Source organism: Patella vulgata, chromosome 2 (assembly GCF_932274485.2).
Source record: "Patella vulgata chromosome 2, xgPatVulg1.2, whole genome shotgun sequence".
Lineage (NCBI taxonomy): Eukaryota > Metazoa > Mollusca > Gastropoda > Patellidae > Patella > Patella vulgata.
This window is the reverse complement of record NC_065880.2, coordinates 76,918,336-77,055,066: the sequence shown is the minus strand read 5'-3', so window position 1 is coordinate 77,055,066 and position 136,731 is coordinate 76,918,336. Positions and strand designations below refer to the sequence as shown.

General features: G+C 36.8%; 1 protein-coding gene across 1 annotated transcript; it reads left to right on the top strand.

Annotated features, from left to right (window-relative positions):
• Positions 1 to 75,371: 75,371 nt before the first annotated feature.
• LOC126811660 (RYamide receptor) lies at positions 75,372 to 136,494 on the top strand. Its single transcript, XM_050537472.1, has 3 exons — positions 75,372 to 75,479; positions 122,264 to 123,061; positions 134,355 to 136,494. Exons 2-3 carry the CDS (start codon positions 122,324 to 122,326, stop codon positions 134,778 to 134,780), a joined length of 1,164 nt encoding a protein of 387 aa, XP_050393429.1. The 5' UTR covers positions 75,372 to 75,479; positions 122,264 to 122,323; the 3' UTR covers positions 134,781 to 136,494.
• The last annotated feature ends 237 nt before the right edge of the window (positions 136,495 to 136,731 follow it).

Here is a 136,731-nt window from a genome sequence, read left to right as displayed (position 1 = left end):
GACGTTAAAACCCATCTCTTCCTCTCTCTCTCTCCTTTTTCCCTGACCTGTGTGTACTGTTACACAGTGTGAGACACCTTGATATGTAAAAGACCATAATCATCGCATGACAATATCTGTAATAAACCCTCCGCTGACCATATTATTGTTTCATTTAACAATAGTCCAGTTGCTGCCATATGTATAATGGTCAAGTTAGATAATCCGCGGATCGCTACTTACGTTTACTAAGGTTCGGTTGGCACACATCGACTGTTCTGTAGCCTATGATTATAGTGAAATAATCCATCAATGAAAGCTGATTTCATGATGTAGTATTTATACATTTTATACATAAGTTCTTTTATTAAATATCATTAACGTGTGTACAATTATACTTAATTACCTTTATATCATCAACTGAATTTACCATAAATTGGCTTAGGTTTTTGATACAAATCGAGGTGGAAGTGGACGTATAACTCTAGGAACGAACGAATGATAGAAATCAGACGGGCTTTGGTTGCTCACCAGAGAGGGATTTCTCATATGTTTAGTATTTTGATACTATTGTATATGTTATAATAAAATATTGAATCCAGACCATCTTTTATTTCTGTTAACCCAAACTATATTATAGTACTGTTTATGTGCAATATCGGGATTATCTATATACTGTTTATGTGATATACTCGGTTTGGTCTGAAAATTAAGGGACATTTGGTGAAAATTCACGGAATCTAAACAGGGCTAGCCCTAACTCTAGCCCTAACGCACAATGTCGTCGACAATCACGCGCCCTAGCCCTGTTTAGATCTCGCGACTTTGACGAATTCTGCAGTTGGCTCTAATTTTTTAGACTGTACCACACTATCAGGATTGTCCGGAATGATACGTGTAATGCAACTTTAAGATATAACCGGAAAATGAATTTTGAATTGTTTTCAAAGACAATTTGTTATTTGTACTAATGAGAATGTGTGTTATTCATATCGGATTATAAATCTATTTATACTAGACGAAGATTAATATTAACATATTTGGGAAACAGGACGATAATTGATTAAATTATTTAAAAATATATAAATATATATATATATATATAAATGTAAATTTTTATTTATTAAATGTATTGTTACATATTGTTATTTTGCGACAATGTCCATTTTTAAGCATTAGATAACGGTCGCACTGTTCTTTTCGTGTGAAGATTCATCATTTTTAAACATTATATAAAGATCGCGTTGTTCTATACATGCAAAAATTGAGTTATTGGTTTATCCAGTGTTATCGCCGGAACATTTACAAATTCTAGACCATGTAATATCAATCATAGTCACAAAAAGCCATTATCTTTAAAGCAATGTGACGAAAGAATGTGGGGAAAAAGATTTAAACAAGCTAAATGTTGCATGGGATAATTAGATTGATGGACTGTTAAAAAAAAGTTTAATTAGCTTTTAAAGAGAAAAGATGACATTTAAGGCGGCTACTCCATATAAAAAAATGTTTTGGATTAAAATAAATCACAGAACAGAAAAAAAATCTATTATCATGTCCCGCCGTTTTATGCCGGGAGTCAATGTGGCTAAGTGGGTAAGACGCTGGCTCGCTAGCCTGGAGGTTGGGTGTTCCATCCCTGCATTGGCCGAGAAAGTCCATCCAGATTTTCCGGCGTGGGACGAAAAACCGAGGTCCTGTGTACACATTGGCGTGCACGTAAAAGATCCCTTGACAGTTGGAATTCGATGTAAGAGTAGGCCATAGTGCCGCTGTTTGGGCAAAAATTCCCTCATATAACACTGCATGGCGTATACCCGTCTTCATTAGCCCAGTTCGGAGCAAAACAGTAGGACGTTAAACCCTATTTCATTTTCATTTCCAACAGAATTCAATGTAGCAGGGCATCTGTTAATCTATTTATGATCCGAACAACTGTAAATCTATATCTCCTACTCTTCTGTAACTTGCAGTACTCAGTGTTTAGCCAGGATTCAACTGGTTTATGATATTTTTTATGGATATTTATAGGGAAATTAAATGATGATTTCTCCAGACTGTATCATTTCGTTCTGTTTGTATTGATGTGCAATAAAAATAAATATTGTCGTTATTGTTATTGCTTGTACATATTTTGTTTTATTTTCAATACACTACTGGATTTAAAGGAGAAATGAAATGGGGGTTAACTTTTTACCTTTCCGTGCCGACTGGACCAATGAAGACCGCGGGCATACCCCCCCCCACCCGGAGGAAATTTTGCCCAGACAGCGGCACGTTCTACAGTTCTGTCAAGACTGGGCTAATGAAGACGGGCATACGCCATGAGGGAAATATTGCCCGGGCAGTGGTACAAAGGCCACCTGTCAAGGGTTCTTTTACGTGCACGACAATGTGTACACTGGACCTCTTATTTTCGTACCATCCGAACAACTATTAAAGGAGAAATTCTAGATATGTATCAATAAGTAAAACGGGTTAAGGCTGAACCAAAGCTAGAAAATTCTAAACAGTCGGTGTTTATCTCGTAATTGCATCCCCCCATAAGTGGTATCAGGAATCAGAATGAAAGTCATGTGTTAGATAAATATTGAGAACATTTAAGGCCCATTCTCACGGTGCGACTTGTAGTAACTACTTGTAGTATCGACCCGAGATGCAGCGTGAGAACACCCTAGTCGTACCAACTTTTACAAGCTCCCAACCAGTTGAAAGCAAGTTGAGCGAAATAGAAACTTCCCTATTTCAGTCAACAGATCGTATGAAATTGACCAATCAGAGACGTCGAGTATTAGTACAAACACGAGTTCTCTCCCTTTGTTGTTTGTAAACATGGACGCGAAACGCACCCATCAACAGCCGCTCAGCAAAGCTGAGACAGAGAATTTTGTCAATTATTACCTCTCACAACCTTGCTTATGGGATGTGAGTAATAAGACTTATTCCAAGAGAGACGTGCGGCAGGCTGCATTGGCCCAACAAAAAATGGAAATTTTCCGCATCCATTCCCAGAAAGTTTTTCAAACTGAGAGGGTCTTCTTCTTCAAGTTCACGTAATAGGGAACTGTACGCGCCGGCAGTGGGTCTACGCAGTATCCACTGTCTAAACAGGCGGATTTGGGTTTTCTCTTTTTCTTTTTGTTCTTATTTATCCAATGTAGGGCAATAATAGCCAGCGTCTCTTCGTCGCTTGATGACGCCATTATGCTAAGACAAGTCGTATCAACTCATTTATATACGATTTTGTAATCTACATGTATATACTACATGTAGATACTACAAGTAGTTACTACAAGTCGCATCGTGAGAACGGGCCTTTACATAGCCCCAGCAGTTATTGGGAAATTAACTACGATAGGCTAAATTAAGAAAAGAATAAATCGAAGTGTTTATTTAGCAGGGTTTCAATGCTTTCTGATATTGCAGCATATATATAATATCACTGATTTGATTAGCAATCTATTATTCTGGGTGACTCCTGAACCGATTAATCAGATTTGTGCGAATAAATAAAGAAATCGACACTATCATGTCGTTTAAGCATTAGGTTACCTCCCCTGAATTCTAAACCCATACCCGTCGTACTCCGATACAAAATAATGTTTAATATCAAGCATCCACACACATTACATTGATTCGAATGGTATGATTTAAATATGGGTAGTTAATCGACAATATATTAACATCAACAGTAGATTATCAGGCGAGGTGAGACTAAATACAGCAAGGGATAAACAATGGTACCTAGTGGAGCATAGGGCTCATAACATTTGCGTCCCGTACAACAAATGCAATGAATGTAGGCTTGATCTTAGGACTTTCAAACGAGTTCGAGTGGCCCGACGAGCCCATCTACCCCCCCCCCCCATTGTACCAAACTATGTGAGTATAAATCACAGTAAACCACCGATGAAAACATACCTTCCGACACCAGGGTAAGTCCTCAGAAACAAGTACGTGGAATGGCATTGACCAGGTACAACTAGCCTTGTAGAAATGTACAATCCATCATTCATCAGTAATGCCTATATATAGGTCCCACTGGGAAAATCATCTGCGATGTGGAAATAAACAAATTTTTATCTCGATGGTTCCTCATGGCTGGTTATGCTTCCCCGATACCTCCCAAGACTCATCAATTTCCAGTGGCGCCTAGGCATAAGGGAGCGGTAATTGCATCTGTAAAAGCGGAATGTGATGGGTAACTCACAGGTATGAAGTCACAGGGAACCCACCAGGTGTGAACATTACCTACAAAAAAAACAGCAACAAAGTCACAAGCCACAACTCATCTGAATTATTTAGAAAACATTTAAATCCTAAAGAAATGCCTGCAGTTGGTAGATTTACCTCTTGCATAATGTATGTTTAATAGGTATTATTAGTATTAGATACAACTAAGACTGGCTTAAAGTGACTACTGTGGCGATTATAGGGGAATTTGTTACCAATTACCAATGCATTATTTCAAAACCGCCCCTGCGTAATAATGCCGACACCTGACTTATAATATGAATGCCATATTGTTTCATAATGTAATATAATAAACCTACAAAAAAGTAAACAAGTCAAAATGCGGATAACCTCTGGCTTCAATTCTTAGCCACGTTCTAATCTCATGCACAAGAACATAACAAGACTCTAATTTATAGCAAATTGATAACGTACAATTTTCCATGGGATACAATCAAACAACCATCATAGTTGTTAAATTGTATAAACAAAATAAAATGAAATCAAATGTAAAAGTTCAACTATTTCCCTCATAACACATTGTATGCCGTATGCCCGTCTTCATTAGCCCAGTTGGGGATCACGTGGCTAAGTGGGTTAGACGCTGGCTCGCTAGCCTGGAGGTCGGGTGTTCGATCCCTGCATTGGCCGAGAAAGTTCATCCAGATTTTTCGGCGTGGTGCAGGACGGAGGGCTTGACAATGACAGCTGTCTAGTCGTTCGGATTGGACGAGAAACCAAGGTCCCGTGTACACATTGGCGTGCACGTAAAATATCCCTTGGCAGTTGGAATTCGATATAAGAGTAGACAGAAGCGCCGCTGCCCTGGCAAAATTTCCCTCATAGCACACTGTATGGCGTATGCCCGTCTTCATTAGCTCAGTTTAGGAGCAGAACAGTAGGACGTTAAAACCCATTTTATTTCATTTCTTTAGCCCAGTTGGTGCAGCAAAGCAGGACGTTAAACCCCATTTCATTTATACAAAACCCAATGCACGTGAGATAAATATACAACAATAACCCACCCTAAGACTATGCGTAAATTAGAAATATTTCATCGAACTGTTGAAAACAAGATTTCCAATAGACATATCTCTCTGGATACCTGATCTAATAAACCAATTGCAATCTTGGTTATAGCTGTATTACCAGACATAACAATATCGACAAAAATAAAATATGATAGCCGTCCTCAGTAATCAATCGACAACGTCTTAAGAATTATATATCATAGGTCATATACTCGTGTCAACAAATAAATGGAAATCTTGGAAGTCTATTTAATGCCAATCGTTACTTTTATCAGGATTTTCCATGAAAGGATAAACAATAGTGATTTTACTGTAAAGTAGATAGTAGTCAACATAGGGCGTCATGCAATATTTTAAAGCATACCAAACTTAGACTGCATGTCTACAGTTAGCTGCGCTTGAGAACAGGCACGAAGCTAGGACTAGATCTATTTCTTAAAGCTATCTCCAGATTTCGTCAAGGTCGCCGAGATGTAAATAATTAAACAGGTTTATTTGTTCTCTTTGTGTATGACAGAGTAGAGAGAGAGAGAGAGATGGGGTTTAACGTCCACTCGACACAAACTAGGTCATTTCGGGACTAACATATGGTTTAATTTTATTTCAATAATTCGCTTGCGCGTAGGGGTCTTTAGCAGTGGGAGGAAACCGGAGGACCCGGAGAAAACCCACGAGGTTGGACAGGCGACCCTACTCCTTGTCACGTACAACCGGGGATTCGAAACCACGCCAGTCGACTCAATGACAGACTTTACGATACAGCGCGCGCACGCTAACCATTCAGCCATCCAACCCCCCATGACAGAGTAGAAACGTGTTACAAAATAGTATACTAATATTTGGATATGGCGGCCATTCAAGGCAGAGATCTGAAATGAAATGAAATGAAATGGGGTTTAACGTCCTACTGTTATGCACCTAACCTGGGCTAATGGAAGACGGGCATACGCCATACAGTGTGCTATGAGGTAAATTTTGCCCGGGCAGCGGCGCTACGGCCTACTCTTATATCGAATTCCAACTGCCAAGGGATCTTTTACGTGCACGCCAGTGTGTACACGGGACAGGCAGAGATATATTCTCGAAGTATGAAGTAGATGGAAATATGTGTGTAGAATGTGCGTCATTTGCATTCTTCTTAAAATATATCATATTTTCCACGGCTTGATCCCCGCTAATATGCACTCAATTTGACTTTTTGACATTTAATTAATCAATCAAAACATCAATAGTAGATAATATTTCAACATGGATTATAAAAGGTCCATCAAAATAATTCAACAAAACTTGAAGATAATACCGGCTTTTAGACGAAACGAAATTTGTTCAAAATTAACATAACCTTACGTAAAAATGACCATATACATACCAAAACCATTGAATTAAAATTTTTGTTCAACAATCCAGTGATATATATTTAGTGAAATTTGGCCGTTTTTGTTGTCGTCTTTTCTGACTTTAGTGGTCATTGTTTGAAGTGGATGCTCAATGTTGCGAAAGTCAACAAAACTCTGTAACTATACTGAACGGAATTGAACTCATTACGGACTGACATTCATTTTAGAGATTAACAGTTTACAATGGTATAGTTTTCAAGGAATTGACGACCTCTGAGACATTTAAAGCACATTAACAAATCATCAAGAAAGATTAAAAGAAAACTCCAAGGAGCAAAGTTTCGCTTGTCTTGGATCAACGAATGAACTCTGAAAGAATAGTCTAAAGATAACGCCCTAAACAGTCGCCATACTTGTTTTCAATTTTAGAAAAACAGGGAGACTGATGACTGGTATACGAAGATAAGCAGGCCACGCAGGATGGCTGTAATGGCCTAGTGGTCTAGAGTGCCGCACTTCGACCTCTAGCTGGTCGTCACGTCTGGCTTGTGCTTGTGGTTTCGATCAATGGTGTGAGCGTATGTGGCTTGGAGATAGGGGCGCCATCCCAGCCTCGTGGGTTTACTCCGGGTACTCCGGTTTCCTCCCTCAGGAAAGACCTCTGCGCGTGCGCTAAGATAATAAAATTAAACACAATTATTCTCTGATTAGGTACATATTATTTTACTAATTATGCCAACCACGATGTTCTTTTGCACTAACAAACAATAACTATGCCAGCATTTTGAATACTTGAAACAAAAAAAAAATTAAGTGTATAAAATGCCAATTCTAAACTGCTTATACAGATGCAGTCGTTCGGATGGGACGAAAAACCGAGGTCACGTGTACATATTGGCGTGCACGTTAAAGATCCCTTGGCAGTTGGAATTCGATATAAGAGTTTGCCGTAGCGCCGCTGCCCGGGCAAAATTTCCCTCATAGCACACTGTATGGCGTATGCCCGTCTTCATTAGCCCAGTTTAGGAGCAGAACAGTAGGACGTTAAACCCCATTTCATTTCATTTCATTTCGATGAACATTCCCGGCCAACACCGGGATCTCCAGGTTAGCGAGCCAATGTCTTACCCCCGTCCTGCATCACTGACAAGGGGGAACCACGCCGGAAAATCTGGATGAACTTTCTCGGCCAATGCAGGGATCGAACACCCGACCTCCAGGCTAGCAAAAGTTCATCGAAATTTTACGGCGTGGTTCCCCATTGTCAGTGGAGCAGGGCGGAGAGCCTGGCAAGTAACAACGTTTATAGTTGTTTGAACGGGATTAAAAAACAGATCCCGTGTACACATTGGCGTGCGCTTAAACGATTCCTTGGTAATTCGATATAAGAGTAAGCCGTAGTGTCACTGTTCGGACAAAAATGCCCCCCGTGCATAGTACACTATATGGAGTCCTCATTAGCCCGTCGGATGAGAAAAGTAGGACAAAACAGAAGTACATTGTTTTTACACTATTTGACTAGTCGTGATTACGTTAACTGCTTTCCGGGATATTTTTTTTTTGGTAAACTACATAATCAATTTTCTGAAAGGCGTTAACGAAATGCTAAACACTCTCTCGCATCCATTTTGATTGATCACTCGGTGTCTAGAGGAACTTTTCGTCAAAACATCTGGTAGGCCTCATATAGATCAGTTGTTTCACTTCTTGCTAACGTTTAATACTTAAATCTCGGCCTTTTAACCGCAGTATGGTTTTCAAGATGTAATATACGGGATTCACCACTTTAGTTGTCATTGATGAATTATTTGTTAAGTAACCCAATCCTGTTTCCACGATTAAAGAAAACCGATTACTTCCTTCTCTTTTTTTTCTCTTGCCGAAAATTAATTCTTGGTGTCGAATGGGAGTTTGATTTATTAAAAACTTACCACGCAAGTACAATCCCGGAAATGAAATATTTAACGTAAATCCCGTCGGATTGTCTTCCATGCTGAATTTAGTTTCAAAGCAATTCTGTTTTTGTGGTTGTTGAGAAGACAGATGTATCTAGACATACTTTAAATATCCAATTTCGCTGTCACATTGTGGGTTGAAGACATAGTAGAAATAACGCCATTTTGTTTATATGGCAAAGGGGACATAATTTATATATTACTATATTCCGAACTCTTTTGGGTCAACTATCCTTTAAAACTAGCTTAACATTACACGTGGCCGTATTTTAGTACACACAGAGCATGCGAAGGGGGTTTTCCTGTGCGAGTACCCGTAGTAAACCCACGAGGTTGAGAAGGGACCCCCATCTCCAAGCCAAATATTATGCTTGCACTAGGGATCGAAACCATGACTGGCCAGCTAGAACTAGTTGGAGAGAGGAATGGGTTTTAACGTCCACTTGACATAAGCATAGGGTTCAATTTTTATTTTAATAATTAGCTTTCGGCTAGGGGTATTTAGGGGTGGGAGGAAACCGGAGGACCCGGAGAAACTCCTTGTCACGTACAAGCCGGAAACCGACCTTGCGATGTGATCTAACAGGCACGAATTAAAGCCACACCCTTCCCCCTCGGTAGTTGAAATCCGATGATTAGTTGCCCGGGTAGAATTGTACTCATAGGGCATGTCCGACTTTATTAGCTTGGTTGGGGCAAGAAGAAAGCAGGACGTTAAGCCAGTCAGGTGTAAATATTAAGTCCACTTGCAGATTTCGTCAAGGTCACGGGATGTAAACAGAGCTAACCCTAGCTCAAAATATCGTCAACAATCACGTGCAGTATCCCTATTTACATCTAGCGTACTTGACGAAACCTACAGGGGGCCTTAATATTTAGACCTGACCGACGTTACACCCCCCCCCCCCTGTTAATTACGTTTCTGATTAAAATACCTTAATATCTAGAACTGGCCGACGTTACCCCCACCCACCTCTTAATTACGTTTCTGTCTAAGATGCCTGCCATACTACAAACAAAGAGAGTTAATCTTCAACACCATGTGTCATTGTAGACGTTCGGAATCTTATTGAACTATTTTTCTTATTATTGGGTGTACTTTTTAAATGCGTTGCCAGACGAATTAGCCTGAATTTAAACCACAAAGATGGGGCCTGGATCGATTCATGCACTATGTGGTAATTGATGGCAAATTCCCCAACTCAGACAATACGGTTAAATCGACAAGTATCGGTTGTTCACATCGTTTTATAAATCGTATGGTAGATTGGACATTTTCTGATATATAACTTTAATGTCGTAAAGTGCATTTGTTTCGTCTTATTTCGAAATCGCTTAATTGACATTTGGGCAGGTTAAGGAGGGATCCGAGTTATGGAATACATGTATATTCAATAAATACAATTCTTATCGACTAACTTCCAAACTATCCTAAAAAGCAATTTGTAGCAATCTGTATTTACATGTATAAATGAGCTTATTTATTGAATTTCATCGACAGTTTGTATAATAACGTGGGCAAATATTGTAAACAAATTTCATATCAATGAGAATTATCATTGCAGTAATATTTATAAGAAAAATATTCATAACGTAATTTCGTTAGAGACGCCATTGATTGAGATATATATGAAATTGACGCGGCAATAGAAATCTACAGCAGACCAATTCTTATATATTTCTTATACATTATTTCATGATATTCCAGTTAAAGATGAAAACCCATATCTGTTAAACAGCACACAGTTGGCTGTGTAACGTCTAGACCCTGGGTTGGAGACTGTTTGAACAAAGAGATAAATATTTTAAAATAATACGCTGACAGTTCTCTACAGCAGACCAACTCTTATATATTTCTTTCAAACAGTTTTATGATATTCCAGTTAGAGATGGGAATCCATAGCTGTTAAACAGCACGGTTGTAAACCGTCTAGACTATTATTTTGACCACTTTTTCCAGATAATACGCTGAGTATTCTCTCTGTTGCTAACATCTTTCTTATTGCGTAAGATCATGATATATGGGAATTTCTCAGAGGTTAAGGGGGTTATTGAGAAATTGATGAGTTTACCCGACATCAAATTAATACGCCGTAACCCCGTCGTGATCAATAGCCGGAGTTCAATAAAAGCCTTAGTGAGGCCTTTAAAATCTCATTCAGGGATCACCATACGGATGATCGATCTGAGATTCTACAAAAATTGGACTTAAGGGAATCGTGCTTATAGCGCCTATAGCTTAACAGCTAATCCAAGTTCTTTTATCTTTGTTCACGGTCGTTGGAACGTGTAATAAAATACTTTCTGTGAAAATCAAAGCAACTGAAATTTCACATTAATCACATTAAATCGTTTTCTTCACAATGAAATGTACACATGTATATATATCCAATATACAGTGTAATATGTCTACGTTATAATATATGACTATAATCGGTAGCGTGACATTTTAGCAGCAGAGGGTCCAAGGTGGAGACTACGTCAGGTTTGGCATGAGGTCTGAGAGATTACCAGAGAATTTCATAACATTAGATAACATTTATGCTCATTTAGATGCATACATGTATAGGATTAGATTGGAGCTAGGTCAAAACGGCTGCAATGCTTCGCACGTTTGATTGTTCGACGTTATTTCTAGTGAGTCACTGTGGCTTAGTGAGTAAGACACTGGCTCGCCAGCCTGGAGGTCGCAGGTTAGCCACGGTGCTGGCTGAGAAAGTTCATCGAGGGTTTCCGGCGTGGTTTCCCCTTGACGGAGGGCCTGACAAAGACAGTTGTCTAGTCATTCGGATGGGATGGAAAACCGAAGTACACGTAAAATAACCCTTGGCAGTTGGAATTCGATACGAGAGTAGACCTTAGCACACAGTATGGCATATGCCCGTCTTCATTAGTTCAGTCGGAGCACATCATTTCATTTGATTTCGACGTTATTTCAATGAGCAGGAAGTGTCCACCTCAACCCCTTCTGAACACACGCCTGATAGTATATATTATGTCTAACCATATTGATAACCTGTCATGTGAAAACTGATAAAGCACACATGGGTTCGTTTGCTTCAATATCAAAATATGCAAAATATATCGACTTTTTATAACACGTTCAATAAGTTTTTTTTTCAATCATACACGTCCCTCAATCTATAACCTGTCGACAGTTTAAAGATGGCACTTCTGTTCTAATGAGAATTGTTCATATTCTATTTGAAACTGAAGAGCATGCGTACATTCTCAAAAAATGTAATTGCTGAAAAATAGTGTAGACTAATTGGCATTTTGATGACTTGGGTTAAAGAAACTTATTGTATTGACTTCTGAAGCAGGTTCGTGTAGGGATAGTCCGCCCACATATATTAAATAGGTGCTGACTAGTGCTAATATGATTATCTACAATATGACTTACCGAGGACGCTGACGTTAAACACGAACCAGCAAATAATAAGCTAATATGTGTTAACTTGTTAGGTCAACGCTGACGTTAAACACCAACCAGCAAATAATAAGCTAATATGTGTTAACTTGTTAGGTCAATAAAAAAAACCCAGCGGTAGCTGAAACGTCAGGCATCCACGATAAAGATGTAAGTTTAACGTTTCATTGTAAATACCCATTACTTCTAGCACCACTAATTATAATACCTCTAGCACCACTAATGCTAATACCCATCGCCTCTAGCACCACTAATGCTAATACCCGTTACTTCTAGCACCACCAATTCTAATAACAATCGCCTCTAGCACGACTATTTCTAATATCCATCACCTCTAGCACTGCTAATACTCATCATGTTTAGCACGACTAATTCTAATACCCACAACCTCTAGCAGGACTAAATCTAAATACACACCACTTCTAGCTGGACTAATTATAGCGCCACTAATTCTAACTTAGTCATTTACAGTTTACTGGCTTCGTGTAAGGAGTAAACATTTAGTAAAAAAAAATGCTTATTTAATTTCTTTCTCACTACAGCCTTTGATTAAATGCCAAACTAACAATTGACACCAATGAGATAGCAGCATATTTGTATTGTTATCGTTAATGTATGGGGCTAATGTAGAAACATATTTGACGTTGTGTTTAATGTATATGGATGGGATTTTAATGTTAAGAACAGCTACTTTGATCCCTTGATATTTTATATTAATGTAAAATTAAAAATATATCAATATGTCTGGCACTTCTGTCATGAATTACCAAAGACATTTTTGTTTCTTTATTTTGAGTTATCCTTGTATTATTATTATAGACCCGGGAGTGTAGACACTTACGGCTAATCCCCAGGTCCATTCACTTGATTGGATATATGTTGCTTGTGTCTGGTCCGCATGTTTGTTTTATCGCGTTTCCTTTGCGTGTAGTGCGATTGCTCTGTACGTACTATACGAGGTTTAGTTCCATGTTGTGGCTCAAATCTTCCAAATTAGCTTGGCCTACTAATCCCGACAAGAGCGTGCAACTGCAGATTTGGTCAAAATTCATGAGATATAAACGGGGCTAACTGTAGACCTAACCCTAGCTCGCAATCGCGTCAACAATCAGGTGCCCTAGCCCTTTTAACATCTCGCGACGTTAACGACGTCTGCAGTTCGCCTTAATATTTAGACTTGACCGGTCAGTAGCGCTCAAAGTATTTCAAAAAGTGATCGACAAGGAAATAATAGTATAGATATGCATAGTTTACACATCATTTCAAAAATTTAAATAATCACATAAAATTATCGATGCTTGAAATTTGGAGAAACCCGATCCTACTAAAAACAAAAAAAATAATATTGATTTTGTATATGATTTGTATAATATGGATATTCATATGCATTTCTATACTAATATTTGTGACTGTCGTTTGTGTCTGTCTGTTCAAGGTTAACTGTCCCGATGTTGAAATTTGGTAGATCAGACATAGTAACATAAGACTTGTGGCGAGGGACTAATACTTCCGGTCTAGGAGTTATTCTACTCCCTGTTCATGGCTGTACCCGTCAACCGCTAGTATATCATAACTTTCAATACTATTGACAAATAAATCCAACTCTAGTCGGTAATTAGTGGTACCTAATTAGGTAACATATGGAGTTAGTGGAGCACTTTATTAATTATTTGCATGCAATTTACGAGTACACGGATACAAAGGAAATCGGTTATTCTGACAATAGAGCAGCCGTTTGAAGTATTAAAGTAGATCGATTACATACATTTCACTCCTCAAGTCTTAAGGACACAGATAATGTCTTTGGAACATACATACAGTATTGGCGTGATACAATAAACGTGTGTTTTCGCGGAGATGGAATATTTAAGCGTCTGGTTTGGACCATGTAAACAATTAATATAAAGGTACTGGATGGGTTTAGCTCTTGTATTTGCACGCGTGGGGGTTCGTTCTTATCTATCTATACTTACATCCAATTTTGTTAGTGTCGCTTGGTTGTTTGTTTGTCCGGTTCAGAGTTGGCGGCGCAAACCTGGTGTATAGGGGTACCTTGGTCCGGGGAGTACCATCACTTCCGGTTTCGGAGTTATGTTACACGGGGTCAACTACTAGCATTATTATATCTACATTATGTTTTCTGTATGGATATATGTACTCATACTTAGATTTACAGTCCGTTTTGTTCAGATATTGTCTCACTGTCGGGGAGGGGTGGGGGATCCGGCTCCCAATTCGTTCCTGCTTGCAGAGCTTCGCAGTTGTCACAAATTAAACATATACAATTGTATTTAATATTATCGATATTGTCAAGGTTTCTGATGGGAAGATGATGAAGGACATTTAATACATCAATAGTATAAATTGGTCATTACATGGCGGGTGGTTACTTATGTTAGGGTGACCCATGTACTCACAGAAATACAGTCCACCGCTGATAGTTCGAGACTACCACTGAAGCGTGCACATTCGCCGTGCCGAGACCAACTTTCTGACAGTATGATACTATAAATAGCCATGGCACGTGCAATTCTCTACAAATCTATCAACTATTACAGCCGTAAAAAAATTATTGTTGACGATTTTGAATAGCAGTAAAATTAAGCTTCTTGGTTATTACAGCAGATTTAGAAATTACGTTCGTTTCATTTTTTAAATCGCTTTATCATTAACTGTACCGTTAAGAGCGGCATCTTTTGGTTTAGTACAAATAATATCTCTGAATCACTCGGGTTAGACAGGAACATGATACTAGCAGTAGTTTCATTTTACTTTTACAAGCTTCTTAAAACGATTGTTGAGCTACCTAACGTGCTTATTTCTAAATTCAATTTCTTGTTCTAGCTTTCTGTTATGTTTCGTAAAAAAGTAATCTTGATTATCCCGACCTGTCAATCAGACGTAGAATGGTCGATAGACTGGTTAAGCGAGACTAATTTCAAAACAAGGGCACGTAACCTATCTTTTACTCAAAAGTGTCTGGATGTTATGGACGACTCTTGGAACCAGTTTTCAGTCTATTATTTATACATGATTAATGGTCATAGCTTATTAAGTACAACATGATCGTTTATTTAGTGACCATAATTGTGTGAAACTGATTCGAGGCTTGGCATATATATAAATATTGTGGCGTAATTGTCGAGATATATGGAGATATTTATTTATGGTGGGTCACCCTACTTATGTTCCAATCACTCTCTTGCAATTGTGAAATCAAGTATCGGGACTAGTTATTATTTCCCTTTATTTCAAGGGAGTGCGAGTTATGAATAAGACACTTTCATGGCAGTTTTGGGTACAATACTATAAATATATCAAATACAACATAATAATATTTACATATTTTTACATTAGTAAATAATCAATGAAAAAGAGAGTTATTTCATCTCTTATTATAATATCTGGTTATTTAATGCTGGTTTCTACTTTCCGATCAAATAGGTTTTTTTACAACCATCATTGCTTAATGACGGGCAGCTCCCTCGTAGAATTGAATCGATGAAATACTTCTAGCAATCGAAAAGGAACAACTATATTATGTTCCAAAAGAGCGTTGGCTCAGTTGTGCAGGATGTTTGGCGTAGGTGTGTCTTATTTAGCTCCTATACTAAATGAAGTAGGCAATTACACCATATTTCATTTCCAAAATCCGCATAATGCATTATACCTTTTCATCTTGGGGGTCTAAATCCTTTAATATCGTTTTACAATATTTATCTTTCAGATATGGGTGGATAACGGCGAGGGGGCAAATTGAAAAGGTGTTGAACGGTGGCAAGAGATTAAAAATTAGCGTAATTGATTCACCCAACGTATATTTCAATTAGGAAAGATGTTTACGTATTAGGGGTAGCAAACGTTCGCACGTGGAAGGGGAGGACTTCAGAATTGAAAAGTGTGACATATTGCTGCAACAATACCAACTATATGATAAAGAATACTGCCATTAAAATAGTGTTGTAATATGTGCTGTACTATTATATGTATAAACCAGAGATTGTTTTTTTAATGTGCTATTAAATCTTTAAACGTGAATAAACCAGAGATTGTTTTCCAGTGTTGTGGGTTGTTTCTTTTGTGTGTATGCTTTTAATGTTAGTGTTGATTTCTTTTTAATGTGCATGCTATTATACCAGAGATTGTTGTGGGTTTTTAATATGCTCTTATTTATTTAAAACATGCTTTATATGTATAAACCAGTGTTGATTTCTTTTTAATGTGCACGCTATTATTTCTTTTTAATGTGCATGCTATTATTTCTTTAAAGCGTGCATTATATGTATAAACCAGTGGTTGTTTTTTAATGTGCTATTATTTCTTTAAAATGTGCGTTATATGTATAACCCATGTATTGGGTTTTTTTTCTTTTTAATGTGCTATTATTTCTTTAAAACGTTTTTTGTGCATGCTATTATTTCTTTAAAATGTGCTTTATATGTATAAGCAAGTGGTTGTTTTCCGGGGTTGTGGCTTTTTATTACTGTCCATGTTGTTATTTGCTTAAAACGTGGCTTATATATACTATTAAAAAAAGGTAGGGGATATTTGATTTTTAAGTGTTATTAAAGTCACCTAATGAAACTGACGAAGAAACAAATGACAAAATGAAATGAAGTTCACATTCATCGATTTATTCCAAATGATCGTTAGACTAAGTAAGGCACAGACTGACCATTATAAGGGTAAAATGATACCCGGGGTCAAAAAGCAAAGTTACCACAGCATCACAACCAAGTCAGAAACGGGTAAATCCTCCTCTGTTTGCCAAACAAGCATTGATCCGACGTGGCATACTCCTAATGAGACGTCTAAGGTCATTTTGGTCCAGAGTGTCCCATTCCTGTTGCAACGCAGCAGCAAGTTCTTGGACATTGGCAGGACGTTGTTGACGTTGACGTAACCTCTGTCCAAGCATGTCCCAGACATGCTCGATGGGGGAGAGGTCGGGACTCAGTGCTGGCCATGGTAATGTGGTGATGTTCTGTTGTTGGAGGTAACCTGTAACGATCCTGGCCCTGTGACATCTTGCGTTGTCATCCTGGAAGATGAAACGGCGGTCATGACGTCGTGCGAACGGCACAACATGGACTGCCAAGATGTTGTCCCGGTAGTACTGGCCTGTAACACGTCCTGCAACAACATGTAAAGCCGTTCTTCCAGCAACAGTGATGCCTCCCCACACCATAACAGAACCACCCCCAAATCGATCATGTCTGATGACGTTAACGTCTTGGAAGCGCTCGTTTCGACGACGCCACACCCTCCTACGTCTGTCCAAAAAATCAACAGTGAACCTTGACTCATCTGAAAACATCACATTGATCCAGCGTCGATTATCCCAGTGTTGACGATCCCTACACCAACGACGTCTTGCCTGAATGTGATGATCTCTCAAACAAGGGATCACGCAAGGACGTCGGGCGCGAAGGTGACCCCTATGCAGTCGATTCCGAATCGTCTGGCCACTCACTCTCACTCCAGTGTCTGTTTGAAGACGAGCGCTGATCTGATTTGCTGTGATGACACGATTTCTCAAGGCCAAGGTACGGATAAATCGATCCTGGGCTTGAGTTGTCGCCCTTGGTCGACCTGAGCGTGGTCTGTCCTGTACAGATTGTGTATCACGGTATCTGGACCATAGCCTGGTTATGACAGACTGAGAAACATTCATCGTCCGCGCCACAACCGCCTGTGTTGTGCCGATCTGTAGCATGCCAAGTGCACGTAACCTTTCATTTTGGGTAAGCCGACGCATATCAAAATTTGTTTTCTGGTCACTAAAACAATTAAACTGATGTTTCCACCCTGGAATTCAATGCCACAATGACTGTAACATTCAAAGTCAGAGTCGTGCAAATCTTGGGTTGGACCCCCATGATGATCCCAAGCATCACCTGCATTCCATGCGGTAGCTATTGGTGCGTTTGGGCGTCACATGTAACTGGAAATGTTTCTTCTGTTAGGTTCTATAGTGACTTTTTTCGTAGTCATTTGCATATTTTAGTATTATGCCCCCAAAATCAAATATCCCCTACTTTTTTTGAATAGTATATCAACCAGTGTCCGTGTTTTCATTTGTGTGCATGCTGTTATTTGTGATTGTTTAGTGTGCATACATATAAATACATACAATTTGGTATTTGTTATTAAATTATCATAGCTGAGAATATGATCTGTTTTATTTATAAATCCGTTCCGGTTTCGGTTTGTGGATTTTGGGTGAGTACCAAACTTGACTCAAACATAACACTGCTACATAATCCTTGTTATGATCTCCCCAACACACATTATTTTTATATCATCCGAGCACATATTAGGATAGTGGTAACTATTTAATGCAATACCATTTGATTCGGGTATGATAAAAATCGTTGTACTGCAGTCAACATTTTATTGACTCCAGTCAAGTGGTTACGTAACATCAATACCTTAGCTTCAATAAGGTACTGTTTAAAAAAAAGATGTTATAGCTCGCCATTTTCTCTGTTTGTTGTATTCCATATAAATACTGGATTTTAAAAATCAAGATCGGCTAATAGTTTATAACATTTACTGAATGGTCCCACCAAATCGACGCCGCTTCAAATTAGGGTAAAATTTGTAATAGAATATACCATTTGTGGTCTGTAGACCAGAACGTGGATCTAATAAGACCCTAATTCAAATTACTTATTCAAAATATTTTATTATGAATTTGGAGGAAAAGATTGAATTAACTGAAAAACGATTTCCAACAGACCGATACATCATTTGTTTTGTTGTTTTTTTCTGTAACTAAATACATTTATTGATAATTACATTGCAATTGGAAGACTTTATGAACCGCCGATGTTGTAACATTATATAATTGATGTATATATTTTTAAATACCATTCAGGCAATTAAAGGAACATATCAGAAGCGGCGTTTTTAAGCGCCGTAATTTTAATGTCGTATATTGCCCTTATCGTTGTTTCAACGACCGCTTTGCCCCTTTATTTCAGAATCCTGTTGTCACTTTAGAGGCTTCAATTACCAAAATAGGAGGAATCCTATTGATTTTCATCGACTTGTCTTTTCAACGAAACCTTGTTAGGACTTTTGAGGCGGCGATTATCAAAAGATATTTCAAGGGGGAATTTTATTGATTTTCATCGATTGTTCTTTTTAACGAGTGTGTGTGTGTGGGGGGGGGGGTGGCCGAATGGTTAGCACGTGCGCGCTGTAGCATAAGGCCTGTCATTGAGTCAACTGCCATGGTCTCGAATCCCCGGTTGTACGTGACAAGGTTTAGGGTCGCCTGTCCAACCTCGTGGGTTTTCTCCGGGTCCTCCAGTTTCCTCCCACTGCTAAAGAGCCCTACGCGCAAGCGAATTATTGAAATAAGATTAAACGATATGTTAGTCCCGAAATGACCTAGTTTGTGTCGAGTGGACGTTAAACCCCAATTCTCTCTGTCTCTCTCTCGCTCTCTCTTTTAACGAAACCTTGTTAGGTCTTTGGAGGCGGGGATTATAAACCAATCTTTCTGGAATTTACACTTGTTCTCTATCATATTGAATGACAGTTTGATTGTGAAGAATTTCGATGGCCATTTCGAAATTATGGCCCTGTTTAGTAAACTCTAACTTGCATATTAATATGGGGTGGGGAGATGGCAGTGCCTATCGCCAAGAGTTCGTCTACGTGCACGTTAATTATGTACTCGAGGCTTCGGTTTTTCGTTCCTGGTCAGGCAGTCCGTCCTGCAACACTGACATGGAGAAACCACACCGGGAAATCCCAAGGACATGTCCTTCCAACACTGGGGTCGAACCCAGGAACTCCAGGTCCATGAGCACTAGCGATGCAATTTGTAAAGGTTGTCTAACTTGCGAATTCTGATATCCCTTCTAAAGCTTACATCACTTCTTATATTATCTTTTTGAAAAGTATAAGGTATTTCCAGAAATAAATCATACTGATTACCAAGATCGCATGGCTTGTCTTTATTTTATTTTAATAATGTGTTCAACGATTTTCAAAAAACACCTCCACTTGTCGGCCCTTTTCTACGAAATGTTATTACAAATTAAGCATTCTTTCAATGATTACTTTTAAATACATGCGAGACTGTCTATGGAATTTAAAAAAAAAGACGCAAGATACTGTTCTACAATTTTGAACTATCTTTTCAGGCAATATTTACAGTGTTAGCAGTTAATCAGGGGACAGGAGTTATTAATCAATCTGTTAAAATTAATATGGAACGAGTAGATAATTGAAAAAGACAAATATTAAAGGAGCTAAACCTCTAACTAAATATTTTTCATAATATTCGTAGTTTAAAGGAGCTAAATCGCTAATAATTAGGACCTAGAAAATGACACAAATCGATCGCAACGCATATACTAATGTAGTATGAATGTATATAAACTGAGTTACATTTAATCATTACTTTTTTTGCTGCAATTTCTAATCATTTATGTTCGGCGAAATACGTCAGAAGGCTCAATCGAAAGGCAATCTCTAGCGTCAGGTTATTCCAGTCTACACAGATACTATTTATTGCGCATGCTCTCAAATAAGCGCATGGCGTCACCGTTTGACATGGCTGGTAGAATATGTCTAGCTTCGTTATTCGAGTCCATTGTTACAAATGATGCTGAAACGCATTATGATACACGATGGTAACATTTTATTTTGTCTTGAATATTGGATATCAGAATCCCCTCTTTTCCCGGTAAGATCACAACATTAATGTTAAAAAACACAACACAGTTTATATGGAATACAATCACTGGTTTATACACATATAGCACGACGTTTCGACAAGTTTTCTCTTATCGTTATCAAGTACAACATTAATGTTGATTTAAATTAACAAATAATTCGTGTATATAATGTCGAAGTACTTTGGCTGATACTGAGTTAGATACTTGGCTACTTTAAAACACGAATTAGAATTTAATATTGATCCATTTTAATCAATATTGATATTGTTATCTTGCCGTGAATATATTGAATCCTTATATTTTAAGAAACAATGAAAGTTTTAAATTAGTACTTAAGATTCGTGTATTCTATGGTTTCGGGCGTCTTTTTTAATGTACAAAAGAATAATATATTATACAAGACAATACCAAAGTAATTAATAATGACTGATTCACAAACAACAAAATAATAATTTATAACCACCTCCCCCCCCCCAAAAAAAAAAACCAAAAAAAAAAACGTGTAGAATGATTGATTAGAAATTACAATTATTAATGTTTTTAAAATTGATTAGAAATCACTTTATTTACATTCATTTTACATTAATATGTGCTTTTAGACCAATTGTCGTCAATTTTAATGTTCCAACGAATATAGTCACACGCTCTTTAATTGAATTTCAATAATTTCTGACACTTCCATGTTCTTTCCACTTTGAAAGATACATTCTTAATCTACGTTCTTACATATAAAGTCTTGTAAACTATGTGATTTATGTCACGACAAAATAGACTATTTGTGAATGACAATTTATAGGACTGAGATACCGTGATAGAAAATATGAGTAATGGGACACCACTCTAATAAAAGAATTGGAGGCTTTTGGAGTTGAACCACTAATTAACCGCTATAAGTTAATGCGAGATATTTCTGTGTAGTCAAATATTCTGTCCTCGCCCCTTTCTCCCTTCTGATTACCCTGTTTTTATACCTCCACCCCACCCCGCCCGCCTTCCAAAAAAAGAAAAAGACCCGAACTTACATATTATTATTTTTTAGGTTTTAGTGAATATGAATTATTTTGGGGAAGACGGGTCAAGCGTGAAACAATCGACCATTTATACACTACGAAACAAACATTCGTGTCTTCTTATTGCTGCTATTCCTGGACAGCGCATTAACATTTGACCACTGACACATATAGTGGGAGTTGATTAAAGGGTCAGCGACAGCCGATTTGTTGCTTACTGCTTTCGACTTGTTTTCACCTACCCATTTGATTAATCAGCGTTTGGTTTCTACAGTGAACATTCAACACACGAAAATTCTATTTTATAAACATATGCTGTTGGTTGTAGTGTAGTTGTACCTTATTGTTGGTGTGTTTGAAAAATTTCTCTGATTAACCCTTTAAGTTTCTTTCTACATGGCAAATCCTCTCTTATGCACAACTGGTAACCCCCACTGAAATCGAACCTTGGATCTGCTGGTTAGTGAACCAGCGCAATACTAACCGGGCCACGTCAGAAAAAAATGTTTATTTCAGACATATCTTGTTTTAAATTTCATTAATACACAATAATTCTGCCAGTGAATACTGAGAAACATTTGTGGGCTAATCTAATATTGCTATGAGTGCAAAATAATAAGAGTTGCTGCCCTTATCCAAAGGATAGTCCAACCACTGATTTTGAACTAGAAAATGAATTAAAAAGAAGTGGGTTTTAACGTCCTACAGTTTTACACCAACTGGGCTAATGAAGATAATAAGAGTTGCTGCCCCTTATCCAAAGGATAGTCCAGCCACTGATTTTGAACTAGAAAATAAATTGAAAAGAAGTGGGTTTTAACGTCCTACAGTTTTACACCAACTGGGCTAATGAAGATGGGCGTACACCATGCAGTGTAGCATTTGTTCGATAAAGACTAGAGTATCCTAGTCGAAACGTCGCTTAGTATCAAACTCAGTAATTGTGTATCCATAAAATTGTACCTTGTGTTACTATTTTGAAGTACAACTGGCAAGAGTTCTTTTATATGAACGCGGGGCGTTGGCTTTCCATACACACAATCGACTAAACGTTAGTCCAGCGCCACTGACAAGGGGAAACTACGCCGGAAAATCACGAAATTTCTCGGTCTGCACCTGGATCGAACCCTTAACCCCAAAATATAGCCAAACAGCGTGTTATTCTCAACAAACAAACACGAACTATAGCATCTTAATATTGAATCCGCAGCATCTTTATATTGATTTCTTTATGCAATAATACCTTTACTGTTATAATACATATTGGGCTTAAATTGTTTACTTTATGATAAGTAAGAGTTGATAAGGCCAGAGAATTTCAACAGAATTGACCAGAAAAAAAGTGAAATGGAATGACGTGTGGTTTTAACGTCCTACTGGGCTAATGAAGACGTACTTTGACAGCGGTGCTACGGCCTACTCTTATATTTAATTCCAACTACCAAGAAATAGTTTGCGTGCACGCCAATGTGTACACGGGATCTACACCACTGACAAGGTGACATCACGCCACAAAATCCCCATGAACTTTCTTGGCAAACACCAGGACCGAAACCGGGATCTTGAGGCTAGCGAGTCAACACCTTACTCATTAGCCACCGTGGCTCCATAAATAAATAAATAAAACGAATTCGTATCAAATAGATGTATTGTTGTATATCTAGAAATTTTTGATGGGCCCCTTTTAAATCTAATTGAACATTGTCAACCGTTTATATCTTAATTATTGTCCCTTTTTAAAGCGGCATTGTGTAAGATTTCAGTCAAATTACTTCCGTCTGAGCCAAGCTATCGGTGATAAATTTTTGTCACGCCTCTATTGACATTACCCCCATTGTTAAGATAATAAACAAAGTCTCGATTATTCATTTTTACGGTTATTTCATCAACCACAAAACTTGTTCAAATCTTCTAAATATCTGAGCCATTCAAACGCACCAAGAGTTGATTGTGGTCTTGGTAAGTTAATAAATGTCTAATTAATAATTTATAAAACATTTCAGGCCCAAAGAAAGACATGCAATAGACAGATTTAGCTCGTGCATAATGCATGTTTACTTGTTCAATAATCAATTTGATTTCATTTTAGCGTGGATCAGGCCATATAGACCTCGGCATTGTCCGAAAAAGACAAATTGCAATAAGCGGCTTTAATGGTCACAATCTTGCCTTTTTATTTTAATATTTCTTGGTATGAAACTACCTGTTGTAAAATTTTTATGGATAGCATAAATTGATTTTCTTGCCCTTCGCATAGTTGTATATAGCCATATAGCAAATTCATATACATTGCTTCAGAAAATAAATACGCCGAGATATAACATGATTCGTATAATTTCTAATCGGCTCGAATAGACGTTTTTGTTACCAGTGAACGAAATAATCATTTACCAGCAGCTTAATGATGTATTAGTAAGAGCCAAATCTTGCTATTGCACATAATCAGACATTTATGCACATCACAAGCCCATAATTAACTCTCTAGAAAATCGGATAGTAGTGAGTTTGACTGGATGGAATCATCATCGCCATTTAATAATTTAATTTAAAACTGGACCTTCGAGAATATGTTTATTATCCTAACAATGGTAGCAGTGAATATCAAGACCACGCGAATATCATAGTGCGAACTGCCAGCTCTTCATCGAAGTCTTTCAAAATGCATCTTTAAAGTGAAATTAGGTAAAATTGGGTAACAAACTGACAGTTCTCGATGTAATATGTCTACATAATTATATTAAAGGAGAATTGGGTAAGATTAGATAAAGAGTTGACAGTCCTCTATATTATATGTCTATATAATTATATCAAACCGACATCAGTTAAGATTAGATAAAGAGTAGACAGTTTAAAGAGGAATTTAGTAAAATTAGATAAAAGGCTGACAGTTCTCGGTGCAATATGTCTATGTAATACGACATATTGATGTTATTAACTCTACAGAACCACTAGGCGAAGAAGATCTGTTATGTACCATGGATGCTAAATCTCTTTATACAGATATACCTCATCAAGAAGGCACAGATAGCTGTAAATCATTCGTGGAGAGCAGACAGTAAGCCGTCGACCTCCTTTCTCTGCAAACTGATGCATCTAGTACTTTCTCTGAACAACTTTGTATTTAACGACAGCACGTGCAAAATCCCTTCACACAGGCATCTGAGGCAGCACGTCAGGCAGTGGGAACACACGGAATACCCATCAGTACCGATACAGTGCGCCGACGTCTTACCAGAGATAACATCCATTGCCGTAGACTTTCCCGTGGACAGATCCTCAACCCTCGCCATCGAGGTCTACAGTTTGCCCAACAACACCAATGCTGGCGACACAAGCAATGGAGAACTGTTCGGTTCACAGATGAGAGTCGGTATTGTAGATGGCAGGACCAGAATATGGCGTCGACGTGGCCAGCATTATTCTGACCAATGTGTCATGGAACGAGACTAATGGGGAGGTCCAAGCATAATCGTTTGGGGTGGAATCAGCCTGAACCAGAGAGTGCGTCCTGTGGTGTTCCACAACCTTGGTCCTGGGAGTTGAGGCGGCATCATAGCAGCGCGCTACATTGATCAAGCTCTCAGACCCCACGTCATACCACATTTCGCACGTCATTGAAACAACGTTTTCCAGCATGACAACGCCCGTGTCCCCACGGTCAGAGTTACTCAGGATTTTCTACAGCAGAACGGTGTCAACGTTATGCACTGGCCAGCCCTTAGTCTGGACGTTAACCCGATTGAACATCTTTGAGATAAAATTCAGAGGAGACTTAATAACGTCGTACCGAGACCAAACACAGCCGATGGATTGTGCCAGGCTTTTCTGAGAGCGTGGTTCCCGGTGCCAATGGCGTTCATTAATCGTCTGGTCCACTCCGTGTACAGAGGCTGCGCTGCTGTTATTGTCACTCGCGGTCGACATACCAGATACTGATGTATATAGACTGTGCACATACTCTAAACCTTCCCATAATGTGAATTGTGATGAATTATTCACTAATGTTTTAACATACTGTTCACAAAAAATTGCTTTGATCTATTTAGATAATTCGTTTTCTAGAATGATTTGATTAAAGTGCCTCTCTGATTTTGAAATCGTACTGACGTTTTTTTTTCTGTTTAGTAGTATAGACCATCTCCGAGTCACCGCCTTTGACCAGCTCCATAATGCCACCACTCATTCACTTCTTAATAAAGAATGATTTTGGATTAAAACTCTTGAACCTCTAGGTATTAACAATAATCCTCAAACCATCTTTCCCATCAATACTTTTTAGACATTCCTTCAACATTTTTCGGTACTTTCCCACACTCTTGGTTCTCTATGACATCATTTCTGTTTTCTTAAAGATTATTTGTAAATGTTTTATTTATTACCTTGAAGAAGAAGAGGGCATCTCTTGAAAACGTTGGTCTAACAATATCTGACGATGAAAAAAGTGTTAGTGTCTCTTTTGTTTATGAACTTTAAATATATTAAAGGAGAATTAGGTAAGATTAGATAAAGAGTTGACAGTTCTCGTTATAATAGATAAAAATAGATGAAGGAAAGAGAAAATGATGAAAATTTGTGTCTAATTACTTCACTCGGTGTCGATATAATAGCGATATAGCGTCATTAGGATAATAAAAGAAGTCTCAAAAATCCACCTTTAAGGTAACTGCATCAACCAAAAAATTGATTTGAATTCAATAAATCTCGCAGACATCCGATGGCACCGGGTTGATTATGGTCTTGGTAAATTAATTAAAGTCTAATTAGCAATTTAGATAATATTTAAGGCCTACAAAAAGTCTGCAATAGGAAGATTTAGCTCTTACATAATGCATGTTTCAGGGATGGGGTAGCACTAATCCATACTAAAAGACGACCACGCCCCGTGTTACCTATTAAATCGTTTAGTCTGATGGTGAATATATATAAAACATTATACTGTTTCGAGAAAAATACCTTTTCTTCGGGAAAATTCCACAGAATTATTTGAACTATATTTAATGAACTAGTCGAATGCCTATAATGATTTTTCGTTTGTTCCTTATTTGTTGAGACGAATTAGAAGAAAAGAACACAATATTCCTGTTTCTATGAATTTAAGGAAAGTCTTGTTTATTTGTAGAACATTAGCACAGTTAAATAGCAGAAATCGACAAACAAAACACCACAAGACCTATGCTTCTATCCTTTATGACCTATCTATCATTTATTTAACAAGATTTGTTAATCAATGAACATCAATCTCTTATTGTTTGAAGACTTCCGTGTACGATTCAGGAACAATGAAACGTTTTCCCTATAAATGATAACTAAAGCATTTATAGATCGAATAAGTATAACATCTTTGACAAAACTAAAGTACATGGTCTGATATCGCAGCGTGAAACAAGAACTAGAAACACAGTCAATCCAATTTTATAAAGGAAAAGCTATAGACCACTAGAAGTTATCTTGGCGTGTCACGGGTATAGCAATGAACCGGAAGTAGCGTAACCCCGAAACCGGAAGCCTATCTCCACAACCACCAGGCCTATACGCTAATCCCTGGTCCGAGCTCCCCCTATACCCCAAATTTCAGCCTCGAGAAGCCCTAGTGTATCCGCCAACCCTGAACAGACAGACCCGACAAACAATTATTAGCATAGCAAACTTCTCAACGAAATTGTTTGTATTTTAGCGAGAGTAGTCATTGTGAGCTCAAAAAAGAAACCTAGTGGATTTTGAAATTGTCAAATCTTAAACGTCGAACACGTTCTGCATAGTTATCTTTCTGCTGGGATATGGACTATTAAAGCTTAGATTTTTGAAAACTTGCTCTGTGGAATTTGTGGACGATGATTTTACATGTAGAGGGACGTGGACGTCTTTGCTGCTGGAGGCATAAGAGAGAGAGAGGGGGAGAGAGAGAGTTTAACGTCCACTCCACACAAACTAGGTCATTTTTGGACTAACATATGGTTATATGTTATTTCAATAATTCGCTTGCGCGTAGGGATCTTCAACAGTAGGAAGAAACCGGAGGACCCAGAGAAAACCCACGAGGTTGGACAGGCGACCCAACTCCTTGTCACGTACAACCGGGGAATCGAAACCACGCCAGTTGACTCAATGACAGACCTTATGATTCAGCGCGCACGTCCACATAACATTCGGTCATTCAACCCCGCCGGTAGGCATATAAGAGGCCCACCTATTTCTAGTTATCACTATACTATTCATCATAAGGAATTTTTAGATGAGAACAAAACATTCTACACGGCGTCTTTTACAATAGAATCCGACGATAGACACATTAACAGGCTTTATATTGATATGTGGGTGTGTAAATAGGCAACTTTATAAAGACGCCAACGAAACAGGCTTACATTGTTTTGAACTCTAAAGGCACCAACGACTATACCTATTTCTTAAGGCCACCTCCAGATTTATGTTTTACAACTTTGTATTTTCATAAATAAATTTGTATGAAATGTAAATATACCAAGAACGGAAAATTGACTTATATAATGGTTAACATTGTATTTTGGCATTTGTCTCGACTTGAGCATGCACGACATCCGACGTTTTGTTTTGATTTTGTTTTTGTTCTGCCACGCATTTAGTTGCACAATACAATTCGACTAACTTTGTTCAGCAAGTAACTGTTATTCCCAGGGGAACCAACCCTACCGCTTTACTTGCTAATCTAATTCTCTATTAGCACGGTGCAGTATTCATGCCTAAACAGAAGCTTGCAGTAAAAGATAATTCATGTAATACATGTATTATCACTAATTAATCCTAGATTCAGTGATCATACAGATTTTATACAAACCGATAAGTTTGATATACCATGTTTCTCAAAAACCTATTTATTTTTTGAGTTATTTCTATTCTAGACCATGTGCGTTAAATGGCGACTTTTTATCTAGCAGTTTGACCTCTATACTTATAGAAATAATAATGTGTGGTCATCTTTAAGTATAAAATGTATATGTCTAAACGGGGATCACGTGGCTAAGTGGGTAAGACGCTGGCTCGATAGCCTGGAGGTCGGGTGTTCGATCCCTGCATTTGCCGAGAAAGTTCATTCAGATTTTCCGGCGTGCTTTCCCCTTGTGCAGGATGGAGGGCCTGACAAGGACAGCTGTCTAGTCGTTCGGATGGGACGAAAAACCGAGGTCCCGTGTACACATTGGCGTGCACGTAAAAGATCCCTTGGCAGTTGGAATTCGATATAAGAGTAGGCCGTAGCGCCGCTGCTCTCATAGCACACTGTATGGCGTATGCCCGTCTTCATTGGCCCAGGTTAGGAGCAGAACAGTAGGACGTTAAATTTCATTTCATTTCATTTATATGTCTAAACTATCGATACATATCTTTATCTCATTTACAATGTATTAGCCAACTTACGTTATATTATTAGGGGCCGTGATGGTTCAGTGGGTAAGACGATGGCTCGGTAACCTGGAGGTCCCGTGTTCGATCCTGGTTAATCGGGATTTCCCGGCGTGGTTCCTCCTTGTAGTGGTTTAGGAATGAGGGTCTGGCAAGGGACAACGTATAGTCGTTCGGATGGGACGAAAAACCGCGGTTCCATGTATACATAATCGTGCACATAGAAGAAATAAGAGCAGGCCGTAAATTTCCTAAAGGCATATTGACTATTTTCATTAGCTCAATCGGAGCAGACAAATAGCATGTGAAATCCTAATTCATTTCGTTTCGTTTTATTATAGAAGTTGGACCACGTAAATTAAATCTAGTGCTTGCAATCTTAACAATTACAAATACCGAAAATGCATTTAATATTTAAGGATCCACCACTGGTATATAATTTACTTTAATTTCTCCATGGGGAATTCTTAGAAACTCTGGTTCTATACAATAGGCTAAGTGGGTAATTAAAATTACGCTGGCTCGCTAGCCTAAAGGTTGGGTGTTCGATCCCTGCAGTGGCCGAGAAAGTTCCGGGATTTTCCGACGTGATTTCTCCTTGTCAGTGGTGCAGGATGGCGGACCTGACAAGAACAGCTGTCTAGTCGTTCGCATAGGACGAAAACCCGAGGTCCTGTGTATACATAGGCGTGCACGTAAAGATCCCTTGGTAGTTGGAATTCAATATAGTGCTGCTCCCCGGGCAAATTGTCCCTCATAGCACACTGTAGGGCGCGTGCCCGTTGTCATTAGCTCAGTCGGAGCAGAACAGTAGAACGTTAAACCCCATTTCATTTCATTTCTTTTCTATACAGCAAGGACTGCCTGTCAATATTTTGATTTCGTATGACATTTTACCTTTCAGACACACATTGTTAAATGACAGGTGTCTAAGAGCGACAATCGCCAAGTACAATAATTAAAAATCTTGACTGGTCGATTCCAGTAATCCATTTCGACTGTTCATCATTTGCTTCCAACTCCCGACATTAATAATCTGAATCTTGATTTGGATAGCCGGAAATTTGTTAAGTGACAATCGCGATTCATTTTTTATTCAAATGTCAATAAATGAAAAGATTATTGTTCTCTCTTCCTCCTTCCATGTGGTGAACGCTATGCTCTTGCGCTTACAAACTCGAATTTACCATATTCCGGATATGTTTCTTTCGTGAAAGTCAAGTGAATTTCAATAAGTCTGTGCCGTATTCAGAGCATGTGTTTCCCATTGACGTCAGTTGCGGAAATTAAATATTATTGATATGACATGGAATCGTTCACAATGGCAAAACTCAATTAAGATGTGTTGGGTTTTGTAGATATGTCAAAATTGATACTACTACTAATCCGGAAAAATAGTCACGTGTCTGACATAATACGGAAAACTTAGCAATGACTTAGGGAAATCCAAACTACCTGCTCTGTGTGTATAAGCGGTGGTTTACTAGCTCCTAGGGATGTGCAGCCGAGCAGAATACAATAATATAGGATCAGGGTTTGAACCTTTTAAAGAAGCTGAATTCTTCTCGGAAGAGACTATTGAACCTATTCACGCCATTTAAAATTGTAACAGGGAGAGAGAGAGAGAGACATGGGGATGAACGTCCACTCGACACAAACTAGGCCATTTCGGGACGAACACATGGTTAAATTATATTTCAATAATTCGCTTGTGCGAAGGAAACCGGAGGACCCGGAGAAAACCCACGAGTTTGGATATGCGACCGTACTCCTTGTCACGTACAACCGGGGAATCGAAACCACGCCAGTTGACTCAATGACAAACCGTATGATACAGCGGGCACGTGCTAACCATTCGGCCATCCAACCCGCTATATTTTAACATCAGCGAAGTGTAATCTGACGTTTTCGGAGTCATGAAATGCAATGAGGGTTTCATATCCTACAGTTCTGTACTCAAACGAGATAAATACGACGGGGAATCAGTCATACAGTATGCCATGAGGGTAATTGCGCCTGTACAGCGGCCATTGGGCCCAATCGTCCCTGAATTCCAACTGTAAAGGTTCTTTTACGTTGACGGGGCCTCTTTTTCTTCGTTCCATCCGAACAATTAGAGAGAGAGAGAGAAATGGGGTTTAACGTCCACTCGACACAAACAGGTTAATTTCGGAACTAACATACGGTTTAATTTTATTTCAATAATTCGCTTGCGCGTAGGGGACTTTAGCAGTGGGAGGAAACCGGAGGACCCGGAGAAAACCCACGATGTTGGACAGGCGACCCTACTCCTTGCCACGCACAATCGGGGATTCGAAACCACACCAGTTAACTCAATGACAGGCTTTATGATACAGCGCGCGCACGCCAACCATTCAGCCCCCCCCCCAGGCACTCGACCCTGCACCGCGGGCAATGAAAAACCACGCAGCATAAAATCGTTGTATCCAGGGATCCTCAGCTGCACTTAATTAATCCTTAAACATTTATTCACACATTTGTATCAGTGATTATACCCGAAACAAGGTAATCATTCTTTCTGTAATTCCTTGCTTACATCCTGTTCAAACGAGTAGAACTCTTGGAGCAGCTCTATACCACACCAATAGAATGGTACGTTGGATTGCATTATGAATGATTCCTTTATCACCACATGCCGTGGCTTTACAGTGGAATTGACGCTTACTGATGGCCACCGGATCCATTAACTTGATGTGACATTTGAGGTTGCTGTTTATTTCTTGCAGTGACTGTGTGTTGTTTTGTCTATGGGTTGTTGTTTGTGTGTGATGAAATCCCCCTGAACGTAAAAGCAGAACAAAATGAATGAAGCCTTGCCACAACAGGCGGTGTTTTGTGCGTCTTGTCTATGGTTTTGTCTTCTGGTTATTTGTATGTGTATAATAATAGAACGAAAGAAACAACAGGTCACCAGCAGGCTGAAAAATCATTTATCTATTTATTTTCTGAAAAAAATATTGTTTATATCGTTGGGTGTGATTTCTCTGATTTTTCTTTTTTCTAAAAATAATGTTGTTTAGATACTGGTCGGTGTGATTTCTCTCTTTTTGTTTACTTTCTGCAAATAACGATGTTAAGATCTTATGAAATATAATTTTCTGGATATAATGATGTTTAGATACCGGTCGGTGTGATGTCTCCTTGTTTTACTTTCTGCAAATAACGATGTTTTAAGATCTTATGAAATATTATTTTCTGGAGATAATGATGTTTAGATACCGGTCGGTGTAATATCTCCCTTTTTTTTTACTTTCTGCACATAACGATGTTAAGATTTTATGAAATATTATTTTCTGGAAATAATGATGTTTAGATACCGGTCGGTGTGATGTCTCCCTTTTTTTTACTTTCTGAACAAAACGATGTTAAGATCTTATAATATATTATTTTCTGGAAATAATGATGTTTAGATACCGGTCGGTGTGGTGTCTCCTTTTTTTTTACTTTCTGAAAATAACGATGTTAAGATCTTATGAAATATTATTTTCTGGATATAATGATGTTTAGATACCGGTCGGTGTGATGTCTCCCTTTTTTTACTTTCTGAACATAATGATGTTTTAAGATCTTATGGAATATTATTTTCTGGAAATAATGATGTTTAGATACCGGTCGGTGTGATGTCTCCTTTTTTTTTTACTTTCTGAAAATAACGATGTTAAGATCTTATGAAATATTATTTTCTGGAAAAATAATGGTTCGATACGTGATCATTATCCAATTAAATACAGTGAACTAAAATATATGCTTGAAGTCGTAGATCGGGTATATTATTTATGATATTATCAATAAAGATCATAGGTATTTTAATGCATTGTTATTCCATTCATATCAAGGAACAGCTAAGGGCTTAGTATTCCTTAAAGACGCATCTTAGACGGATATTTAAAACGAGGTGCTTGTTACATAAAAGCACATGCAGGTAAAAGATCCCTTGACATTTGGAAATCGATATAAGAGTAGACCGTACCGCCGCTGTTCGAGCATAATTTCCCTCATAGCACAATGTATGGCGTATGCCCAATAATCTGCCCAAAATAGTATGTTTGCATATTTTTAGACCAGAACACTAAAATTGCGTATACTGTGATAAACATGAACAAGCTGTTAAGAAAATCTGTTAAAAATGGAATTATTTGAAAAATTCAAATGGTCTTATTTAGAAACACAGCTTTACTCACTGAACCACACTACCTATGAAATGGGGGTGTAACGTGGCTCCTCCCTAAGGAGCCACGGTGGCTATTTGGTTAAGACTCTGGCTCGCTAGCCTGATTGTCTGCGATATCACCTCGGTGGAAGCGGACGTAAAATACACCTAACTACTACTCGCTAGCCTGGAGGTCGGGTGTTCGATCCCTGCATTGGCCGAGAAAGTTCATTCAGTTTTCCCCTTGTGTGTTATGCAGAACGGAGGGCCTGACAGGGACAACTGTCTAGTCCTTCGGATGAGACGGAAAACCGAGATCCCGTGTATAGATTGGAATGCACGTAAAAGATCCCCTGGCAGTTGGAATTCGATATAAGAATAGGCGATAGTGCCGCTGCCCGGGCAAAATTTCCCTCATAGCACACTGTATGGCGTATGCCCGTCTTCATTAGCCCAGTATAGGAGCAAAACAGTAAGGACGTTAAACCCCATTTCATTTCATTTCCTACTTTTCTGCACCGACATGGCTAATAAAGACGAACATACGCCAGGAAGTGTTTAAGGGGAAGTATGCCCGTAGAGCCCCATTTCCGCCCACTCTTCGTCGAATTCTAACTGCCAAGGGATAGTTTAGGTGTACGCCAACGCACCGCGACCTGTTGGTTAGTGAGTCATCGCATTACTGACAGAACCATCGTGACTCCATATGGGAGTAGCGAATCTTATACGTGTGGGTGTTCAGAAGAAGAAATTATATAAATGACCTTTTACGAGAAAATAGACGAGCGGAAGAAAATAATAATTTTGGCATAGTTAGATGCAGACAGATAATTTATTTCGTAACAGCAGGCAATTAATACATTATGCCATAATAATAAGTGATGAAAAATACATAAAAAGTGACGAAATACATTAAGAAAGTATCTACAAAATATAAACCAAATCTATCAATACATAATAATAGATCTTTTTAAAATAAATATGTGGTTGTTATTTGGTCTAACATGTCTTGCACTGTCCCTCAAATATCTTTATCCCCAGCTAGCTTTCAGAAATGTATCAGATCCCAATTTCCAGAAAAGTACATACAATATGGCTATGAATTATTCGTTTTTGATTATCATGATATTCATAGGTGATTATGTTTTTATCTCAATATCATTATGGTTCCATCTATTCTTATTGTTATCGTATCATATTGCCATTGATCAGAAAAGGAAAAAAAGGAATATACATTACTACTAAAACAATGACCATGCTCGCCAAATCATAAAACGGCAGAAATCAATATACGACAAATATGGGGATTATCTACTGGGGGAATAAACTGTCACGACCTCTTTTATCAAAGTTAATGGGGGGCGATAAAAACATCTAGATAAGACATTATGTAGCATAGTTTTATTTTATAAACCTGTCTGAATTGACATATTCTTCGTGTGGCGTGACTAACTTCAAACAACATGTCGAGTTCGATTTTGAAAATTACCATGTAGAAACTGTTGGCGATAACCTTAATGCATAAGTTCACTTTATTCAAATTATATTTTAAGGCAAAAAACTGTGCTTCCTCGTCATCTCTCATCTTTTAAGAGTGAATTCTCAAAATGAGAAGGGATATCCATCTAATTAATTCATTCTTTCGGCTGTATTGTTATAATACTGAAATTCCTCATTATTATTCGGAAAATCATTTAAAGTGTGTGTGTTTGGCAGGGAAAATAACTTCGTGAATACTGTAAACCGAAGGCGTTTGATCTGGTTTAATTCTGTACATGTAGAGTACGTAATTACAACAATTTTGGATACATAGAATAAGTTATCGCAATAATTGTGGACACGTATAAAATGAGTAATTACAATAGTTATGGACATATAAATAATGAGTTCGAGGACACATATAATGAGTTTGAGGACACATATAATGAGTAATTTACCGATTATAATTATATTTTCACTTGTACATTGCTTACCTGAAACGGAATAAGTAATTACAATAATTGACAGACCTTGTGATCTACCACCCCCTCCCCCACCCCACGTTTGAAGGAAAGCATGTTTGATTTTCTAAAGACGGATGATAACCATTACATCATTATCTTACTATTATTGGCTATGTCCTCGTGAAATGTTATTTACATAATGTCTTTTTCCAACTCCACACCCATACTTGTATTCAGACTCCCTTCTTTCATACGATCTCAAGCGCAAGCAGGAAATATTGGGCTCACAAAACCCCAAACCCGAATAGCAAAGTATAAAACTATAAAAGGCAGTCCTTGATTTTGCTCTTGGGACATCAATTGTAATAACTAATAAAAATAAATTTTCCTTCGATAATATAGGTGCACTTTTCACCATGTCACTAGTATTTTCATTTTAGTTTCGACAGACTAGATGTCTTACTAATTGTGTTAAAAATATAATATTGGGGAAGCTGTTTGTACCTTAAACATACATTATGCAATAGATATGAAATGTTATATAAACTACTAATAAGACATTTATTAACATGACAAGACCATAATCAACTCTCGATGCCATCGGGTGCTTCCGATTTTCATTAGATTTGAATCCGATCTGCCGTTCAACGGCAATTGATGATTAACCGCAAGAATGGATAATCAATCGAGACTTTGTCTATTATCGTTGCAACGGTAACAAATACAACCGAGGCCACAATGTTATTAAAATAAATGAGTATTTCTCGGATTAGCGTGAAGTAATTTGACTGAAATGTTCAGCATATTCCCGTTACATTACAAATTATTTAACTGTTATGGCGAGAACTGACAGCTCTTTGTCAAGTCGTCATAATGTATCATTAATTTTGTCTTTAAAGCCATAATTTCATATTTTCTAAGAAAGTCAAAACATAATTATTCCTATGTCTTTTGCTTAATAGGTTGTCAACTCACTATTATACGACCATCGGTATTATTCTCCCTCTTAAAAATCCTTTGACCCCGGAAATAATAACACAATTACCTCCCTTGTTTTTCTATCCCCCCATGGAATAGCTATCTTCAAACGTTTGAATTTAAAGTTGAAAATGATATTTTTGCGAATTTCTCAACTGACAATAGTGAATTATTAGATTAATAGGATTATTCTTTAACAAGGTAGGACTGTTTATAGATACCATCTATTTTAAGGCTTTATTTTAATAAATTTTAAAAATATAACTTGCAGCTTTAAAGAACGCAAAGCTCTTACTGACTCTATTATCAACGAATTATTGGTTCATTCCGATCAATGGTCAGGTTTCTCTTTTATTATTCGCAAAAGATAATTAAGTCAAGAGAGGTCAAACTAACACAATGACTCTGACCCTAACCCTAGAACTGGTGAACTCGATAGCCTTCGAAAGTTGTTTTGTACTTAATTTTGTCTTTAATTATCCACAAAAGACAATTAATATCTATCAGTAATTTTAAACAGTTTTAAGGCTCCGGGGATAAATGACATATTATACTGATTCGTTGTTTGATCGTAAGGCTTCAATAATTACACGATACTGGTATCAACGACGGTCCTCACCTATATCCATGGAAGCTGTGTCTTGTCCGATCGATTCACCTATCTGAAATCTATGACCGTCAGCATTGTTATCGATGTTGGACGGCTGGTGTGTCATTACCTATATTCATGGAGAGAGCGAGGTATATAAATTAGTAGGGTGGGGTGGGGGTAACCTTCACTCGACGCAAAGTAACAAACGTATGGTTCAATGTTGTTTCCATCATTCGCCTGCGCGTAGGGGTCTCTACCAGTAGGGGAAAACTTGAATACATCCATAAAAGCTGTAGTCTGGCCTATGGTAGATCAATGTGTCATTCATGGATTTGAAATCAATGACACATGGTCTTCTGATAGATCTGGCGGTGAACAAATATTAAGCCATGCTGAAAACCTTTCAGGAACGCCCAGTAGAAACTAGAATACAATGTTATTTGACATATAACCCGAACACTCGCCGAATGGGGTTTAACGTCCTACTGTTCTGCTACGAACTGGGCTAATGAAGACGGACATACGCCATAATGTGTGCTGAGGGAAATTTTGCTCGGACAGCGGCACTACGGCCTACACTTATATCGTATTCCAACTGCCAAGGGATCTGTTACGTGCACGCCAATGTGTACACTGCACCTGGGTTTTGTTCCCCATCCGAACGACTAGATAGTTGTCCTTGTCAGGTCCCTCGCCCTGCATCAATGCCAAGGGGGGGGGGGGGGTCTCGGTCAATGCAGTGATCGAACACCCGACCTCCAGGCTAGCGAGCCAGCGTATTACCCACTTAGCCACCTTGCCCCCTGCCAAATATAACGTTAATGCTGAAAATTAATAAAGTTGACTTATCAACATATTCCTGAAGCAATGGTCCGAGAAATCCCTCTCTAGCCATTGCTGTATTGAGACTGAAAACTTGAGTTTATGACAGAGCGTGTCCATTCTTATCGACCAATCAAATCTCTCTTGAGTAAAATATATGTAATTTTCATGACTTAACCGGGTTGACCTCTTTAAAAACAATCCCAGTGTTTGTAAGTGTTGATTTCAAGAACAATGTACCCTTGGGTGCATAATCAACAAACATCGATACTCGCATAGGTAAATTTGACTGTCGCGGTGTCAAGTCAAAATGTCGTGGTGTCATGGTGTCGTGATGTCGGGTTATCGGCCATATACCTATTAATACTATGATTATGTACACTGATCCTAGTGTTCATAAAGAAAAGTCTCGGGGATTTTGCAGCGTGGTTTCTCCATGTCGGTAGCGCTGGCAAAAGGGACTGTCAAAGAACAGGGTCTGGTATTGTAGATGAGGCCGAAAAACAAGCTCCTGTGTACACATTGGCGTACACATAAAATAATTCTTCACAGTTGATATTCGATGAAGAAATGCCACGTTTCATTGAAAATTTCCGTCATATAGTCGGATTGGTGCAGAAAAATAGGAAAATAAAATGAAATAAAATGGAGTTTAACGTCCAACTCTCTTGCCGCGGGAGCCACACATAGTTTATCACACAAATAGTTTCACTGCAATATTATGTTATATTTTACTTGTTAATTGAGCGTAATACATTTCGCGCGTTCTGACGTAATGTAGTCGTGTATGTCAATACACTTTACGATAATATATTTAGAGAACCGGTTAATCCCGATTGATTTTTGTTACGTCGTTATGTACTGGTTGTTGAGCAAACTGTTAACCAGTCTAATTTGGGAAATAAATTTGCACTGAGTATTGGGTCTATCAAACGAAACACTGCGAGGAGTATGTCTTATCAGTTATGGTTCAAACATTGTTATTTTAAGTTTGTGGGGATTATGAGATTTGTAGAAACGATTAAAAATAGAACAGAATATCGATATAAATAATGAAAGAATCTGAATTAAACCAACTCGTCTGTCATGATTAAAATTCTTGTCAACTACAAAAACTAAGATTATATATTAGGCGACGCCAATTTGATTTCTATTATTGTGCAAAAACTGTATTTCTTTGGAAAACGACTTATTTAATAACCAATTATCAAACGTGCTTGGTTGTGCTTTTCAAAATGTCTAAGTTCCAAGTTTAAATATTTTTAACAGTATATCTTTCATGTGAACCGAAAAACAGAAAATCAGATCCGTGTGGCCTTCTGTGTTTCCGTAGATTTAAATAGTCAAATGTTGCTGCAATAATTTGTACAGTATCTGAACTTTCGTAGTGTGCTTGGGTTCATGACCATAGGACTGGAATAAAAAAATTTAGTACTGGGTGGAAGTTTTATAAATAGTATAAATATAGGTATCAAAAGAATCAGTGGATTTCCGATGTTCTTTTTAACAGAGAGCGAAAGAGAGAGAGAGAGAGAGAGAGAGAGAGAGGGGGTAGAGATGTATTTAGGCGTGGGAGGAATTAGGAGAACACATACAGTGTTAGACGAATTATGAATGAAGTCCAATAAGTCCCCAATTAATTATTTCTTGTCCTCAAGATGTCAACAGTACTGTAACAATTAATATGAAGAGACAGGGGTGATACTTGTCTAGACCAACCGGTCTAATGAAATCAGATAGGCAAATTTTCCCCGGATAACGGGGCTTCAGCCCACCTAAACATCGACCAATTCCAACTGTCGAATGTTCTTTTACGTACACACCAGCCATTGGAAACACACAGCGGAACTCTTTCGGCCAACCCCGAGGTCGAACTCGGGAATCCCTGGTTTGTGAGATAGTGCCTTTTATTCACTAAGCATTGGCTCCTGTAAGTAATACACACGTTGTAATGGAACATGTATGACACGCACAATTACTTAACAGGAGCATACAAACCATAAACAACGATGCGAATATAGAACATACACAACGACAGGAATATTATATTAAGAGATTGAGAGAGAGAGAGAGAGAAAGAGAGAGAGAGAGGGGGCGGAGGAGAGAAAGAGTTTAACGTCCACTCGACATAAACATGTTCAATTTTATTTCAATAATTTGCTTGTGCGTTGGGGTCTTTGGCAGTGGGAAAAACGGAGGACCCGGAGAAAACCCGCAAGGTTGGACAGTCGGTCCAACTCCTTGTCACGTATAACCGGGGAGCCGAAACCACGCTAGTTGACAAACCTCGTCAATCTGCTTGACAGAGGATTACGAAAGTCCTCTAATATCTCTGTAAAAGATAACTACTTCAACACGTGATGTCTCATCACGCGGCGTCAATCATTGGCTCAATATGGCGCGTGCATTGTTTACATAAGACGTTACTGGTTCGGGCGAAATGGAGTCTTTTACTCATTTTAATACCCATTTACACTAAATAGAAAATATTTTTTACCTACAAATACGTCAAACGTCTTCATTTATTTTTCTAATACATAAAAATAAATGTTTTAGAATTAAAATTTGTCGGAGGAAAAAAGTTAATATTTGTGGCTCATTAAGTCGCATCGATGTCATCCTTATCGGCAATATTCCTCTTAATACTATGTACACTCATCCTGGTGTTTGTCAAGAAAAGTCCCCGGGATTTTGCAGCGTGGTTTCTCCATGTCGGTAGCGCAGGTCAAAGGGGCTGTCAAAGAACAGAAATGAAATGAAAATGAAATGAAATGGGGTTTAACGTCCTACTGTTCTGCTCCTATGCATAGTCTCGGTCATCATTACTAAAATCATTAATATAAACAGCATAGTCTTGATTATCCACTATTTTGATTTAATTATCAATGGCCGTTAAGCGGCATATAGGAATCTAATCCCGCCAACATCGAAGGCTAGCCTTGACATCGAGTTAATTAATGTCTAATTGATAATTTAGATAACATTTCAGGCCTAAAGAAAGACTTGTAATACGCAGATTTTGCTCTTGCATCATGCATGTTTAATATTTGTGGCTCATTAAGTCGCATCGATGTCATCCTTATCAGTGATTATCGCGGCCTAGCGAATATTCACTGCTGATCAGCGTGAGACCTTGTGATACAGCGCGCACGCGCTAACCATTCGGTCATTCAACCGCCCGAACGATTAACATACATTACTATTTTATACTACAGTAACGCCACCTTGTTACCCTCTAGTCAGAACACCTGCAAACATCAACGTATCATTCTCCGACACACAATAATGGCCCTTGGATGCCAGAGTCCAAAATGGCCCTTGGATGCCAGAGTCCAACTTAAAGTACATTAATCGAGATAGAAATGGTTATCATGTAAACAAAAATATCAATTCTATTACTTTCTTGACTCATCCGGGTAAAAACTACAGATACAACGATACATGTTTCGAACAACATCTTTCAATTGATACTCGGATTTCTTCATACTTTCATCTTATGAGTAAGACGGTGACTCGAACGCCTGGGGCTCTCGTGTTGTTCCCTCTAGATTTTCCGGCGTGGTTTCCCCTTGTCAGTGGTGCAGGACCGAAGGCCTGACAATTGTAGCTATCAAGTCGTTCGAATGGGACGAACAACCGAAACCCCGGGCATATATATTTTTGCATAGCACCGTTGTCCTGGCATAATGTGCCCCATATCATACTGCACGGCGTATGTCCATCTTTGTTAGCCTATTCGGTGCTGAGAAGTAGTACGTTAAACCCTATTGCATGTAATGTTTGGAAATGTTATCCACTGACCATTCATATCGTCAGACTAATATTTTGCAGATAATCATAAACATTTTAATTGACAGCATGTACTAGAACATGCTAATAACATCTAAGGAGTTCATTCATATCACCATAGGCACTAATTCCAAATTCTGTGTTCAAGAAGCATTGTATGAAATGGGGTTTCAAGTATAGCAATATTGTTATTAATTTATAAAACCCGACAATTTCCTGTCTGCATGGTCATCTATCTATTTATTGAGTCTTACAAACCACATTTCTTAAATATATAAACTTTTGAAAATTATCATTCTTAAATCAGTTGGGAAGTGAAGTAACATGTTGTAAACATCAAATCCGTAATATAGAATTGAGAGATGGCCAAGGGATATTACTCGAGAACATTACAAATTCCGAAATGGTTAGAATTTGGATTTTTTATTGGGTATTCAACAATGAGTATGCGTAAACATATATTATGCAAGAGCTAAATCTGTCTATCGCCGCTCTTTCTTTAGGCCTGAAATGTTACATAAACTATTAATTAGACATTCATTAACATGACAAGATCATTATCAAGCCTCGATGTCATCGGATATGTCCGATATTGAGTAGATTAGAATGGTTTAGCCATATTTTGAATTAATTTAAAAATGGTGAAGCGAGGCTTGCCTTACCAGTACTGTGGTTACAATTAATGCACACATCTTGTAAAACCTATAAAGCCTGATACGATCTTCCCCAAATCAATAGTATCATACGAAAAATGCATCATCAAATGAGAGCTATTTCGAGAATACGCTCTAATCTTAATACTGATGCGTGCCAGAGTGTTGTTAGAGCATTAGTAACATCGCACATGGATTATGCAAATTCTCTTCTATTAGGAGCACCAGAAACAGCTTTAAACAGACTACAAATAGCGCAAAACAATGCTGCACGTCTTATAACTAAAACACGAAAATTTGATCATATATCAGCTAAGTTACAGAAACTCCATTGGCTTCCAGTTCGAGAGAGGGTTCAATTTAAAGCTCTTGTGAATGTGTTTAAATCAATTTATTCTGACACCGCACCCAGTTATTTAAAAGAACTCTTTGATTTCTATACTCCCCAGCGATCCAACCTTCGTTCTTCAAGTGATCGTAGCATATTGAGGATCCCCAAATATAATAAGCGTTCTGGTGAATATGCTTTCTCCGTCAAAGCAGCAAAAATGTGGAATGATCTTCCAAAAACTCTTAGAGAGTCCTCTTCCATCCAGAGCTTTAAGACTAACTTAAAAACCTACTTATTTCAAAAATGTTTTTGAACTGTTTTGTTGTGAATGCGCTTAGAAACACTCATGTGTAATGAAGCGCTATATAAATCGAACAATAATAATAATAATAATAATAATAATTAGAATTCAATTTTATTGTATTTATTTCGCATTATCTAATTTCGAAGTGATATACCAAGAATGACCGGATCTATTTATCTAAATCTAACACAATGTATCTTTAAATCACATAATATAATGAAGATAAATTAACCATTAGGAGTAAATAATGACTTGAGATAAGGTTCAATATATATTAGTGGCAATTATCAATCAACTAATCATTAATCCAAGACAATTGATTAGTATTACTCATTGGCGCGATCCGGATTATCAGCCAGTTGATTAATTGGGACATTTTTCTTTGACAGTATCATTCCATCTACATTGTCTGATGTTTTACATACTCGTCTGAAAGGTCCTCAAAACTGTCTTGTGTTCGCAGGATTGAACCAAGGGCAACTTAGCCTTGTGGCGACAGCCACATTCTCTTTATTTATTTCACCTTGACAAATTACATAATATGTAAATCTACACTAGAATGGTAAATTTACTAGTGGAAATATTGTCATTTCTAATTAGGTATAATTATATAAACTCTGTCAAATTACACAGCATGTGTTTTACAGTGTTATTTCACCAATTTATATAGATTAACTTCATGGTAATATCATATGATTTCCATTTACAGATATGTAAATTTACCCCGGATGTATGATAGCTAGAGGTAAAGTTACCTCACAGACTGTGCAGTAACATGCAGTGTTAAAGTAGCTGGGGGTTGGATTGTCAAATGGTTAGCACGTGCGCGCTGTATCATAAGGTCTGTAATTGAATCAACTGGGGTAGTTTCGATTTCCCGGTTGTACGTGACAAGGAGTAGGGTCGCCTGTCGAACCTCGTAGGTTTTCTCCGGTTGCCTCCCACTGCTAAAGACTCTTATGCGCAAGCGAATTATTGAAATAAAATTGAACCATGTGTTAGTCCAGAAATGACCTATCTTGTGTCGAGTGGTTAATATAGTAAAGGTAGTTTAGCTGTTCTATATTGTCTTGTAGGTTAAGTTGTAAATTGATATAATGTGACAGGGGCGATAAGTCACCTTAACTGGGTTGTATTAAAATGAGAAAACATGGTGCTGGCGATTCTCTCTGCCATGCGATTTGCACTCTTGATGTATTTCGCCTAACATAACGGATTTGAAATTACATATATAAAAACAGAAACAAATGAATGTAAATCTATTCATAATACATTATTTTATGCGGTGCGACCCATTTGTGTCCATTTATAGGTGCCGAAGAATAGTGATTTAGCTCCTTTAACATACAGTTATAATGATGGCAACATTTCTGCCGGCTTAAAAATACATAATAATTTTAACAGTGTATGTTCACTTTAAGCGAACGACATATTAAGAGTGCAATATACCCCAATGCATACTATTAAAGATGCATTACGTAAGTGCGAAATCTGCCTATTGAAAGTCTTGTTTCTGACATCAAATGTTATAAACATTAGTATTTAACCATATTTTAACACGACAAGCCAATAGTCAACGCTAAGGGCCATAGTGTGGCTCCAATTTTATACCGATTATAACTCCGCATACATTCTTAAAAGAGTTAAAAGATAAAATAGAAACAAACTGCGCCACATTTCGTCAAAAAGGCGTAATTTCTCACAGAATAATGTAATCTGATTAACAGTCTATTAACTTCATTTTTCATAACCTATTTCATGAACTATGATTGTCAGAATGGTTAGATCGTTATCTTAATCTTTCATATATAATAGATCTTTAACATGTTTAAAAATAAAAGTCGTAGCGTCAATAAATTTCGCCCACTTTTAAATCAAGCTAAAGTAATATTTAACTATTATTTTTAATATGATTTGTGTTATTTATCTGCTTGTCAATGATAATCTGGCAAGCAATCACCTTTCAAAAAATCAAGTAATAATCTCGCGCCCACAGAATCCATTTTCTCATAATTCAGGAAATCAGGATTCACAGCTATCAAATCTAAATCATTAAATGTCATGTTTAAACCAGTGATCATATATTTAGTTTTAACTTAATTCCCCCTTGAAAACATTGATAAAAGGTAAGTTTTGCCTAAATATAAATAACGTCTATATAATAGCGATAATAACGTATTTACATGTTGTTCTGATCTGAAGGATCCTGATGTTTTAGCACCCTCTCTATTCGTCTATCCTGACTAGTAATAAAACTATAATATCAGCGGAAATTGTTTGGATTCCGGTTAATTAGAAAAGCTCTTAGCATCTAGTCTCACCGCCCCTCATCCTTTTAATCATACTCGTGGTCATCTTGTAACGCGAACAAATTAATGAATGACTGGGCAATGGTATACATGGTCATTAAGTCGCCCTCTACTTCCTTAAATGATAATAACACGTCCTATTCAGTAGGATTTATTTTCTACAAATGGTAGAGCAATAACAGGAGTCCACCTAATGCATGTAAATGCAATCATGATAAAGGAGATTTTTCTTTACATGGATACAGAACAAGTGTATGTTTGCATGCAATGAAGTTTTCATCATGCCATGGAGAGGTGGGCAGAACAAAAAGTTGTTAGCAAAACATGTCATTAAATGGAAATTTCCAAATATTTATGCGAGTTGAAAATAAATGCTAATCGACACCCTCACATTGTAGCATATAATATTATTCCATACTAGCAGCAAACAAATAAAGTCACAACGAGGTCAGCCATTGCTGAAATAAGTAGATGAAACTATGTACATATAAGTAAATTAATCAAAACTAATCAGAGCGATTAAAGATGTGCGGAATCAATTATTCCTCGGACTCATGCAGTAGTATGGGTTATTTTAAATTGTGTCGACAGTTAAGTCTTAAAATGTCAAGAGGCAGCCAGCAACCACCTTAAAGCTACAATTTCATATTTTCTAAGAAAGTCAAAACAATTATTTCTATGTCTTTTGCTCAATAGGTTGTCAACTGACTATTATACGATCATACTTAAAACTCATTTACACCGGAAATAATAACACGATTACCTCCAAATTACCTCCCTTGTTTTCTATTCTCCACCATGGATTAGCTATCTTCAAACGTTTGAATTTGAAGATGAAACTGATATTTTTGCCAATTTCTCAACTGGCAATAGTGAATTATAGAATTAATAGGATTATTCTTTAACAAGGTAGGACTGTTTATAGATACCATCTATTTTAAGGCTTTATTTTAATAAATTATAAAAATATAACTTAAAAATATGAAATTGCAACTTTAAGGCTAGAACCGCTAATGTTTATTTAACTGGGGTGATTTTCTCTTAGAAGAAGAATTTTTGTTCTATTGTAACTGCTGTAGTAATATCTGAGACTTCCTTGGTGTGTTGCTTGTGATCGCAATAGACTTCCTTGGTGTGTTGCTTGTGATCATAATAAAACTACAGGTTAGATGGTTTCTACAACTTTATTGTTAAACTAGTTGGCTTCAAAGGTCCCTCATTCTCAATAAAGCATAGATGATGGCTGCTCGGAATATCTGACTGAGCTCTGATCAAATTCGCTCATTACCCTCTTTTATAACCTCCTAATTTCTGTACGTTCTAGACTGGCCTTGACGTTAATTTCCATCCCAAATATGGAATAAACATCCCCATTTCCCAAGACCAATTGGAGAACATTATCTTATTTGGTCTACCAACCCCATGTCATGAGTTAAAATTTGACAACGGTTTTGATTTTACCAAAATATCTCTGTTTTTTGTTATATAAACATGTCGTCCACTATATAAAGAGTGAACCAACAATTAGTCAAAGACACAAAATATGGTCTTAGGACCAAAGTACTACACTGCATGCATATATTTTTCATATAACCAAATATTTTAAAGGGTGGGTGGTCGAATGGTTTAAAGCGTGTGCTTAAGATCATAAGGTCGGCCGTTGAGTCAAGTGGTGCACTTTCGATTTCCTGCTTGCACGTGACAAGGAGTAGGGGCGCATGTCCAACATCGTGGATTTTCTATTGGTCCTCCACTTTCTCAACGCGGCTAAAAAACCCACGAGCAAGCGAATTGTTGAATGAAACTGAACCATATGTTAGTCCTGAAATTACCTAGTTTGTGTCGATGGAATGTTAAATTCTGTTTCGCCCCCTTCCTGTCGCTTGAAAATGAAATGTCAACATGACGATGCATTAAGTGAAGTCTTCAAACTCATTTCTAGCTAGCTCCCTCTCCCTCGCTTTGAAATGATATGTCACAATGACAATGAATGAAAGTTACATTCTCAAAAAAGTATTTATCGGGGGGTTATTTCCAATAAAAGTATGGCAATTTGGTATATATGGAAAGAATACACATAATCTTACTAGAAAAATGCCGGATTCCTTGAAAAAGGCACACATGACAGGGTGTCAGTAATTGACAGCCCGACTTAAGGGATGTTTGCTCGAGTGACATTGTCTGCGATATCACCTCGGTGGAAGCGGACGTAAAATACAACTAACTAACAACAACAGTGACATCAAAGGGAGCCCTTGATGTATTGTGTTTATACACTTGATGGTGAGCGGACTTAAAACGTACAACAGTTTCTGAGATAAAAAGGCGTGGACAGAGGATAAATTACTTAGGCTTCGATATTTATGGTGACTGGACAGCGTTTAAAGACATTTTATTTTTATGTGAAAATGATTCTCCTCTGGCTCTGTACTCATTGCCAGTTACCGCTATCGACAAGTCACGTGATACAAACATGTTTTCTTTTATAGGTTAGGGTATTTCCGCACGAATACAATGCTCTGAGAGCGAATTGAAGCAAATTTATTTTTGATAGATTAATCGAATATGTTTTTAGTCCAAATGTATCATCAAATCACCTGTTTGTTCATGGGAAGGTATCTTTAAGTTAAGTCTTAAACCGCATCTCTCCCTCTCTCTTGTAAATGAACTGCGAGCATGTCATGGCAACCAATGAATTCAGTGGAGTCTTAAACGAGTTTGAGCTGTCAAACGAGAAAGTGTCAGTTGAACCCAGTTATCAAAGTAATCAGCAGAACCCCAAAATATCATTCTTTATGTCGAAATATTCTTATCTATTGGACATCAAAGTTTCTTAAAGCATTTAGTGTTCACAAATCACGAAGATTACCGATAATTGCTTTGACATCCGTTCTTCTGTTGCATTGATAATATAATTATTGTGGATGGAATATTCCCTCAAGACATCACGACACCAATCAAAATAATTATTTAACAGTTATGTCAATGTGTATGCCTAAAACTGTTAAGCATCGCCGATTTTGAATTGTTGTCGTCTCATTTGCATTGTAGTATTAATTCATTCGGGAATCGACTTTCATGGTGTGCTACTTTGTTTGAAAGTAACACGCGTCATTTGCATTTTTCGCTGAAATAGAAAAACATTATCATGGCTTAATCCAAGTTAAAGGAGCTAAATCGCTAATATTTGGGACCTAGAAATTGATACAAATGGGTCGCAACGCATATAATAATGCAATATGAATGTATATAAACTGATTTACATGCAATCGCTTTCGTTTTTACGCTAATTTCAAATCAGTTGTGTTCAGCGACATACGTCAGAAATCTCAATCGAATGGCAATCTCTAGCGTCTGGTTATTCCAGTCGACACCGATAGTATTTATTGCGCATGCTCTCCAGATAAGCATATAGTGTCACCGTTTGACATGACTTGTGGAATATGTCTAGCATCGTTACAAATGGCACTGAAACGCATTATGGTACACGAGACGTGTACCAATAGTAAAATGTTTAATTTGTCTTAGATATTGGATATCAGAAGCCCATCTTTTCCCGGTAAGATCACAACATTAATGTTGATTTAAATTGACAAATAATGCATGTTTTCAATGTCGAAGACTTTGGATGATATTGAGTTAGAGACTTAGCTACTTTAATATGTACTCAGCTTGGTTATTTAACACCTCAAGCGGCATTATGGACGATTACATAAAGAGCTCACAGTTTTCGCTAGAATAGTTAAGAAATAAATAATGTAACAGGAATATGCTTAAAAAAAATTTCAGTCCAATCACTTCACCCTGAGCTGGGAAATACTCATTTTAATAATATTGTAGCCCCGATTTTATTTCACTTCGTATAGTACTCACACTGTGGCACAAACTGCTATGAGATTGGTTCCAAATGGATGAAAAAGGGGTCACGACCCTAGAAAGATTAAAGTAGAAAATATTAATTCGGCTTCTTGTTCCCATTTTTGAAGGTTAGAGCTTATTAATGATGTGCTCATCAATGCAGGGGCGTGGGCCCCCCAAAAAACAAAATTTATATGTGTGTGCGGGGAAGGGTTCCGGTCCCAATCACTTCACTCTGATCAGAGAAATACTCATTTTAATAATATTGTAGCCCCGAAATTAAATAATATAATTTTTTGAAAGCTATGCCAATGCAACATTTTTTAAAAATATGCATACGGAGAACGATGTCAAACACAAATTGCTAAACTGATCTTCTGTAAAATGTAATGCATCTCTAATAAGAAGGTTTGATTCAATTTGGTTAAAACTTTTAACAGAAATGGAAGAATTCATACTAACATTTGCCCCTTCAAGAAACCTCGTTTCTCGGTAAATATGCCGACGGGTCACTAATTCGAATGTGTTCGATTCCTGAAGATTTCCAACTAGGCACTGCCCTTGTCAGTGTTGCCGGTCTGGTTGTACAAACGTGTCTTGTATACCATTGTCAAGATCGAGAGGGTCGTAGGGCCAACGCCATATCACTGCGCATGGACAAAAACACTAGTACGCCATGGCTATATCTATTTCATAAGGCCAACTTCAGGTTTGGTCAAAGTTCACGAGATGTAAACAAGGCTAGCGCTAATTCCAACCCTAACCCCGAACCTAAACTACAATCTCGCCAACAATCACGTGCCCTAACCTTAATTACATCTCAGCGACCTTGACGAAATCTTGAGTTGGCCTTAATAAATAGATCTAGCCAGCACCATAAATCCGTAAACGAACTGTTATAGCTGGATTGCTGAACGGAAATTTATAAAAGCCAAAATAGCTCCCATACACTTTTATTTTTCTTGAAGTATTTAACCCAATTATCATCTTCTCTGACACAAGGGTGAAGTTTCATTACCTCCACCCAATGTGAAAATGTCAATCAAAATAAGTTAGTAATTAATACGGTCCGATAACACAAAACAGTTTGTAACTTTAAATGACATTTTGGTTATAATAGTGCAATGTTTTAATATTTTCTTATTTCATACTTGGGTTGTTTTCGTCAATAAAATTAATTCGATTTATTGATACATTTTAGCATTTCACTCATTGGGCTGTAGTTGTATAATTATTTAACAGTTAGGTGAGTTGGAATTCCCTTCATAGCGCACTACATAGCCTATGCACGTCTTCCTAAACTATGCCATAGTTTAAAGGAGCTAAATCTCTTACATTTGGGACCTAGAAATTGACAAAAGTGGGTCGCAACGCATTTAAAACTGTGATATGAATGTATATAAACTGATTTACATTCAAAGGTTTCCGTTTTACTCCAATTTCAAATCAGTTATTTTCGGCGAAATTAGCCAGCAGTCTCAAGCGAGTGCAAATTTCTAGCGTCTGGTTATTCCAGTCTACATGCGCCGTTTGATTTGGTGCAATGTGTCTAGCCTCGTCCCTCGAGTCTCTTGATACAACTGGGGCTGAAGCGCATTATGGTACACGAATAATAAAATGTTTATTTCGTCTTAAATATTGGATATCAAAAGCCCATCTTTTCCGGTACGATCACAACATGAATGTTGATTTAATTTGACAAATAAATCGTGTTTTCAATGTTGAAGATTTTGGATGATATTGAGTTAGAGACTTAGCTACTTTAAATAACTGTGATCCCCAACAAAATTGTTAAACTATAGTTTATATTAAAATAAAAACATTGTAACTAGGAACGTCCATATAGCGATATGTGATGGTAATTAATGTGACGAGTGGGAATATTAGTAGATTATTGTGAATTTGAGTAGATTTGTGTGGGTTTGGGTACATTGTAAACCTCCGTGCGAAGTAAAACAATCTCGAGATACTGACCCTGTTTCCTCGCACGCAACGTGAGGATAATTTATGTGACGGGTGGGAATATTAATAGATTATTGTGAATTTGAGTAGATTTGTGTGAGTTTGGGTACATTGTGAACTTCCGTGGCAAGAAGTTGAATACGACAGTGCGAAATAAAATAATCTCAAGACACTGACCCTGTTTCCTCGCACGCAACGTGTTGCAGAGACTATAACACACCGCAATAGGCTTCCCCATCAATCACACACTACATCAAAAGTTATTTAGCTATGTAGATGATTTATTTAGTTTGTATAAAGCAAATGGCCAGATTTGCACCGCATTCTTCTCTTGTCCATTTGACATGGATCCTATATATAATTGATGCTCTCAGTTCTCAGATCAAAACTCATATAATGAATGCCATAAATTATTATATAGTTTCTAAATAGAGCTTAGAAGTAGCCTATTGGTTACAAGAAGAAATCATTAAATACGCTGTATTAATTTGACGCTTATCAATCAAAGGTGTTGACAAGATTATCACTCTAATGAATTGGTTATTATTCCTTTAAACGACAACAAATTTTCAGTTTGAAGGGAAATATCATTTTGAAAATATTGAACACTATAATAATGTTCACCCAAGCAGGTGATTTTGCTTAATCATATATCAGGACGTGGTCCATTTCAAAATATCCAATCCGACCCAGAAGACCAGCGGAAAGGCAAAGAGAAATTCTCTGGTTGAGGAACATCGGTGCCAGTCATAAAATTCCGCGACAAGTCTGTTTTCCGACCATATCGAACGATAGTTGCGTGCGGGACTTGTGTGGTGAAATGTTGGGCTGCACTTTGTTTAAAAATATAAGGTTTTAAACCAGATGTCATTGTAACCACGATCTTCAGCTATAGTCACATAAAATAAATTGGCAGTCGAAAAGATCGTTCTGAGCAGCGCACTATTCTAAAGGTCAGTGAACTTTGTCTGGACTTAACTCGTCGTGCATTATATCGTCACACATGTGAATGCAATGTCGGCGCACACTACCAATTGTATTTTGCTAATTTATCTATATATCAAAATGGCGGGGACTTAACAGTGTTTGGTTATTACAAAAATGTACGTCAATGCGTAGGATGTATCGGTAATAAGTAAATCATCATTGCGAGCTTGTCTATTACAATGATATTAAACGCTAATTTGTCTCTTGTAGTCTAAAATGAGGTAAAGTGTGTGTCGTTTTTATGAGTAGACTGATTGAGTAAAATGGAAGTAGGATTAATTTTATTGATATAGGTATATTGATGAAGTGTTTCATATTATCGACTTGACAGCTTAGTTTATTTCACTAACCTTTTATTGATTGAGAAATCCTTCAATACACAATGTGACACAGCAAGCTTGCGTAGTCGACCTTGAAGGAACTCGCTCAGCAATATCCTTTACGTTAAGAGTGGGGTGTCCGAATTGTTTAATGTGTGCGCTTTAGATCACAAGGCCTGGCATTGAGTCAAGTGGGATGGTTTCCTGTCACTGTTAAAAAGCCCTGAACGCAAGATAATTATTGAAATAAAATTAAACCTGAAATAAAATTCAACCATGTTAAACACCGCCTCTCTCTCTACTTGAAATCACAGAAAATTGACTTTCGGGTGAAATCAGAATCAAATGGCTAGTTAGGTTTCTAAATGTCACGCTAGAGAAATATTTTCTAGATAAGACATAATAGTCCCTATGGTAATAGATCAGTCGGCGCTAAAAAATAGGAAGTGAACCCCCCCCCCCCCATTCATTTCATTTCATTTCTCTATGTTCGCCTGTAGTGTCGCTTAGTGCACAAGAAAAGAAATCTGGTTTAAAGGGACAATAACACTCTTGCTGGTTTGAAAGCTCCAGAAAATAAATAATATCTCTATCTAAGTACTAGATGTTTAAGTGTCCTACCTGTTGTGTAAATTATCCATTACATCCTATTTTACTTGTCCAGAGGGTTCGAAAATATTTTTAAATCGAAGTTTCATTTGAAAAGGTTTACGTTAGACGTTTCAAACCATTATGTTGAATTTTCAAAATTTTTAAATCAGGTGTGTTAAGATGAAATTTGTATCATCAATTAATTCAAATATTCTAAAATAGTACAATTTGTTGACCAGAATAAAGATTGGGACATATTATTCAGTTACAACAAGAGTGGTATTGAGCCTTTAACGATTTACTTTTCTGCATCATCCGGGTTAATGAGGACGGAAGTGCACAAAAAACAACTAAACCACGGAGCAGCTTTCCCTTTAATTTACACAACTGTCAAGCGCGTAAACTGATATTTATTTACTTCTCACAAGATATTATATTTTTTAAGACTTTCAAATTATATTTATTTACTTCTTACAAGATGTTATATTTATTTTATTTTAAATATTGTGTTTGTTAATTTTGTTTCAAATGGTTTGTTCATATTGACAATGCTAAGCTCATTGGTGAAGACAGCGCTATATGTAAATGTTTTATAGCGATAATATATAATAAACCTGACTTGTCCAAGTTTCAAATTTAATAGTCTTTATACCACATACATTTAATTACAAACTTCTACATAAATTACAATATTTAGTATTTTGAAGGGGTGAGGGCCCCATGGTGACCATACATGACATGAAATGGGCTTTAACGTACTATTGTTCTGCTCAAGCTTGCGAGGACAGCGGCGCTACGACCTGCTCTTTTATCGAATTCAAGGGATCTTTTAACCCTTGTGGGTTCACATTGTGAGAATCACATAGCAGGTATCATGGGGAGTCCATATGGACCCCAGTTATAATTCAAGTTTTTACGTACAAATATATTTGAATTAAAAGGCAGCGGTCTGGTTTTTATTTGCATTCATATTTGACATTTGAAAATCAACTAAATTATTATCAAAACAATTTTTAGTGGCATATGGAAAAGATTTAATAATTCTCACCAAATTGCTACTTTGTGTACTATGTAATAAAGAGGTTAAATGGCAATTCACGCTGGATACAAAATCATTCAATATCTGGAATTCATCATTTAATTTTTGGTATTTATAACATGCAGATGGTAAAAGAGGGAATACTCTGACATACGCAATATGGTATCAGGCAGCAAACAAATTGGCGAAATCACTACTGTGAATTATAAGTTAGGGGTCTAACCGGACCCCTTGTTCCCTTCAAGTGTTAGACCTGATTTGCATGTAATATAACTCTGCATGTGGGAAGCAGATGCATACCGATTTCTTTGCTATGTGTAAAAATGTATAGGAGACAAAGTCACTAAATTTCAGAAAGTTGTACCAAGTAGTTATTACAACACACTATAAAACATGTGCATGGGGTCCACCGAGACCCCACGTGAACCGACAAGGGTTAAGTGACGTCAATGTGTACACGTGACCTCGATTGTTCGTCCTATCCGAACGACCAGTCAGTTGTCCTTGTGAGATCCCCCACCGGAAAATCGCGATGAACTTTCGTGACCAACTCCGCGACCTCCACACTAGCGAGTCAACGTCTTACGGCGACCATAAAGATGAAGGCATAAAATCAATAAGAAGCAATCAATTGCATGGCATACGATAACAGATTGATCGACATATTATTATTTGAACCAGTATGCTATTTTACATTACAGCTTTTAATTGCGGACACCAAATTTTAGAATGGTCCAGACACATGTACCTCAGCATAAATAATGCATGTTATCAGCCAGGTCAATGATTCTAGGGGTAAATTTATTTTCCATGCTTTTTCCGAATTACAATCGTCATCCAACATCGTAATCATATGAATGGTCACTGTCGACATCCACTTCGCACAGGATAATCTAAAGAAGGGGGCGTTCCAAGGAAAGAGGAAATCCTGCTGAAGGAAGACTTTAAGGGATGCTTTAATTCGCAGCATTTCGAAAAGAATTAACTACCTTCGATCTAAGGCATGTCATGACTTTCCCGATAACTGAGTACCATCTTTCTATCCACTCAGGTGGATCATTTTTCATTTCATGTGGTACCTCCAATGTTTAATCTATCAACTCTTTGGGGCCTAATGCAGGGGACATTTTGTCGTGCTGGGCCGGATTTATATTCACTTTATTTCATTCTGTTTCCATGTAGAATCCCAATGGGTAATGTAGCCCATTTTTGTTCACTTCCGTTGGGGCTCTAAGGGACACGCAACAGACATTCCATATCTTAATAAGTCAGGTTACGCAATAACTGTAATTGTATTCGGATTGTTCTACGTTCTATGGGCTGTCGGTCTAGTACGCCTATTGCCTCTATGAAATGACTGTAAACTTGCCGGATTAATATCTAAGAATTCAATTAACACGAAACAATGGCATCAGCGGATACAACATCAACGTATAACAATGTGCTACCTGTAACAATATCCGTTATTAATAACAGAAATACACAATCCCTAATATAACCATATCAAGTTTAAAGGGCGAATAGCTCTATTGTTTGGAACCTTGCATTTGTCTGAAACCACATATCAATGCAATATGAATGTATAGAAAGTGATTTATATTCAATTCGTAAATCAATTATTGTAATGTCTGATCAATTCTTCGATGAAATACGTGAACATTTCCAAATTGAACGGTAGTCGTTTACGACTGTTTATTAGTTTTCTACACGTTTATTTAATTATTATTTTGTCATTTGTGAATCCGCAACTAACTTCTACATTGCATTGTAGGATAAGGTTTTCTTTGTTCATTACACATGGCGCCCAATACCATCGAATTCACGACTCGTGTACACATTTTAAATATTCACTTTGTTCTAATTATTGGTTATTAGGATCCCATATTGTCTCGACAACATAACAAGACCAATAGTGATTGATGTCACAGATTCTTTATTCTCGTCTCCCTATAGTTTTTTTCCGCGACATAACATTGGCCTTTGCTAATGAACATCCCAAGATACAGAGATTTTGTTTAGGAATGTATACTAGTAGTATTACAGCAATCAAGGGTCGTTACCAAACATCTGACACTAAACAGAATAATTGCCACGAGTTCTAACATCAAAGAACCAGTGAATGGAATATCAATGGGTTGCTATGTCATTTGTAGTCAACCACAAATAATCCGTATCATCCCTAGACAATGTCCCGCTAGACAATTGTTATCTTCGAATATCAGATGGTTCTGCGGTACCAATGTATCATATGATACAGATTCACTGACATACTTATTCGGTTCCAGGTTGTTTTTCCAAATGGAATATACTTTGTAATAGCGAGAGCTAAATGTGCCTAATGCTTATATTTCGTTTGGCTTCAAATGTTATATTAATCATTAATTAGATATGTATTTACATGCCTCGCCTATGTAATCCACGCGCTAGTACTTTTAATTGTTTTGATTTTCAACAGATTTAACTACGATTGGCAGTTAATTAACTATTTTAAAAATATATAATCGAGACTGTTTATTATCGTAACAGCGCTAGCATTGATAATTCCGCTCAGAATGATGCAATGTCTAACATATTCCATTTTCAATATCTATTTTTATACGCCCACATTTTCATGTGGACGTATTATGCCGTCGCCCAATTTTTATCGGATTTCAACAAAACTTGAAATATAGGTTTATCTCCCTAAAATCTCGATTCCTTTCAATATTGGCATGTATCGGACCGTAACTTCATGGATTATGGCCCCTGATTGTACGAAAAATCACGTTTTTAGCTTGTGGGCCCTATAGAAGTAACAATTTTTATCCGATTTTGTTGAAACTTAAAATGTAAGTTTATAACCCAAAGGTCTCGGTTCCTGTCGATATTCGCGCATATCGGACCTTAACTTCCTGAATTATGGCCCCTGATTGTTCGAAAAATAACGTTTTTAGCATGTGGACCCTATAGAGGTCATAATTTTTATCCGATTTAAAAAAAAACATTTTAGTATATCACACCACCGTTACACCCTAAGGATGATGGAGTTTGAATTTCGTGAAAATCGGACCAAAACTGACAGACAAAATGGCCGCCCCTCGTTCTCAAATGGCGTAAAATATTGTATATCAAGGTTGTGGGCCCTCTAGAGGGCTCAATTTTCTTTTGATTTCGATGAAATTTGAAATGTACGTTTATAACCCACAGATATTGGTTCCTTTCAATATTCGCGCATATCGGACCGTAACGTTGTGACTTTGCCCCTTATTGTACGAAAAATCACGTTATTGGCTTGTGGACCCTATAGCGGTCATAATTTTTATCCGATGTAAAAAACAAACAAAAAAAAAACCGTTTGAATATATCACCGTTACACCCAAAGGATGGTTGAGTTCGAATTTCGTAAAAATCGGACCAAAACTGACAGACAAAATGGCCGCCCCCTCGCACTCAAATAGCGTAAAAACATGGTCACAATTTTCTTCTGATTTTGATGACACTTGAAATGTAAGTTTATAACCCAAAGATCTTAGTTCTTTTCGATATTCGCACATATCGGATAGTGACTTTCTGAATTATGGCCCCTGATTGTACGAAAAATTGCGTTTTTAGCTTGAGGTCCCTCTAGATGTCACATTTATTATCCAATTTTTAGAAAAAAAACGTTCAAATATATCACTGCTACACCGTAATTTTGGTTGAATTCGAATTTCATGAAAATCGGACCAAAACTGCCGGACAAAATGGCCGCCCCTCGTACACAATTAGTGTAAACTCTGGTATATCAAAGTTGTGGACCCTCTAGAGGTCACAATTTTGATCTGATCTTGATGCAACTTGAAATGCATGATTATAACCCAAAGATGTTGGTTCCTTTCGATGTTCAGGCATATCGGGTAGTAACTTCCTGAAATATGGCCCCTGATTGTATGAAAAATCATGTTTTTAGCTTGTTGTAGAGGTCACAATTTTTATCCGATTTAAAAAAAAAACGTGAATATATCACCATTACACACTAAGATCTTGGTTTCTTTTGATAATCGCGTATATCCGAACGTAACTTCCTAGATTATGGCTCCTGATTGTTCGAAAAATCGCATTTTTAGCTTTTGCGGAGTCTCTAGAGGTCACAATTTTATTTCCTATTTTAAAAGCCGGTTAAATATTTCACCATTCCACCGTAATGAAGGCTGAATTCGAATTTCGGAAAAATCGAAATGAAACTGCTCGACAAAATGGCCGCTTTTTGTTCACAAATTATGTAAATATATGCAATAAGAAGGTCGTGGACCCTCGAGAGGGCACAATTTTTATCTGATTCTGATAAAACTTAAATATATATCTTTATATCTCAAAGATATTTGCGCATTTCAGACAATAACTTTCTGGATTATTACCCCGGATTGTACAAAAAATCATGTTTCTTTTTAGCTTGTTCTCTATCAATCTCTTGCAAAATGTGGGCGTATCCTGTCTGGCAGCCGCTGGTTTAAATATTATAGTGAGAACTGTATGACGCATCTTTAACAGGTTGCTCCACATATTTTTTCATGAAACAAGTCAACTGTTTATAGCTCATTATATGTTTGAGTTCGTGTATTTTATGACGACCGGGGACGTTAGTTTGACTTTGAATCGTTTCGGCCTACTTGGATGTTAAGGCAGTTGTTTCGGCCCAGTTGGATACAACTGTATTATTTAAAGCGCTATTTACGCGATCCAACTGACTTGCATATTTATATGGTTGATATAAATTACATACAAAGTTTAACCTGAACTGACACATGATGGAAACTTGGAAGGCAGCTATAGGACAAACTCCATAATAACGCAATCTATAATATGCAAACGTCATATAGTAACATAGTATATGTAACCTAATTCCTCCCATGAAACCTTCAACATAAGTAAAACTATTTTTATATATTATTGCACAGGAACGTCTTAGATCAAGGACCATAATGTTTGGCGAAACAAGAGCCGGTTGTACTGACGTTCAATTAAAAATCATTTCATTTTATTCCTTCAATCAAGTTTATGTAATGCAGAACAGGGCATATGTGTCTGCTGTCCAATTAAAATAAATGTAGTTGCATACTGGCTGGTCAGTACTGTGTAGTTTGTGAATGGTCTCTCTTTTTAACGGTCCTTAATTTCTTTTCTGGTTTTGTAGACATAGACCCTCCTTTTACTCACTGTATACGGATTTTACGGAAATATTTAATGTGCAGGCCATCTCTATTTTTAACTTTTATATCGTAAATAATTCTGTTTTTCGAAATAACAAGATCAATGTTTTAAACATTCCTTAACATGTCGCGTAATGTTCGAACGGCCAAGGGATCTTTTACGTGGACGCTAGTATGTACACGGGGGGCAGCTCTCCTTGTCAGGCCCCCGTCCTGCACCACTGACAAAAGGATACCACGCAGAAAACCCCGATGAATTTCTCGGCAAATACTGGGAGCGAACACGGGACCTCCAGACTAGCGAACCAGCGTCTTACTTACTTAGCCACCGTGAACCCCTATCTTATCTATCAATATGTCAATCCTACCTGTATATAAATGTATAGAATAAAAATGTTAAAAAGGAAAAAAGTTAAATGCCCTTAAAATGGTTATGTTTAAACTTTTAAATAAAAAAGGGAGATAATTTAATCGATGAACTTTGGAAAACTAAAACAAAGTTTTTATAAACATGTCATATTTCCAGACTTTGCTCTCAAAACCCGAGAGGCTTAATGAACTGTTTCTGCGAAAAAAGCAAAGTGGAAACAGAACATAATATTAATCCAAACAAAAAAGACCGTAAAAACTGCAGCAAAACAAACGTGCGAATTTTTCATCACTATATATTTCTAACCGAATACACCCCATTTTTAGATCTCTGTCCACCCTTTACTGTTTGCGCGATATGCAAGTCATCCAGTTTTCGCAGCCGCAGTCGTCATGTTTATGTTCTGAAAAATATGCAATGTCGAATAATGGATTCGACCGAACTTCTTATCGTTAAGACCCGATAACGAAAGCAACGGGGTGACAATTATTGCAGGTATGTCACAAAGTTTTCGCCATTTAAATCAAAAATAGAAGAAATTGTAGTCGGGGTATCTCCTGGAACAGACGGTAGGTGTGGTTAGCACTGTCGTATCTGACGTTGTAACTAAAAGAAATTAAGTCAATCCATGGCACGTAATTGAGATCTGTGAATTCTTAAACAGATTTGGAGGCAATATATTCAAATTCTGAAGGCTTTCGCAAGCAAATCGGAATGGCTGATATTCATCCTGTTTATATTATATAACTGATAAAACCAATTTACCCTTTAATGGTTAAAGTCAATAGATTTAATCTTAATAATGTAATGTTTCTATTAATATGGACATCTATGGTTAATCAACCTCAAAGAAAGTATAACCATTTAGTTGTTCCCTTATACGTACTTTATATATTGTTGTATTCACGATGGAAGTCGCGGTGGCTCAGTAAGAACGACGCTGGCTCGCTAACCAAGAGGTCTCCAATTGTCTTCCCCTGGTTATCCAAATTCCGTTGCGTCTTCGTAGTTTAGACAATGACATTGTCAATGAGCCAATAAGTCCGTCCCTGTACGCACAGGGCGAGTGCAACGAGACTTAAGTTCAGAGCTGAACTAACTGCGTATGCCTGACTCCGTTGGCCCAGTCGCTGCAAACAGCAGGGCGTTAAACCCCATTTCATTTCTGGTATGTGGTGTATACGGAAATTGTAAAGATCAGCTACAAGAGTATTATAGTGTGTACAATACAACTCAATGGTCTTTAACTCCATAGAGGGCTACAGAGTAATTTGAGGCGCTAGCCAATTACTTGCTGCCAATACTTTGGCCGTGTGGTCTATATGTTGCTCATGCTTGTCCAAGCCAGACAGCGAGTAACACGTAATGTGCAATTCTAGCATTTATTTTTTTAAAATTTGTATGGAATAAACGGAACCGTCCGTGGCTAATAACAGTGTGTGTACTATAGGCATCAGTGTGATTAGTAACATCTCATTATTGTAATAGAGGAGATGACAATCTGAAGATTCTGATGACATACTGTAGGAATTGGAAGCGTGCCATTTTGATATCTAGGGGAGTATGAATGAAGATGACTAGACAAATACATTGATATTTTCTGTTTTAATCAATCAACGGTTGTAATAAGTTTCACGAAGATGAAATAAGGCTACGCCAATTTGATTTCATGTTCCTCGGGGTCTTGAGTTATAAATAATCCCTGGAATCACGTGTGAAAGATGTTTTGTTTTAAATTCAAAACTTAGCAATTTGGCCTAAAAAAATTTGAACAGCACAACGAAGTAGGCCTATTTGTAGGTTTTAAAAAAGTTTTTTTCAAAAAATAAAAATAATTTTTACATTTTTTTTCCGAAGAACTAATAAATTCAATTGGTGTCGCCTAGGCCTGTAACATCAGATCGGATTTATAAAGAACTATTTTTCTGAAAAGACCTTTAACCCAAGTCATACAAAAATAAAGGGGCATCAGGATAAACAAAGCAAACACGCGAAATTTCAAATAATTAATAAAGCTTATAGGAAAGCATTAGGCAATATTAGTTTTTACACGGAAACCATGAGCTATTTATACCCATACATTCATAACTTCCTGAATTCCAACAATAAGTTTGTTCAATAACCTGAACTGGACTGCACAACAGGCCAAATAATGTATAAGTTGTCTCCAGAACACCACAAAGAGTAAAGAATAAGGAAATATTGGTTATTCAGAGAGAATCGTATATCATATTTGTAATATCTCGAATTCCAACAATATTTTTTTTTAATAAACTGAAAAGCACTGACCAACAGGCAAACATCATATAAGAGTTCTCTACAGAATTCTAATTAGATTGTTGTACAACACTTTTCAGATTCTGCCAATGAATGGACAGTTAAATAGAACTTGTCAGATAAATGATATCGTCCTGACATGTTTTCGATTGGATTTTTCTGGGTTATTTATTGCGAGTAAAAAAAAGGTGAACCCATGAAGAAAACTGTCATGAGTGTTTTTGGTTTGTTAAGTTTGTCTTCTAGTCTTTATATGCAGCCTAACATATCGGAAAAGTCATTTTCGGGAGAAAGGGCAGAATGTCCACATGGACACTTGAAATAAAATGAATTGGGGTTTAACGTCCGACTGGGCTAATGAAGATGGGCATATGCCATACAGTGTGATATGAGGGAAATATAGCCTACTCTTTTGTCGAATTCCAACTAAGGGATCTTTTTACGTGCACGCCAATGTATACACGGAACCTCGGTTTTTCGTGCTAGACAGCTGTCCTTGTCGGGCCCTCCATCCTGCACCACTGACAATGGCAAACCATGCCGGAAAATCCCGATGAACTTTCTCGGTTAAGGCATGGATCGAACATGCGACCTCCTGGCTAGCGATCCAGTGTCTCACCCACTCAGCCACCGTGGTTCCTCCACATGGACACTTAAGTCACCCGTGGCGTCATGTTGTCTGAAAAAAAAAAATTCAATAAAGGAATCCAATTCTGAACATTTAAAATATTGGTGAATTGGTATGAAAGTGGGCTTCCTTTGTTGTGTATCATTGACAAATATGTTGGTCACTTGTGTCGTCACGTTGTCTGTTCAAGAAGAAAATGTTTCAATAAAAGGTTTCAATCTTGAACGTTGAAAATATAATAGTATTGGTAAATTGGTAGGAAAGCGGATTTCCTTTTATTTCGTGTCATTGACGAATATGTAAGAACCAGAGGCGCCATCGTTTACCGCTTTTATTATATAATGCCACAAATAATTATTGTACCAATCATCTTAAAGTATTATGATAAGGTCCTTACATCAAGATATCTCTACGCTTCAAGCCAATGTTATTTAATCACGAATTGCGGTTGATGAATCCGAGTAGAAACATAATCCGCAGTCAATCATTATATCATAATAAACGTACCAAAATCACGGGAATTTGTAAGAGATAGTCTTGAAGGTTATCTTGTAAATACCACAAATGAATAAAACTGACATTGATGCGAACTTTTTTCATTTTACGCCGACATCAATTTATTTTCTGACCGTGTTTTTCCACTTCTGTCTCTGTGCTTTGGACGTAGAACAAACACAGTTATGTTTAGTGTAGCATTATTTTAGACTAGAGATCAGTGTTGACTTTACCTACAGGCTTGGCGGAATGAAGCCGATGGCGGCATATTGGAATCAAGTTCGGTTTTTGTTTAATGTCGTGCTATATCGTCTATTGCCTGTTGATGTCAATTCTTATCATGTTTGTGACCGCGAATAATATCGTCAGCCCAACCGCAAGCGAATAATTGAAATAAAATTGAACCATATGTTAGTCCCGAAATGACCTAGTTTGTGTTGCGTAAAGTTTAAACCGCATTTCGCTTTTGCCCCATCGTACAATTTTAACACTCCACTTCTGCCAATCAGAGCCGACACCAAACGACTTCATAATGATGGTTAACAGCTAGGGAAGAAATGTAATAATACTTAAAGATACATTATGGGAGATTCGATAACGAGTTGGCAGTTCTCACTATAATAGTTAAAAACTAGATAACGTAAAGGCAATTTGCTAAAAATTTCATTCAAATTGATCCGCTTTGAACCGAGAACTAAGCGGTTGAAAGTTCCACCTAGCCTCGATCACCATTACTAAAGTCAGTACGATAAATAGCACAGTCTCGATTATCTATTTAATCGTTAAATCGTGAAAGAAAGTTGTGCAGTAAATCGGCTCATAATCAACTAAAGATCGCAGACTAGCATAACCATCTAGAGCTGATTATGGTCTGGATAGGTCAATTAATGTCTAATTAATAATTTAGATAACATTTCAGGCCTAAAGAAATATCTGCAATAAACAGATTTAGCTCTTGCATAATGTATGTTTAATTTGTTCGATGAAATGCTAAACATGTAAAGCGTCGATGACGAGAGCTTTAATATAATGTAATATGAATTTATATAAACTGATTTACATTCAACTGTTTCCGTTTTTACCTTAATTTCAAATCAGTTATGTTCGGCGAAATACGCCAGAAGTCTCAATCGAATGGCAATCTCTAGCGTCTAGTTATTATCGTCTATACGGATAGTATTTATTGCGCATGTTCGTCACATGACTTGTGGAATAAGTCTAGCCTCGTTCTTCGAAACGCATTATGGTACACGATTCGTGTACCAAGGTACCCGATTCGTGTACCAATGGTAAAATGTTTATTTTGTCTCAAATATTGGATATCAGAAGACCATCTTTTCACGGTAGATCACAAACTTCTATACAGATATTACTATAGGAAGTGTTAAAATTTTTCCCCTTGCCTTATACTACGTTAGTCCCGAATATAACATAGTTTGTGTCATGTGGACGTTCAACCCCATCTCTCTCTCTCCCTCTCTCTTATACTACGTATACAGATATCTCTATGTAAAGAAACAACGCTGTTCAATATGAGGTTACAGGTGCAAATGCAGGATTTTCAGCAGGGGGTGGGGCAGATATTTCAGATCTCCATATTCCATTGTTGTAGTAAAAGTTCGCGATGGCCGATGGTGCGAAAAGAACCTAAATTGAGGTAGAACAGTGGGCGGTTCCGGACTCTCTGGATTCGACAATGAACTGAATAGGGGATTAACGTCTTCAGTTCGGTTCCAACTGGGCTAATGAAGATGGGGCATACTTAGCCATTGTGCCCTCGACCCAGCGGGTTATAAATATATACTTCTATGCATCAAATATTCTATATTTGAAATAGTTTATTATGTAATAATCTACCAGATGTGCACTTTATGACCTTCATCTGATCTTTACAATCTACAGCCTGGCCTTAATCTTGTCATTTTTTTTTCTTGTATGCCGCTATATTTATGATAAACATGACCATATGTTTACTTTCCTCATTTTTAATTTTTTTTTTTACTTTGATGCGATATTAAAATTATTATGTAATGTAAACAGTACACAGGAACGACGGTTGTTTTATTTCCAGATGTTTAGTTAGTATTCATGTACCTGAGCTAAAAATATTAGCACAACCGTAAAGCTGCACTACTTTGTTTCACGGTAAACGATGAAAAGATAAAAGGTATGATAACACAAACTGATTTCAACACTGGTTTAATAACATTTTAAAGTACTTTTCGCCCGTCTTTGGGCTATTCATAAATAATGTTACTGCATATAGAAATGGACACCATATTATATATTATACGCATTTACATAGTAAATCTATTCTTTTGATAGTCTATAGTTAGCATTGTCCATGGTTACATAGTATATATGTAACTAACTCAAATCATTTATACACGTGTGTTAATATGTTGTATATGGGTACACTAATTTAGGAACAATTAGTGGAAGGTAATCTAGGGATAGATTAAGAAATATAATTGAATTAATGGCCCATTGTTACTTATTGAGTATTGTATAAAGCGGGAAAATTTGAAATTTTACTTGTAGTTGTTGTGCATACCTAAAGATACGTCTATTTATAAATAAGGGTCTATTTTCAATGTTACAGTCCCGTCGAGGGGTAGATAGGTCCCCGTCTCTCCGATGTAAACATTTAACAAGGATTACAAGTCTAGACATGGTTATATAAGATTTTTGTGTCACAATTTATATTCTCGTTGACGCTAAAAGTAAAGTTATGAAAATTAGAGTTGTTATTTGGCGTTATATTTACATCGGAGATCCGGGCATTTAGATATATCCACAAATATTAGCACAACCCACTCGGCAAACGCCAGGAGATTCCAGTACCCTACATTTAGCCTCGGCTGTATGACGAAGTCCGCCATTGGAACTACTTTCAAGTTCCTGGAATACCAACGGCGTCGCCCATGACGACACTTTGAAGAATGTTTTATCATACAAAGCTTTCAAAGTCTGAAGCTGTTTTTCTTTCAAGTTTATCCGATTTTCTTTAAACAAGGAAAACTTTGCAGTGGAAATTCTACACTCTTCGAACGGTGCAATTTTGAGAACTTATTTCTAAAAGCGGCAAGTTTTCTTAATAAGTAAACTGGTAGAGGCATCGCAATTCTATTGGTGTAGGTACATAATACTTATCGCCATACAGCCGAGGCTATATGTTTACGCGTCTTTGATAGTGATGCCTACATGTTGCTGTTCCTATTCCGGTGGTAATGGTGCCAAACAACCAGGACTTGTTCCTGACCCCGATTGATTCCTACAGACTGACGGGTTCCTAAGAATTTGAGGGTACATAGCACCATGGCCCCAACATGTTTTTCACGTGTCTGAGCTATATCATCAGGGTCACTTAGGCATGGATGATGACACAGCATGGACACGTCTACTTGTTCGACAAGAGCAACCTTTGTTATGCCTGTTCAAATAGCCCTACTTTTCACCCGTGCCACTAAATCGGAGAATTTTGGCACTAGCAATGGTAACGTTTCGGTGTTTATTTATATTATTGTGTCATTGATGTATGCGGAAAATCTTGAATAAAACTTTACAATGGCTACCATATGTCTTCGATTCAAACCATCTTGTTAATGATAAAAAAAAATGGACATTTCTTTTTGCCCGCTAAATAAACTCTATTGCCTGACATATGGCATCGTTTGTGTTTCCATTATTAAATTTAGGAACATGTTAATTCCAAAATTACCATAGGAAAATGTCAAGTTATCGAAAAAAAAAGCTATGTATATTTTATGTACAATTAGTACTTATTTCGAGATTCGTGCTTGTACCTTTATAATTCCACTCTTTTAAAATACAAAAATTACGAGTCAGTGAGCATAGTCCGAAGGTAAGACTGCTATCAATAGGGTTAGTGCTAAATGATAAGGCCAGCTCAGTTTTTCGTCGTAGGTTACGAGATGTAAACAGGGCTAGCGCTAATCCCAACCCTAACCCTGGCCTGGACCTAGCCCCAATGCTTATCCTAACCTAGCATCTCGCCAACAATCACATAGCCGAACCTTATTTGGCCCTACAAAATAGATTTAGCCCTACCAATAGTATTCTTACCAGGAAACCAACAAGGCATTTACGTAATTGGGTTTTCACGTTGTCTCTAGATCAACCAGACCGCAAGTTATTGCTGTCAAATGATCAACCAATCAGACTGTTATAAGCTAATAAATTATGCAAATATGACATTGATATTAGGGTAGACGTTGATATTAAGAATACAATTATCTGTTCATTAGAAGTAAAATTATTACGTTTCAGAAAGACGATCGACCAGTTGTTTAGTGTTAAAGGAGCTAAATCTCTATCTTTTGAAACCTAAAATGGAACAAAAGCTCGCATTAATGTAATCTGAATACATATAACATGGTTTACATTTTAATGTTTTTAAAACATTTAAATACGTTAGTAGCCCAAATTGAATGGCAGTCGCTCGCGCCTAGTTAGTCCAGTCTACATCGGATGTAAGGATTGGTATTTCACTTACGTTTATCCTCATTCATCAATCCTCGAGAGCATAGTGTTACGTCGGCGTCTAATGATTTTAAAATTGTTCACTGTGTCATAAATATTGGATATCAGGAGGCCATATTTCCACTGAGATAACAACATAACTATTGATTGAAATGAACCAATAATTCATGGTTGTAATGTCGAAGACACGGGATAATATTGAGTTAGACCTTTACACCCTTTAAACAAGATCGGTGGGTTTGGGGGAGAGAGAGAAATGGGGTTTAACGTCCACTCGACACAAACTAGGTCATTTCGGCACTAATATACGGTTGAATTTTATTTCAACAATTCGCTTGCGGGTAGGGGTCTCTAGCAGTGGGAGGAAACCGGAGGACCCGGAGAAGATCCACGAGGAAGGACAGGCAACCCTACTCCTTGTCACGTACAACCGGGGATTCTAAACCACGCCAGTTGAATCAGTGACAGGTCTTATCATACAGCGCGCAAGTGCTAACCATCCCCACCCCCCTTCCCCCACACGGGTGGGTTTGGTGTTCACACTCAGTTACGTGGCGGTGAAAAGAAAGATATTTTCAAAGCCATCCACTAAACGTAAAGTTATCAGGATTCAACGAGAGAAGCGAGGCTTAACTCCCACTCAACACATCTGGGCCCTTTCGTGACTAGCATGGTGTATCATGTTAGCAGTGGGAGGAAACCGGAGAAAAGCCACTAGATTAGGTTGTCGACATTACACTTTGTAACATACACATGTGGTTGAACACATTAGTCGATGGCACATCTTATGATCTAACACTCGCGCTTGAGACCGCAATCAATATTCAAATCTATATTTGTCTATTCGGTTGTTTTAGGGATTTTCATTTGAATTGTTATCTATAAAGGCAATACTTACATTAATTATGAAATCATAGCAGTACTAGAGGCAGGCCACGAGCAGGACAATGTCGGCGGGACAACTGCCGGCGAGGATAACTGTCGGCAAGGACAACTGCCGATGATATCATTCGTTTTCAATATTTATGTCCTTTTTGTCAAATATTCGTTATAATTATCATACAAGTTCAGTCTACTTAACACATTGTCTATTATAGCACTCACTAAGTGACTGGCTGACTACATATAGCCCTCACTGACAGAAAGTTATCACAGGTAAATATTTTGTGCAATACCACGTAAATAGTCCAACACATGGCGACAGTTGAACTGTTGATTAGCACACTATCTGTATAGTGTCTATACTGTTAAGTAATGTTATGATAATGATTACATGTATTGTGCTCATCCATCTATTAATAAACTTTACTACAAAAACGGGTATGTTTTATAAAGATTAAGTATAGTTTATGACTGTTGCCCATGTATCATTTAATAAACTATTTTAAAAAGAACAAATAAAATCACTGGCAATAGAATCAAAGTTATAAACTCTAATAAAAAAAAATAATAATAAACGGGTATGTTTTATAAAGATTAAGTATAGTTTATGACTGTTGCACATGTATCATTTAATAAACTATTTTAAAAAGAACAAATAAAATCACTGGCAATAGAATCAAAGTTATAAACTCTAATAACTTGACCTAGACCTAGGCACTTGTCCTAGACCCAGATAGACGATTTTTTGTGCAGCTCTCTTAAAGATGCATTATGTTATATTTACATAAAAGCACTAACCGTTCGTCCTATAATATACTTAAACGTAAAAATCGATAATGAGAAATAACTTGAGCAAACTTATCAGTGTTGATAAGAAAAGCTAGTCTCCATTGATATTGCAACCATTGCTACGGTCATAAACAAAATCTCGATTATCCATTTTTTAACTTAAATTATTAAATGGCGATCTTGTTTCAGTCCATTAAAAATCACGACCATCCGATGGCCCAGAGAATTTATTATTCGCTTGTCATTTGGGGCCACAAGAAAGACCTACAATGGACAGATTTAGCACTTACATAATGCATATTAATTCTTGATTTTCGTATTTAATTCGCAGTGCCCAGTAACATGAAATTTGTGAACCATCTTATACATCGGCGCGTTAATTGAGTCTATTTTTAGAAAATTTAACTCATTAGTTTGATGAATCTTTTTAAGGAGTTATCGTGACTTGTCTGCGATATCACTCTAGGTGAAAGCGGGCGTTAAGCCCGACTGACTGACTCACTTCCGTTGTGATCTTACAACCGATTATTAACATGATTCTATGTTAAAGCTGTTTTATGTTCCCTGATATTAAAATCTAGGATGGGAGATACTGCTTGTAACGTGGGCGGTTGGATGGCCGAATTGTTAGCACGCGTGCGCAGTTTCATACGGTCTGTCATTGAGTCAATTGGCGGGGTTTCGATTCCCCGGTTGTACGTGACAAGGAGTAGGGTCGCCTGTCCAACCTCGTGGGTTTTCTCCGGTTTCCTCCCACTGCTAAAGACCCCTACGCGCAAGCGAATTATTGAAATAAAATTGAACCATATGTAAGTCCCGAAATGACCTAGTTTGTGTTGAGTGGACCTTAAACCCCATTTCTCTCTCTCTCGCTTGTAACGTTGTTTGAACACAGTTCCAGCAATGTTGTTGCATTTGTTTCTATCCCGATCTTTGATCAATACAGTATTAGACAAGTTATATTGTTATTATATATGTTTATTGTACGTGACATGTCATTACAATAATATTTATATAGTTTCTATCTTGTCATTTATTATTAAGATAGATTGATTAATGGCCATTCTGAATTCACTCACTGAGCTGTTGTGGTGTGCGTCGTTCAAACTGAGCAAGGATACTGGGTTGTCATTAAAACTATTAACAACGGCAGCTGAACCATTGGTGCTAAAATACGTGATAGAAGAAATGAGACTAATCGTGGGATAATGTATGGTATCAGACAAATAATACGATCATGTCTATTAGAACCATCAAGTTGAAATTCAGACTACCGCCTTGGCTAATTCTCTAGTTTCTCTTATTTTTGCCATTTTAGGATTTTGTCAAGGAGGATTTGTACACTTAATGACCTGGAGCACTATTGTGGAAAAGCACAAAACTGAATTCGTCACCTGATACAGTAAAAGACAGCTTTAACGAACTGTTTATCATTTGATGGAACGTAATCAATATCTCACACAGGTAGCTAAATCCAAGATGAGAAATTGACATGACATTTTGTATTTATTCTTATATTATGCATCTTGTTCTGTGAGTGGCTATAAATTTGTCCCCATCTTATAACACTCAAGCTATTCATTCGGATCGGACGGAAAACCGAAGCCCTGTGCACGTATAAGAAAGATTAACAGTTGGAATTCGAAATAATAGTAGGCCACGCCATAGTGCCGCTATTTGGGCAAAATGTTCTGCGTGCACTATGTATGACGTACGTCAGTCTTCATTAGCCCAGTGCAGACATTAAGACGTTAAACCCCATTTCATTTCGCACAATACAAGCAATACGCCATTAACAAACGGACAACATGAAATTTTAAGGGAAGGGGAATAACCTAGGCAAACAGACACTCTTGATAAACGGACACCATGAACCTTTAAAGAAAGGTATATAATATAAACAAACCCCTTTATAAGCGGACATCATGAACCTTTAAAGAAAGGTATATAATATAAACAAAACCCTTGTTAAACGGACACCATTAACCTCTATAACTAATAAATTCTTTGCTTGATAAAGACGAGAGAACCCTCGTCGTAACTACGTCATAAATAAATCTTTCAAGTAACTTGTATTATTCCATATAATTGTGTCACGTGTTAAGTATTATATTCCTTTGATAAACGGAAACCATGAAACTTTAAATATTTAATTATTACCAATGGAGTAAAAAGTGGCTAGTGGACCAAAACAATGCATATATAATGAGATCACAGGGAGTCTGACAAATTCTTTAAGTAAATTACTATGGTTCATCGTAAGGTCTGGCGACATTCAGTTTCACCTGGGATTAATTAAAACGAGCTGCCTATAATAACCACGTTTTAAATAAATGAATACTGTCTGAAGTTAATGGTGTCAAGGGGACAAACAAAACTTCAAATAGATCATATCCGTTTATACCGATTACTACATGTTCTCGGAGTTCAAACCCCCGGTTGTCACTTATAAGTGATGCAGGACAGAGCGCCAAATAGATAATATCCGTCTATACCGTTTACTCCATGTTCTCGAAGTTCAAACCCTTGGCTGTCCCCTGTAATTAGTGCAGGACAAAGCGCCAAATAGATAATATCCGTCTATACCGTTTACTCCATGTTCCCGAAGTTCAAACCCCTCGGTTGTCCCTTGTAAGTGGTACAGGACAGAGCGCCAAATAGATAATATCCGTCTATACCGTTTACTCCATGTTCCCGAAGTTCAAACCCTCGGTTGTCCCCTGTAATTAGTGCAGGACAGAGCGCCAACTAGATAATATCCGTCTATACCGTTTACTCCATGTTCCCGAAGTTCAAACCCTCGGTTGTCCCTTGTAATTGGTGCAGGACAGAGCGTCTGGCAAGGAACAACGTATTGAATTTCAACTACCAAATGCTCTTTTGCGTACACGTCAATGGGTAAACGCGATCTGGGTTATTTAAAAAATTCTAACGACACGACACATTACCTTGTCAGGTCCCCCGCCCTGCTCCACTGACAAGTGGACACCCCTCTGAAACATGACCTGGAACACCGGGATTAAACCAGGCGGAACTCTTGGTGTTGGTTGGTAGGACTGCGCACTACTTAAAGACCCACCGTGGCTCTGGATAAAAGCAATAGTGGACAATGGGAGACATACATACAAAGTATTATGTTGGGTTAGGGAGCCAAAGTCTTGCTCACTGGGCCACCGTGACTCCCACCAAACTTTAACAAACTGTATCATTAGTATCAATATATACTGAATCAAGTATATATTAATTGACGTATATATATATATATATATATATATATACAAATCATATACTGACAAATATCAACCATCTGATATTAAAGGAGATAAAGCTCTTAACTCAATATGATCCAGTCTTCGACATTACAATCAGGTACTATTATTGGTTCATTCCAATCAATATTGGTGTTATCCTACCGTGAAAATATATAGACTTCTGATTTAAGACAAAGTGAACAATTTAAAACCAGTACACGTCGACGTGTATTGTTTGCTCTCGAGTGCCATTTGTAATACCTCGACTTGGTAAACGAGGCAAAGGTTCAGTGTGGTAGTGAAATTTCAAACTTTAATCCATATGTAGACAGGAATAACCAGGCTGAACCGTACTGATTAGAAATTAGAATATACATTTCAAAAATTGAATGTAAATCATTTTAAATACATTCATATTACATTAATTTGTGCTTTTCCACCCACTCATTTTACATTAATATATGTTTTCCGCCAAGTGTCGTCCTTTTTGAGCTTCCTCAGAATAGAGATTTAGCTCCTTCAATATACAAAGAAAATTCTAAATGTTCCCAATCTCTTTCCATCTTGGCTGGATTACATGATCGAATGCCGATTAGGTTTTAAGTAATGTATAGCATTTCATAGCATGGAATCCTTATTGGAGGTTATAGTGAACTTTCGTTGAACCGAAATACACACTGAACAATTCTACAGATAGGTTTTAAGTAAACTGTAGAGTTTCATAGCATGGTGTCTATACTTGAGTCCTTGACTTAGCTACTACTGCCTAGTTTATCTAATATGAAATGAAATGAAATGGAGTTTAATGTCCTGCTGTTTTATCTAATATGAAAATCTAAACGCGACAGTGCCAGTGAAGGACAACCGCGAAAACGCTGTTGTGAGAACGAATCTAAACTGTATTAACTCATAACGTTGCTTCGAAACGTCGCCCAAATAAATTAGTAGCTGTTTTACTTAAGTACGTGTTATAGTTTATTGCTGTAACCAGTTACTAATAAATGCCTCTAAAAGATTAGAATCTGAACTAATATAAACAATTCGGCAGGAATCTCTCATTTTCGTGATCGAATTCGTTAGCCTCTTCAGGTTCTTAAATGTGTTTATATCAATCAGGACTAGCGGGTACCCATGTCGAAATGGTAATGAGCGGATAAGAATACAAGCTGTCATTCCGTAAATCCAATTATCGGTCATATCCAGTTTCAGCTAAAGATGCTGGTTGGTGAAAAGAAGTAGGCAGATGATTGAAATCCTTGTCATTTTTACAACGTATTTATCTTAAATGAAACTTTAAACTTTTGAAGCAATGGTATAATTAAACAGGCATTATGCATGAGCTAAACCATATTTCATAAATATAACATTTGCAAACATATAATTCTTAAATTAGTTGGCAAGTAACATAACATGTTTTTAAACAATAAATCAACATTGCAAATTCCGAAATGGTTAGAACTCCGAATTTCCATTGGGCATTCAACAATGAGTATACTTAAACATTCATTATGCAAGAGCTAAATCTGCCTAACGCAGGCCCTTCTTTAGGCTTGAAATGTTACATAAACTATTAATTAATCAAGCCCCGGTGTCATCGGATGGGTCCGATGTTAAGTAGATTAGAACGGTTCAGCCATTTAATGATTTAATCTAAAAATGGTGAAGCGATGGTAAGCTTCGAACAACCAGTACGGAGATTACAATAGGTGCACACATCTTGTCAGGCCTACAAAGGCTAATATCATCGCTCAGAAGAAAGTAATTTGAATGATTTCTTTTATATATTCATTACGTAACAGCTAAATGTTCCTATTGCCCGTCTTTATGTTATATAAACTATTATGTGACATTCATTATATTCAACCTTTCTAGACCATCGAATGGTTGGATACCGCGACATTTGATAGATAAACGATAAAATGGATAATATCGATTGTCAAGTACCGTTGATGCGATAATAAACACCCTTAACACACATATTGCTTCGTTCGGAATAAAATAATTAAATGAAATTTTCAATATATTTATTTTTCATTATTTTTTTGAACTATTATAGCAAGAACGGTCAGCTTTTTTTTATCTAAATCGTACATAATGCATCTTTAAATAATAATGTAAGCTTCTTCACATGTGGAGCAATTGTTGGCAAGCATATTTTTAAAAAAAAAAAAAATGAAACGCAACGAAAATAAACCACAGACCAGAGCTAGCTAAAGCTTGTTCTACACTATATAACTAACTGACTGCCTTACAGAAAGCAAACTACATCTGCAAAATATACCATACAGCTTCGTATCTAACATTTAGTAAGAATAATATTGTATATAGGAAATGTGTTTTGAGGAATAGGAATATGTTTCCATGTCTCTACAATATAAACCAGACATACGGTTTAGCGTAGTATAAAATCGGCATGTCGAACTAAAAATAAAAATATATAGTACTTAATGAGAGTTATATAAAAAAAAAAATCCCCCAAATTTGAAATTGGGCAAATGACGAGAGGTCTGTGCTAAATGTAAACAGATATACTGTATAGTGAAATATACAATCACCAAGTCGAACTAAAATAAAATATAGTGCTTATCGAGAGTTATAAATAATTCCCACAAATTTAGCATTAAATTTATCTTTTAATTCGATTACGATACTAGAGAAAATATAGTGCTTTATGAGAGTTACAAACATTTTCCCCAAATTTGAATTTGGGCAAACGACGCTAAATGTATTGTACGATTTCCAAATGGATTTCCAAGTAAAACCTTTAAGCATTAAATGATACTAAATATGAATCTCGTATATTACGTTTTTTTTTAATAATTCAAAAATATTTTCCCAAAATTTGAATTTGGGCAAACGGTGCTAAATGTGTGGTACACTTTCCAAATGGATTTCCAAGTAAAAGCTTCTAATGTATCTTTCAATTCGATTATGATACTAAATAATTGTGATTCTTGTATATTACGTTTTTTATATTTCATAAATATTTTTTTCTAAGATTTGAATTTGGGCTGTCTACGCTAAATGTGTGGTACGATTTCCATGTAAAAGCTTTTAATGTATCTTTCAATTCGATTTTCATACTAAATATTACGTTTTTCTATATTTCATAAATATTGTCATGATATTATATATATGCTATATGATTGATGGTCAATATAACATGTCCCCGTAAAACAATCGGTTTTCCAATAAACGATAAAGCCAACAAAATGTTTGCGCGTCACGGCAGTGTAAAACTGGTGATTGGCCGTAGTGAAAGCGTGAAACATATAACACTGGCAGTGATTGGCGGTATAGGCTTTTCCGTTTATATTCCTATACAGCTGGTTGTAACTCACTAAACTGTTTAACGAAAAACATTTTTCTACAGGTTTATTAACAACGTATGTTTCTATACTTGGTTTAATATTTTTGTTAAGGTAAGCTATATTAATATTTTCTTCTCATACGCATGATTATAAACTTTGTGCAATCCATGTTGCCATTAAGTGTTGCTGATATGAACTGTTTAACGGAAAACGGTTTTCTACCGTTTTGTTACTAAGTTATTTGTCTGTGCTTTGTTTAATATTTTTCTCAGGGTAAGCTGTATTATCAAGTTCATGTCATACTTTATGTGCATTATTCATTAACATTGTTCAATTTATGTTGTCATTAAGTTCTTCAAGAACACCTTTCAAACTGCTGCTTCTTAATTGTTCGGGAAAAAAAACTTAATTACAAAACCAAACGCACATGGTTGTGCTTTTAGTTTCAAAGTTTTATGTTTTGTTATTTTAAACAAATCAATTACACGTAATTCAAGTGGCTTTTTTATTCATCAAGTCAAGAAGAAACAGAAAATTAAATTGGTGAGGCCTAAGTTTCGGGGTTTGGGGGTGGGGGTGGTCGCGGCGAATGATTAGCGCGTGTGCGTTGTATCTTGAGGTCTGTCATTGAGTCAACTGGTGTGGTTTCGATTTCCCGGTTGTTCGAGTAGGGTCGCTTGTCCAACCTCGTAGGGTTTCTACTGGTCCTCTGGTTTCCTTCCACTGCTTAAGCCCCCTACGCACAAGCGAATTATTGAAATAAGATTGAAGCATATGTTAGTCCCGAAATGACATAGTTTGTGTCGAGTGGACGTTAAACTGTCAAGGGTTCTTTTATATGCACGTCAATGTGCACGACTGTACGTTGTCTCTTGTCAGGCTCCCCCGTCCTGAGCCATTAATAATGGGGTACCACGCCGGAAAATCGTGATGAACTTTCTCGCTCAACAACTTGATAAAAACGGACTGACGGATAGACAGGTGGACCCATTTTAGTCGGTACCCACTTTCTCCAAATGGGGCGAAACAATTAATTTATTCGCGAATATCGATGGTTTAACATTTTATTTGAAGGTGAGCAATGTTGTATTTAGCGGTTGGAAATACATGAACCCATAACAGTATTGTTCTGATTACAAATTACAGACGCAAACTGCGACATGATTTGTCTCGCTGCTTGTTTAATAATATAAATTTTATATATGTTTAACTCACATAATTATCATCTCATTATCTCAATTTAGAACAAGTTGCTGGCTTTGGTCACCATAAAATAGTGATAAAGACGGGCATACGTCATACAGGCAAACTGTCTACTGTTATATCCAATTTCAACTGTCAAGGGTTCTTTAATGTACTCGCCAATGTACACGACTGTATGTTGTCCCTTGCCAGTCCCTCCGCCCTGCGCCACTGATAATCGGGAACCGCACCGGAAAATCGCGGTGAACTTTCTCGGTCAACAACTGAAAACATACGGACGGACAGATAGACGGGTAGATACAATTCCGTAGGTACCAGCCTTCTTAAAAAGGGGAGGGGGAGCAATTAATTCATTCGAGACTATCGATGATTTTACATTTTATTTAAAGGTCAGCGGTCGGACGTAGCTCAAATAAAGTTGTAATTAGCGGTTGGAGATAAAAGAATCCATTACATTTGGAATTTCATACAAAAGTAGGCTGTAGTGCTGCTGTCCGGGCAAAGTTTCCCCCCATTGATCATTGGGCCATAACGTAGAACCCTATTGAATTTCAAAAATTTTATGCGAAATCGAAGAGGTATATAATCGGTTGTGTTTGTATTATGGGTTTATTAAGTGAGATCTGGGACTCGCTTAAACAAACACCAGGGAAATTCCTAACATTTTTTACAATATTGTCCTGATCATAAATTACAGACGGAAACTACGACACGATTTGTCTCGCTGCTTGTTTAATAATAGAAACTTTATGATATATGGTTAACTCACATAACATCTCATTATCTCCATTTAGAACAAGTTGCAGGCTTTGGTCACCATAACATAATGCACTGCTTGTTATTACATTATCCAGTTACTAAATACTTCTAAAAGATCATAATATAACGCTTCGATCAAACCCACGTGAAGCCACGGTGGCTCAGCGAGTAAGACTTTAGCTATCTAACCTGTGTTCGATCCGGTGTTGGACGACAAAGTTCATCTGGATTATCTGGCGTGTAGGTTGGCTTGTCTGGCAAGGGACGATGTATAGTCGGATTGAACATCGAGGTCTCGTGTACACATTGGTGTACCCGTAATGAACCCTTGACAGTTGGAGTTCGATATAACAGTAGCCCTTAGAATCGCTGTCCGGGCAGAATTCCCCTCATAGCCCGTCATTATAGCCCAGTCGGAGCAGAGCAGTAGGATGTTAAGTCCATTTCCTTTCATTGCAAACCTATGTAGGCTTTCATTTGACGAATGCTTGTATAAGGCTGTGCTCTAAGTTGTCATTTCGGAAATTTGAAATTACCTTTTTAAAGAAGATAATATTTTATTGTGCTTAGGGTCATTTTCATTATCATAATAGTGTCTAGTATCCCCTTAAGCATTCGTAAATACATAATAGCAATGTATAGTTCAGTAATATCGCTTAGTTCAATAATTTCGCGTTCTATAGGGAGAGAGAGAGAGAGAGAGAAATGGAGTTGAACGTTCACTCGACACAAAACTATGTCATTGTGGGATGAACATATGGTCGGTTGATTCTCATAACCCGCTTGCTCGTAGGGGTCTTTAGCAGTGGACGGAAACCCGGGCGGAAACCAATTTGGACAGGCGACCACACTCCTTGTCCCTTACTTGACTCAACGACAGACCTTATGATCTAAAGCGCACACGTTGGACCATTTAGCCACCCAACCCCCGACGCGTGCTATAAGCAGTATTTCGTAAGAAATACAAAAATAGTAAAGAAACGTTTGAATATAGATGTAAATTACACTTAATGATTGTCGACATTTGATTTTATAGGCAATGAAAAAAAAAATAATAATACGAGTGGGATGTTTTAAATCTCAACTCAAAACCATGATATGTAAATAATCATTGAATATAACAACCAACATGGCATTAGACACTGTTCTTCAGTATTAACGACGATTTTATTATATATGATTAATAAATGACTTACCAAATGAAAGTACCGACTGGATAGTTTCTGAAACGTAATTTCAATTATTGTTAAAATAGCTTGTTCCATTACTTTAAGGGGAGACTTACATTTCTGATATTGGTGACAACTATGTAAGAGCTAAATCTGCCTATTGTTGGTCTATTTTCTGGCTTCAAAATGTTATTTAAATTATCATTTAAACATGTATTCATGCACATTACAAGCACACAGCCAACTCTACAGACCAGTTGATGGCTCGGATATCAATTCGATCAAACCATCCCCACCATTTAATCGGTTAACGAAAAAAATCGAAAATGGAAAATTTTGTTTATGATCGTAGCAATGACATTCGAGGCTACTCGATTCTTGTCAAACTTCAAACATTCATAATGTCGCTCAGAATAAATTAATTTGACTAAAATTTTCAATATTATGGATTTCTCATTATTTATTTTTGAACCATTATAGCAAAAACGACCAGCTCCTTATATAAGTTTTCCGTAATGTATCTTTAACAATTATAAACCGGTTGGTTTAGCACATTTTTGCTCTCATAACTGCTTGCTAAAATTAGACTGGTCAATTGAAGGGAAATATAAAGGGAAGTATTTGCTACAGACACTTACACTGTATTTTAAGAACCGGGCAAGAATGTGTTTCGTATTCAACAATAATTAGCTCTAGGTGTTTTGGGAAAAATACCATGTAAATATATATTTCGACCTTTGCGAAAAATTGCTTTATTCTTTATTTGTCTTGCCATACGAAAGTTACGCTGTCTGTCTGCAATTAGACAGGAATTTAATTGACCGACATAATCGGCCATTTTAGTCGAAAACACTAAGTATATGAGAATTTTGAGGAGTATTTATTCTGCGGACATTTAATAAAATCGAAAATGTGTGTTTCGTCTTTGTGTGTGCGACAGATGTGAAACCGATAAGAACCTCCATTGCAAAATACTATACTAATCTTTGAATATGGCGGCCATTTATGACAGAGATCTATTCTCATAGTAGATAGTTCTCTGTGTGCGGAATGAACATCAGACATGATATATTTAACGGGGACTAAAATAGAATTAATAACCAATTGTCCAGTAGTCGGACGAAAAACTCAAACAAAACCAAACCCCCCACTGTTCTCGAGCAAACATCCAATGTATTTGTCGATAGTAACTAATTATTAAAATCAACTGAATTCGAAAGAGCTAAAAACCTAGACATTTCCAATCTTAAAGCAACAACAAATTGTCATACTGATTATTTTCTAACGGGGGCCAGTCTGCGAAACATGGTTATAAGAAAGTGAAGATTGTACTCTCTTGTGAAATGAAACGAAGTGTGATTTAACGTCCTGCTGTTCTGCACCGACTGGGCTAATGAAGATGGGCATACGCTATACAGTGTATTATGAGGGCAAATTTGCCTGCACATCGTCATTACGGCCTTATCTTATATCGAATTCCAACTTTCAAGGGTTCTTTTAAGCACATGCCCATGTGTACACGGGACTTAGGTTTTTCGTCCCATCCGAAGGACGGTAGATTACATTGTACCTTGCCAGGTCCTCCGAACAGGGGGAACAATGCGGGAAATCCAGGTGAACTTTCTAGGCCGACACGTTTACCTCAAGGTTAGCGAACCGCGTCTTACTTACTGAGTCACCGCGACACCCTTGTCAGTAAGTACGTTTGTCAGTTAGTACTCTTGTCAGTCAGTGCGCATGTCAGTTAGTGCTCTTGTCAGTTTGCACTCACGTTAGTTTGTACTCTTGTCATTTAGGACGCTTGTCAGTTAGTACCCTTGTCAGCTAGTACACTCTTGTCAGTACATTTGTTCGGCAGTACGCTTGTCAGTGTGTACTCTTGTCCACTTATGAAATGAGAAGAAATGGGGTTTAACGTTATACTGTCCTGCACCGACTGGGTTAATGAAGACGGGCATAGCCTACGCCATGCAATGTAATAGAGGTCAATTTTGCCTATATACTCGTTATTTACGTGTATGCCACCCGAACGACTATACAATCGAACACGAGACTTCCAGGTTGGCGACCCAACGTCTTACTCACTGAGCCACCGCGGTTCCCTTGTCAACTTGACCTCTTATCAACTTGTCAGAACGCGTGTCAGTTAGTACGTACGCTTGTAAGTTTGGGTATTTGTCAGTGTGGAAATCAAGGCAGTTTTAGTACAGTAAGTAAATCATCCTAACAGGTACGTACGTATGTTATTTGTGTACATGGACTAACTTTCAAATAAGACTGAACAAATGACCTTAAGAGAGAGGGAATCGTTTTAACGTCCTCTCGACACAAACTGGGACTAACATATATATGGTTCAATTTCATCTCAATCATTCGCTTCCGCGTAGTGGTCTTTAACATCTGGAAGACCCGTAGAAACCCTCGAGGATGGACAGGCGATCCCTGCTCCTTGTTACGTACAAACGGGGAATCGAAACCAGCCAAATGACTCAATAAACCTTATGATTCAATCGCGCGTTTTAAACAGTTGGAAGACAATACCATTAAGACTAGCAATTAGTGTGGATAACAAACATGTTTTGAACGTAGATGTGGCGATAATTAAGATATCGATCACCAATAATATAAAGGTGATAAAACGATTATATCCGATTCAGGTGTTATTGTCAACAACATTTCTAGTCTTCAAGGATGTTTGTTTTTCTTGTGGATTCAGGTCACCAAATATGAACTTGAATGGCCGAAGAATATAACATCCGCATTGATTTGATTTAAATAATATTTATTCAAATGAGATTGATGTTAAATACATATATTGTTAAAAGTAAGGATTCAAAATTAATAAATATTCCACGAAATACAATGAGAGAGAGAGAGAGAGAGAGAGAGATGGGGTTTAACGTCCACTCGACACAAACTAGGTCATTTCGAGACTAACACACTGTTCAATTTTATTTCAATAATTCGCTTGCGCGTAGGGGTTTTAGGAGTGGAAGGAAACTGGAGGACCCGGAGAAAACCCACGAGGTTGGACAGGCGATCCTACTGTGTTACGTACAACCGGGGAATCGAAACGACGCCAGTTGACTCAATGACAGACCTTATTATTTTGCGCGCACGTGCTAACCATTGCCCCCCCCCCTCCCCAATACAATTACAATATGTACTCTTCATATACAAAATGCATTTAGCAGTACGATATGGTATTAAAAATATGCGTATTCATTTGCAATATATTATTACTATCACCAGTCGTTAGAGTTTGTAAATTAATAAAAATATTTGGTAAATGTAATTAAAACTGACATGTCGATAGATGAACAATGCATAAAAGATTAAACAATATAATAAATCAACAAAAACAATAGACGGGATTAACGTCGTTACCAATGACGTCTTGAAAAGTGGTGACAGGTTAACGACTTACTAGGCTAGGAAGTTGACCTTATAGTGGTTAATTTAAGAAGCATTAATTATATTAGCGATAGCAGATTATCACACCATTATAATATATTTATAGTTTGGAATTTAACATTGGTCAAAATATCATAACTGATAAGAATTGTTTTATTATATTTAAAAATACATTGCTCAAAATTTTTACCTGGGGTCGATAATACACATATTGGTTTATAATTTTGCGGGTCATGCCTTTCACTTGCTTGTAGATAGGTACGGCTTGTTTCCAAAAGTTGGGAAAAGTGACGTTCTCGATTAAGAAATTGCCACCCACATTGGAGCCCGGGACTTTCTGGCCCAGCGAGTTAACCACGCAATCATCTTGTTTCACTTAAAGAAAATATATTTTCTTGGAAATGAAATGGGGTTTAACGTCCTACTTTTCTGCACCATCTGGGTTAATGAAGACGATCAGTGGTGCTGTGGCGTACTCTTATTTTGAATCTCAAATCTCAATGGTTCTTTCAAGTACACACCCACGTGTACACTTGACCCCGGTCTTTCGTCCCACCCGAACGACTAAACTGGCAACATACCGGGCAACTTTCTCACGGCTCCCGTATCTTGAAACACTGAAATTAACCCACAAGACATGACAGTGTGTCAATATTCCATTTCCATCGTTAGCGTCTGCCATTAAATCAGTGCTTATATCACGCGATGTTCCTAATGACCCAAAAAATGATAATTATCAGGTTAATTAGATCACCAGAGAAAACGGTGCAATAAGGGTAATACAGGTCCAACATAAATACTTATTAATTATTTATTAACAAAAATAAACGATTAAATAATTTCCAAGTTGGTCTGCTTATGCTTCACCAATCTTATTTTCTGTTCTTCCGGGTCTCAATAAATGAATAACCACTTGAAAATCTTGAGTCGAATGACTTTGGAACAGTGGAATCAAGTCCTTTTTGTTTTATTCCGAAGATATAAGAAGCAAAATATTATCAAGTGTTCCCGAAGAACAGATACTCAAATTGGTGTGACCTTAATATTGAATCGTATGCACATGATTGTATGGATAAGATATAAACGATTAATATCGAGTATTTATTAAGTATTCGTTCATGACATAAGTGTTTGTCCATGATTGTGAGTGTTTGTCAAGTAATACACACCAGTTTGCTCATTCATAATTGTGATTGATCTGTATAGAATCAATGCATTAGTTTCCTTTTATTGCTGCCGTGAGTGGCGTCCTTATTGTCGAATATTTAAACGTGTAGTAGCCTTGATCATGTGCAATTAAGATGCAAATACGAAATGAAATGGTGTTTAACGTCCTACTGTTCAACACCGACTGGGCTTATGAGGCCAGTATCTGTATAAGAACCAATGCATTAGTTTCATTTTAATACAGGCGTTTGTGGAGTACTCATTGTCGGTTATTTAAACACAGTACTCTTGATCATTGTGTTCTCTTAATATAAAATTGAAATGGAAAAACTAATCCAGATGTAATTATAACTTTCTTGGACGTTTTAGACAGCAGATGGATTCTCTTCCATGTATTACGAACAGCGTAAATCTGTTGAGAAGAGTAACAGACATTCCAATTGGCGTGGCCTAACCAGGTGATAACATGTTTATGGTTTTTCTGGACACGTTCTCACAACATATCAGACGTTGGTTTTTATCCAAGTAACGTTCACAAATGGATTTTTGTACAGAAGGTTTACAACAAAACGCATGCCTTTCTCTGATGGTTCCCTCTTGTTATTCGATATGTAGAACCTGACGTGTTAAATTCACCTATATATACGTTGCGGAAACTATTTGTTAAACAGACATTTCCTTAAAGGTTGTCTCTATACCAAAGAGGTCAGAACTAAAGTGGCTTCATTTGTACCTGACCTGTTCGGCTTCCATGTTATTCTTGGAATATGTCTTACTCGATGTAATAACAAAAAAAACCCCTCTAGACTTGAATCATTAAATGCATTGCGTTGGTTTGGTAAGTGACTGTTTTAGTTTTAGCATCTGATATCAATCTATTGTAACAACATTATATTATTATCTGTAACTGTGACGGATGTAGAATGAATCTTACACCAAAGCTCCAGCATGCCAGAATAAAGGTCAGCTATAGAGCTCAAGACCATACAGAATCAAAGGTACTTTTTTTTGGATAAAAGATGTGATCCAAAAATTCAATTTGATCAATTTAATGTATGACAATTTAACGTTTACATTGAATTTTTTTGATTTCACACTACCACCAGATATAGGTTTAAAATAATAATAATTATTCCATCTTTTTCGTTCAAGCGAGCCCGGTTTATCAGTAAGTTTTGGTTATATTCGGTTGTGTTTAATAACGTCATTCAGACGATCAATTCTCCAGTAAGTTTTGGTTATATTCGGATGTGCTTAATAACGTCGTTCAGACGAAGCAATTCTCCAGTAAGGTTTAGGTATATTCGAATGTGCTTAATAACGTCATTCAGACGATCAATTCTCCGGTAAGTTTTGGTTATGTTCGGATGTGCTTAATAACGTCGTTCAAACGAAGCAATTCTCCAGTAAGGTTTGGTTATATTCGGATGTGCTTAATAACATAACAACGATCGTTACAAAAGTAGTATATGTTTTGCCCTTGGAGATATATGTGAACTAACTGGTTTATTGTGCCTTTAAATATGCAGTAGCTCTTTGGCGGCCTTCGTCGGTTGGTAAAAAAAGAGTAACATTTGGCATGTTAAAATAACACTGTACGCAAAGTATGATATGCATATATCAAAACCATGGCTACGATATACCCGTTCTAATTTTCTATTTACGAGTCGTACAAATCTTTTAGGGGGCGGGGGGGTCAAAGTGTTTAATAAAAGCCCAAATAATAATCAACAAATATCGACATATTTTGTATTGAAATAAATGCTTTTATCATAAACAATGAAGTATGGGCCATTTAAGGTGTCGCCAAATAATTTCTCTTTATATATCGGTAATCCGTTTTATATTTTCGAAGCGACACTTTTTATGTACACCAGTGGCCATGGCGTTATATACTCACGAGCAGCCGTTGCATATGCGAAAACAATAAAATTACGCGATATCATTTTTGTTTCATTGTGGATTATTTAATTGTATGTAAGGCGATGTGTAGTCTCTCTTACAAGCCAGTCTGAAACTTGTTAAAAGAATCTTTCTTCTACAAGTTTGGCTGGGCGGCAAGACGGAAGAAATCGGTAGTGAAACAATTTCTATAAGTGCTTGAATTTACGATATGTTTGAGGATATTGTTTAAAAGTATATTAGTTTCGCGGTTAGAGTAAACATTCCCCCTTGATAATTGCAACAGAGACATTGTACACCAAACTTATACTATTATCAATTGGAAGTTTGGTCTGAGTTATATGAATTCTAGAAGTATGAAAGTCCAAGGGAGGTGTGTTTATAATCTCATATAGCTGTCTGGTTTAGCTTTAATTTGTATTTTTGAACACATGGGATTTATCTGGAATGGATATATCGAAGCATCGGTGTTTTCTGACTGTTGTCAATTTCAAAAGTCTAGTAAACTTCGCCAAGGGATAACGTTATTCAAGAGAAAGTATGTGTTATTTGTTTAACGGATTAATTATATGGTTACTTCCGGTAAGGGAATTTAAGGATGGATTCAATTATGTGGTATTCCAAACAATTGTGCACCAAGACAAGGGCGTGTTCAGGAATTTGAGCAAAGGGGCGTCCGGGGTAGCGATAACGTCAAGTTTGGCGTGAGGGCTGTGGGATTATCCAAGAATTGTATAGAATCCCAAGCTTTGAAAGAAAAATGAAATGGGGTTTAACGTCCGACTGTTCTGCTCCGACTGGGCTAATGAAGGCAGGCATACGCTATAGAGTGAGCTATGAGGGAAATTTTGCCCGGGCAGCGGCAGTATGGCCAACTCTTATAGCGAATTCCAATTGCCAACGCATCTTTTACGTGCATGTCAATGTATACACGGGGCCTCGGGGTTTTGTCCCATTCGAACGACTAGACAGCTGTCCTTGCCAGACCCTCCATCCTGCCCCACTGACAAGGGGAAACCACGTCGGAAAATCCAGATGAACTTTCTCGGCCAATGCAGGAATCGAACAACCTACCTCCAGGCTAGCAAGTCAGCGCCTTACCCACTTAGCTGCCGTGGCTCACAGCTTTGAAACAATATTAATTATGCTAATTTAGGGTCATACATGTATAGCATTAGAGTAGAATCGGGCCAAAACGTCAACGCACCGCACATTGGTTTGTTCGACATTATTTCGATTAATGCAGGCGAAAAGAAATATGCTATGACCCACGCCATCATTCCGGACACGCGCCTGAAAGATTGGAAATGTTGCATTATAATTGTATATATTATTTATTTTGTAATGGTATTCTTATGTCGCCCTACGACACGAAACGTGGGGGGTTACACGCAATGACGGTCTCCAAGTTTCGGCAGATGACACGATTTGACAAGATGCCCTCACGATGGCCTTATCAAAGGCAAAATGGACACACGAATTTAACACGAAAATGAACCTTCGCAAGGTCTTTCGACAATTTCTTGGCATGCCAAAGTTTTTGCCAGCGTTCACGAAGTTGTTGCCGAAGCCTGATAAACTCCATAGGCAGCCGCGCGATGGCTTAAGATATGCCTTTACGAATGACGCGGTTTTTACGATCAGAGCCAAATTTGAACTTGTACTTTATCGGGTGTCCATTTCGGGAGAGTGTGAAGCCCGCATTAGGGATGACGAAAATGATGACGTTTTTGGGCTAGTTATCGCGTGTTCTTTTTTTTCTTGGGCTAAATCATTCTAATTTGTTAAAAACAAACACGTCATTGATTGTATTGCATCTTACGCATTACATTTGATGTGAATCGTGTGAAAAGGGTAATTAATGGGTAGGTCTTCGTAGCAATTGAATCTTATATATCTTGTCCTAATTATATCGACGAAGAGTTTTAAAGCATTAAATGTCATGATTTATTTTTATCTCGTTGTCAATGCCGAGAGATTTTTACTGGTTGTTTTAAACTCTATAAGGATACATAAAAACACCATTATCCATGAAATGATGGAAGATACCACGAAAAGGTATAATCCAGTATTAATATAGTTGTCTAGAACAACACAATCCCAGATAAACCTAGTCTGATCACCATCATTATTTCTTCTGATGTTTTTATATGTATTTGGATATGATTTGATATTCAGTTATATGTCCACTTATCTCACAAAATCGTGTCATCATATTTCATCACACGTCCCAGGACGTTCTCAAGAAGAACATCGCTTACGATTTAGCTTTTGTAGTTGGCAGTTCATCTTAATGGCTAAATAGAATGCAGAGAACACCAAGGCAGTAATTGTATACTGTGGAACAAATTACATTTTAAAAGGTATCAAAATCTATGTAGGCCTGTCTAGTTAGGGATCCATGGTGGCCCAATGAGTAAGATGCTAGTCTGGAGGTCTCTGGTTTGCTCCTGGTCTTGGCCGAGAAAGTTTCTCGAGATTTTTCTGGCATGGTGTTCCCTTGTCAATGGTGCAGCTACAAGGAGAGTTGTCTAGTCGTTCGGATTGCACGAACAACAGATGTCCCGTGAACGTAAAAGAAATCTTGACAGAATTCGATATAAGACTAAGCCATTCCACTGCTGTCCGGGAAAAAATTTCCTTCATAACAAACTGCATGCATAGTCCAGTCGGTGCGGAAAAGTAGGACGTTAAACTCCATTTAATTTGATTTCCTACCTAGTTGGGGCAATTCTTTAAATTTTAAGCCAATCAGACAGAACTCAAGTATACAGCCAATTTTCTCGTCGAAATGAATTTAATGTACTTGAAAAAGCAGAGAAACACCTATATACATTGTTGGGGTGCATTGAGGTAGCTACATTAATTTAAATTCCAAACAAGCAGACCGAGCTAAAATGGTTTCGACAAGTATATCAAACTGATTCTTACAAACAGGGCGAACCTTAAGGTGTTCTGGGCATCAAGCTGGATGACATATTCGGATATTTGGCAAATGTTGGGTTATATGGGTGGGCAATTATAATGATATACGACCAGGGTCTGAAGTAAAGGGTTCGCATTGAAGTGCCTTACCCCATGTGCTTAAATTGAGTGGCTAACATGCTACAAATGCTAACATGCACATGTTCTACACAGCCTAAAACAGTATCCATGTTGTGAACCCCCTTCTACCTACAAATAGTGTTTGTTGTACCCGGGGGAATTTTCTTCCCCGTGCAAAATCAACGGTAAATATGTTCCTGTTTCGAAACACATTTCATCAGAAACAGATGAACGTCTTACCTTCATTACTTGGAACGTGTAAATTGAATGTTTACGATAAGATTAATTGCGTGGGTAGCTTAAGAGTTAAGTTTCATAAACCGCTAATTACAACCTATTTATGCTACATGTACTTTGCTGCTGCTGCTGGCCTTTGACTAAAATGTTCAATCATGGATAATCGCGAATGAATTAATTGTCTCCTGCCTTTCGGAGAAAATGGGTAACTACTAAAATGTATCCACCGTCCGTTCCTTCGTATGTTTGTCTCCCTAACCGCCACACCCTTTAAACACGGGGGGTTGGATGGCCGAATGGTTAGCACGTGCTCGCTGTATCATAAGGCCTGTCATTGAGTCAACTGGCGTGGTTTCGAATCCCCGGTTGTACGTGACAAGAAGTAGGGTCGCCTGTCCAACCTCGTGGGTTTTCTCCGGGTGCTCCGGTTCCCTCCCACTGCTATAGACCCCTACGCGCATGCGAATTATTGAAATAAAAGTAAACCATATGTTAGTCCCGAAATGACCTAGTTTGTGTCGAGTGGACGTTAAACCCCATTTCTCTCTCTCCTCTTTAAAACACAATGAATCTGAATGTAGATGTTCATTAGGTGAATGTCTTGACTGGGTGCGATGACTATCCTGTTCTGTTTTAGCAAAGCCGATATAAACATTTATCTTGGTCGAGACGTGAGGACACAATAATCCCACTTCTAAATGGGGAAGATTCTTCTACGTATAGATAGATGTGCATTACATATTTTTCCTTGTCGGTCCCTTTTGAAATACTTTGGGTGATATTTACAAAAGAAACGCCGTTTTCGGTCCTTGTAGGTGATTAGGCGAAGCCGGGATCATTAATTTGATTTGTCGACGTTTTGGAACATGAGATCGTTGATTCTAATTGCATAGATTCTTTACGCCAAAGTCGATAATGGACATATTATGCTCAGGTTATGCTATTTGATTAGTCCATATTTTGGAATAAGATATTTATAAATCTTATTAAATAATGGCGGATAAACATGGTGGGTGGCTTCATTTCATTATTAACTTGACTGAACTCGATAAGATTAATTTGATTGCTCGATGCTTTACAAAAAGATAAATGTGCAAGTAATTAATGAGTGTCATCTTATTATGTTGGATTAATTTAGTGGGACACTAGAATAAATGTTGGCTGTCTCAATATCAAATGAGCACGTTTCATTATAATGTATTTTCTAATTGGAAAAAGAATGAAGTTCGTCAATACCATGACTTTTAAATCTAAAAGAATGTGGGATTCTCGAAAAGGTTACACTTTGTAAAAAAAGATTTCAAATTAAATCAGACGTCGTTAATAAGAGGCAGAGTAATGTAAGAGTGTAATCTACGTCTATACGCATTTGCAGCTGTTTGGAAAATCAATAATTGCAAATGCGCAAGAATTGACACTTCGGATAAAACCAATAAAAGTGTTCAGACAAACATCAATGTTATTACGTTTCTTTGTGTGGCGAAGACGATTACCACAATTGTGCTGATCAGTTTTAACACGTATTCTTCTGGAAATTAGCCACAAAAAATGATGACTCCTAAAAGGTCATGTTCAAGTATCGCTTTAGAATGCAAAAATAAACCCATATATATCAGGTGAATAGCTAATTCGTAAGACAAAAAATGAAAAAAGACAATTCCCGAAACATCTAAAAAAACGGACTAAAAGTAAGCTATTTCACAATTTCTGTTGCGTTTTTATATGTCACCATGTTATAAATTGTTTCTGTGGCATTTACATGTAGTGTAAACTGGAATATACAGATCACACTTCTATGGAATACAATTACTGAGCGACATTTCGACTAGGCTTCTCTAATCATTATATCAAGCAACGATAAAATTTGAAAGTTTTTTGTTGTTGTTAATTACAAATTGAACGTCGAATACATAATATCATATGATATTATGAACAGGTTGATTTAATTGAGTTATTTATATATAAATGAGTAATATATAGAAAATGGGTAAAAACACTAAAAAAGTAGAGGGTACCGTGCTTAAAATATATCGAGGAGTAGGAATATCAAAATTCATAATACAGAAAAAAATGACCCCCCCCCCCCCCGTCCCCCATGTACCTACATTTGTACCCCTTGAAAACGGGGTACCTCAAATTAGTCAAAATATCATTTTTCTGTCATTTCACCACTAACAAGTTTGTTTAGAATGCCTTTTACAGGCTCAAATATAGGTTTTTGTGGTCTGCGTGTCGGAATATGACATTGAAAATGATCCGCAACAATCCAATATAGCTGAAATCTAATATGGCGGCCAAAATGGCGCCGCAAATATGTAATTTTTGCTTTTCGACCAAACATAATGTTGTAATATTTCGACTACTATGTTTTCGAGGGCGCAGATTCCGATTCTGTGGTGATTTTAAACACAACAGAAACTACCAACAACATATTTATCATGTGGTTAAATATTCATCAATTCGAATACAATTACATAATATAATTATTTTGGCAGAGTTAAGCTTTCTCGGACTGAATTCAAATCACTCATCGGTACACCTGCTTTACAACTGAGATTGCTTAGGCAGGCCTTCAAATTGGCCCCATACTCAGATGCTGGCATTTTTTTTAATGGTCCTTTAATAAACAGAAAATGTCACTTTGTTTAGGTACTGACAAGGCTATATCTCAAGCATATCAGTGTTTGAAGTTTTTATCAGAATAACGTGGCCTCAGTTTGCATTGTTACCATTCTTACGATAATAAACAAAGTCTCGATTATCCATTGTCACATTAAATTATTAAATGGTGATCATGTTTCAATCCCTTAAAAATCAAAACCATCCGATTGTTTAGAGAATTGTTTATGGGCTTGTCATGTGACGAATGTCTAATTAATAATTTATATAGCATTTGACGCCAAAAGAAAGACCTCAAGTCAGATTTAGATCATAAATAATGCTTCTCTAAGATAAAATATATTAAGATGCGTCATTATGAAATTCAAAGCCGAATACATAAATCTTAAAGATTTTCATTTAGCTACATTGTCATCAAAATCAGATTACATACAATAAATGATTTCTGTAACCATGGAAACAACAGACAAATAATATATTTTTATACGAAGTGTCCCATATAGAATATTTTTGTTTCCGAACCGAATAACAATTTACGCCAAGTAAAAGTTTAGGAAAACAATAACGAGAGTACTACTTGAACCAAACCAGGTATCGAAATGTAATGGGATTTAACATTCTGCGTTTTTATTCCAACCTTTAGCCGTTCGGATGGGACGAAAAACCGAGGTCCCGTTTACACATTGACTTGCACGTAAAAAATCCATTGTCAGTTGGAATTCGATATGATATAAGAGTAGGACGTAGCTCCGCTATGCGGGCAAAATGTCCCTCATCGAGCACGGCATGGCGTATTGCCCGTCTTCATTAGCGCAGTCAGAGCAGAAGTACAGTAGGGCGTACATCCTCATTTCATTTACTCCAGCCTGGATAATGAAGACGGGCATACATATACGCCAGTCAGTGTATTATGAGGGACTTTTTGCCCGCACAGTGGTGTTTCTGACAATAATGAAGACGGGCATACATGTACGCCATTCATTCTGCTATGAGGTACATTTTGCCCGGAAAGCCGCGTTTCCGCCCACTTGTCATAGAATTCTAACTGTCTGTGTGATGTCAATTAGTATTTGTATATCTAAGACATAAAGATGGTGGTTTGAAATCAATAGAAACCAGTGAAAACTTTAAAGGCCGAATAGCTCTATACTTTGAAACCTTAAAATAGACGAAATTGGGTCGAAAAGCACATAACTAGGAATGTATTTAGAGTAATCTCTATTCATTTTTTATTATTATTATTTTATCGCTTGTGCATCAGTCATTGCTAAATACTCCCGCATTCTCTTGTGGAATATGTTTTTCTTTGTTTGTTACATATGGCGCCCGAAACCATAAAATACACGACTCGTGTATGCTACCGTGCTGATTATAAAATGTTCATTGTGTCTTAAATATAGGATATTAGAATCCCATATTTTCACGTCAAGATAACATCAATACTGATTAAAATGAATCAATACTGAATTCCGATTCGTGTTTTTAAAATATTCAGTTTCAGATTTAGCCCCTTTAAATGACCATAAAATTAATATCTAGATCTCCCTGATTTGAAACAAACTAAATTATTAATTTCATCAGATTTGATGTGTTGTGTATTGACGTATTTATTTAAAGGGTAAACAATATACCCTCATTGTCAAGTTTACGTCTATTCATTTGGACATTAACCGAGTTTATTTTCCATCGTAGCAATAATAAGCCGAAAGTTAAACTAAATAATCGGCTTACTGTAATGGTATAAACCTCGTGTCTGGATCCAAAACCGAAAGAAAACACCAGATCAACACAATTTAACATTTAATTGAGACTAAAATCAAGGAGATTTAGCGCCTTCGAGTATGTATATTATATCGAGTTGAGCCTTTAGGGATATTTTCTTTAAAATAAAACTTCTTTTTGGTTGTGTATGGTGGTAAACATATTCTGTAATCTTTAATATACTCAAGATTTCAGTTTTCCAGTCTACCAAACAATAAGAAACATTTGCCATATTTATCCGAACAAAAACTAGGTATCCCAGCGCTATGCTAATCTTGTTGTTTTTCTTCTACTTTGGGATATTTTTTTTTAAATAAAACTTCTTTTTGGTTGTGTATGGTCGTAAACATATTCTATAATCTTTAATATACTCAAGATCTCAGTTTACCAGTCTACCAAACAATAAGAAACATTTTGCCATATTTATCTGGACAAGAAACTAGGTATCCCAGCGCTATGCTTTGGGGCGGCCCTCTGAAAAAAAGGCCAAAGTTCCGCAGTTTCAAGTACGAGCGACATAACATTTGACATGTTTATTCCTTGGACAATTGCGCATACAATTCCATACAATGACGTGATGCCCGTAATTTGATCACTTTAGTAGTGTATATGAAACTAAATGAAATGAAATGTGCTAATGAAGGCGGGAATAGTTCATGCCGTCAGTGACGGCCTACTCTCATTTCGACTTCCAGCTGTGGACAGTCGGCAACGGCCTACTCTCATTTTGACTTCCAGCTGTGGGCAGATCTTATACATGTTGGCAATGGTATGCAAGGGATCTCGGATTTACGTCCCATCACCACTAAGACTAACTTTACAGATTTTACTCTTTAGAATGTGTTTTTTAAAAGCCATTCCTCATCAATTTCAGACTAATAAACCTGCTGCTAACATATGGTTCAAATTTTATTTCATTAATTCGCTAACGCGTAGGGGTCTTTAGTAGAGGGAGAAAACCGAAGGACCGGGAGAAAAGCTACGAGGTTGTACAGCCGACCCTACTTGTTGTCACGTACAAGCAGGGAATCGAAACCACGCCACTTGACTCAATGAGAGACCTTACGATCAAACGCGCACGCGTTAGCCACTCGGCCACCCAACCGCACTATGATTATAATAACATCCAGATCTGGGCTAATTACAAGCTGTTTATAGATTTTGCTGCTTAGGTTGTACAGTTGCTAAAGAGAACGCGTCTAGTTATTCGGATGGGTTGAAAACAGTACATGGTTACCGATTTTAGTCATTACATTGCTAATTGCGAGACTTATCGACACATTAAAAATATTACTATGGCCAAATTTTAGCTCTGATTGGTTATTGTGCTAAAGTTGTAGTCCTGGTCGGTTGTCTTTTGCTTTGAGTTGTGTGGGGATTGTAATCAAGCAGAAATGAAATGAAATGAAATGGTGTTTAACGTCCTACTGTTCTGCTCCTATACTGGGCTAATGAAGACGGGCATACGCCATACAGTGTACTATGAGGGAAATTTTGCCCGGGCAGCGGCACTATCGCCTACTCTTATATCGAATTCCAACTGCCAAGGGATCTTTTACATGCATTCCAATGTATACACGGGACCACGGTTTTTCGTCTCATCCGAAAGACTAGAGAGCTGTCCTTGTCAGGCCCTCCGTTATGCACTTTTGATACCACACCTGGGCATAACAAGGGGTATGGTCACCTGTCTAATAACCTTGTGGATTTTATTTTGGTACTCTGATCACGCCCCCGCCCGACTTTCAAAGACATCGAAATGACCTAATTAGTGGACTCATAAAAACTATTGCAGATAATTACTGAACCCCGACATTAGTGCTTCTTTCCATTGACTCTGGAATATGAAGTGTCATATAGGTGCCTGGAAGAGTCCAAACGGCAAAATCTTACCATCATCCTACAGATTTTAGCGCTAAGGCATTTTGATAGGCTTAGAGCTAAAATATGTGCAGACAATCAGAAAATCTCATCATCATCATTCTTTGAATCGTTTAAACGAAATGGGGTTTAATGCGGACTTGGCTAATAAATACGGGACTCGTTTAATGCTTATGAATATTCTTCCAAGTATAATAATAATAATAATAACCAGAAAGACAAATGATATCCACGATAATCATTCGAGTGATGTAATATAACTCTATATATTTGACTTATACATCATGCGTAAATGTAACATGGCGAACATGATAGGTATTTGTATTCCTATCACCTATAGAATAAATAAGCCAAAACAGCTGTATTTCCACAGATGACACGTGCTTTCTACGGGAATTAAAGGAAAGGCCGAAAGCTTACATTCAAGATTGGCACGGCCAGTTAATAAAAACTAGGTTTGTTTTCATGGTTGCTGTTGTAAACATATGTTTAAAAGGATCTTGAAATGAAAGGTTCGTATGTAGTCAGGTGATAAGTGAACTGAAGGGGATATATGTAAGTAAACAATATAAGATGTTTTACGTAGTGATGATGTATGTGTATTATTTGATATCATGTTCAACAAGCACCTGTATGTGTTGCCTTCAATATTTATTATGGTCATAAACAACTTTACACAGCAACGTTATTAGATTTACCACCTTGTCAGTGGTGCCGATCAGAAGGCCTGGCATAGGACATTGTTTAGTCGTTCTAATTGGACCAAAATCTGTTTCGTAGGTGCAGAAAATTAGGACGTTAAACCCAATTTCATTTGATTTCTATAGTTATATAGATAATTGAGTTTACGAGAGGAAAACATGACCTGTAACGTATTTTATGCACTATTTTCAAATCCAAAACTCGTCATTACCATACATAGGAAATGATTTGCGTGGATAATGTGCTGTAGAAATAGATTCCATGTCCGTCTGGCAGGTTTTTTAGTATAGTTCTACAATGTCCGACATATGACATGTTTATGAGTGTTTTGATATGAACACCGTACTTTATGCTGGATAATATTAATAATTTCCTATCATGACATATTCAATTTCTTTGTTTATGTATTAAACAAGATAAAAGTTTATATTAATTTCCGCGCAGATAACGTCACCAATAGCACGCCAGCGAAATACTGTAAATATCAGATCGGCCTTTATTTCTCAAAGGTGGCGCCTGTTGTATTTTGAAGGCAGATGTGTCTAGTCGTTCGGATAAGGCCGTGTACGAATTACCGCCCACTTTAATGAACGTTCGACAGTTGAAAATCGAAGACGAATTTGGGGAAGGCGGACACGCGACTGCCTTGACAACATTCTTGTATCTCATATTGCACGTGTAATCATAAAAATGACTAGAATACCACGTGTCAGACTCAAAATGACTGAAATATTGTTTTGACAAGATTTTAACCTCCATCCGTCTCATTCTTGTTATCTGTATAATGCTCAACAGTTTAAGAAAGCTCTTCGATTCCATTCCCCCTGAACCCCCAGGCCCGACTGCACTCTGGACCAAAAAGCAAACACACAATATGTAAATATTGTTTAATTTATTGCGAACGATAAGATACGACGACTTGTATACTATGCATTACAATGGTATACGCAAATACAATCAAAATATACCCATAGGATATTTCAATTAGTACGGTGTGTCCCGCCTGGTCGATGTACCAAACGCTGAATAAACGCACCTGCGATCAAGTAAGTGACACAGTATAACACCGGGACCAAACGATCGCGGAGAAAACATTGTTCTTTTAATTCCTACGCCAAACAAAGAAAATCATATCTTTGTTCGTTTGACCAATCACAAGATCCTGTTTCTTAAGCTAGACGTCAAATAAAACAGAACAGCTGACAAGGAAGTGTTTAGTTTACAAATGAATATTGGACAACAAAATATTAAGGCGACATATGCTTAGATAACGTTTGTGAAGATGGGATTATGTGATGAAACTGGTTGGTGAAGATGAGGGTCAAGAGGAAATGAAATGGGGTTTAACTTCCTACTGTTCTGCTCCGAACTGGGCGAATGAAGACGGGCATACGCCATGCAGTGTGCTATGGGGGAAATTTTGCCCGGACAGCTACACTATATCGAATTACTTTATAACAAATACTGTGTTTATTTTCAAATTCGGGAATTTGGAAGTAGAAATATTTGTTTATTCATTTATTAACAATAACATTGTATACAAAAATAATTATTTTTTAATTATTTTTTCTGTTTGTTTTGATGTAATCTGTTATACGCTGTAGCCTAAATTAGGAATAATCTATTTTAGCTATAGAGAGGGATAAAAAATCACCAGACGATATAATAATAAGCTGGGGTGTAAGCGAACTGGGAGGGTACCGTCCTACCGCCACAGTCCAGTTACTTCCTAATCCCTTATCAAAACAATCAGATGTGGGGATAGTGAGGTTAAACCGTTTCTAATTGCAAGGATATTGGCTTCTTATATTTGTTAATAATATAATTTATCTGTCTATGGGAATTAGGGTTACATATTCAGAATATTAGGTTTGAAAATATTGATTAATATAGTATATTGTCTTAGGATTGTCGGTATTAATAAAAAAAAATAAACTTGAAGACCTCTTGTATCGAATCATTAACTGAACTCTTTGATAACGATCGTTGATCTGTAATCATTAATATGTTGTCTTATTACAAAACTCCTTCTTTATTAGCTCAATCGGTGCAGAGAAGTGGGACGTTGAACCCAATTTCATTTCTTGTTACATAGCAAAAAAACTTTTATTAACTGTCGGTCTTTTTGAGGCTAACGTACCTTTATTTTATCTTTGAACTAGTCCCGAATCGCTCTAGTGGACGCCCACGCCCCGTTCTCTCTCTCTTGTCCGGTGCAGCTAAAAGATGGGGGAGGGGTAATTCTGATCCAGCAGTGTCGTTTCTAAATACTCTCAAGGATGCTGGTAGCCATTCTTTGAAAAACCATTTCAAAGTTCAGTTCAGGATTCGAACCCAAATAAATTACTTTGACAAAATCCATGGTCACATTACAGCCTATACGTTAGATATGTCATTTTGTGTTTTACACCGATCTTCTGATATAGAACTTACTTCGATGATCTTAACTCCTTTACGTGGTCAGTGCCCTGGTCTTCATACACAGAATATACTTTGATGTTATTACCTCCTTTTACACCGATCTTCTGATATAGAACTTACTTTCATGATCTTAACTCCTTTAAGTGGTCAGTGCCCTGGTCTTCATACACAGAATATACTTTGATGTTATTACCTCCTTTTACACCGATCTTCTGATATAGAACTTACTTTGATGATCTTAACTCCTTTAAGTGGTCAGTGCCCTGGTCTTCGTACACAGAACTTAGAGTGATGTTCTTACTTCCTTTTAGAGGCCAATACCCTGGTCTTCATACACAGCACATACCGTGATGTTCTTACCTCCATTTAGATGTCATAACCCGGCACTGGTCTTCAAACATAGAACTTACGGCGATGCTCTTATCTGCCTTTAGGGGATATTGCCTTGGTCCCAGACACATTACTTACTGTAACTTTCCTACCTCTTTATAGGTCATTAACCCAGTTTTTAGACAGAGACAATAATATGGTGTTCCTACCTCCCTTAAGAGGTCATAACCCAGGTCTTCATACACATAACTTACTGTGATGTCCTTACCTCCTTTTAGAGGTCATTATATCGGTTTTCGACACAGAACATACTGTGATGTTCTTACCCCCTTTTAGATTAGGGCTCATTACCCTGGTCTTTGGACCAAACCATACCGTGATGTTCTTTCCCCAGTTTAGAGACCATTACTTGGCATCATGTAACATATTCTCATTACATTTACCTGTTCTACGGGTACACATTTACAGCTGGGTACATTTGAACACACCGCTAATATAATAACTCTTCCATATCCTAGCGAGTGTAGTAAAGACAAGTAAAACGAAATTTTAAACTATAAAAAAACGAAACGAAATAGGATCTGTGTTTTAATCAGATTGTTTGAATACAGCGATAAGGTAGGTGTCTTATACAAAAAACAAGCATGATGAATGTTCCAAAATATTTGTTTGGAGTGCATACACTTGCCTATAATTGACTAAGTAACACCTAACTTAACGTAATTCCATAGAATAATATGTTATACTGAACATTGATGAGACATACTTCTTTTATGTGTAGGAAAAAGCACGGGGCTAAGGTTATGCTGGGGAAAGAAAGACTGACGAAAATAACCCGAGAAAAAGAAAAACCAGCATAACCGAAATCGAGGACTTTACCATGCTTATAAACCGCCTATGTTTACCTGTACGCAACATGGGAATATTCCAGTAAGGAAAACATTATACCACGTTTTCTTATGGAAAGAAAAACCCTACCCTGGAAGAATAACCCGTTACAAGTTTAAAGAAAAACGTTTAGAAGAATAACCCCAAATTCCCCTGTATATATTCAAAGCCGCCTCGACTTTCAGACCGCACGTTATTCCGGGCATAGAAAATATCCCAAAGATCAAAGAGATTTACCGTTATAGCTTTATAATTAACAAATATCCTCGTGAAAATTACTGAACGTTTCCATAGAAATAGTATTCCTGCGTACTATTGAACATGTTTTTTCAACTATTAAGTCTAAAACCAAAACGGAATTTGTTGTTCTCTAGTATTAGTCAATGACTTTGATTTGAAATGAAATGAAATGGAGTTTACGTTTAATGTCCCACTTTTCTAGCAAAGTCAATGACCTTAGTAAATACCAGTAAACAAATAACACCTTTCATAGCACCCGAGTTAATTATTTTATTGTGACTGGGCTATACCTTCCTTTTGATCTTAATACATTCTTGTTAATACATTCTTGTTTATTAAAGGTTGATTAAATTAATTAAATTCTAATTTCATGACAGTAGATGTATAAGAAAATGGCGCCCTTAGTTTAATTGACTCCATTTTTTTTCCTAAGCCAAACGTATCGGTCAGCGGGATTTTCTATAATGAGTGACATCTCAATCACATCAATTATTGAAGTTACCCGACGACGATTCCAGCCAGTGAAACAAATACTATTTCCTTAAAAACGACACACAATTCTGTTGGCAATACAAAATCAAACACTGACATCTGGGTAGCAAATCCCACCATAATGCAAATAACGTCCTACTGAATTGTTCCCGACTGGGCTATTGATGGCGGGAGAGGGAGGGGGGGTGGCTCAACGTTCACTCGACACAAGCCAGGTGATTTTGGAACTAACATGTTTCAATTTTATTTCAATAAGTCAGTTGCGCGTATGTGTATTTAGCTGTGGGAAGAACTGTATGAAATCTAGTGCTTTGTTGTCACGGTACGAAAATAATTCTTACTTTTTGACTTAACTTAATTAATATTTAATTTACAACCAGAAATTAAAAGTTCTTGTGAATTCCTTGTCTTATTAATTAATTATGTTTTGTGTTCGCAAAACCGAATAATAAATATATCACCTTAATTCACTTTGACACCAAATGCTTATGTTTATCTAAAGGAATAAACCATGAAAGTCATACAGTTTATTTGAAGGAAGGGAGTACAATTTAATTACATGAGTATACATTAAAACGATAGTTGTGTAATAATTTTATTTTAGATCTATTGCTTAATTAGTTGTTAAATCACTATTAAACATGCATTATGCAAGAGCTAAATCTGCCTACTGCAGGTCTTTCTTTAGGCCTGAAATGTTTTCTAAAGTATTAATTAGACATTAATTAACTGATCCAGGCCTTAATCAACTCTCGATGGCATCAGATTTCTCCGATATTAAATAGATTAGAATGGTTCAGCGATACTTTGATTTAATCAAATATGGAGGACCGAGACATAGCTTCGATTAACCAGTACGATGGTTGAAATTATTGCACACGTCTCCTCGTTCGTTCCTTCCTTCGATTTGTATCTGAATTTGGATTGGGGAATAGGCATAGCCTATACTGAACTCCACTAAGTGAATTAACACCCTTTTCCACGGAGAATGTTATCGAAGACAGATTCTAAACGGTGCCATCCAGCTGAATGATTTTATTAAATAAATTGAGTTACTGGAATTGATACCACCGGATATGGGTCTTTTTTATAAACAATATTTTATTCAGATTTGTATCTGAATAGGAATTGGGGAACAGGCAAAGCCCATATTAGACCACTCTCCCTCATGGGAATTAACATCCGCTTCCACGGAGAATGATATCGCAGACAGATTTATGTCCTAATACTAAACCGTACCATCCAGATCTTGTTATGTAAAATGAGTTACTCGTATCTAATCCCATTTACACTTACATTATGCTCTAGACAGACAATCTGCAAAACAATCTTCCTTTTACGCGTTGAATATAGAGAGGGTACTATTGCAAAATCAGGCTCCATCGAAAGAGGTTTTGGTTTTGATTCTTGAGTTTTCTGTCAGAAACCATATCTTGTGAAAAACGGATCAAGTACGACCACAATACAAGACGCTGTAATAGTTTCAAGTCTCGCACTTTCCAAGTCAGCTTCAAGTTTCAACTTTTCTATTTTCAAGGCGACTGGCTATGTGAGACCTCGTGGCTTTATTCAACCTCTCAAAGGCTTCGCTTTTAATAGGTTCACGTGATCCAAGACAGCCTCAATAAGCTGTGACTTGGTTGCCTGGGGCGAACCTTCGACGTTCAGATGTTCACATACTGCCCTCACATCATCGTTCATTGACTTCTCAAATACCCTCTTTCAAAAGAGAACGAGCCATTAAATGTGACAAAAAGCAGCGAAGTTAACATTAATATTTTTTAAACAAACGTGAAAAGAAGTTATAATTTATGTATTAATTAAACAGGGTCGCACGCTCTACGGACCCCGGGTCTATTCACTTGTTTACTGCTTGCAATATCTGTGTAGTGTGTGTGTTCACATGTTTGTCTTATAGGTTACTAATATGTAATTGAAAGAATATTGTCTTCAATTCCTAATCATGTGTTAGAATATCTTGTGTCTTCTTTCTCACCGACCTCGAGGGTTTTCTCGGAGTCCTACGCATAGCGTATTATTGAAATCAAATTGAACCATATGTTAGTTCCGAAATGACTGGTTTTTGTTTCCAGGGCATGAAAGAGAAAAAAGTGTCATTGAATTGAAGCCATTTAATACGCAACCTCTTTCGGATAACATAAGAATACGAAATATCCTAATCGATGGACGAGAGCAAAGTTATACAAATCGCTACTTGTCAGTGATTTGACCGGTTAGAGGCTTTCAGATGTAAGCTTGCGATACTATCAATTTACAGGCATGGGAATTCTGTTATAGAGAAAAAAACAGCTTACACCGGCCAATCGGTTATACTATCCCGATTTAAGCGTGCTTCATTACCAGATAATATAACCTACACACGGAACCGTTCGATCGTTCCTGGAGTTTTATGTCCAAGTCGACCAAGCGTGATATCATACACACGGAACGTTAAAACATGTTTTTATACATTTATGAAAATACTTACAATGTGATTAACGCATACTGAATAACAATACACTTTATAGATCTTATAAATAATGGAAATTAAATATAAATGACATGACAATGTAATAATACCAAGATTTACAAAATATGATTCTTCATATTGTAATTAATAAAGTCCTGGTTAGTCCACCGTTTATTCCGTAAAATAACAGCATTAAGTCCATTAAGAATGGAATAAAACATTTTATCCCTTAATATTTCACAGAAATTTCCTGTTTAAAACTGATTATTACATAGAAATATATACAACACGTAATTTGAAGAAATAATTCACACTTTAAACACATTTTTGCCAACAAAAACATCAGAAAAAAGAGTTAAACTACGGAATTCAGCCACATAAAAAATAAGTAATTTTTACAGTGTACCCTGGGGAGAGGGTTTTTGACATTTTACAATACGCTCCTTTCTTATAGAGATAGCTGTTCAGATGGTACATCTCGACTACTAATTAATTCTGACATTTTTACCTCCTGCTATATATCTACTGGTGGGTCATTTAATATTTCTTCTATTGATGAAAATAGCTTTATGAACAAAAGTTTAAAAAGGGAATCATTAAAAGAAAGTTAGAATAAAACAGCAACAGGTTATCTATCAACAGTGTAACTTTGATATCGTTGACTAAGCAAAAATAACTGTTATAAATGAAAATATACGACACTAATAGATCAAAGTCGTCAGTTTATATACCTAATGTCCTATCAGGCACTTGACAGAAAGAGCATCCTAGTTGTAGACTATACCGGTGACGTTCGCATAGCAGATATTTTTCTAAAAAAGAATGTAAGTGATTAGACCTATGGTTATTTTACGGGATTGTAATTTTGTAAGATGCCCTTCGAAGTCTAAACCGTCAACATGGATTTATACGATTATTCACCTAAGACAGTAAGTATTCTTTGTAAGGATCCGTGACTCCAATCTTAATTTCTGTGGAAAAAAATTGCCTTCTGTAATTTCCTAATCCGAAGTTGAATCTTTACTCCGTCAATTTAAATCAAAATGCAATTTGTCTTGAATTAGGGTAATGCCAAAGGCACCGAACCAGAAATAAATACATTTTCTTGATTGACTAAAATATATTATATACTGGCCCTACTGACTTATCTATTCCATCAGTCGTCGTTATCAGATGCCACAAAACATTACCAATTTAAAGTAAAATGTCTACATTGGTCGGAACCATTTCCATGCAAGTTGATAGTGAAATCAGACATTGATTTCCAGGCAGAAGGAACCACAAGTGAAACGTTGAAAAAAAAATAGAACCAATATTTCGCTATTTTGGCTGATTTATGTTCCTTTCGGTATGTAAATTTTATGCGGTATATCAAGGCTGAGAAAACATTTGCATGAAATCCATTAAGCGGTCATCGATTTTTCTATCACGCCTGTAACTTTAATGTTGTAAGTAATTGAAGGATATAAAAAAACATTTAAATTAGAACACTTATAAATGACTTATATATGTAAGCTATTGTCTGAACAAATTGCTATTTATCCTGACCGTGAAATTTTGAGTAGATATTTTAATAGCTTAAAGTGCCATCTATTACACAGATCAGGTACGTAAACAACGCGTGTCAACGAATCTGCTCCATAAAGAACCCCGTGACCCCCTTGGGTATCATGGTATGAATTATACACCGAAATCTTTTTAAAACTCCCTTATTCTAAGGAAAGGGACAACTTATAGCGGTTCAGATGGGACGGAAATCCGAGGTACCGTTTACACATTGGCGTGCACGTAAAATATCCCGTGGCAGTTGGAATTCGATATAAGAGTAGGCCGTAGCACACTGTATGCCCGTCTTCATTAACCCAGTAGGAACATAACAGTAGGATGTTAAACCCCATTTCATTTCAGACTGTGGGGTTGGGTATGCAAATGGCTATAGAATGATAACTGAATTATAAATCTCAATAACAAACTTGTTCAGTATATGTAACATCGATTTACAAAAGATTTAATTGTTGAGCTAGATGGTAGGGTCAGGTATACTAATGGTTATGGAATGGCAAAGACGGAAAATTTGACAAATTGAGAACTTCGATAGACGTATACTACATGTTCGTGAGGCTGATCACAACATAGAGTATTTTACCAAAACAACGATGGGGGCCAAAGGCCGGACATTGTAAAATGTTATTTATTTTTAGCTGTATATTTTATTGTGAATCTAAACAAAACAGTACTTCTTCTAGTTCTTTTACTCCTTCCTTTTCTTTTTGTTTTCATCTTTTCGAAAATGGGCTTGCATATTCTTTCGAAATACATGTACATCGAAATGTGTTCTTTAAGCATTCCTAAATACATCAACTTGAATACTCATTGCTGTAGCTCACCGTTAATTATAATTACATCTGGATCAAGATATGTCAGTGCGCTGGTAATAAGTCAACCTGAAATGTGCAAATCTGTATAAATCATAGTTATCACTGGCCAGTTTAACTCAATGAATCGTAGACTAGAATTTCCTAGAACCGTAAAATCACTCGCTGATATGTTCATCCAGTCGCAATGCGAATTACGTTTCATCGATTTATTTAATTTTTCAAGCGCTTTAAAGTCATCCCGACCTTTACTAGAGTGTCAGGAGTTAGACATGTAAACAGGCCCAAGAAGAGGGTACATCGCCCAAATATTATATTTATTTATTCATGCCGAAGAGCCCTACTCTGGCTACATACAGGTGTAAACTAAACATATTTCAGTTAATCAGAAATACAGATTCTTGACCATAATTGTATTTTAGTGTACGTTATGGTTTAATGACCTTGCAATGCGTTGGAGGGGGCGGGGATGTGTGTGTGTGTGGGGGGGGGGGGATTAGCCTTGCTCCGGCGCATAAAAATACTCTCTGTGGCTTTCATTTATTATAGTCAAAGTAAAGTGAAGTTTAGTTAGCCCAATGGCCCAATAACACACTTGGAGCCGTGGTGGATCATTGAGTAAGACGCTGGCTCACTAGCCAGGAGGTCCGAAGGTTCGATCCCGGTAGTGGTGTAAGAGGGATGGCCTGGCAAGTACTGCAGCTAGTTGTTTGGATGGTACAAAAGTGAGGTCCCGTGTACACATTGGCATGCACACCAAAGAACCCTTGGAATTCGAAATAAGAGTAGGCTGTAGTGCCGCTGTCATGGCAAACTTGTCCTTATAGCACATGGATATGGCGGATGTCTCTCTTCATTAGCCACTTAGGTGCAGAAACGTACGACGTTAATCCCCATTTTATTTAATTTCCAATAACACAAGGGATCACGTGGCTAGGTGGGTAAGACACTGGCTCGCTAGCCTGGAGGTCGGGTGTTCGATCCCTGCATTGGCCGAGAAAGTTCATCTAGATTTTCCGGCGTGGTTCCCCATTATCAGTGATGCAGGACGGAGGGCCTGACAAGGACAGCTGTCTAGTCCTTCGGATGAAACGAAAAACCGAGGTCCCGTGTATACATTGGAATGCATGTAAAAGATCCCTTGGCAGTTGGAATTCGATATAAGAGCACACTGTATGGCGTATGCCCGTCTTCATTAGCCCAGCATAGGAGCAGAACAGTAGACATTTCCAATAACACAACCCACCGAATTAGTATGAAACGCATTAAATGAAACTAGTGTCACTGTTTACAAATTAATACATCTTTGTCAGAAAGAACAATTTATCAATAACATTTATTGAGTTTTTTAGGAGTGTACTGGCATAAGATTTATTGGATAGAACAAATAAGTATTGACTATTAATCTCCATTGAGAGGGTTTATATTAAATGTAGTAGTCGCGTAACTTAATTGATTCTTGGCGGTCTTTCATTGTGGGACAAATAAAAATGGTCGTACTATTTTAACCTAATTTCCGGCGTGGTTCCTCCTGGAATGGGACTACAAAACGAGGTCCCGTGTACACATTGGCGTGCACGTAAAAGATGCCTTGGCAGTTGGAATTCTATATTAGAGTTGGCCATAGCGCCGCTATCCGGGCAAAATTTCTCCATAACACTCTGTATACTATGCCTGTCTTCATTAGCCCTGTCGGAGTAGAACAGTAGGACGTAAACCCCATTCCATTATATTTCATTTTTTCATTGCGGATGACCATACAGGTCGCAATAAAGTTGGTAGGATACAAGAAAAATCGGCTAACATCGTCTGTAGTTATGTAGGTAACAGCTCCAAATAATACACTGCTCCGTGCAATACAATCATTACTACGTATAGCTAACTTAATTGATTTTTGGTGGTCTTGGGATAAATACAAAGGGACATACTGGCAGTTCACCCGGTTCGCCAACAACTTGAACCGGCCACAGAATGTTCGCGCTGATCAGGAGACATACTAATTTAGGTGGAATATGGTCAGATCGGTAACTCTGCCTCGTGCAATATGTCGCCAATACTTATAACTGGATCGGTGAAAGAGGTACATACAATGTTGACAATGTGGATATGGTTAATATATCTGAAATTTCTAAGGTTATTTCGATATTTACAGTTAATTTCGTACTTCCCAATTTGCATAACTATGACGTAATGGCGGACAGAGTGTGCTTACCCTTTATATAACACCTGATACTACTTCATTATTTTTTTTTTTTTTTTTTTTTTGATAATTGATTAAGGAAAATGTGTATTTTGGTGAAATGATCTTTCTTCACCAACCGGGAAATGAGGACGGTACACAACATCTAATGCGCTATGCGGTACAGTGCGGTACGATACTCTTCAGCGAATTCCAACTGTCAAGGGTTCTTCACGCCCACACTAATGAATACATACATACGCAAGAAGATGGCGGAAGGGGTTAGACGCATGTAACTTGGTCTCCCACAACAACATGTGAAAATGGCTCATACACAATAATATACTCTGTGAAAATATGTTTATTTCCTACAAAATGTGGTCACTTGTATTGTGATATCCCTACTAAATCCCTTTTTTGAAAGTAAAGGCGGTAATTTATGAAAATAGCCAAAACGTAGAAGTTCTTCAAGTTGTTTGTTTGTCTACTCAATGATGACGTCATCCTGCACGGACTTAACTCAACTCCTCACCCCATTCATCTGTGTCGCCAACAAATGCAATAAAATTATGGCATGAAACTGTGAAAGCTTACATATAATTATAGTGTGTTACCTGTGTGGATTTGTCTGTTTTATTTTACCTGGAAAAAGGCAATCTTGTAAGTACAAACAATCCTTATCTTTGTTATTGTGGCTCTGCACTTTGAATGGAGAAATTGTTCAAGCGAGGACTGTTCACCAGCTCCTCGTCCTCCAGCCCGCCTGAATCTGAACCCAAGCGTTTGAAAAGCAGAAGTGAATCAAATACAGACGACGAAGTTTTGATGGATTCAGTATCAATAAATGAACATGTCATAATGAATGTCCTCAATAATGACGCCATCATATCGAAAATAGCTAATGCCGTGGCATCACTAGTTGCTAACAAACTGTGTGAGAGGGTCGCAGAGCTCGAAAATAGAACAACACAACTGGAATCAATTGTCAGGACCAAAGACGCTGAAATAACGAAACTAAATGATAAATTAGATGATCTCGAGCAATATGGGAGACGGGAGGGGATACGGATCTCGGGGGTCAATGAACTTGTTGAAGAAACGACTGATGATATCGTCATAGATGTTGGCAAAATACTTGGGGTCGACATTGACCATTCAGATATTAACAGGAGCCACAGAGTGGGTGCACCAGCTCGGTACCATAAAACAGACAAACCACGCCCGATAATAGTCCGTTTCAAAGGCTATGCAACTAAACGTGCATTCATTATTAACGCTAAAAAACTTAAAACCGTTAACTACAGTGCATTACCTGAACACCTCAACAAACATAAGATATCAGTAAATGAAGATCTCACCCGCATAAGAGCAAAATTGGCATATGATGCGAGACAAATGGCTAAAGAAAAGAAAATTAATTCTTCGTGGACCCGCGATGGCAACATATTCCTGAAATTAAGGGACGACTCCATCAAAGTTATCAAATCTCAAACAGAACTTGATAATTTCAAAGAAACAACACGGCTTAAAGTGGTTATACGACCTCAAGCACAAAATTTTGAACGTGGTGCAGCAATGAACACCGATGCCGATAATACTAGTGACGATTAATGAATTCTATGTATAACCATTAAATGGTTAAAAAAAAAATTTCTTGTTGAAATAAGAAATGGAATAGTGTATCCATATATCAAACAAACACAAATTAATTTCGACAAATGCAGTCCCTTGAAATCCACCAACTTTTCCGTGGCACATTCTGCTGGCAACTATATTTTAGTACAACGTATGGATCATTACTTTTTAGGGAATACCACATATAAATTGTGATCTGTACAAAATTCTAAATATGCTTCGTACAAACTTGTCATAGGTTGTATGTCATTTAAACCTTACTCGTTGTTATAGTGTGTGTAGTATTGCCACTTTAACTGCGGAATTAGTCATGCATAGACAATCGTTATAGGTCAGCAGATGTTTTCTTAACATGTGTTGTTATAATTAACTAGGCCATCATCAAAATAAACAACCTTGTTTATAAACATACACATGTATGAAATTAATTGTCATAGGTTAAATGGCATGGGTTACTTGTCAATCTATACTTTATTCTTTATTAGAATTGCCTGTGAGTACTGTCACCTTAAACCAATGGATTAGTCTTGCACATAAAATCGTCAAGTCAACAAAAGTTATATCATTACATATTGTTATAATTCACTAGGCCTGGACGAAAGAGTCACTCTTCCAAAAAACAAAGTACACCAGCCCAATATATTGAAGCTTGTAGAACAAAGACTGCCTACCAATTAATTATTTAAAGTGCAAATATAACATTATGGTTTCTTGCATGCCCCTACTATCGTCATATTGTTGATGAATTGATCCTATTGTTAAGAGCGTGTATATGAAATAATCTATTAAAACACAACTTTAGCAGCAACTATATACTGAAACAGCATAATGTGGTTTTTCAGATAGGGGTCCCTGCATATGTTTTGTAGGATACACCATAATCGCTCCGAGCCTTAAACTTCACATGTTACCCTACTGATGATTGATAAGAAACCCAAGAGAATACTTGGGAAATATGTACATATGTTACTCTATTAGTTATCTTCTTATATTTAGTATTTATTGTCTTATTCAAAAGATTTTACTGTTCATTTCCGTTATTTTGTTAATTACCTTCAAAATAAATCTAATATGCCTTATTATGTGCACTTCACAACATATAACATCAACGCATTGTTTTAAAATTGACCAACTTTATTGTATTTCTCCATCTAAAATTTCGTGCTACTTAATATCTGTTGTCACATTTAACATTGCTTCTTCTTCGCCCATTTGTTTAAAACAAAGCATCATTTCAAAACAATCGCTAATGAAATAGCCTTATTGAAGAAATGGGCAGAAGAAGTATTACATGCCTTTCATACTACAGTTATATTTACTCATGAAAATGTCAGATGTATTATACCTACTTCCGTCGGTATTGAAAATACGATTATTTTGTCATTAATAATTTATACCTTACTTTTACTTAGTGGCAACATACAGCCCAATCCGGGACCAGATAAACATCTGAGTCTCTTATACTTAAATGTACGTAGTATCTCACAGAAACTTGATCTTATACAAGCAGAATTTTCCGATAATGATATCTTGGCATTTTCCGAAACATGGTTAGGTAAAGACTCAAAAGTAGAAAACTTAAACATAGATGGTTTTCATTTACCTGTACTACGTAACCGTGATGATGGATTTGGCGGGGTGGGGATTTATGTTAAAAGCTCTCTATTTTACAAACCTAGACCTGATCTTCATATACCAAATCTTGAAGCGGTATGGGTTGAGATCAAAACTAAGATTAAAACCGTTCTCGTTGGCTGTTTTTACAGGAAACCTAGCTCCACCATTGATTACTGGGACCGAATAGCAAATAGTGTCTCACTAGCTAAAGCTGAAAACAAACCTTGTCTTATTGTAGGCGATTTTAACGTTAACCTTAGGTTAAATACACCATCCAGATTATTTGATATTATAAAACGCTTTAACTTAGCCCAACTCGTTAGAGACCCAACACGAATCACACCCCACTCTTCCACTTTACTGGATCTCGTTTTAGTTAGCTGTCCCGATTTCGTTTACTCAACAAATGTTCTTGAAGCAAGCCTGAGCGACCACTGCCCGGTTAAAGTGTTTCTTACTTTTGATAACCCCCAACCGAAAAACTACACTAGAACTATATGGTCATATTCTAAAATTGATTTTGAAGAATTGAATAGGCACTTTGAAGCATTAAATTGGCAAAGTATTTTTGAGATAGACGAATCCTCTAATAATTTGGCCAATGCCTTTTCTGGTGTGTTGATTAAAGCCATTGAAGATTACACCCCACACAAAACCGTGATAATACGCCCTCGTGATGCGCCGTGGATGAATGGTCATTTGAGGAAAATCATACGCAAAAGAAACCGTATACATCGTCACTCGAAACGTCATAACACGTATGAATCTTGGGAAAATTTCAGATCGTATCGCAACTTTGTTATTTCTGAAATTCGCAAATCGAAACAATTATACTATGATAAACTTGACCAAAACATTTCAGAGAATAATTTCAGTGAGAATAATTGGTGGCGACTTGTCAAATCAATTTCCATTAAACAAGGTAACTCGATCAAAGAAATACCTCCTCTCCATTTTAATAACACGATATTTTACGATACGAACGATAAGGCAAATATTTTAAATAATGTCTTTGTTAGTAACAACCAACTAAGCGACATAGACGATGAGCCGCCGACATTACCATTTAATGATTTCTCCATCGAATACATATTGATGACTTCTTCCGAAGTGCATGATATATTAACTTCAGTCTGCCTTAAAAAGGCCCCCGGGCCTGACAATATAAATAATTTGATATTAAAATCGTGTGCTAAAAGCTTATGCAGACCCTTAACCAAACTTTTCAATTTTCTAATTGATAACGTCACTTTTCCCAACTGTTGGAAAGAAGCCAGCGTAGTACCGATCCACAAGCATGGTGACAGACATGACCCTCAAAATTATAGACCAATATCTCTATTATCAACCTTAGGTAAAATCTTTGAGAAATGTATTTTTAAATATATTAACAATTTTCTTATTAGTCATGATATCTTGACTCCGCTCCAATCTGGTTTCAGAAGTAATGACTCTACAATTTTCCAATTGGTTGACTTATATGACCAAATTTGTCGTTCGCTTGATAACGGTAAAGAAGTAAAGTCCATATTCTGTGATGTTAGTAAGGCATTCGACCGTGTTTGGCACAAGGGTCTCATCTATAAATTAAACTCTATTGGTATTCGGGGAAAATTACTTAAATTAATTGAAAATTACTTACAAAACCGTCAACAGTCAGTTGTAATCCGCAATCAAAGCTCTGATGTCCTCATGATAAGGTCTGGAGTACCACAAGGCTCGGTACTCGGGCCTCTTCTATTTTTGATTTATGTAAACGATATTACGCGTGGAATAAATGCAAATATCCGTCTTTTTGCGGACGACACGTCCCTATACATGGTAATCGATGATCCAATAGGATGTCAATCCCTTCTAAATGAAGACTTAAAGAAACTAAGTAACTGGTCGAAAAGTTGGAAAATTAACTTTAATCCGCAGAAAACAAAAACTATTACATTCTCGAGAAAACAAAACCCTACCCGTATTGATCTTTACTTTGATGGAACAGCACTAACTGATATCAAAGACCACAAGCATCTGGGAGTTTATTTAAGTAGTAATTGTAATTGGACTGCTCATATTAATTATATTGTGACTAAAGTTAGTAAATTTATAGATTGTTTCAGAAGTTTAAAATATCGTTTAAACAGAAGGTCTCTTGAGACAATATATAAAGCATTTATACTACCGTTATTCGATTACGGTGACGTAATCTGGAATAACTGTACTAAACACGAAAGTACTGTACTTGAAAACTTAAACCTTGATGCACTTAGAACAATTACTGGATTAGTGAGAGGTACATCTCATAATCTATTGTATAAAGAATCCGGGTTCACTTCGCTTGAAACTAGACGATATCGTCATAAACTAATTTTATTTTACAAAATGGTGAATAAAATAACTCCAGGTTACTTGTCTATTCTAGTTCCTCACAAATCTTCGGACGTAAACCCTTACGAAACGCGGAATTCACAACTATATAGAAATATTCTTGCTAATACTACATTTTATAAAAACTCCTTTTTACCGTCCGTAATAAAAGACTGGAATAATTTACCCGAGCATATGAAAGCATGCCCTAGTATAAAACTTTTTAAAGCACAGTTAACCAATGATGATAAATTAGTACCTAAATATTTTTACACCGGAAAGCGTTCTTCTCAAATAATCCATACAAAACTGCGTCACAATAAAAGTAACTTAAACTACCATAAATTCGTCATGCACTTAACGGACAACCCAGCATGTTCATGTGGCCACTACATAGAGGATACGGAACATTATTTATTATATTGTCCAAAATTTACCAATGTTAGATTCCAAACTATAAATACATTACCAAATATTTTTATTAACTTACAAACGTTAACCAATGGTGATAGCAATAATACCTTACAAATAAATACGCACATTTTCAATACAGTCCACACATTTATACATTTATCTAAAAGACTACAATAACCATCGTAAAATACCATCTAAATTAATTACTTTTCGGTTAATATACATCTGACGTCCACAAAACATGATGCAAGGCAAGCGTATTATGAAATAGTAAGGCAATGTAAGTGACACTAACTGTTAAATTACTTGCATGCACGATTAGTGTGAATATTAAATATTGTACCGTTAAACGTATTTGTATGAGAAGTGTATATATCACAGTTGTATTTGTAGTATACTTAATATATAAGGAGACGAATTAATATAAGCCTTGGCTTGTTTTTGAATCCTTACCTTCAGAATTGTATATGTATACAACACTTATCTTATTTGAATAAAATATTGTTTAAATCAATACATACCGCGTCCCTTGTCAGTGATGCAGGACGGAGGGGCTGACAAGGAAAGCTGTCTAGTCGTTCGGATGGGACGAAAAACCGAGGTCCCGTGTACACATTGGCGTGCACGTAAAAGATCCCTTGGCAGTTGGAATTCGATATAAGAGTAGGCCGTAGTGCCGCTGTCCGGGCAAAATTTCCCTCATAGCACACTGTATGGCGTATGCCCGTCATCATTAGCCCAGGTTAGGAGCAGAACAGTAGGACGTTAAACTCCATTTCATTTCATTTCATTTACATACCGCGTCAACGACAAGTTGTCAGACCCTTTGTTCTGCATTACTGACCCCATTACTGACCATTCGGTGGAAATTTCTCGGCAATTGGTGTCTGTATTTTCGTCAGTTGAATTTGATTTCACTTAACTATTTGAATGTTAAAGAATTCAAATATCACAAACCAACTACACTGACCTACATGTGTGCTAGATCAACTAAGGTGTGTGCGACAAAAATGCCATGCAATGGGATTTAACGTCTTACTGTTCTGCACGGGACTGGGCTAATGAAAACTGGCACACGCCATATTACAGTGTGATATAAGGGAAATTTTGCCCGGAAAGTGGCACTATAGCCTACTCTTATTTCGAATTCCAACTACCAAGGGTTATTTAACGCGCATTCCAATGTGTACGAGAGACGTCGTTTGTCGTCCCATCGGAACGATTATACGCTGGTCCTTCGTCCTGCACTGACAAGGGGAAACCACGCCGGTAAATCCCGATGAACTTTTTCGGTCAACACAATGATCTAACAGTGCGACAAAAATATCGTCTCTTCGTAAAAAGGATGAAGTATGTACCATAAATCGTTAAATTAACGCCGCATAGTCTATCATCCATAAGACTATCTGGAGACACCAATCCCGTTACCGTGGCATCTATACCTATTCCTAAGCGACAAACTAAACAATATCGTATAATTTGTTTGTGAAGATTTATTACCGACTAACCGAATCAGGACATAATACCAATAAATTGTCCTAGGCACCCCGGGGTACAATATCAGATGATTTACATCATTTGTCTCTTTACAGCCGAACACGAGAAGATGGTATCCTCACTCTGCTTGTTGACTGCAAACTAATCCGACTTGTTTGATGTTGGATCTTTGAACTTGGTTAGTTGATATTATGATTAGGATAACTCGTTATCTTGCTTATCTGTTCTTAATGGACCTTCGATTTTTCGTTACTAACATGCAATCACAGGAAGCCCACAAGGACGTAATTAGCATCTGAATTTTTCATTAGAGCGACGTGTTCCCCATGAATTCAATTAAAGGTGACCATTCCGTACAATACAATGTTACGTGCAAGGAAATTTTAATCTATATCATTAAAGATCTCCGTGTTAATCGAGTTTGATTATTTTGAAACTTCTCGAAAGTCGAAACGTTAAGCTTGACAGCGTGTGCTACGATAAAAGCAAAATCTATGTCAAATTGTCCCATCTTGTTTCCGTCTTCATTATCCCAGTCGGTGCAGAAATGTAGGACATTAAACAACCCAATTTCTCACCCTGTTTCATGGTGTAAGAATCATTAGTCTCACATAGAATCGAATGCTACATTTAGTCCGTTTCGTGTGACAAAGAAGTCAAAGATGATTTCCTTTATGTTTAACTGGTATTCTAATTTTATCCCCAGGACTATTTAGCGATGTCAATAAATACATATATTAATACTAAATCGATAGGGCACTTGTTGATATCGATCATGTAAACAGAATCCGATTATAGATCACAATAAAAAGGATATAAGATTTGTAAGGGACTATTTAGACGATACCATGAAATTCAAATAATATCTATTCAGTATGCTTTAAACTAAGTAACAAAACATAGATTAAAATGATTAATATACCGATATACAATATCATGTTGCCGTTTGGCCTCATTAACGCACCAACCTTTTATGAGTTGATCGTGCCCAAGGTTTTAAAAAAGTGAGCCTCGTTGCGTGGCAACTACATGTAAGCTGTCATGTGAAAATATGGATAAACAAGAATAATATGGAATTGTCCAATCTTGTTTACTAATTTATCCAAAATGGCGCGTTTTCCAAAATCAGTGTAAGTACGTTCAAATGTATGTGGACCACGATCGAAATATAGGACGTTGGAGATTATCGTTAAAAGAGATAAACCTCTAACTCGAAATATTCGATATTAAAAACAAAAATTAGAATTCATTATTGGTCGATTTAAATCAATGCTGAAGTTATCTTACCGTGAAATATAGGATTCTAAGCATCAAATATTAATTTAAGACGCAATGAACAATTTAAAATCAGTACACGACGTAGTGTACTCTATATTATGGTTTCGAGCATAATGTACAAGAACAAACCTATATAAAATGTTTAATACCGTTAAATTTGGACTGTTGGCGTAGTTCACCGAACATAATTGATAAGAAATCACAATAAAATTATTTCAACGAACATAATTGATTAGAAAATCACAATAAAAGTTTAGAATTAAATGTAAATCACTTTATATACTCATATAATATTAGCATATGCTATTAGACCAATTTTAAGGCTGTAAAAACAGAGCCAAGGGCCCTTTAACAATAGAATTAGTGCCTGTGAAACAATTCGATTATACTGTCGACTGTTGCTTTTAATGCGATATTAATCCGTGGTCCTATTTTGTTATATCGCAAATAAAATTATAACACGTATAAACAAATCATGTGTGGTTTAATGGTCGAGAGCGAGATAGTAAGTAATTATACTGATACTCCACGCGGACGTTAATCAGAATGTTGTTTCATTATGTTACGCAATGTTTTGCTCTAGACCATTAAATAACTTAGAAATACCATCACTATCCCGTTCGTGTGAAATTGTCACACAAGTCCAATATTTCATTAAGTATGAAATAATGTACGATTGGCACGTTGCCCGTACTATTATTTCAAATAATGGCCCGGCAACATCAAAGGGTGTCTTCACATTTTATGAAAAAATATTACAAAAATTAAACTAAATTCAAGAAATGGGAGACTGCGTCTGAAAATATTTACAGTATGAATTTATGACAAGTCGGATTAAAGACTACTCGGGCCAAATGTAAATTATAATGTGAAAATATAGATAAACGAGAATACTATGGAATTGTCCGATCGTGTGTATTATTATCCAAAAGGAATAATTTTCCAAAATCCATGAAAATATGACTAAATTTATGTCGGCTACGATCGAAATATATTATGACTTACCTTTAAAGGAGCTAAACACCTCAATATTCGAAATTAAAAACACAAATTAGAATTAAATAATTACAAACTAGATAATGAAAAAGGTAATATGTTAAAAATTCCTTCACTCTAATCCTAGTTATCGGCGATACAAAACGTATTTAAATCTATATAATATTGGAGCCATCCGATGGCAACGAGAGTTGATTATGGACTTGGTAATTTCATTAATGTCTAACTAATAATTTAGATAACATTTCAGGCCTAAAGAAAGATCTGCAATAAGCAGATTTAGCTCTTGCATAATGTCTGTTTAATTAATAATACATGTATAGGTTAACAAGATGTCAATGAACTACAATTCAAAACAATTCTTATTACTTATTATCTTAATTTTAAATTAGCAAACAGATCAAAACTTTACCGATTGAAATAAAAATGTCGGCCCTCATTGAATTTTAGAAACAAATGCCGTTTCGGCTCCGAATGAAGGCACCAGTTTCTCAACGTGGCATAAGAATTATTTTGCTTTACCGGGAATCAGATCGCATGTGACTCTGTTCAAATGTACGTGTATGCATGTTATCCGTAGTGCACGTCTTGATGCAATAAGCATCTTATCAAACAACGTCTTCATTAGCCCAGTCTGGACAGAACAGTAGGACATTTCATTTTATCTGATCTTATCTAGGACAATGTTATCCTGATCACATATACGAACAAGTTATCCTCATATAACTATTATAACATAATGTTATCCTTATCACATATACGAACCAGTTATCCTCATATAATTATTCCCAGTGGTAGTCATCTTCACACCATTCAGCGTATCTATAAAGTTTTTATCGATATCATTAAATATGAACATAGAGATCTCTGTGGTGCTGGTTATTATGTTGTGTATAATATTAATGGTACATGTACTGAATCAAATACTGGTAGATTACATCTTGTACATCTCTTAACCTTTTATACATTTTAAAATCTAACTATCATTAAAGATGCATCATTTGTGATTTAGTGCTTGCTGTAATAGTTCCAAAATAGATAATTCAAAACTAATATATTGAAAATTTTAATTCGAATAACTTTATTCTGAGCGACGCCCTCTCCCACTGGGCGCCGAACCGCACCCTTTCCATTGGACACAATACGAAGCCAACGACCAACGTGCCCATATCAGTATGGGCGTCCCATAAAGCCATGTGACATTGGTTGGGCTTCCCCCTTCTACCCCCCACGCCCTTTCAATTGTACGCAATACGAAGCCAACGACCAACATGCCCATATCAGTATGGGTGTCCCATAAACCCGGGTTTGCATTTGTTGAGCTGCCCCCCTTGCCCCCGACCCCCACTAGCTACGGGCCTGCGTTATCACTGTTTGATATTTTGACATAGATTGTTCATTAAACAAAGGAATAAAATGGGGTTTTAAAGTCCTACTTTTTAGCCCCGACTGGGCTAATGAAGACGGCCATATGCATTACAGTGTGCTTTGAGGGAAATTTTGCCCGGACAGCGCCGCGATGGCCTAGTCTTATTTCCAATTCCAAATGCCAGGGGTTCTTTTACGTGCTGGCCAATGTGGACACGGGGTCTCGGTTTGTCGTGCAATCCGAAGAATTAGACACTGCCCCAGCAAGGACCTCTGCCCTGCATCACTGACAAGGGGGGAACCACACCGGAAAATTCCGAGAAATTTTCTCGGCCAATACCGAGACCCCTTGTCCATGGTTAGTGAGTCAGTGTCTTACTCACTGAGCCATGTTGGCTACAGACTTAACAAACATGTCGCTAGATATTTTACATTAGCGTAAATCCCTAAAGCATGATAAATGAAAGAGTACTTGGTAGGCAGTTAGCCGGAATAATGAATACAGATTTCATCGGTTTTCTAAAAACATGGCCAGTTGCATCAAGTGTTTGCTACGTTATTATTCTGAAGACGGAGTTGAACTTGCGGTGAACTAAATTGACTTGTACAGCATCTATAATAGACTCCAAACGACAACCGGTAAATTATTATCTAATAGATTTCTAGCGCGAAAGTCGGCTAACCGCACTTATGTTCCCTTCTGGTTATATGGCGTACATAAAATATTCTGACATATTACACTTGAGTAACATCTATTCTAGATAGGCATTTAGGCATGAAATGATTATTCATATAAAGTGATGCTAACGAATAAGCCATTTGTTGCTGCGATTCGACTGGAACAATTATATAGTCATAAGCTGGCACCAACCTCAGATAATTGCAGAATTTATGGACAACAGTTAATTGATACATATTTACTTTATGTAAAAACTAGATCACCTAATCCATCTTCGTACTTGAAAATAGATTAAGATGTATTTCAGAAAATGAACTTAAGAAGGGCGTGTTCACGATTTTAATGTTTTCTTAGTTCGCGTCTTCAATACCGTTACCAGCAAATACATCAGACATATGTGAAGCCAGTCATGTAACTTATAATCTGGACAGAGGCCTACCACTGGGTTTTGTAATGTATTATGGATATTATATCATTTGGATTACATTTAAATGAAATAAAGTAATTGAATCGCTAAAATAAAGACAGCAGTTCTGTGTAAAACAATTACTGTATTTAATCGGAGTTACGTTTCTACAATGATTCTCTTGTCGTTTTCATGCACAATACTGATAGAAAAATGAAATGAATTGAAATGGGGTTCAACGAACTTCCCCTTCTGCCTCGACTGAGCTAATGAAGAAGGACATACGCCATGTAGTGTGCTATGAGAGAAATTTTGCCCGGACAGTGGCGCTACGGCGTACTCCTTTATCAAATTCCAACTGTCAAGAGATCTGTTACGTGTACGCCACTGTGTACACATGACCTCGGATTTTCGTCCCATCCGAACGACTAGACAGCTGCCCTTGTCAGACCCTCCGTTCTGCATCACTTCAAGGGGAAACCACGCATGAAAATCCCGCGACCTCCGGGCTAGCGAGCCCGCGTCTTACTCACTTAGCTACCGCGATTCCCACAATACTGATACAGTCCGACAGATACAATGTACACTCAAAACATCAGTGGAACCATTTAATTAACGAGAACAGCTGGCTCTTTGATACATGTAATAACTGTATAATTTAATGACATTTTACTACTTTAATGAGCATATCGATTCCCCGGTTGTACCTGACAAGGAGTAGGGTCGCCTGTTCAACTTCGTGGGTTTTCTCCGGGCCCTCCGGTTTCCTTCCACTACTAAAGACCCCTACGCGCAAGCGAATTATTCAAATACAATTGAACCATGTGTTAGTCCCGAAATGACCTAGTTTGTGTAAGTCGACGTTAAATCCCATCTCTCTCTCTCTCCTATGGCGTTTAAACGTCGAATGCTATGATAGAAACATGTCAGTATAAAAAACATCTTATTTGCTATATCACCTAGGTAGAATCGGACGTAAAACTTATATTTCACACAAAATTAATATACATAATCAAAACAACACCTCTTTAGGCAGTGCGTCTAATTTGTGTGTGGGCGTGTGTCTGTGTTGATAAATTAATTATGTAAACTGGAAAATACACAAATAGTTTTTTCTAGGAGTGGTTTTGGTCTGTTATTTTCCCAGTAAACATCATATAACCTTCATTAATATGGAACCCTTGATTAAAGAGGTATTCCGTTGTAATTGCTCAAATGTTTTACTCTAATGCAATCTGTTTGAGTGAATAAAGTTAGTTTATTATTAAATCGACTGCAGCCTAGTAACATTTAGTATGTCAGTATATTCGACATATTAACCGTAAACCTCGTGTGGTGAGATATGCATAGCTTCTACTGGACAACGTGCTCATTGAAGGATGTTTGACTCTAATGGAACAAGGTTACAATCGGTTGGATAATTTAAAGTTTATTTTCCAATATATTGCAGTCTAGTTCTATTTAGTATGTCAACATATTCGAACTTTAGCCGTAAATCCCGTGGACAGATATGCATAGAGACAACTTGGTCATTGGGGGATTAACCAGTGCCTCCTCTAACCCATCATACGAGACGTGGAGAGTTAACTATAAGTCACTATATGACTGACAGATGACTATAGGATTGTTCCCGCTACTGTCACAAACCTACTAACGATACTAATTAATGATTCTTGTCACATGATAACTACATTGTTAAAACGCGGTATTCTTAAATAGTCGGAGGGTTGGATCATTGGATGGCCGAGTGGTTAGCGCGTGCGCGTTGTGCCATAAGGTCTGTCATTGAGCCAACTGACGTGGTTTCGATTCCCCGGTTGTACGGGACAAGGAGTAGGGTCGCCCGTCCAACCGCATGGGTTTTCTCTGGGTCCTTCGGTTTCCTCTCACTGCCGAAGACATCTACGCGCAAGCGAATTATTGAAATAAAAGTTAACCATGTTAGTCCCGAAATGACCTACTTCGAATGTTTATTAACTTCGTCTGTTTATGCAGATTTCCGGAGATATAGATTTTTTGGCTTTTTTTATGGTGGGGGACGGAGCGATAATATAGTTTCTAAGTTGAGGTAAAGTTGGGTTTCCGGATTCATGGTTGAAGATATCAGGAGATATTGTTTAATTTCTGGTAAATTAGTGACTAGGTCGAGGTACGGTTGGATGTTCTGGTGTATGGTTTTAGATTTCCGGGATATTTTTTTGAAAACCCCTATACATAACCCTCGCGTTTTTATGAGGACAGTAACTCTGTGAATCGTTGATGCGAGACATGGGATGTGAAAACATCTTTAAAAAGTATCAGGGTTTACATAACAAGGGCATAAACTCTGTGAAAAATTGATACGATATTTTTAAAAAAATACATCTTAGAAAATCATATCTGTAGTATGTTTACAAGAAATTCTATACATAGACAAAAACTATGACGATATAGAACATTACAATTCTGGTGTATAAAACAGCTATAACAACGATAGGGAATAATTTGTTCTCATCAAGTAACAAATAGAATACAACCTGTCTAGTTGTTCGGATTGGACGAAAAACAGATGTTCAATGTACGGATTGGCGTCAAGTAAAATAACTTTTGGAATTCGATATATGAGTAGTCCGTAGTGCCGCTGTCTTGGCGTATTCCCCTTTTTATTGGCTCAGTCGATAGAGAACAGAATGACGCTAATCCTTATTTCATTCCTTATTTCCATGGAAGCGTATAAGGGTCAATATCGGGATAGAACTGCGATACTAATATGGTAAGAAATGCCAACATATTATGATCGTTGCTATGTTGTCATTTCGTTTTAAATGCACATGTTTGCGTTACGATATTGCCATTCTGCAGCTTTGTCAACATATTTCATGTCGCCGTAGTACAAGTCGAACGGGGAATGGAATGTTTAAAAAAGCTTAAGAATAGCAACATTAAATAGAAAAAAAATGTCTTTTCCATTTTAAACAACGATCACATTAGGTTGATATATTACCCTAATACTATCGTTGTATTTATAGCACTTCCATAAATATATGATTAGGGGTGAGTTAGGTACGAGTCGTATTCGCCTAGAATAGTTTGTAAATATAGATCCGTTATAAATATCTTTGATACAGATTTCAAAATGAATTTTCAAAATGTTTGAGTTCTTTAAGTGCATTATAATATATTATTATGTGTGTGTTATAAACATTTGAACATTAGAGTTATTTAAGTCTAGCTCATTTTCCCCGTTTTAAAAGCAGGTTAGAAGATCGGAAAGAAATAATACATTAACGGATGATTTTATGAATACAGAATACAATTGAATTTAAGTCATATATATATATATATATGTGTGTGATAAACATATAAAAATATATTAATTTTCAACCCCTGTAACCATATACTTTTTTTTATTTTCAGACAAATATGGAAATTGGTAATTAAATCCAACAGTTGGTTTAGAAATAGCTAGTTTACAACATGGAGCCGAACACAACTCCTTGGTTTTTGAATTCTTCAGCTGGTCCTCCCCCAGGCTATGCTCCACTAGAAGTTCCAGCATATCTTCAAGCCATAATTATAACTATGTATACCCTGATCATCGTTTTAGCTGTGGGAGGAAATCTTATAGTTTGTTATACAATATTACGGGTTCGAAGAATGAGAACAGTCATTAACTTCTTCATAATCAGTTTAGCCATCAGTGACATTTTAATGGCGATTTTTTGCATACCGTTTACTTTTGTGGCCAACTTGGTTCTTAACTACTGGCCCTTTGGAGATTTCCTGTGTCCCGTTGTTACATTCTTACAGACCGTGGTGGTATTGTTGAGTTGTTTTATACTAGTGGCAATCAGTATCGATAGATATGTTGCCATTATTTATCCCCTGAGACAAAAATTAACGAAGAGACAAGCGGGCATTATCATTGCCTTTGTGTGGTTTTTAGCATTCTGCATACCTCTGCCTACAGCACTTTATTCCAAAGCTCATAAATATGTGGATTACCCGACGGCTCCCGAATTCTGTGAGGAAATATGGACGAATGGAACTATCCGATATACTTACAGTATATGTATATTATTGTTACAGTATTTTATTCCTCTTGTAGTTTTGGCTTTTACATATGGACGTATTATATTTGTTATGTGTATAAAGAAGCCCCCGGGAGAAGCCGTGTCCACGCGTGATAGAATAATGGCGGAATCCAAACGAAAGGTAAGTTATCGGCAAGTTGTTTACACTAATCTCCTGAGGACTTCCGAGAGTATCCATTGAATACTATCCTACCGCGCTTTCCAATACGAGGCTTTATCACGCACCAAACGGAACAGGAGTGTCTGGCATGGATGATGAAACCATTCATTAAATTTGGCACATGCTAAAGCTGCGTTCATTTATCGATATTCAATTTCTTTGCTGTATTGATATGGAAATAGTCATGTTTTCCCTGGATGAAGACTTTACACATTCCTTAATAAACGGATATGTGCCCTAGGTCCTGCCTTTGGCTAAGTATAAAATATTAATGGCTAAGAAAGAATAGGCATGTACGCATGTTTTAGAAATCAAATGCCCAACACACTCCATCTCCTGTGGTTCCATCCTTTATCAGCAAAACGTGATTCATAATTAAAGGACAATACTGGTGTCAGTCATTATCACATATGTAATAGAGCTGTTTATACACGTGCCAGATGTAATTTTAACACAGAGATCATTGCTACGATATATGCGTAATGAAGATTTCAAGAAACGGGAGTTACGAAAGCGAAAATAAAACACGAGTTATCCTTCTATACAACTGACTGAAGTGACGATTGATAACAGACACACAGGCGAATTTCTGCTCACACATAATTCCTCCGAAGACCAAAAGTTGTTATATGAGACCGTGAGAGGATATCTGACAATTCAAAAAAAAAAAAAATAATAATTGACTGTCACTAGATAAGAGAAAAGGAAAAAAAATATAAAAAGTCCGAACATTAAGTATAGGATGAAAACAAACCAAGGGAATGTACGGACCATTTCTAGTTTTCTTGTTTTCTAGTGACATTCAATTACTTATTTGAATTGTCAGATATCCCTTCACAGTCTCACATAACTTTTACTCTTCGTAGGATTTATTAGTGAGCAGAAATTTGCCCGTGTAACTGTTATCACTCGTCACTTCAGTCAGTTATGAACAAGGATAAGTCGTGTTTTCCTTTTGCTTTCGCCACTCCCGTTTCTTGAAATCTTCATTACGCATCTATCGTAGCAATGATCTCTTTGTTAAAATATGTGATAATGACTGACACCAATATTGTCCTTTAAATGGATATCCTACAGTAAAATGCGGGTAGTATATATCGCGACGTCATTATTGTGCAAAAACAGTCTGCAATATAAGCTAGCTCATTGGAGATTATATACCCGAAATGGTATTTTCAAGTTTTAACATTAAAGATGCCTTCCCGCGTAAAACTGCGATTTGATGATATATTTGTAGTAAACACATATTCAAATCATTTTTTATATCAGACGTTAAAACTTTTTAAGCGCACAGAACAACTATCCCATGCTGCAAGAATTTATTTAAGCCTCATTGTTTTTTCACGTGACTTGATTGAGAAATAATTCATTTACAGGCTGCATTTGTCGTTAGTCGCAGTCCATATACCATAAATATCGAACTAAATTCTTGGATTATACTCTGCCAGCTACTTTTTCCGCCGTTTAATCAACGTGTCCACAGTCGGACGTTTTATTCTCTCAGTGTTCTCACAACCGTTAGCCATTAGATCAACGCATATGAAGCGCTGTCAGATAGTGGCAACCCTACATTTTAATCCTGTGGGCGCTCCATGCTTGTTGTTTTGGGGTATCCAGTACCCTTCTTGTAAGATTTGGTCTGTCTATCAAGTATGCTGTCCTTTATCGAAAACAAATTCATTTCATGATCATAAAATTTGGTTAGATATATCGTCAATTCGAAATTGTGGGAAAATTATCAGAATTTTTAGCCTTGATGACGATTACGTACCCTAATGTGTATTTTAGGTTAACATTATAGGCTTCTTTTAGTGTAGTAAGGGGGTCACGGTGGCTCAATGAGTAAGACGTTGGTTCACTAACCTGGAGGTCACGTGTTCGATCTCTGTGTTGGCAGAGAAAGTTCATCGGGATGAACGGAGGGCCTGCGAAGGCACAGCAGATAGTCGTTCGGATGGAGCGAAAAACCCAGGTTCCGTGTACAATTGGCGTTGAATTTTGAAATAAGAGTATGCTGTAGCGTCTCTTTCCACGCAAAATGTCCCTTATAGCACACTGCATAGTGTAAGCCCCTCTTCATTAGCCCAGTCGGACCAGAACAGTAGGAAGTTAAACCCCATTTAATATAGTAGGGGGAAAGAGGAAGGGTAAGTGTGTGCGTTAGATCAGAGGGTCTGTTCTTGAGTCAACTGGCGTGGTTTAGATTCCCCGTTTGTATGTGACAAGGAGCAGGGTTTTCTGCTCAAATCTCTCTCTCTCTCTCTCTCTCTCTCTCTCTCTGTAATATAGTAAAAGTAGTTTAGATGTTCTATATTGTCTTGTAGATTAAGTATACAACTAAATGAAACACAATTTAGACCGAGTTTGCTACGTTGTAAATTGATGGAATGTGACAGGAGCGATGAGTCACCGTAACTGGGTTGTATTAAAATGAGAAAACAGGGTGCTAGCGATTCTTATATTGAATGAATCAATACGAGGTGTCACTTAAAAGATCTCGATATTATTTGTACAGTATCGGATATTTTGATGAAGATTTTAACAATAGATAGCGATATAAAAGCAAGCCCGTGTGCTAGATGTCACTTGAAGATGGAAAGGGTTTGGGGAAAAACTACTAATTTTAAATTGATCACACATATATTGCAATTTGTTCATGTTTCACGTTTGCGATAAATGGTTTAATAAACTATCACCGTACTTCTTTGGGTGACGTTTAGTTAACTAAATAATAACACACTAACAAACCAGTTGTGGAATAACATTTTTTTGGTTTATTAACATGCTAACGTTGCATTTGTTTGAAAATACCCCCTCGATTTTTATATCTATGTTAATTCATATTTCTCTTTATTGGATTCCAGTTCTAATATGGGTCGGCAAACACGACTTGATATTTAACTACTCAGCTGTCTGTTCTGTGTATGCGATTGGTTAAATTAATTCTTCTTCAAGCAAAATCTTCTGTTAGTTAACATTGTGAAGTTCAGGTCCCGAATTCAAAAAATATTCTCAGACTTTAAGTTAAGATTATCGACTCCCATTGGGAGAATCGTCTTGTAGAGTACAATTCTTACAGATTTAGATCCGTTGATTGCATGTTAATCACTAAGCTAAAGGTAAAAGAGATGCTAACACCCAAACGAAAGCCTATAAAACTAATATTTGGAAATGAATCAAATCTCAGATGTACACATATTCGTGAGTTAAAACATCTCATAGAAAAGCAAAAACCGGTTCCAAAATGAGAAAGATTAAGTAATATAGTTTTCTTTCTATGGGATTTATTAACCATTAAATTATATATATACGCTATTTATAATAAATTTCAAAATTAATGGAAATAGGGTTAAACGCCCGCCCTACTCTTCGGCTCCGACTGGGCTAATGAAGATTGGAATACGCACTATGGCCTACTCTTATAGGCCAAAGGGATATTTTACGTGCACGCCAATACATAGACGGGACCTCGGTTTTCGTACCATCCGAACGAATAGACAGCTGTCCTTGTCATGCCTTCAGCCTTCCGTCCTGCACAACTGACAAGGGGAAACCACGTCGGAAAATCCTGGTGAACTTTCTCGGCCAATGCAGGGGTCAAACCAATGAACTCCAGGCTAGCGAGCCAACGCCTTACCCATGGTACAGGGCAACGTTCTTGAAAGGGAAGGTTAGACTATGAAGTAGACCTTCGAACTTCTCAAATCAGCAATTTCAAACGAGATTTGTGAAGATATTTTTCGGGTGTTCCACATCTATACTTTAAAACTCGTGATCACGATGTAAGATTAGATCTGCATGTTGTATAGACGAGCAATATTTTAAAGATTTGTTTTTAAGCAATATTTTTATTCAGGATGTCTGAATGGGATTGTTTAACAGACTCTGCCTATATAAAACCCCTCTCCCTAAATTATATATATATTTCTAAAGATATAACTTTACTTTGAATATTTCACATTTTCATTGAAATACATGGTCCTGCCATAATCAAATTATAGATGTCCTAAAGGATTTAACCGTTACGTATACATATGTATGTTCGAGACAAGGCAGAGATAGTCCATCTAGCCAAGCACAGAAATCCAACTACATACGTACCCGCATATAGTCGTCTTCAGTCTTTACGTATCACATAATCTTCGTTGGTTGAATCAGACTGAACACGTGGAAGCACGCCTTGATCTTAATTAAGTAAAATATATACCTATTTGATCTATTTTAAAGTCATTTTATAATATACCATACATAACTTTGTTATTAACAACTTCACAAAGGTAGTCTTCTTGAAAAGATCTTTAAAATTTCGCGTAGACTGTTAAGAGTGGAACACCATCTTTGTGTGCTCATATTCGTCGATAATTGCAACTCTTTAAAAGCTGAGCGCACTTAACATGGTAACCCAGATTCATGTCTGATTGTGTATTTAGCAACCCATTTGTCTCGACTCTTTAAAGAGCTCAATAACTGCTTCCAAGTGACTTTGAAATAGAAATCAATGAAGCATCATTGCAGGACATAAGGGGGAAATTGCCTTATTTAATACGACCACTTTTAAGTCGTTAGAAAATGAAAAGGTTTAGATGGTATGGCATGATGAAAGACCTTTTACACAAGTATAGCATTATAATGGTGCCTTCTGATAATACCGTTCACGCCATTGTGATTGCGGAGACGGGCGCCAAAGCGTTTCTAAATAACGGATTGCAATTAGTTGTGAAAAGTAGGATTATGATAACGTGAAAGGTTAATATAAAAAATTACCTGGAGAATAATAAACTTTACATCGATCTTGCAGTCGTTTGTGATAATTTTAATCTCATTAGAATTTTTTTTGGGGGAAAAAGGCAGTTCTGAGTTCCGTTATAAAACATACATGATTGATCAGTGGTCTATATGAAATAAGATTTATTTATATTTAGTCACGTAACTGAGAATTATATTTCTCTTAAAACTAATATTTGGAAAGGAATCAAATCTCAGTTGTACACATATTCGTGAGGTAAAACATCTAACAGAAAAGTAAAAACCGGTTCCAAAATCAGAACGATTGCGTAATATAGTTTTCTTTTTACGGGGTTTGCTTGCCATTGAACTATATTTATAATAAATTTCAAAATCAATGGAAATGAAATAAAATAGGGTTTAACGGTCTACTCTTCTGCACCCACTGGGCTAATGAAGACTGGTATACGCCATGTAATGTGCTATGGGGGAAATTTTGCCTGGGCAGCGGCACTATGGCCTACTCTCATATCGAATTGCAACTGCCCAGGGTTCGGTTACGTGCATGTCAATATGTACACGGGACCTCGGGTTTTCGTTCCATCGGTACGACGACTATACGTTGTCCCTTGCCAGGCCCTGCGTCCTGTATCACTGACAAGGGGAAATCATGCTGAAAAATCCTGATGAACGTCTCCGCCACCACCGGCTTGGAACACAGGATCTCCAGGTTAGCGATCTAACTTTTTACTCACAGAGCCACCGTGGCCCCCAAGAATCAATGATCCTAATGATGGAAACTGAAACTTTCAATGCAAAACCACAGGGCTAATGATGGAATCAAAATCTTTCAAAATAAAATCACACTGTATACGAGCGCTTTTTCTCAAAATTTTATTTTATTTTTTTTTAAGAAATCATTTAAATTTTGAATTATGAAGTGTATATTTTGTATCTATAACACATTGTTCTTTGTCGGTCACTTTAAGTAATAATCTGCGCTCTACTGGCCAAACAACGCCATTGTCGGTGATATGCAAGTCCATTTTAGAAAATATTTTAATCATCCATAACTTGTTCGACTTTTTTATGAAATCCATTTAAAGTTTGGTTATGGTGTGTGGAATATGCATATCTATAACATATATTTCTTTGTATGTCCTTTTTAAATTAACTTGCAACAATAATTGTCATAAGCATAAACTTATAGAACACGTGGAAAATATTAAAAGAAACTAAATATAATGGGGTTTAAAGTCTTACTTTCTGCTCCGACTTGAATTGAAATGGGGCTTAACGTTCTGGGTTTAACGATCTACTGTACCGACTGGGATAATTTCAATTTTTTAATTGAATGAGGTTTAACGTTCTACTGTTCTGTTCCGACTCGGATAATGAAAACGAGTACAGAGCTAATGAAGGCGGGATTAAAAGGTGAAGACCCTCGTGTAATCGTCTTCGATATAAAACAAACTGTACCTCATTATAAGACATATTAACACCACATAATTAGCTGTTTGACTAGATCGTTATCCCCAGCAGAGAACTATTAAAAGCAGTCGGTCTGTCTGTTTGTCCGTCACACTTTTTGGGGAAAAAATAATAGCTCTCCTTCTAACTGAGGTAGAATGTTCAAACTTAGTGTCGGTGCGTATCAGGGGAATACCTTGATGGAGTTTGAAGATGAGCACTTTCTGCTTAGGCTAAACATCGATATGCAATTTGATTGGCAGATGCTTTGGGACTCGACACGTTCGGTTCTTATTAAGTGAGAATGATTATTAAGTACTTCAAAACATTGACTGAGTTCCATCCTGACTATAAGTATAGATAATCAGTTTGATTGATCGACACCTTTCAAACATATAAATGTGCAATTAATTAATTAATATGTATCATCTACATTCTGGTGATTCGAAGCTACAATATAAAAATACTTCCGGTTTTCGAAGTTACAGTATTTCCGGTTTGGGAGAAAGCTCGGTATTCCGAAACGCTGTGTGATCCGAATTATTGTAACGATCCCGTACGATGTCGGATGTGACAGAGTCCACTGTATTTATTTTTGGATTGCCGCGGGAGACATCAGTCTCACTGTTGGCTTGTTTTCTGTTACTACGACAAATAAGTCTCTAAATCTGTTTTGGCATGGCAATACAGACCAATTAAATATGCACTAAAACCTATTTATGGAATAAAAATTTGTTAACATGGATCGTCGTGTTTTTAAACCAGTAATTGTTATTTCATAAATAACTTTTAGTATGCTATTGTTGAATTACTAAATGCAACTCAAAGAAGCAATTAAATATGTTCTCACGATTTTATTAATTAGAAAATTGTCCAATAGAATGTGTCTCGCCTGCCTGTTAACGGCTAGTTTGGTGCATTATTAAACAAATACTATTCGCGGCTTTCCGAAAATGTAGGTTTTGACTTGTGGAATCTGTCCTAAGCGTGCCACAGTGGTCGCCTCACGGGGTTGGATCGCGTCGACGAAGCTTGATTGGCGAACAAACATCTACGCATCTTTGATTTTATTTATATAAATATCACATTTTGAAATTTATTTTACAAATGCAGCAATCAAGTTTCATTCACATGAGCCTTCGCCGATTTACCAGAGGACACTTCTGGTTATTTGCATGGCTTATTAATGTAAAGGTTCCTGTTTTGTAAAATAACGACATATTATGTAAGCTGGAACTATATTTCCGGTTAACCATTCGACGAATTGTTTTGGTGTATATCTTTTCTTTTATAAGATCTATGTAAACAAATGATTTAAAAATAATATCCTTCTTGCTAGAAATAAATTTACATTCCAAAAATACTTAACCAAATTATGTTCGTTTCTTTGTTTTTTTGTCACAGAATTAAGAAAATGTATCATTAATAGATCGTAGGATTTGCTGAATGTCCACGTGGTCAAATTTGATTAATGGATAAACTGGATTTTAAATAGTACTTGAATATCTAATGTGTCTTGCGATGTAATTCTCAATACAATTCAAATGCTAGTTTAATATCTAATTTGTCCAAAAACTATACTGTGATATCCAAGTACTAGATAAAGTAACGATGCGCCATTAGCATTTTCGCTAAAATATCAGATTCCTACACGGTTTAATCCACATTAATATGTACTTGATTGAGGAATGTATCTTTAAATAGGCATAGGTACATGTACTATTGGATTGCTATGATAATATTAAACAAAGTCTCGGATACCGTACGTCCAATTAAATGGCATGGGTGCTAAATATTTAAGAACAGATTTTTATTGACTCATCTTAAACAGGTAAACACAATATCAATATGCATTGCACATCGTCATAACATCACAACAATATTCATAAAATTTAGGTTACCGGTACAATAATTTACATACCTGTAATTAATTAAGAAATAGATAGATATGGTATATCAAGGTTGTGGACCCTCTAGAGACCACAGTTTTTATCCAATTTGGATGAAACTTTAAATATATGTTTTTATCATTAAGATCTTGGTTCCTTTTGATAATTATTAACATTAGTGTTACTTTGCTCTTATTTTTTGAAAAAATTTTCACAAGTTGATTTCCTTTATTTTGTTAATGTAGAATGGTAACGAACTGCTCTTTTCATTTTCTTTGTTTTATTTGTTTCGTTTGAATTTGATTTATCTGTTTAGTTTTTGATTGTTTAATTTTTGTTAATGAAGTTGATTCTTTTAAACTTCGTTTTTATTTTTGAACTCTACTTGGTGTAGGTGTTCATCAGGTAATACCTCGACTGAGTTCAATATTGAGATCAGCCGGTTGATTTGTTGGATATAAACCTTTGAATAATAGCGCCTAACAGGCAGCTGTGTTTAATTATGTTCTCCTGATTTTGATTGTTTCTGTGTGTTTGAAGTATATGTTTGTGATATGCGCTTAGAAACACTTCACGTGTAATGAAGCGCTATATAAATCGAACAATAATAATAATAATAATAATAATTATTTAACATTTAATTTAAAAAACAAATTAAACTACCAACGCTAGGTAATGTCCCGACTTGGATTCCATTGGATTTAAAAAGGCCCATCAATTCATTTTCGCGGACAACAAAATGGCGACCGGCTTATTGCATAGCAAGCAGCATACATCGATGAAATTTCAATTCCACATAAGTTTTTGAATACTGAACGGAAATGAAACATTTCTTGCACTGATATTTCCATTAGGAATTCATCTTTTACAATAGTGTAGTGTGCAAGTGATTTTATTGGGTTTAAATGACGCATGGGGGGGGGGGGGTAAATATCTTACTTTGTCAGGAAAACAATAAACTTGTGATATTTTGAATACCCCATGGTTACTAGAATAATACTCTTAGTCGCAAGCTCATAACAAATTATCATTATAACTTTAAAATCTCGTGCTTAGTTTCAGTTTAATTCATAACAATATGATTGAAGTTACGTAGAGGTAACTCTTATAGACAGTAATAAACATGCCTTCGACGAACTCGATCGATCACTTCCAGTTTAATAAGTATTTAAAGTTTTGAAAAAAGAGATTAGAATGTGATATTGTTGTTTTGTTGCTTCGCTTGTGTCTGTGTCTTGTTCGTGAAGGCATGACAACGGGGAGTTTATTTTTCCCTAATCCAGGAATAAATAGGCGGGTGGGTGATTGAGTGGTCTGATACGTGCGCATTAGACTATATGGTCTGTCAATGAGTTTTGATCACAAGCATGTACATGGCAGGGAATGGGTTCGCCTGTTCAGCGTGTTGCCATTGCAAATAAACTCTAAGCGAAAGCGAATTTTTGAAATAAAATTGTACCATGCGCTAGTCCCGAAATTACATACATGTAGTTTGTGTCGAGTGAACGTTAAACCCAATCTCTCTCTCTCCCTCTCTCTCTCTCTCCTTTAGCCAAGAATGAATTCTACTTAGATGACTCTCGAGAAATTTCTTATATTTTCTATATGGACCCCCGTAATTTCTGACTGTAACTACACACTACTACAAATATCTACAAGAATGATTGGCACCTTTCCCATGACAAGATTTCAAAGAGTAGATTCCTATTATTTATAAATCAAACATAACGACGTGCTTTTAACTTGTAAAGTCTAGTCGGCGATAACAGTCAGGTTTATCAATAATAACGTGTTGGACCGGTCCAGACATTTCTAAAGGCAATCTCCGAGAAGAGCATGGTAGGTCGGTTTAATCTGTACAACTCAAAAACCTTCTATGACTTTTAAGTAATAATAGGTTTACCAATAATAATGTGTTGGACTGTTCCAGACATTTTTAAAGACAAATCTTCAAAAAGAGCATGGCGGGTCGGTTTAATCTGTACAACTTCAAAATCTTCTATGACTTAATAGGACATAAGTAATAATAGCTGGAATTAATGGTTAAATGATGTTGAGAAGGATCTCTAGGATCAGACCAATCAATGTTACGTCTCCAGTCTATTAGAGGAGGAATGGTGCTGGACGATCGTGTTTATCTCTATTAGATATGTGTATAATGAAGAAATTGTTCAGTAATAATCCATCAAATCGCTATCAAAATTCCCTGGTGAGTCCGGGTTACACTCAACATGTATTAGTACTATGATTATTAGGTATGCAGGTGGAGAGACTTAACAGATTGAATTAGTTTTCTCAATCTCCACACCATTTCTCATCGGCAATTTATCCAAGACGTCTAATTTGAAGCCACATGCTGTTTTATTTTGTATTTAGCAGCTAATGATCGTATTGCAATTTACGTCTGATTTAACAGCAGTTCCTACACACAAACTAATTGTATGTGCAAATATTATTATCATTACAGTTATTTTCTATATTTAGCTGGAAACATTAAATTATTATTTAATTACACCGATTTAAATTAACTCAGTTTAGTTCGATTACTTATGTGTGAGGTTTTACGTATCTATTTTTACCGTTATTGTCCATATGTGTTTATTGTTTAATTATAACAATTTATAACAAGTTAGCTTAGTTAGGTTTCTTGCGTTTGAGGTTCGAGGTATTACGTATGGAATTTTAACGTCATTTTCTATATTTAGCGGAAAACCTAAAGTTATTAATTAGCTCAGTTTAAATCAACTCAGTTTGGTTCGGTTTCTTGCGCTTGTAAGATTGAGGGTGTTACTATGTATTTTTTTTTTACCAATGTCCTTATTATGTGACATATTTGATACCAACCGAAAGTCCATTTATCATGGGTTTTGTTTCCCATTATTTTCACCAAGCACTGGTCTAAAAAGATTTTCAGCAAAACAAGTGATTACTATTGCTCTAATCTGGTGTTGTTTTGCTTTACTTTTTATTATTGTATGGTCTTGATAGAACTATTCTTCTACATTTTGTACCTTCGGCCATTTTCGTGCAAAGATATGATGCCTGGGGTCGGACCTTGACTCTTCGTGGTCGGACCCGGCTACCCTCTATCCCCCAAACCCACCCCCTTCTTATGTCTGATTCTATATAGATACTAGTAATGAGACATGTTGTATATTTTTATCTTTCAGATAACAAAAATGATGATCATCGTAGTTATAATATACGCAGTGTGTTGGCTACCACTTCATATTATCACTATCATCGGTGCTGTCAACCCCGGTATCTATGACGAAAACCACATGAATATTGTATGGATGGTGTTTCATTGGCTAGCTATGAGTAACTGCATGTACAATCCGTTTGTGTATTGTTGGATGAACTCCAAGTTCCGGTTTGGATTTCTTCGAGTATTAAGTTGCTTAAGCTTTGGTTTAATGAAAACCCCAGATGAGGCCGACCCTCAGCGGTTAATGCAACGCCAGGATACTTATATGACCACTGTTTCCTCGCCGGGGTACAAAAGCAAATTCTGTACAAGGACTGTGTTTTCCAATAATTCCCATTGTTGTCCGTTGAATGGACGACAGACGGACCGTGAAAGATCTAAAACTTAGTTCTTGCAAACAAATTGCCTTGAGTTACTTGAGATGGTAAAGGCCAAACATTGGTTAGTGTTGTCTAGATCGAAATGAAAAGAAACATATGGTTAAATACGTTAAAGTAACCCATGAACTAAACGTGATGTTTAGAAAATCTAATAAAAGTGCTTATTTTTACATACGATGTTATATTATGTGAGCTCATATGGTTGTATAATTTACAGAGTTGAGAAATGGACCACCAGAATCGTTGGCGAGTGTTCAGAAGTTTCCCGCACAGACAATTCTTATTTTATATAACAAAGTTTCACAATCGTATAATGACTGACATATGCGATCGAGAAATAACGAATCGTATTTCATCGATGTTCGATGGGTTTTTTTTGTTTTCTTTTAAAATTCTTCAAAAAAGAAAATCACTAATGATATTTGACTTATTGAAAGTTATTATCCACACTATAATGATGCATAAAGTAATAGCCAAATCTGCTTTATGTGTTTTTTTTTCTGGCTACAAATGTTCTTTTGAAATTCTTCAAACAATGAATGATATTTGTCTTTAAGAAAACAGATATTATAGAAACTTATTTTAGATACTTTAATTAACATGCACTTGAATAGGTACTTATATACATGTATTATTAAGAGTGCATTATATAAGAGAATAATCTGCTTGCATCAAATCTTATTTAAATTATTATTATTAGGACATGTAATCACCCGATAAGCCCATGAATAATCAACTTTTCAGAACATCGGAGGGCTTGAATATTAATTGAATTAAACTATGAGCGCCAAACCAAAAATGGCAAGCCGAGACCTAGCGTAGCACTGACAATCGATGATACGCAATTCTTGTCAAAATTTTAAACATTCATAACTTTGCTCAGAATAAAGTAATTTGAATGAAATTTTCAATCTCTTCATTTTTCATGGTCTATTTGGAAACTATCATAGCGAGAACGACCAGTTCTTTATCTAAATCTTACATAATGCATCTTTAACGAATCACGATTTTTTTAATTTCTATTTTTATTTATTTATTTTTAGAGGAAAAATTGATGTTTCTTTTTATCGAACCAATCGATTGTTCGGTATCAAGATCAATAGTGATTCTTTTGACACTACTAAAAAATGAATGATATTTGACTTTAAGAAAACAGATTTTATAAAAACTTATTTTAACATTCTAATTAACTTGCTCTTGAATAGGTACATATATATTATTAAAAGTGCGTTATGTAAGAGCTAAATCTGCTTGCTTATTTAAAGTAATTTTTATTGTTTATTTTTTTCTATTTTTTTGTTTCAAATCATATTTAAATTATTATTAAAACATGTATTCACCTGATAAGCCAATAATCAAGTCTCTAGGACAACTAAGGGCTTGGATATTAATTGGATTAAACTATCAGCGCCAAACAAAAAAAAACCCCAAAAAATAGAAAATCGAGATAGCGTAGCAATAACTATCGATGATAACCTATTATTGTCAAAATTTCAAACATTCATAACTTTGTTCAGAATAAAATAATTTGAATGAAATTTTCAATCTATTCATTTCCCATTGTATATCTTACAACTATCATGGCGAGAAAGACCAGCTGTTTTTTTTTATCTAAATCTTACATAATGCATCTTGAACGAACCGCGATTTAAAAAAAAAAATTATATTTGTATTTATTTATTTTGAGAGGAATATCGGACTAATCGATTGTTTGTATCAATATAAATGGTGTTTCTGTTATTGTTATAAACGATGGTGTATTTATATTTTATTGTGTTCATTTGTTATTCATGTTAATTGTCTTAAAATAAAGAACTATATCTGTATTACATTATTCTCAAATGAGCTGTGGGGGCAGTCTAACTAAAAGACAGATCCTATTTCGTTTTGTTTTTTATAGTTCAACATCTCGTTTTTCTTGACTTGATCACACTAGGATCTCGAAGAGTTGTTATTTAA

Excerpts from the sequence above, each read along its gene's own strand:
- LOC126811660 (XM_050537472.1), top strand. The coding sequence starts at position 122,324 with ATGGAGCCGAACACAACTCCTTGGTTTTTGAATTCTTCAGCTGGTCCT. Across the intron at positions 123,062-134,354 it reads TGGCGGAATCCAAACGAAAG|ATAACAAAAATGATGATCAT; the intron begins GTAAGTTATCGG and ends TTTATCTTTCAG.